We start from the raw sequence: 103193 nt of genomic DNA, 5'->3' as shown, positions 1-103193 counted from the left end.
CGTAGATTGCTGGCGTGAAATAGATTTACGTGTGGCGGAGATCAGTGGTTCCCAAACGTTTTACAGTCACGTACCCCTTCAGACATTTGTCTTGAAGCCATGTACCCCCGACTCCTGCACACTTAAAACATAAACCATTTCCACATTTCATTAAAATGAAATATGAAACATGATTAATTGGTTGAATTAGTATTTTTGGTTCAATAATGTGTATTGTGCATGGTCAAATTTGGATCAAAGTTTTACATGAGCACTGATAAACAGGTCGGATGAATGAATTTCTCTTGGAGATGAATAGAGTATCTAAGTATTGGTCCTACATATCTTTTATTGCAGCTAGATGCTGGGATCCTTCCCTTTGAACTTGAGCTTCACTTTTGTCCACTTGCGTAGATTACACATGCCTAACATGTGACTGCCGAAAAATAAGCCGACCGATTGTGGACACGTTCTGCACATGCGTAGAACCGATTGCGTTTCCGACAGGGGTGGCGTTAGTGAGGTCCGCGTGTGACGTGTGGGAGGAGCTTGTTCAAAGGCCACAAACCTCTTGGAGAACTTCGTTGGCCAAATATCGACTGTCTCCTTCCTCTGCCTGAGGGTTGTTGGCTGGTGTCACATGACCCAGATCCCCTGCAAAATGGTGTGTAGTCAAGTGAAAACATGGCAGTGTGTGTAAGAGAAGAAAACAAACCTATTTTGTAGACCACACTGGTGTTCAGGTTGTTGTCGTCATCATGGCTGACAGAGCGGCGACAGATGAAGATGTTGCCTAGCGACCAAAACAACCTCATGAGTTTGACCAGCACACACTTCCTGTCAAAGCACTTTCACAATAACAGCCTCACTTGGTTTGATGTCCATGTGCACCAGCGACATGGAGTGGATGTACTTGAGGCCGCTGGCGACCTGCAGCAGGAGGTCCTTGAGTTCCAGCTCCGTCGGGCGAGCCAGGCGTTCGGCGTTGGCGGCAATAAAGTCGGACAGCGTGCCCCCGTCGCAGTACTCATTCTGGATGAGCATGCAGTCGTCCTCGGCCCACGCAGAGTGGTAGCGCACCACGTGGGGGTGCTGGACCAGCACGGCGTGGGCGTACACCTCACGCAGGGCGTTCTGTCTGTGGAGGAAGTACTTCAGATAAAAAGTACTACCATGTGACATACTGTATATCATCCAAGGTGGTTGCAGACTTACTCCTCCACTGATCCGGCCAGAGGCTTCTTGGAGCGCTTGATGGCATAGATGCAGCCGTCCAGTCTCTTCACACACTTGAACACGGCGCCAAACTGACCGCAGCCAATCTTCTCCAGCTCCAGGAACTCTGAAGCGTAGCGGGACGTGCTCATGTTGCTGTCCATGATGGTGATCCTCTGATCCTCATGGTGATCCTTGGATGCTGGCAGGATTTCCTGGTCTCCCTCAGCATCACTTGTCTCCATGTCTTCACCACTCGAGCTGTGAGGAGGAGGAAGAGTAGAGTGAGTATTTACTTCTGTCCAGCAGGGGGCAGTATGGAAAGGTGTTGACTGGAACAAACATGATTTTGGTGACAATATGTTTGATTGCAAGGGGAACAAGGTGCTCTGTCATTAACAGCTTTCATGTCCTTCAACCGATCAAACTGACATCTGGCCGACCGACACGACGCAGAGAGGCTCAAAGAGATGACGTACACGTTCCGGTGCGCTTTCTTCCCGTTGTTGCGCTGCTGCGTGGCCGACATGACGAGCAGGGAGTCTGGGCTGAAGGGGTTCCAGTTGACCAGGGGTGTGGACTGTCTCCTGTTGAAGCGGTCTCTGATGGACGTTGCCGCAGGCTCCACATTCTTGAAGAGGGACCCCCTGGCACTGGGGGAGTCCATCACGCGGGGCAGAAGGCTCTGTGCAAACACACACTGGAGGTTTAGTGCTGACACACAAAGCAAAGAGCAGCCTAACTACACACTGACGTCATCTTTCCCAAGATTAGATGCTTTATTGGGCCGCCAATTGTAGGTGTCAAATGCAAAAAGGCACATTGTGATGCATGGGTGTTGTGTTCTTTAGCACTTTATACACTGCCTGGACAAAAGAATGTACACACACTCCAGGATAAATTCAGCTCTATTAGTATCATATAGGACAGCAATATTTACATATGTACTCTACTCACACAAAGTTAGAGATATTGGGTTTAGGAGTGAAATGTCAGGATGAAGTAAAATGCACGATAACTTTTACAGGTGAACTTCATTTCATGTGAAAACATTTGATTTGTCATGTTTGTTTTAAGAGAATGCGTCTCACGAGCACACGGAGGTCCTCAAGATGAGACCTAATTAAGGACGGAACCACACAGTATTTCGGAGAACCTACTTTAAAACACTTTTTTCTGCAGTGCACATGATTGTCATGCAAGACTCCGTGGCCCTCTTAAGTCTAAGCACCTCTCCACAGATTCCAGTGCATTATCCAGCAGTTTAAACGGCTATATATTTATATAATAAAACAACTATACGCAGCGAGAACGCATCCATAATTCATGGCGAGGTTGAATATCGCGACATTTCGCATAACGATATTATCGCGCCGCCGGTTGCACTTTCTGTTTCCCTTCATGCTTTGTAAATACTTGTCATCAACTGTTGTCATTCCAAGTAGTATTAAAGTTGTCCTGTGTCTACTACTCATCTGTTAAGATTGACGTGGTGGTTTTCTCTTTTATCTTTCTGTGACACCCAGACTGTTGCTAGGTGTTCTGTGGAGTTATTTCTTTCATTCCTTGTACGTTAACTTAATTACACAGTGCTAACTGACACAATGATTATATTAGCATTTGGCAATCAACATACACAGTTACTAAATTAATGCAATTACAATGCAGTGAGTAATTTCACGTCAAATACTCACATCCGGTGTGTGCGGCGTGGCAAAAATTCGCAGTTTCCTCACTGTTTTGCGAGGTGTATCAGGGCAGGCGGAGATCGGTGAGCTGGATCCGTCCTTGTTGGCCCGGTTGTACGACCGCTGCGGCGTCGCCAGGTGTCGCCGGGAAGCCTTCCTCGGCTTGGGCGTGCAGAATGTGAAGAGAGCCGGCTCGTCCTCTCCATCGCTAGGTGTGAAGGTTAATTTCTGGCGGACTGATCGAGCTTTGGGCGACCCGCGGCTGTAGCTCGACATGCTAGCTCAAAACTTAGTCGTCAGAAATAAACAACACTACCACACGACCGCTTATTGCTTTCCCAAAAAATAAACAAAAGTCCACTTTTACTACCTTGACTTAAGGTATTTGAGTACCAAATCGACAAAAAAGTGCAGTACAGTGAAGTCTTCGTGGAGTCGGCACAAACTCGCAAAAGCGAAGTCGTTTATGAACTCCCGCCACGCGCTGAAAGCATAACTGATGACTGATTGGTTCCATTTAAAGCAACCGTTACATGAGTGTATTGCCACTGGCTGAAAATTACAGTTTTTAAAATTCAAACATTGATTGGTTACATTTAAAGCAACCTACAGCCAGTGTACGTCATTGGCTCAAAATTACACGTTTTAACCCCTATTCATAGGGAAGTCATTGAAGTACTTGCAAATTCAATATTTCATTCCCAGCGTGTTGTTGGAGCACATTACATGTTCTTTTGCCATAATATGTTTTTAAAAATCATGAAGAAAATTAAGTTCAACAAAGTATAGAATATATATTTTTCTTTGCCTGTTAGTCGTAAAAACAAAAACCAAGAAACATTATGACATCATAACCATTATGACATCACTGTAACATTAGGACCGTGCTTCATTTAACTAACAAAGCTGTTATGCTGTGCGTTCAAGCAGATGTGGACCTTGCAGACCCAGCAGGCCACATTTGAGCAGAAAATGTTCCTTTTCCGGGCAGCAGGGACTGATCAAACCACACAGCATCACTTGGGTGTGGCTGCGGAGACCTCGGACAGGTGTTGGTTGAGATATCAGCAACAGCGCTCAGCCTGTCAAGAGGTGAAGATGAGCTACTTCGGGGAGGAAGATACGGCTACCCTCTGGCTGCTGGCACTCTTGGACCAACCTGGACCTTTTTTGCTAGTGGTGCTGGCTGTTCATCGTTATCATCATTATCAAGCACCTCCACAGCAGGCTGTATCTATCTATCAGAATATATAGAACATCTATAAGTATATCTAGAATATATGGTATGAAATAATACATATATGTCGAAATGAATGCTACATGTATGTATGAACATGATCTAACTGAGACTAAGAAACCTAAAAGAAAACGCTGACAGTGAATAGGGTGTATAACCAAATATGTCCGGTGCATTTTTCATTGCACAATTGCACTAATTTTAATAAGTCCAACGCAAACAACAACTCAAACTATTCAACCGTAAAATACGTGACCGTGGTTAGTTTACCATGATTATTTTGGAAGCTACGAGCGTAAATTTGGGATTAAATCCAACAAATTGTGTGTTTTTCTTGGCTTTCTAAAACGATGTAGTTTGTTGCGCTGCAGAGAGCCATTGATTGGTCAAATGCTGCAATGGCATGTCTGTGACGCTGATGGTCTTCACTCATTTTTTCTACATGACCACTCAGGAACCTCGCAGGTTCCCGATAAATGGTGAGGCCGTCTCTGAATTACTTCAACAGTGAAATAGTGGCACTTTCATAGCTGATTTTAAGCTGAAAGCCTGGACATAACCTGGCCCCGGCCAGGTTATGAGTTTAGCCTAAGTTGCCATGGTGATAGAGCTGCTTTAAAAGAGAGCTACCTTTGCTGAACATGCAAGTCCGCTTTTAAACTCAACACCACTCTCTAAACCACTAAACTCGCTTCGCTATATACCCCCTTTGTGTGTCTGCTATGTTTCCTATCAATCAATCAAGTCAAAGTGTTACCAGACAAGAGTGGACCTCCAAAATCGAGGTCAGTCTCCAGAACCAACATGGTCGCCGTGGGATTGGTTTAATTGGCATGAGTGCAAAACTTATATCACTCTTACAACGACAGGTATGTCCCACACAGCAGCCATGCGTGTTTGGGCTTTGTGAAGGGAAAGTGGGCAGGAGACAGTCGCTATAGGCTCCATGCTGCAATGGGGGCGGAGCTGATCGGCAGATGCGTTATAAAGCAAATGCTGATACCTTTCTTTTTTCACGGAAATCGGCCAATACTGATCGGTGGCCGATCGATCGGAGCACCCCCAGTATCGACCTTTTGACGTCCCATCTTCCTAACCTGCAGCACTGACCTCCTTGGACTTGTCCGTGTCTGGCCTCCAAGTCCACAAGTAAGAATAGTGTTTTGCGCATGCTCCGGATGGTTCTCAACAACTTTGTGCTTTGCAGAGCTCAGTCCTCAAACGCTGATGGAGCTCTTCTACCGGACGGCTGCCTGCAAGATGATTCTCTTGTAAATCTTTTCCACCTGTAATAAGCGGCCCGGTCTAGATCTCAAATGTGGTCCAACTTCTGGCTCAACTGCTGCATCCTCGCATGTCAAGAAATATGCCAGCAGAGGGCGCTGCCAGCAACACTGGTGCTCTTAAAGTCGGTCTACTGCGGTGGCTCTCAATTATTTTCTGTCGGAGGGGACCGAAATGTTTTCACGACCCCCCGATAAATACGATTGAGAAACTGATCATATCTATTTTTCTGTACTGTATAGACTGAACTCGAACCTGAAACCAGGAAAATGCAACAAAATAGAGAGCTGTGAAGCACAAGCGTATTCAAATTGCATGTCGAGTACGATAAATTTGTACATGTTGGCGCAAGTGTGCAGTAACATTTAAAGCACTCCCTGCCTCTCACGCCACCCAGAGTCCAGCACGTCCCCGAGGGGAATCCTCCCCTCTATTTAAGAAGAACTGGTCTAGTGCTATGTTTAAACTTTAAGCTTTTTGTGCATTTAGTACTGAGCTAGCGTTTTCCTGAAGTTAGAAACCCTCCCCTTTGTGCTTTATATTAATAATTTGGATTGTTAACCACAGACCTCCGTATCCTCTCGTTCTCAATCGTCCAGTATGGTCAATAAGGTGCTATGTCAGCTCTTTACCACAAGAGGGCGAAAGACCATAGGAGCGTAAGTCCCAGAAGGCAACAAACGAAGGCTACAAAATGACAAATATTTGTTAAAAAATGAAAACCTGTTGACAGTTTTATATTTTACTAAGCACACTTAACATTTATACAGTATGAAATAAGTGACGTGATGTCAGTGGAGGCGGAAAAAGTAGTAATGCAGATGATGTATGCAAACAATCATTTACAACATTGACATTTGAATCATAAAACCCCAAGAATGGCACGTTACGTAGTATGCATTGATGAAAATAACGACGTTCTTGGCAAAGTGAGCAGGTTCCACCAAACAACCTTGTTAAACACCTTCAAGCCATTGTCTGTACTGTATGTATGTATATTCATCCATCTTTTTTTACATTTGCATTTGATATTTAATATCATACACACAATATGTATACAGTATGTAAAAATAACACAGCACAGAAATGAAAACAATTACACATTAGTGTCATTTTTAAACTGACATTGGCCATAGAGTACATTTTAGTCTCATTTCAACTAAAACTTGTCCATATCAACTCTTTTTAAGAGTTAGATTAACACTTTTTTTTTTACTGTGAACATTCAAAAGCTGATGAAATACAGTAACTGTGTATGCATTCGAAAACCGCAAAGTTTAACAAGGTACAGCAAACGTGAACGTTCAGAATACGTTGGAGCTGTGAGAGCGGCTCATCATCTTTCCACTGCGTCTGCAGGTTCTGGTGAAGCGGGTCTGTACGCTGCTGCTCTTCTCAGCGGCGGTTTTAGGCATCCGGGCCTTCTGAAGCTCCCTGACGAGGAAAAGAGCAGAGGCTATCACAAAAGCACTTGAGAGTCTGGTGCAGAAGGTCTTTCCAAGTGTTATAATCTCAGGTGTATAAACCGCTACTTTCTTCTTAAACTTTGAATCCTGCGTTTCAAACTACTACAACTACTGTGCCGCTTGCGAGTCAGTGAGGAAATGGCAGCTCTTTCTTTGGCAGGAGCCAATCACGAGCTATCAAGCTTGTGAGCCCATCGGAAATCGCAGGATTTCGCAGGATAGTCAATATAACAGACTGACTCACGGTGTCATCTTACGAAGAACCCTAAACTCATCACACAGCAACTTAACATTCAAATGGTAGCTAGGAAATAAACACAAGTACCAATACAAGTTTATAATAAACTAAAACTATTTTAACCTTTTCCCATAATGCATTGCGTCCAAGCAAAGCATTCATTGGTGCCTGAAGGCCTCCCTGTGGGCTCCCCTGGCTCCACCAAAAGAGTGATTGGTTGCTTTAAGGTGTAGATGTACTGCTGATTGAGGACCACTAGAATTGTCCCTGCGATGTTGATAAAGCCTTTTTGGAGCATTTGCTTAGTTTCCCCAATGTAGTGCTCTTTGCATTCCTCATCTTTACAGTGGATGGAATAGACCACATTGCTCTGTTTTTGGTTTGGAGCCTTGTCTTTAGGATGCACTAGTTTTTGTCTCAGGGTATTTACTGGTTTGAAATAGGTAGGAATTTTGTGTTGCCATAAGATCCTCTGGAGTTTTTCAGAGACCCCCGCTACATAAGGGACTACCACTCCTCTCCTTTTTGCTTCTGTGGGCTTTTGGGTTTCTTTCCCTACTCTCTTCTTTTGAGGACAGCGAGGTAAAGATTTTGGCCAAAGAAAACAGATGGTTTGAAAGAGGAGTAAAGGAAGCTATTTTTGTCAAACAACAGAACCCATCATTGAATCGGAATGGTGGTTTGAGGTTTAATTTGGACCCTGTGTTCAGCAGGTTACTGAGACCAAAACCCACAGCTGTTAGTCTTGCAAATAAGGTGGAGCCAGGGCCGAGCCAGAACAATAGATGCTAACGAGCCAGTATCAGAGTCATTCATACCCAACTCAGGGAGCGACACTTCCCTTTTATTGGAGGTGCTAATGGCAGGAGAGGAATAGACCACTACTCCGCCCAGGCTTAGTGTAAGGAACCAATAGGAGGAGGGTGTTGGCACACCAATTCCGCCCACTCTTACTGTATTTAAGGCCTAGGCTACCAGCACTTATAGTTCGCTGACGAAGCTCTTCGGATAAGGAGCGAAACGTCCGACACATTCTTCACAGAAGTACAGATGACGTCTCAAGAAGCCTTTCCCTCGAAAGAGAAAGTGTTAAGTTGAACTCCCTTACCCCTTTTCCATTGTGACAAGCTCGGAGCTTTTTAGGAGCTGGCTCTCAGTCTTGCTTTTCCATTGTCATGGTTCCACAATGGCTTCGAACCGAAGCTGTCTTTTTTGGTTCAATCTGGCGCCAAAAGCTTCCTGGGTGGGGCGAGCAAATCAACTGCATAATAAGGTGGGTGAGGTTACCTAAAAAAAAAGTCAGCAAATTACCTTCATCTTTATTACATTGCATTGCTATTCTGCAATGGAAAAATGGACACCAGAGGAAACCAGCTGTCTCTTGGACATCCAGAAGAAATTTGAAACGGCGACAAGAACTCAGCCAATACTGGAATGCATCAAGAGGCGAGATGGCTGCTGTGTGTTTTTTCCGCTCTTTTAAACAAATAAATAAAAAAAACTAAAACTTAAGAAATGAAAGAACTACAGAGCCCAAAAGTAAGACCTAGGCAGGGGTGGCAGTGGTCGGAGGAGAGTAATATTTTGAGGAGCTCGACAAGGTTTTGGGCTACATACATTAGCATGGCAGCTAGCTGGTGAATGCTAGCAAATAACTCCACCGAAATCTTTAATTTCATGTTCACAGCACAGTTTTGGGTGTACAGTGTTCCCTCCTTTTATCGCGGGGGACAGATTCCCAAAATTTATATGTTTTAAAGCAGCCGCACGGTGGTCTAGTGGTTAGCATGTTGGCCAACACAGTAACAGTCTGGAGATCGGGAAGACCTTGGTTCAATTCTCCCTTGGGCATTTCTGTGTGGAGTTTGCATGTTCTCCCCGTGCGTGCGTGGGTTTTCTCCGGGTGCTCCGGTTTCCTCCCACATTCCAAAAACATGCATGTTAGGTTAATTGGCGACTCTAAATTGTCCGTTTTCAACTTGCCAATTGCACCGTGCACATGAACGAGGCACCGCTCAGCTCCTATGTGGTTCCAGCCTGCACAGTGTGTCTCGGGAGGGGCGGTCGCTGTGTGTGGCTGGCCAATCACAGAGCGTAATGAGGAATTTCTTTCATCACAATTACGGATAATGACGAGATGTACTCGTTTCATGCTTGTATTCGGCAAATATGCAACGGATACTCGTTTATAACGGCTCCCTAGTTCATACGCTGAAAAAAAAGTCCAGGAAACAGCGATTCTGTGAAAGGTGAACCGCGATGGAATACTGTAAATACTAGCCTGCTGTTAACATTAGCATGCTAGGTTGCTATTGTCAAATGAATGAAAAACCTCCCCGCCCCCCTTTCATTAGTTTCATTGTAAGCCTGTAGTCATGTAAGAAGTAACATTTATTATGCAACTGTCTTCTGGTTTAATATGGTTTTATCTTTCTGTCAGAAAACAATGGTGATGCAATGGATCATCCTCCCCTCGCTACAAACTCACTGACGTGCAATCTTTATGTTAAAATGTTTTGCATTTCGCACCTTAATTTTTACATTTTTGCACCTTTATATTTATGTTTTTACCATAATGTGCAGTGTCAAGGACTTGTGAGAGGGAGTTGTGTGTTTTGATACAAAAATGGTCAACACTTCAAATTTCCTGTTTTTACTTCCTGATCGGAGGCATAACCCCTGTGACGTACTGACACGGCTCCCCAGGACAATGGAAAATTAAACTAGTGTTGTGAATTTCTCTTGGAGATAAATAAAGTATCTATCTAGTCAGTTCGCAGGCAACACAGTTCCACCCCGGCCGCAATCCAGCACCAACACCAAAGTTCACGACAGTGGAAAACACTAAGTGGAAAGACAAAGCCCAATGACACATCAATAAAGTTAAGGTCATGACCTTGGATGCTGGCAGGATTTCCTGGTCTCCCTCAGCATCACTTGTCTCCATGTCTTCACCAATCGAGCTGTGAGGAGGAGTAAGAGTAGAGTGAGTATTTACTTCTGTCCAGCAGGGGGCAGTATGGAAAGGTGTTGACTGGAACAAACATGATTTTGGTGACAATATGTTTGATGGCAAGGGGAACAAGGTGCTCTGTCATTAACAGCTTTCATGTCCTTCAACCGATCAACTGACATCTGGCCAACCGACACGACGCAGAGAGGCTCAAAGAGATGACGTACACGTTCCGGTGCGCTTTCTTCCCGTTGTTGCGCTGCTGCGTGGCCGACATGACGAGCAGGGAGTCTGGGCTGAAGGGGTTCCAGTTGACCAAGGGTGTGGACTGTCTCCTGATGAAGCGGTCTCTGATGGACGTTGCCGCAGGCTCCACATTCTTGAAGAGGGACCCCCTGGCACTGGGGGAGTCCATCACGCGGGGCAGAAGGCTCTGTGCAAACACACGCTGGAGGTTTGGTGCTGACACACAAAGCAAAGAGCAGCCTAACTACACACTGACTTCATCTTTCCCAAGATTAGATGCTTTATTGGGCCGCCAATTGTAGGTGTCAAATGCAAAAAGGCACATTGTGATGCATGGGTGTTGTGTTCTTTAGCACTTTATACACTGCCTGGACAAAAGAATGTACACACACTCCAGGATAAATTCAGCTCTATTAGTATCATATAGGACAGCAATGTTTACATATGTACTCTACTCACACAAAGTTAGAGATATTGGGTTTAGGAGTGAAATGTGGGCCGCACGTTGGTCTAGTGGTTAGCATGTTTCGCCTCACAGTCTGGAGATCGGGAAGACCTGGATTCGATTCTCCCTTGGGCATTTCTGTGTAGAGTTTGCATGTTCTCCCCATGTGTGCGTGGGTTTTCCCCGGGTACTCCAGTTTCCTCCCACATTCCAAAAACATTCATGTTAAGTTAATTGGCGACTCTAAATTGTCCATAGGTATAAATATGAGTGTTGTTTGTCTATATGTGCCCTGCTATTGGCTGGCGACCAGTCCAGAGTGTACCCCGAAGTCAGCTGGGATAGGCTCCAGCATGTCCCGCGACCCTAATAAGGAGAAGCGGCATAGAAAATGGATGGATGGAGTGAAATGCTCCATAACTTTTACAGGTGTACTTTATTTCATGTGAAAACATTTGATTTGTCATGTTTGTGTTGCTGTGTTTGGACAGAGTTGTAGGTTACTGTCTCTTTAAGAGAATGCGTCTCACAGCACATGCGGGTCCTCAAGATGAGACCTAATTAAGAATGGAACCACACAGTATTTTTGGAGAACTTTCGAACACTTTTTCTGCAGTGCACATGATTGTCATGTAGGACTCCGTGGCCCTCTTAAGTCTAAGCACCTCTCCAGAGATTACAGTGCATTATCCAGCAGTTTCAAAATACTATATATTTAAATAATAATCAAACAAATATACGCAGCAAGAACACATCGATAATCCATAGTAAGCTTAAATAGCGCGACAGTTCGCCATATCGATATTGTAGCGTCACCGGTTGCACTTTGTTTCCCTTCATGCTTTGTAAATACTTGTCATCAACTGTTGTCATTCCAAGTAGTATTAAAGTTGTCCTGTGTCTACTACTCATCTGTTAAGATTTATGTGGTGGTAAATACAAAAACACGTGTTTTTCTCTTTTTTCTGTGACACCCAGACTGTTGCTCTGTGTTCTGTGGAGTTATTTCTTTCATTCCTTGTACGTTAACTGAATAACACAGTGCTAACTGACCCGACAACCATATTAGCATTTGGCAATCAACATACACAGTTACTAAGTTAAAGCAATTACTATACAGCGAGTAATTTCACAGCAAATACTCACCTCTGACGTGTGCAGCGTTGCAAAAATTCGCAGTTCCCTCACTGTTTTGCGAGGTGTATCAGGGAAGGCGGTGAACTGGACCCGTCCTTGTTGGCCCGGTTGTACGACCGCTGTAGCGTCGCCGGGAAGCTTTCCTCGGCTTGGGCGTTCAGAATGTGAAGAGAGCCAGCTCATCCTCTCCATCGCTAGGTGTGAAGGTTAATTTCTGGCGGCCTGATCGAGCTTTGGGCGACTCGGGGCTGTAGCTCGATATGCTAGCTCACATTGAAAACGTCCGAAATAAACACCACTACCGCTTATTGCTTTCCCCCAAAAATAAACAAAAGTCCACTTTTACTACCTTGACTTACCTATTTGAGTGCCAAAACGAAATAAAGTCCAATGTAGTCTTCGTGGTGTCAGCACATCCCTGCAGTAGTAAAGTAGTTTATTTACTGTCCCCCACGCGCTGATAGGACAACTGATGACTGATTGGTTAAATTTAAAGCAACCGTTACATGAAGTGTATTGCCACTGGCTGAAAATTACTTTTTTCTTTTAAAAAATCAAACATTGATTGGTTCAATTTAAAGCAACATATACCCAGTGTATGCCATTGGGTGAAAATGACAAGTTTTAACTTCATTGGGAAGTCATTCAAATACTTGCAAATTCAATATTTCAACCCCAGAGTGCTGTTGGAGCAAACTACATGTTCTTTTGCCATAATATGTTTTTAAAAATCATGAAGAAAATTAAGTTCAACAAAGTATAGAATATATATTTTTCTTTGCCTGTTAGTCATAAAAACAAAAACCAAGAAACATTATGACATCATAACCATTATGACATCACTATAACATTAGGACTGTGCTTCATTTAACTAACAAAGCTGTTATGCATTCATGCAGAGGTGGACCTTGCGGACCCAGCAGGCCACATTTGAGCAGAAAATGTTCCTTTTCCGGCTGCAGTATTTGCAGCAGGGACTGATCAAACCACACAGCATCACTTGGGTGTGGCTGTGGAGACCTCGGACAGGTGTTGGTTGAGATATCAGCAACAGCGCTCAGCCTGTCAAGAGATGAAGATGAGTTACTTCGGGAGGAAGATACGGCTACCCTCTGGCCGCTGGCACTCTTGGACCAACCTGGACCTTTTTTGCTAGTGGTGCTGGCTGTTCATCGTCATGATCATGATCCTCATCAAGCACCTCCACAGCAGGCTGTATGCACATCCTCTTGGCAGAGGTGCCCATGTCACTTGTGCAGGGGATGTCCAGGTTGTGGTCGGGTAGGAGAGAGTCACATCTATATATATCTACAAGTATATATAGGATGTATGGTATGAAAAAAATCCCCCCAAAAAATCCACTTGCTGGTGTGTTTTGGATCCTTGTCCTGCTGCAGAACCCAAGTTTGTTTCAGCTTGATGTCACGAACAGATGGCTGGACATTTTCCTTCAAGATTTTTTAGTAGACAGCAGAATTCATGGTTCCATTTATCATAGCAAGTCTTCCAGGTCCTGAAGCAGCAAAATCAGCCCCAGACCATCACACTACCACCACCCTATTTTACTGTTGGTATGATGTTTGTTTCTGAAATGTGGCGTTACTTTTACGCCAGATGTAATGGGACACACACCTTCCAAAAAGTTCAACTTTTGTCTCGTCAGACCACAGGGTATTTTCCCAAAGGTCCTGGGGATCATCAAGATGTTTTCTGGCAAAATTGAGACAAGCTTTAATGTTCTTTTTGTTCAGCAGTGGTTTTGGTCTTCTTCTGATGGTGGGGTCATGAACACTGACCTTAACTGAAGAAAGTGAGGCCTGCAATTCTTTGATTGTTGTTGTGGGGTCTTTTGTGACATCTTGGGTAAGTCGTCGCTGCGCTTATGGGGTCATTTTGGTTGGCCGACCACTCTGAAGGTTCACCACTGTTCCATGTTTTCGTCATTTGTGGGTTATGGCTCTCACTGTGGTTCGCTGGAGTCCCAAAACTTTAGAAATGGCTTTATAACCTTTTCCAGACTGATAAATCTCAATTACTTTCTTTCTGGGGGGGATAACAGGGGGGGCAATCACTTTTTCACACAGGGATATATAAGTTTGGAATATTTTTCTCTCTTAATAATAATAAAAATCATTTAAAAGCTACATTTTGTGTTCAGTTGTGTTGTCATTGACCTATATTTAAATTTGTTTAATGATCTGAAACATTTAACCATGACAAACATGCAAAAAATAAGAAATCGGGAAGGGGGCAAACAATTTTTCACACCGCTGTATATGCCTAAATGAATGCTACATGTACTGTATGTATGAACATGCTCTGACAGAGACTCAATGGTAAATGTGCTTTCATTTGTATAGCGCTTTTCCACCTCCAAGGTAACCAAAGCATTTTGACACTGCTCGCACATTTACCTACTGATGACGCAGCATAAGGAGCGACTGGGGGTTCAGTATCTTTGACATGATTACGAGAGTACGAAGGATCGAACTTGCAACCTTCAGGTTGGGAGAAACAAAACAAAGAGACACAACAGATCCCCAAGCAAAGACTTTGGTGGCAAGTCCCCAATACAGCCTTGAAGCCTAGGTAACAAAAGAAGTACCCTCGCTTCTTTTAGTATCTGACCTCCATGAAACGCTGCTGAGATGTTACTTGGCCAATTAAATAAAAATGTGATGATGATTGACAGGAGGCGTACTTGGCCATCGTCAAAGCTCTATGAATGTTCCAAAAGGGTTCCAAAAATTTCCCTGCAAGGCTCCCTCTTGTGGACAGAGGCAGCATCGCAGCGCCATCCATCAATTTTCTATTACGCTTGTTCTCCAATTAAATGCTTTGGTCAGACGCAATGCATTGTGGGAAAACGTTTAAATTTTTATTTTTTTCCATTTTAAACACATATGGGTCCCCAACCGCCGGCGGTTTTGATGGGTTAAAAAAATATTTTGCAAAACTTTTGCTAGATAATCCAACTGGCAAAATTTTATGGCTTATTATGACCCCAATTTGGCCATGGACGTCCGTCATTCATCACAAACTGTAAATCATGCTCTGTTGCTACACTAACGACATAATTGATCAGATTCAGTGGCCATTATCAGCCGTTAAACCTCAATGGTGACACACAATTACATTAGATAGTATAAAATTTAGGAGGTAAAAACTCCAAACTGTGATTAGAATGCTTCTCCAGCAACGCCAGCTAGTAGCAGATGTTTGCATTGAATCGTCAAGTTAAGAGCAGCACATTCGTTGAGTTTCTGCCATAACAATGTTTACTTATAGGACAAGTGGTGCACACAAGTGAAATAATCCAATGTACTGTATGGCTAATCAATGTATTTAAAGTGCCAATACTCAAAGATGTGTGTTTCCAGCAACAGTAGCTACTGTATGACTGGATGTTAGCATTTTTTAAAATCAAAAGACGAGCCAAACCATCACAGACCATTGAAAACCTGTTCCTATAGTTCCAATATCACTTTATACGTCTCCAGTTGTGCAGTAAGGGATGCGCAAATGCTGAAGATGGAAATTAAATTATGTGTTTCCAACCGATTTTCGCTATGTGGAGGCAAGCGATTACCGGAAGTGTGTTGTGTAGCTTCATGAGTCGTACAATCATCACAATACTTTGCTCGAATTGGCATAATAGTTTCACAGCTTAGATATTTTACAGACAGTGACAAAAAGTCCCAAATGAGAGGGATTACTCACAATTTTACTCATCAAAAATATTTTTGTCCCCTAATGTCCCCAAGAGGGTGGCGTATGATTGAGCGCAGACCACAAAGCTTGACTAATGCCTTGTATTCCTTTACTTGGGCCCAGGCAGTCATCAGCCCAACGTAAATCCTTCTTACCTTCCAGTAGATCAGGTATAGCCAATATAAGGGATCACGGGAGCATGGGGACCATAATCATAACATTTCTTCAAGGTTGGCAGGTCTGTTAGTGTCTTTATTCATGCTTGAATAATCCTGGTGCCAGCAACTCATACAAAGGTTTGTACAAATAGCTCTCAATAGTATTTCAAATTCAACAGCAGCACTGTACAAGTGTAATCCCACTTGCATTGTGTAGGTATTTTACTTTTCATTTTAACATTAGGCCACGGCATAATCAAATCATTTGAAACAATAAATCAGATGTCCCGACAGAACAAAGAAAATCAGCAGGTTTTATTAAGTTTATAGATTGTACCAAGTGGAGCCTAATGTCATCAAGGCCAACAGGATCATAAACTCTCAAAAACAGAGCACACATTTTTCACTCGTCTAGTAGTCTTTCATAAATAAGCTCTGCTATGCTTTTATACAGTGTTATTAAACATGTACACTTAACCCACCAGATTGGTGCGTTTCTACAAAATAATCATTTCTAACAAAAACTGTTCATTTATGTTCAAAGAAATATATAGTTTTTTTTTTTTTTTTTTTGCAATCAACATATCACCAAAACAGTCTTTTCTCAATAACAAAATATTGCCATGGCTGAGATGAAAGAAACTCTCATCCGACACCACACAAAATGAAATTATGCTTAAAAAAACTTGAGGTGTTGGGATTCCCAGCTTCTGTCTGTTTTGAGATGATTATAAACACAGTGCATACTTTTACTCAGCATAAGGATTGTGTGCGAGCTTTTACATAAAGCAAGACAAGTGCACCAACATTCATTATTCAATCAAACACGTTTCCATGGCATTAGCTATGAGAGGTGATGAGATTTCCGTGATGGATATGGTGTTAGGAATGGATTTCCATTCCAGCATCTTTGTCCAAACAAACCCACGCTGGATGGACATTTTGCTTCTTTTCTGATATGTTGGGGACCAAACCACTAACTATGTTTGGTTCATATTGACTTGGTCCGTTTTGGGCTTAACCCATGACTTGATTAACCAAAATAACAAGCTTCAGATTAATCGACTGAGAAAATAATCTTTAGTTGCAGCCCTACTCTCGTCATCATCACGTGTTTGCATCACGCAAACAAGATGCGCAGACGGTCTGCTTTGGAGTGCTGGGTTTTCACAACATAAGGACATCTGCACATAACTTCATAGAGGACTTTGCAGAAAAACTGTTGACACTACTAGGGGTGTCACAAGATCTCGCAAAATTAAAATATGACAAGGTTTCTTGTCTTGTGGACACTTGATAATTTTGCCAGCCTCAATATATTGCCATGTGCATGTGTGTCTGTTTTCCTCTTTTCTCACAAACAGGCAGGAAGAGAGTTCGCTCTGCATTGGTTTCAGCACCTTGGTGCATTTGTTCCATAGAACAACAGCCTGAACAGAGTGAGCCCTTTTGGGCAGTCATACAGTCTTTTTGTTTTGGTGGGTGGAGGCGGGGCTACTAGCATACACACAGAGTGCAGAAGAGTGTACCTTAGGAAATTATACTAGTAGACTGCAATACATTGTTTTTTTTCCATTGTACTCTTCTTAAAAGTTAAAATCTCATCTCGTCCTCGTAGACCCATCTCGTGTATCGTCTCGTCTCGTGACACCCCTATTCGCTACACATCTTGAAGTAAAGCCTGGAGCTCTGCCAGCCAACAATATGTCAGTCAGCGACTGACAAAGATGTAGTACACCAGGGGTGTCCAAAGTGTGGCTCGGGGGCCATTTGTGGCCAATGGCTGGTTTTTTTTTTTGTTTTTTTTTTTCACCTGCAGCAGAACAGCAAAAATGTCAAAATCAGCAGTAATTTTCAAAGAATAAAGTCAAAATGTTGTCACAAGTCGAAATTTCAGGTGAATACAGTAGTAATATGAAGAAAAATAATCTTATTACCATAAAGCTTAAATATAAAAGATTAAAAAAATAATAATATTATAATATCTAAATATAATAAATATTTAAATACAATAATTACAATAATTAAATAATAACGTTGTAATTTTTAAAAAATTAGGTTGCGGAAAAAGTTATAATATTACGGGAACTCAGTCAAAATATTACCAAAAGAATATTTACAAGAAGAAAGTTGAAATAGTTGAAATTATTACAAAAAAATGGACAAAACAGCTGTAATTTTATGAGAATAAAGTCAAAACATGAAGAGAAAAAAGTTGTAATCAAATGAGGGAAAAAAGTCGCAGTTTCACAAGAATAAACTTGGAATATTATAGGGAAAATGTAATTTTAGCTGGATTTCACCTATATCACAAAGCGGGAATGCTTTTTTTTTCTTGAACTATATATAACTTCTTTGCATATCTACATGGGTTGCTTTACAAAATTCCACTTGGCCTTTGCATCCTTTCATTTTTCACTGTGTGTCCCTCACTGGAAAACGCTTGGACACCCCTGAACTACACAATCGCTCTTCTTGGAGACAAACTCAGCTCATTAGCAATAAATCTTTCAATACAGTGCAACCCCTGACTTATTTCGTGAACAAATAGTATCATATGGGAACTTTAAGGCTTGATATGACATTTAGCAATACAAGTGATTGACATTGTGGAGCCCTCACCAAACAAGTCAACAGAAAATACAATAGCCTTTCATCATCCCAGTCAGAATCACCAACTTCCTTTAGTCCACAGCTCATACCTGTTGACCTTTTCACAGGGCACCGGTGAAGCACATTAGAAGGAGCACATGGATTGTGAGCAAGTAGGCCAAAAAGAAGTAACGAGAGCGTACACGGCCAGTCAGCAGCCGGGAAAGGTAGAGGCTCCTTCCTCTGACCCAACGTCGACATGCCATCATCCCACCTTTCACCTGGAAGCACAATGACACACAGGAAGACACACAAACATGACTAGTCCACTCATTATTGACTTTTCAAGTGTGGCAATGTGCCTCCCTTCAGACATGGTGAAACCTCTGCCACTCTAGAGACACTTTTAATTCAATCCTAGAATACAGCCCAGGGGTGTTCAAAGTGCAGCTTGGGGTCATTTGCAGCACGCGACTGTTTTTTTTATTGGCCCGTGGCACATTAAAAAAATATGATTTCACACAAAAAAAAATAGCAGAAAAAATTGAAAAATCTGCAGTAATTTTACAAGAATAAAGTCAAAATATTAACAGAAAAACATTATAATCTAACCTACGAGAAAAAATGGCAATTTTACGAGAATAACGCTGTAATATTATGAGGAAAAATAATTTTAGTAGCATGAAGTTGAAATATTAAAAGGGATAGTTTGGTTTTTTTGACATGAAGTTGTATGACATCCCCATCAGCAGTGTAGTCCATCAACAGCAACTCAACTCCCACTTGGTTTCCTAACTCCAATTCTATATTCGAAATATATTCGTATTGAAACATAAGAACATAATGATGTTCTTATGTTTCAAGTACATGGGCCAGACGTGGCCATCAAAGAGGCCGGGGGGGGTCTGGTACCGTGTAGTTCCCCGGACTGGTCGCCAGCCAATCGCAAGGCACAAACAGACAAACAAACACTCGCACTCACATTCATATCTATGGACAGTTTAGAGTCGCCAATTAACCTAACATGCATGTTTTTTGGAATGTTGGAATGTGGGAGGAAACCGGAGTACCTGGAGAAAACCCACTGTACTGTACACAGAGATGCCCAACGGAGATTCGAACCCAGATCTTCCCGATCTCCTGACTGTGTGGCCAACATGCTAACCACTCGTCCAACTTCTTAGCATATCTTTACAAAATATCAAAGAGGCCCTTGCATCCTTACATTTTTCACTACAGTATGTGGCCCTCATTGGTTTGTCCATCCCTAGTATAGCCTGCAAACTCATAAACCAAAAAATGGTCCTACCCTTCGTGTTATCAGAGGCTGGTTTGGGTTGAGACTGACAGCTTCCCACTCGTCCTCTGCTTCCATCTCGATACTGAAGTCCCTCTGATGATCTCTGGAGAGACTTGAACAAACATTTCCATTTGAACACATCTTCATAGGGAGTGTGTGAACAACACAGACACACATCACTTCACATTTTGTGCATCACCTCTTTGTGCTGACTTCAGCAAGATGCAAAGCCTCTTCAGCAGCCTCTCTTCTGGATCGTTCGTCAGCCAGACTCTGTTCCACCTCCAGAAGTCTAAAAATATATTCGTATGAAATATAGTTTACAATGTAAGTACAGACTGTGTATGTTACTGACAAAGAATTGTAGTGTCAATACAGCTCATTCTGAACTAAACATTGTCAGTTTGTTTTATTAACTGCAAAATAAGTCAAGAAAGTTGTAAGTGCCAGCATTTTGATAAAGAAAGTGAGAACCACTAATGAATTCAAGAAATAGCTCAGCTCGCTGCCACATTGTGTCTTTGTCAACATGTCTTCAATGAAGGTAAAAGCAACATTCAATCATTTATCCCTTTGATTCATCATTTGTATGCATTTAGAATTGTTGTATGCATGTGAAACTATACTTGTGAAACTATAAAAAAGTGTTTTGTGTTAACATTTTTTAGACTTGGGCCTAAGTGTTTGCAAAGAACAACAGAGTCAACCGCTGTTGACATCATAGACGGGCAAGACAGCTGACTTCCGCTTCCTGTTTACATATATTAGCAAGCTGCTAACAAGAACGTTTTGTGATAAAATTACATTAAGAACACAGTTGGACTCAAGCAGTGTATTGTGTATTAATAACGTGACAAGACGTGCACCATATTGTACGCCAACAAGAACATATGTACGCAAACCGAGGCAAAATTTTGGCTAAAATATTCAACACTAACCGGGACGTACGCTAACCAAGGAAACATGTGAGACATGTTGAATTTTTACCAAATGACCTTTACCAATGAATGTTGCTGTATGTCACTGGCTCAAAATTAAAAAAAAAATTCTACCAAAAAAACCTCACAATGTGCTAGCATATGTTACCATAAGTGGTTTCAAAGAACAGAGTGAACAAAAAAATCTCCATATTTTTCACATTTACATGCATGCATGCACATACACAAAGCAGTCCCAGGGAAATGGCCGACAATTTGCAGTCATGCAACATGGTGGTAGCCCCCACGACCACATGAGGTGCCCGCGAGCATGGTTTCATTGAAGTACTCAGTTAATAATGTTAGCGCTCTCTAGGCAGCTGCATAATCGTCCCTTTCAATGACTGGCGGCTCTCACCTTTCTCTGAGCAGACTGTCTTCAGTTCTTTGAGAATGAACTATGTTATTGCTCCTCTCGTGAGGGGCTCCGGGAGCAACCTCTGCATTTCCTGACCCCTAGAAGAAAGCATATTTACTGGTGTCAAAACAACACATTAAGTATTGAAACGAAAGATGGACAAACATGCCTATGGACACTGGTGAGTGCAAGAACTGTTGAAGGCGACATAAAAGTATCTTGCAGGTTATCCACAGATTGAAACAGTTTCTAGGTGCCTTGTCTGTGATATGCTTTAGTCAAATGAGTCCAAGGATCAAATATCTTCTAAATATGTTTTTGAACATTAGAGCCCTCTCGAGATGAAATAACACTCCTACAGTTATCTTAACACTGCTATTACCCAATATACAGTAGTAGACATAATAAGCGAAAATAAGCAGTTTAAATGCTCGTGTGTGTTGCAATAAATGTGTTCCAGACGTGTGGAGGACAAGAAGTCATGTCGAGGGTTCAGAGCTGAGTTTTAGCTTGGAGTGGTTTATGGCCACAACAGTAGCCTGTGTTATTATTATGATTAATATGTTATTATTATTATTGCTATTGTTAGATCATTCAAACCTGCAATAAAAGCTTGTTGTTCTGGCGATGAAGTCTGGTGCTTGTGTGTCTCACGGAACATTTCAATAACATTACTCACACCTGACCAGTGTAGAATACTACATATCATCACAACATCTTTAAATAAGTCTTCTGAATGCCTTATCTTTTACTTCATTTAGATATTTTTATGCTTAAAAATGCTTCATTTATGCAAAAAATATGTAACATTTGCTTAAATGTTTTTGACTAATGATAGGCCTTATTAAACCACAAAACAGCATGATTTATAAATCAATATATTTTTGAAAAAGCGGTATAGAGTGAAGGTGCGAAATTCTAAGGTCGAACTGGCGAGGGATTACTGTATTACTCTTATTGATTGAGCTATTTCCAAAACACATCCATGGCATCTCTGTTTCCATTGAGTACATTTTTTTCAAACCACGATGTGGTGAGGGATGACTGTACCACATATTTGACTACCTAAGGTACCAATATCTACCTAGTTTTTCAGTCTGGTTACTATCGGTTACGTAGGCTCCAGTAAACCTTATGGTACAATAGTTTCGGGATGGATCCCAATTCACAACAGTGGATGAAACTAAACAGCTCACTTGGAGATACATTTTCTGACATAAACAGCTCGCAAAAAAATTACTTGGTGATGGACCATCACATTGATCTGTGGGGCAGGCAATGAAAATATTATCCATCCATCCAATCATTTTCTATGCCGCTTATCCTCTGAAAATATCAGTTTTCCATAATATGTCCATTTTAAAGTATTGTAAGACACATAAAGCAACACTGCAATCACTCTCACATTATGTACGCCCAATGCTTCACTGGCTCCACTATAGCGACAATTCCACCTCCAAGAAATGCACCATAAATGTTTACATGAACAGAAATCACACCTTCGGAACACTTACCTGCCCCTGGCCTTGGATTTGGGTTTCCAGCAAATGGCAACGATTTTGGCTGTCCCTCAGGTTTTGGGAGACAACTCTCAGCTGGGCTGCCACAGCGCCTTTCTCCTCCATAGACTGCTGCAGCTGTGGGAGTGGACCAGAATTTTTTTTTGGCCTTTTTTCCACATTACATAGAGTGGACTCTTGAGCCTCCCTTTTGCATCCTGGAACCAGGAACATTACCCAGGAACGGTTGTGTTTAGACCGTGGGAACTTTGGCCAAAATGAGTACTTTCTAAGTACACAGGAACCTTTGGGCCTGAACATACAGTATCTAATTGAATATGAAATATTTAATTCTGTTTTGGTGACAGATGACTGATTGATTCTAGGAAAATCCCTTATACAGTGTTGTGAAATAGTGTTCCTCAATTCTTATTTTTTTACATGTTTGTCACACTTAAATGTTTCAGATCATCAAAAAAAAAAACATTTAAAAAATGTATACATTAGTCAATGACAACACAACTGAACATCAATTGCAGTTTTTAAATTAAACTTCCTATTATTAAGAGAAAAAAATACAATCCTACATGGCTCTTTGTGAAAAACTGATTGATTTTGGGAAAATACTCTGTGGGCTGACAAAACCTGAACTTTTTGGAAGGTGTGTGTCCCATTACATCTTGCGTAAAGGTAACGGCGCATTTCAGAAAAAGGACATCATACCAACAGTAAAATATGGTGGTGGTAGTGTGATGGTCTGGGGCTGTTTTTGCTGCTTCAGGGCCTGGAAAACTTGCTGTGGTAAATGGAAACATGAATTCTGCTGTCCACCAAAAAAATCCTGAAGGAGAACATCCAGTGATCTCTTTGTGACCTCAAGCTGAAACAGACTTGGGTTCAGCAGCATGATCCACAACACACTAGCAAGTCCACCTCTGAATGGCTGAAGAAAAACAAAATGAAGACTTTGGAGTGGCCTAGTCAAAGTCCTGACCTGAATCCTATTGAGATGCTGTGGCATGACCCAAAAAGGTGGTTCATGCTCGAAAAGCCTCCAATGTGCCTAAATTACAACAATTCTGCAAAGATGAGTGGGCCAAAATTCCTCCACAGCGCTGTAAGAGACTCATTGCAAGTTATCACAAATGCTTGATTGCAGTTGTTGCTGCTAAGGCTGGCCCAACCAGTTATTAGGTTTAGGGGGCAATCACTTTTTCAACACAGGGCCAATAAAAAAAAGTTTAATTTAAAAACTGCATATTGTGTTCAGTTGTGTTGTCATTGACTACTTAAATGTGTTTGATGAGCTGGAACAAGTGTGACAAACATGAAAACAAAAAAAGGGAATCAGGAAAGGGGCAAACACCTTTTCACACCACTGTATACTGTCATTTAATGTTTCATTGTGCTGTTTCCCTACCTAAGTGTAGAGCCGTTGAATTGTTTAGAATTTTAAAATGTGCAGTGAGCATTGCATAATGTTTCAAATTACAAGTAGTCTAAGATATGTTTAAGCATCTTGAAAGTTTTTTTCAGACAGCTTTTTCCTCATGTTATGTGGTCTTTAATATGAAAGGCAGAATGATTCTTGTAAAACATTATCATTTGTGTTCCATGTGAAGAAATAAAAATTGGCCCATTGCAATAAAAATGTCATTAGTTTAGTTGCATTTAATGAATTTCAGGCTGAAGGTTGGGCCTCACATGTACACCTCACCAAATCTGGCCCAAATCTGACAGTCCTGGTTTAATGTTTTGTACAATGACCATCTTCGTGAAGCCGATAATGTGATTGTACAAAATATGATGTGGCATGTAAAGTACGTAAGTATTTCTTCAGACCCAAACCTTGTTGAGCATCCATCACAGAGTGCTGCCCTGAAGGAAACACTGACAGTACACTCTACTGTCCATACAATTTATATATTTTAAATTATAAGAAATGGACATCCTCAGCTCATTACATACCTTAGAATTGAGTTGCTGGAAGTACTGATCTCGTTTTTGAATTTCATAGAGGCAGAGTTGCAGCTCTTTGTGAAGGTGGACTCTTTCTGCCTCAAGTTGTCTCACTGCCTCATCCGTTCCACTGTGGCTTGTAATGTTCACCGTTTCCTATTGCCACACACATATGCAAACACTGATAAATGGCTGACCATACTTGCCAAAAAGTAGATACAGTAGTACCTCGCATAACATAAACCTCCTTTTACATAAATTCCACTGAACATAAAGAACTTATGTAAAGTTTTTGCTTAAGAAATTCCATATAACATAAAGCGTCAAGTCAGTGCAAGTCTTTTTTTTTTTTTCCAATCAACTTTATTAATGCCTCAAGTTGGTGCAAGTTCAGACTAACACTTTCTGACGCATCACACTCTCATTGGCTGATTTTCGGGGCACCGCCTCCGCTCTCATCTCATTGGCTGATTATCGGTGCACCGCCTACACTCTCATCTCATTGGCTGATTATCGGGGCACCGCCTACGCTCTCATCTCATTGGCTGAGTTATACAGCACATACGTGAGTTTGTGTGAGAGACAGGCTCGTCCCTTCAAACTCCTTCCTCTTTGTAGTCGCCCTGAAACTAACTTAAACAATTAAGTTAAGTTAAAAATTAAAATTTTGCACACAGCATTATCGTGTAGTGCGTGTGCGTTTGGCAGTGAGACCAGCTGAGTCTTAGACTCTTTGAGTCGCGTTTCGACTCAGGCTAGTCCTCCTTCCTGCCTCCACTTGCGCTCCTGATCAAGACATCTCGTGAACGGTAGGATTGTTTTTGTTTTTCAGTTTTATTCATTTACAGTAATCTTATTTATTACCTTACTTTATATTGGAATGTTACTGTACTATGTTTATGCTAATGTTTTCTTATATTTTCCCACCATATTTGGTGGACTTTGAATATTTTGAAGTGCCAAAGGGGTGAGTTTGGGAAGATCTTGGAACGGATTAGGCTATTTACATGTATTTTACGCTTCGTATAACATAAAATCCCTATAACATAAAGGTTCTCGGAACGGATTATTTACGTTGTAGGGGCGTCTACTGTATTTAAAGAGATATTTATTACAGTAATCCCTCGTTTATCGCATTTAATTGGTTCCAGACTCGACTGTGATTAGTGAATTTCTGCAAGGTATTTATAAATCAAATATCTTTGTGGTTAGAGCATGGAAAACTTGTTTACAACCTTCTAAATTCAGTTTTTAACATTATTATTTTGGTCTGTCATTGACACGCAAACATAGGTTTTTGCCCTCGAAAAAATTGAGCTTTCGAAAAACTCCGACCAGGGTGAAGATTTTGGAAAACTCTGGCTTCAGCATGTGCGTATGAACGGTGAATGGCGCTTCTGGCTTATTTCCGACAGATGAACTAACAGTGATGTGCCGCTATTGTGCCGTAGCAATCAAGTCTGGTGCTTGTGTCTCACCCAATATTACAGTAACATTACTGACAACTAGTGACCAGCGCAGAATACCACATATCGTCACAACATCTTTGAATACATCTTCTGAATACCCTATCGTATTTTACTTCATTTAGCCATTTTTATGCATAAAAATGCTTCATTTAGGCAAAAAATATGTAACATTTGCTTAAATATGTATGTTTTCACGAACAGCCATATTTAACCAGGAAAACAGCATGATTTATTGATATACTTGTGACAAACTGTGATAAGAGTGAAGGCGTGTGTGAAGCATGTATTAATTAATTTAAATTCCATTGTTTTCTATTAGGAAAATTATTCATATAAATTCTGTACCACCTTGCGTCCTGTGTTTAAGCTTGTATAGTAATGCTACATTTAGACAACATGCCATTCTGCAGAGTCATATAGTAGGATGTTGCAATGTCCAAACTCTGCAAACGAAACAGAGCAACAACAGAAATGATCCAAAACCAAAACACACATGCATCATCTTTCAATTTATGTAGACCACGCTAACATGCAAAATAAAGATGTTTTTGTGATGTTTGGATTTTGGAGTGTTTGTGAAAACACCTCTCATGAGTGTGGTAGAGAATGAGAGACGTGCTTTTGAGTTGGAAATATATACAGTATATAGTGTTGGCATTGCACTGCTGTCAAGTTCAGACCAGAAAGAGCATATGCACACAAGTTAATTAATTAAAAAATTTTAATGTATTGTTAGATATTATCATTATTCTTTTAGATTGAGGCGACTAGCTTAGTGTAATGTAGTCTAACAGCTTCCCATAGGAATGCTTGCTTTTATGACACCAGCACTCACACAGCACAACTACAACTGGGCAAATCTCACAGATAACACATGGAAAAGTAATGAGAGGAAAAGATAGTCCACTAAATTATCTATCTATCTATCTATGGCACTATCAGCATAGTTAGAACCAGTTTGAGTCCGTCTCTCACACACAAGCTTTCGAGAAGGGTGCAGCAACTGCCTAATAAGACTTTCATTCTGGGCTCTTTGTCGATTTTCCTCATTGATGACAGAGTCCAGTGCTGTAACCAAATACGTTGCTGTTATTTCTTAATACAATTTGTAAACCTTTTAAATTGTGTGATCATTGACTACTTGCTACCAATAGCAATGTGGCCCAAAGAACCAAAATGAAAAGTACCTATAATGATATAATCCGTGTGGATGAAAGGCTACTACACTTAAAGTAGTTTATCGTTTACCTCCTGCGTTTTGACCTTAAAACGTTTCCGTGTGGATAGGCTATTAGTTGTCACCGTTAACATGTTATTTTCGACAGCCCTAGTTATTATTCACATCACAGTTACAGAGGAGCTGAGATGACAAGAGTGGGCCACATGGTGCCAAGAAACCCAAACAATGCCACAGCAAACTATATCTCCAACACTTTTACATGTTTATAGATTATTACAGTTTACAGCTAATTAAAGCCCCAAATTCAGTTTCTCATAAAATGTGAAAATGTGTCAAAAAGTTGAATATGGTCAACTACTGCTTCACACTGTAGGTAAAATAACAAAAGTACCGTAAGTAAGGTTAGTGTGAAATTGACTTATTGAAAGATTTATGGAGAGTCGGTCTACTTTTTGTGGGGAATTTTGTTTTTGAGATGGTACAGTATATAGGTTAAAATCGGTTAACGGTGGTTTCAAGGAAACATTAAGATGCGTTATCCTTTATACTTCATATTTAGTCGAATAAACTGTTGTGAAATTTAGTTGACTAAAAATAGACTAAAACAATTTTGATTATTAAAACTAAAAGACATTTTCATCAAAAGACAATAACGACAACTAAATTAAAAACAACTGTCAACTTGACACTGATGACAGAAATACTGCAAGTTCACAAAACAAAACAGAAGTTAGACAGGCCACCATGGGTGCCAGACCTGAGGAATATCCATCTTTAAAGACTTAAGTTTTGGATCATTTCTGTGATATTGTGCAAGTATACAAACTTACCTTGATTTGTTGCGTGTCTCTTTCAAACCTGCAAGTAATAAAGACCATTCAGTATCTTAAATAACCAATTAAATTAATCTGCTGCTAATACTGTGATTGTGCAATGAACAGCTGCCATACAAGCCAGGGACTTTTAACGTACAGTGGAACCTCTGTTAGTGTACGTTAGTGTGCTTTCCGGTTAACGTCAAACATTTAGGCCAAATTTTGCCTCGTTTGTTGTACATTTTCCAGGTAGCGTATATATCTTGTCGTGTAGCAATAGCTGTAATAGTATCAAAAATAGACTTCAAGAATTTAATGCTTATCAATATAGCATTTCAGTAATCCCTCATTTATTGATGATGTATTACTTTGGTTTTGGTTTGGTTTAATTTTATTTGAACATGAATGCAGGTTACAATGGAATACATCTCATGAATCATTTCACAGTTCCACATGTCCAAAAGCAGTAGGAAGAAGCAAAGCTTATTTAATCCTACTCCCCATCCTTTCCACATCTTGTGCAGTACATACTGTATTATTCAATTCCTGTATTCCATGTAATATTATGCCATATAATGATCAGTGTAAGAATGAATAAATAATAAAAAATAAAAACAAACATGACAGAACATAAATATAATAATACATAAATTAGAAGAAGACAAATATAATAAAACAAGTTCAAGACTCTTCTGCCTTATATTTAGCAAACATCAGCTGCTTGTATTGTTTTTTGAATTCGCTCATCTTGGGAAATTGTTCATTGTTCCTTGCTCAATCCATTCAATAATTTAATTCCGCATACTGAAATGCTGTGGGTTTTCAGCGTTGTTCTAGCATATAAGTGTTTTAAGTTAAATTTTTCTCTAAGATCATATTTATCCTCTGTTATAGAGAAATACTGTATGACGCTTTTGGGAAACAAGTTATTGTTAACTTTATGCATTACTTTGGCAGTTTGAAAATGTACTAAATCAGCAAATTTTAATATCTGTGATTTTAAAAGAAAGGGTTTGTATGTTTTCTATACGCGTCATTATGAATTATTCTCACCGACCTTTTCTGCAGTACAATGAGTGAGTGAAGATTGCTTTTATAATTATAACCCCATATCTCCACACAATAAGTTAGATATGGTAATACCAAAGAACAGTAAACAGTGTGGAGTGATTTTTAATCAAGAACAAATTTTGCTTTATTCAATATTGAAGTATTTCTCACCACATTTTGTTGTATATTTTTTATATGAGATTACCAACTCATTTTTTCGTCTATTATGATCCCCAGAAATGTATTTTCTTTCACTCTTTCAATATCCACTCCGTTTATTTGTATTTGTCGTACTTAGTTAGTTGTACTTAAATTCAAGGATAATCTGTTTTTGATCCTTGACCTTTTAAATTAGTTCTTGTGTGCTTTCCCCAGAACAAAAGGCAGTGGTATCATCCGCAAATAATACCAACTTTACGTCCTTTGTCACTTTACAAATGTCGTTGATATACAAATTGAACAGTTTTGGTCCCAATATTGACCCCTGGGGTACCCCACATGTGATATTTAAACTCCCAGATGTGTGTTCTCCTAGCTTTACAAATTGCTTCCTGTTTGCTAGGTAACTTTTAACCCAATTCTAAACTAATCCTCTGATTCTGTACCTTTCTAATTTTGTTGTTAAAATATTGGGATTATTTGTATCGAAGGCTTTTGAATTTTAGTTCATTTTGTCATTTTTATACTTGAAAATCCATAATTTGGGCAAAAAAATATGTCAAATTTGCTTAATTATGCATATTTTTGACTAATAGGCTATACACAAAAAAAGCATGATTGGATTATTATATTTTTGAAAAATCTGTGATAAGAGTGAAGCTACAAAATTCTAAGGTCGAAATGGCGAGGGATTAGTGTATTACTGTTATTGATTGAGCTATTTCCAAAACACATGCATGGCATTTCTGTTTACATTAATTTCTTCATATATAGTTTTACCTTTTATTTGTGTTTTTTTCCTGGGAACTACTGTCTTCTTTCCTGGGTGACAGTGCAGGTAGCTGCTCATTCATCTGCAAGACAAGAAAGAGCAGACAGATTGTCAGTAAAATGATTACTAGATAGCTACTATATTTATCCTGTGAAGGAAACTGAAATTATCTTAATACTATCTGCCGCTAAATGTCATGAACTGCAGCATGTGTGTGCCACTCTCACAAACCATGCATGAGTAAGCAATTGCATATTAAAAAAAAAAAGAAAATCAGACTCAACCCTCCATGCTGTCAGCAAAAGGAAACAGCAGAAAAATGCAAGCAACAGCAAACATCAAACCATCGCTGAAGACTTGACTTACCGCCCCATCTTTTTCAATCTGGAAAGCACTTCCTTTTGACTTTTCCACATTCAAGGTCGAGACAATGTCTAGGCCTGACTTTTGCCTGGACTCAACCTCTCTTGTAGCCCCTTCCAACTCATAAACCAGTCTGTCACGATCATTTTGGAGGCTGGCCATGGATTTGGAGAACGCAGACAGCTGCCTGGTGTATGTGCTATTTTCCAGGACAACCTTTGTCAGTTGTTTTTCCTTTTCTGACAAAGCTTTTGACAGGTCCTCCAACAACTTGTTCAGCTCCTTGTGAGAATCTTTTCTCTCCAGGGCTCTTAATTTCTGAACAATAATGTCTCTTTCTTTGGTAATCATAGCCAAGTCTGATGTAGCATCCTGGAGATTGCGCTCAACTTTGTTCAGAGCTATACGAGTCTCTCTGAGTTCTTCATCATATCTGTTTCGTAAGACCTTAAAGTCCTCAATGAGCTGGTCCCGATTATTCTGCAAGGCAGCCATGGCTTTACACAGGGACTCATTTTGATCCTTCATGTCTTTATTTTGCACCTGGGCCAACGACAACTGTTGCTCCATCTCCAGTAGGTCTTGTGCAAGCTCTGTAAGCCTTTGATCGGCTGTCTCTCGCTCGTTCCTGACTAGCTCCAGCTCACGTTCCAAGGCATGCAGTTCACTATTATATTTATCATCCGCGTCGCTTAGTTTTTTGTCAGTTTCCTTTTCGAGCAGTTGCATTTTCGCATTCAAGTCATCAATTTGGCTTTTCTGAGAGACAACTTTTTGCTGAAGGTCATTACATTCGGCTGCTTTAGCTGCCACAGCTTGCTGCAGATCAGCAATGACCTTGCCTTCATTTGTAGCTTTTTGGCTCACAATGTCACTTTGCAGTTGGGTTACCTGCAATTTAAGTTTCGAAATCTCAGTCTTCAAAGTACTGCTAACATTTTCTGCCTTTTGGAGGTCCGACTGAGACACCTTGCACTCCTTTTCAGCTGCAGTCTTTTGATCTTCAAGATTATTGATCACATCCTGTTGCTTTTTGAGCAAGACTTTCAACTGACTGTCTTTCAGGGATAAAACTTGATTCAGATCCTCTCTGTAACGAATGAGCTGGGCCCTGAGCATAGCATTCTCAGAATTGAGGTCATCCATCTGATGTAATAATTTCTTAACTTCATGTTTAAGGTCTTTAGTTGAAAAACCTTCACTATCAGGAGAGTCTGCTTTATTTTTAAGTTCTGCCTGATTTTTTACCTCAAGTATTCTGTATTCTGACATCAGTCGCTCTTTTTCACGCTGTAAAGATACCATTGACGTCTTGACAACGACCATCTTGGCTGCTAACTGCTCGTTTTCCTGAACGGATCTATTTAAATTAATTGTCATACTTCTGACTTTGGCCTCAAGCTCTCTGAACTTTTTGTCGGCCTTTTCTCTTTGATTATGTAAAGATGTTAACCTGTCCTCATAAACGGCTTCCTGGGAGCGATAATTAGCCAGGAGTTGCTCAAGATATCCTGACATATGGCCATCCCTACATGTCAAAAGAGTGGAAATCTCGACATTTTTACTTTGAAGAAGGGTTTTCAGTTGGAGAGAAATTCCATTCTGCTTCTCCAGTTTGGCAAAGATGTTATCGTTTTGAGATTGCAAAAGACGCAGCTGAGATTCCAAGTCGCCATTTAGCTTTTCTGTCTGCTCGCAATGAAAATGCAACTGGGAAATCTTGTCTTCTTTGTCAGCAATATGCATTTTTAGGTCGTTTCTGTCTTGGTTTACTCCTTCAATCTGAGCACTGAGTTCCTTTACTTGAAGAGTTAGAAGTTTTACAGTCTCAGCAAATTCAGCGTTGCTTGCACTCAGAACCAAGACCTGCCTTTGATGTGCAGCAGAAGCAACAGAATAGTCGTTGAGTGCCTTTTCTAGTCTTGACTTAGTCATTGCGAGTTCATTCACCTCTTTTTTGCTCATTTGCAGATCCTCCCTTAATCTTTTAATTGCAGAACCTTGTTCATTGAGCTGATTATCTTTCTCGTGCAACGACTTTTGGTACAAATCATTCCAAAGTTTTGTAGTATTTGCCCCTTGAGGACTAGATGATAAAGCATCTAGCTTTACTTCGTTAGTCTCCAGTGCTCTCTTTAGAGTGTTGATCTTCAGATGTTGAGAATCTATCTGTTGCTTTAATTCGGCAACTGTTTGACTTTCGTGATTATTAGAATCCTGAAGATCATCTATCTGTTTCTGCAACATCACTTCATTGCCACTGAATGAGTTGACATGTTTTTCTGAATCCTCCTTTACTTTTGTTTTCTCAGATTTGACATTTTCTAGAGCTAATTTCAGATGGTTTCTTTGACACTCAAGTTTCTCCATCTTCTCTTTGGCCTCCTGGAGGTGAGCCTCAGATGTGGTTAAATCTGCTTCAAGATGTTTGTTTTTCTCTTCAACGGCAAACATCTTCTCAGAGAGTTTTTTCCAATCGTTTTCCAAGTTTTCACAAGCTGACTCTGAGGTCTTCAGAGCGCTTTCTAAATGTAAAACATGTTCTTGGTATTTAATGCAGTTTTGCTGGAGATAATTTATTTCTTGATGCTTTTCTTTTAGAAGCTCTTGCAATTCTTTACTGACACTCTTGGACCCATCCCTGCCACGTTGCATCGTCTTGAGCTTTTCCTCAAGCTCTCCAACTAATTTAAGATGCTCATCCTCTTTTTCTTGGTAAAGCTGGCTGTACATGTCCTTGCTTGTTGTCAGCTGAGAACATATCTGCATGTTTTGAGCTTGCAAAACACTGATAGACTCAGAAAGCTCATCAATTTTTTTTGAGTTTTTGAGGATCACAGTTTCCAAGTAGTCGTTTTCATTTTTCACTTTGTCTGAAATCTCTTGAATGTTTTCAAGCTCCTCTTGCAGAAGACACTTGTCATCTTCTAAAATTTTGACCTTCTCAATGAGACTAATCGTTTCTTGGCTGTGCTGACTCACTATTTCTTTAAGATTATTAATGGTGTCGTCTTTTGCTGTCAACTGTATTTCATGATCGCTGTATGAGATTTCAGTTCTTTCTTTGTTCTGCAATAGATTGTTGCTTTCCAACTGAGCACCATGTTGTGTTTTCTGGCTCTCCACCAGTGAGTTATTCAAGCTGAGTGACTGGTCAAGTTTAAGCTGCATGTCCTCTGTAAAAGATCTTGATTCTAAGCAGTGTTTTTCTGACGAACAAGTAGCTTCTTGAAGCTTTTCAGTTAGTTCCCTATTTTCAGCCTGCATCTCTGTAAGTTCATTTTTGTAGCCCTCCGAAACTGACTTCAGTTGGAGAAGTTCAGCCACTAAGTGTTGATTTTTATTAGTAAGGTCAGTCATCGCCATCCTGTAGTTTTCACTCATCTCAGACAGTCTTCTCATTTTTTCATTTGCTTGCGCCATATCTTCCGTATCTTGACGTTTTTCTTCTGAAAAAGTGTACATTTTCTCTTTCAACCTTTCATGTTCTGCCTCCAACTGTCTTGCTTGGTCCTGCAGGGTTTTCATCTCAGTCTCACATTTGTGCAGTTTGCCGAGGGCTTCCTGTCGTTCTCTTTTGGCCCCCTCCAGAAGTTGTCTCATCTTGTCCATTTCTGTGCCAACATTTTCATATGCTTGTAAAAGAGACTCATAGTCTTGTTTAAGTTCTGAGTGCTTTGACTTCCATTTGGTCAGCTCCTCTGTCTGAGAGTCTTTCAGAGATTCCAGCTGGCAGGAAAAGGCTTGCTTCTGTTGGGTGATGTTTTCGATGGTCTGCTTCAAGCTTTCACATGCATCAGACAGATTACAATTATCATTCAGGATGCGATCAACTTCTGAGCTAAGCTTCTCTTTATCCATGTTAACGTTCTTAATACTGCTTTCCAGGTCAATATTTTGTTGTTTCAGGCTTGAAAAGGACGATTCCAGAGTCAAACATTCAGCTTCTTTGGTGCTGACTTTGTCAGACAGATTTATAACTTTGTCAGACAGATTTTCAACTTGCTCCTTCAGTGATGCATTTTCCTTCAAGAGTTCTCTCCGTGAGATTAAAGCTGCTTGAAGTTTTCTGCTTAGTTGGGTCGTTTTATTGTAGTTCTGCTGATCGTTTACTCTGTCACAATCTTCCTGAGCTTTATGAAGCTCATCAACTTCTCTTTTCATATTAGTATTGGCCATTACATGACTTTTACTTTGCTGTTGAAGTGTAAGAGTCAGATCATCCCTTGCTGATATCTCGGACTCATCATTCTGATTCGGAGTTGCTTTAGAGTCTCGAGTACGTCTGTAAACAAGACTGACCTCATCTTGAGTAACATGTTCTTGCTTGATGGCGCTCTCAGGTGTGTCTTCATGAAATGGCTCTCTGGCATTTTTGCAACGGTGCAGCTGCAAATGAAGCATGGCTAACTCACCCCTGAGTTCAGCAATTATCCTGACAGAATTTTCATTTTCTTGCTTCAATGATTCCACATTTGTTCCTTCTCCAGTACAATCTAACTGTTCTTTTTCAAGACTGTTCGTCAAACTACTTTCCTTCTCACTCAGATGTTGCTGTATCTCTGCTACTTGCTCCAAAAGAGTTTTGTTCTCTTCCATTGAGTTTTGATGTTTTATTTCGGATGTTCCAGGAGAATCTTTGAGTTGTTTTTGGTATTTCGTCGCCATTTCTCTCTGCTCTTTTACTGCTTTTTGAGCTTCCTCTAAGGCACTCTGAGCCACATGGAGATTTGAGTTTGACATTTCTGCTTTTTTCTCCGTTGAAACAAGAGTCTTGTCTTCACTTTCCTTCTTAAAGGACTCAAATTGTGCTTTCATAGTAACCAATTCTGTTTGCAGGTTTGATAGAGAATGACACTGATTCTCCTTTTCTGCCAAGGAAATATTTAAATCTTGCACAGTTTGATCCCTCTCCTGAACAAGCTGTCTTAAAGTTTCCAGTTCATCTGAATAAGAAGACAGTGTTTTCTGGAGTTCTTCCAATTCACTGAGCTTCTCATTCAATTCCAACTGGACAACATTTAGCTCTTTAGTCTGCTGACAGTGTTGCTCCAAGACAGCTTTGTATTCATCTTTCAGCTCACTTAATTCTTTGGTTAATGACTTCTCACTTTCTTGAGCTTTCTTCATAGTCTCTTTTCGTGCCAACAATGCAGCCTGTGTCTTTTTCTGCAGCATTGCCTTTTCTTGCTTCATTTGTGTCAGCTCATTTTCTAATTCAACAGCAGTATTATTGGAGACATATTTGTCCTTCAATTGTGTTTTATAGGCCTCGATTTCACTCTCGAGCATTTCCATTTTTTGCATCATGCTCTTCTTATCTTGTTCAAAGTTATCTTCACGCTCAGCAGCAACTGCCTTAAGTTGTTTGATGAGGGCGCTTTTTTCATTGAGTGATTGTAACATTTCTGACAAGCACATTTCTTTCTCACTTAATGTGGCTTGCAAAGTGTTGTTTTCTGATTGCAACTGCATCGTGTGATCACGTACCTCATTGACTTTATCAAGGCATTCCTTTTCAAGGAAAGAAACCCTATCCTCATACATTTCCGCTACGGACTGAGCTTGTTTGGTCTTTTCTAATAGTTTGTTTTGTAAAACTGAAATATCCTCGTTTATACTCTCTTCATTTTGTTTTTCTAACTCCTCAATTTTTTTCAACAGATCCTTTCGGAGAAAGAGAGAAGCCTTCAGTTTTTTCTTGACCATATCTTTCTCTTCCGATACTTTTGATAGTTCAAATTTTAGCTCACTGTTTTCCTTTACCAGTTCAAGCTTTTCTGATGCTTGAATTTCATTCTCCTTGAGTGAACATGAAACATGTTCTTCCAGCTGCCGAGAAATGTCCTCATACTGCTTTGTGGAAGCGTGGTAATCTTTTTCAACGCTTGCGAGTTGTTTTGATAGATGGGCCTTTTCTTCACCAAGTTTCACCCTTTCATTTAAGGCCGCTTCCATGACTTGGGAAATGGATGCATCCTTATCTTTTAATTGCTGACTGAGCCCACCAAGTAAATCCTTTTGCTGACTAATCTGAATGCTCATGCAGTTGATTTGATTGTCTTTTGCTTTAAGTTCATCATGTAAAGATGAGTTTTCAAGGATAGCTTCTGTCACTTTCTCTACCTCAATCTTCAACTGACTCTGTAAATTCTCAATTTCTTGGCATTTTTCAACCTCACAATGATCAAGTGTACTTTTAACTTTTTGTAAATCTGCTCTAGTACTGTCAAACATCTTTGTCAAAGCATCTACTTCAGACTGATGACTTGCTTCAACTTGTTTTATCATGTGGTGTAAATGTGATCTGTCTCCACTTAAAGTGGCAATGGGTGAGAGGACTGTACCACTGTTTTTTCTTAAAAGTAGTTCTAACTCATGCGCCACAGCTTTAATAGCCTGTTGCAAGTGACCGTTTTCATGATCTCTCTCCTCTCTTTCCTTTTCAACATGACTCAACTGTTCTGCAAGTAGAATCTTATCCTGTTTTTCTCTATCTAGAACTAGCAGCCACTCTTTCTCAGAGTCTTGCAGAATGTGCTCGGCCTTGTGAAGATTTTCTCTTAATTGAGATATTTCTTCATCTTGGACACTAACCTTTGCTTGAAGGCTCTCCTTCTCTGACAGCATTTTCTCGATGCTTTCGCTCATGCTGCGGGACTGCTGCTCCATATGAGCCATGAGCTCCCCCTGGGATGCCCCAGTTTCATGGTGTCGTCTCTCCAGCTCTTCCTTCTCTGCAAGAAGTTTTCTAATGTTGTTGACCAAATGTGTGTTTTCATTATTAACTGTTGTGAGAGAACATTGGTGCTCCTCCTTTGACAATTGAATCTCTTCAATAAGTTTCTTATTCTGTAATTCTAGTTTCTGTATTTCTGAAATCATTTGAGACGTATGTTTGGCTTGGGCTGTGCATTGACTGTTAATCGCATGGAGCGCCATTTCTCTCTGTTCCAGGTTTTCTGTCAGTGCATTCATTTGTGCCACAACTTGAAGATGTTGTGTTTTTAGTCTTTCTATTTCGAGGGTCAAAAGGGAGACACGTGCTTGATGAGAGCTGAATGCTTCTTCCTTTTCTTTTGACAGCTGAGAATTCAGGTCCTGTGTCTGCTCAAGTTTGTGTTGGATTGTCGATAGCTCATCTTTCAGAGTTTCTATTGCGGTCTGTGCTCTTTTGTGTTCACAATTGGTGTCATCTGACAGCTTCCTAAGGGTTAACACTTCGTCAGTCCTTTGGGACAGTTGCTTTCTCACATCTTGCAAATCCTCCAAATTAGCTGCATACTTTTCTTGCAGGTTAATGAAGGCACTTTGTGTTTCTTCTGCTGACTTTCTGTGGTTCTCAGAGTCAGAGGACAGCGTCTGAATTTGACTCTGGAGCTGTGACAATAACTCTGTGCTTTCCATGAACTGACTTTTGAAGAGCAACGACTCATCCGCTCTCCTCTGCAAATCCTCAAATGATTGTGATTGTGCCATAAGATTCAGCTCTTTTTCTTCCAAGGCTTTTTTCAGATTTTCTGTTTCTTCTCTTTGTGTTTGGAGGGTACTGTTAATTTTTAAAACAGATTCTTCAACGTGTGAAATTTGCTCTTTCAGGCTCTCGCACTCCTTTTCTTTGTCTTGAAATTTGGCGTTCAAATTTTCAGTGATAAGCGAGAATTTTTTTCCATCTTCAAGACTAGCCTGTTCCTTTTTCTCCACTGTATATTTTAATGCAGTGGACTCAGACGTAATGGTTTCTACTTGACCTATGAGTTCTGTAACTTGAATCCTTAAACTGAATGTTTCATCATCTTTCTGTTTCAGCAGCCCCTCCTGTTCAGAAATCCGACTATTAAGTTGTTGGATTGCATGCTCCTGCTGTTTCACGTAGTTATCTTTTTCTTGGGTGGCAAAATGAAGCTGTTCCATCTCCGACTGTAAAGTTTTCACCTGAAGTTCCCTGTCACTTAGTGTTGTTTTTAAATCTGTAAGGTCTTTGTGTGCTTTGGACAGCTCTGGAAAAGACTTCTCAATTTCAGATTGGAATCGCATATTCTGATCAGTCAGTGCTTGAATGGCATCTTTTAAATCAACTATCTCAGCATTCCCTCGGTCCTTCTCTTGTGTGAGCTGACACTTTTCTGAAGTGAGCTTCTCTACGGCATCCTTTAAACTGGTCATTTCAATCTCCATATCGGCAAAACTCTCGTTCATGGCTCCAATCTGACTGCCAAGTGAAATGACTGATTCACTACGTTTATTTAGCTCGTTCTTTTGGTGTTCAAAATCATTCGTTAGATCCTTTAACATCTGCTCCTTTTGCACCAACTGTTGCTTGGCATCGAAACACTCTTGGGTGAGCGACTCAATCTCACACTGTATCTGTGACACAAGGCCCTTCTGCAGGATCACTTCATTCTGATATACAATACATTCCTCTGATTTCTGTTGCAACATTGTGTCCCTCTCCATTAGCCCTGACTTTAACACAGATCCCTGTTCTTTAAGCATAGATATTGTATCCTGCAATTGCAGTTGTTGGTTCTGCTGGGTATCCAACTGACAATTCCTGTCCAACAGAATTTGTTCTTTCTCAACCAGTAACAGGCTTTGCTGACTAACTTGCTCTTGTAAATTCTGAAGTTGTTGTTCTCTGTCACGCAGTGTTCTTGAAAGAGAGCTAAATTCTTCTGTTTTCTGTTTGTTAGACATTTCATTTTCCTTGAGGACCTGCTTCATATTACTGACTGCAACGATAAGCTTATCTTTTTCATTCAGAACATCATTCATTTCCCTCTGATTATTTAAGATATGAACCTCAAGCTCAGATTTCTGTTTTTGCAGCAGGTTATTCTTGGTGGTTAACTCAGAGGCTAACGAATGGTTTTGGGACAACTTTTCTTGTAGTTGTTGATTGTCTTCTGTTAGACTAGTTATTTTCATGCTAAAACTGGAGTTTTGTTCAAGAGTGACTTTGAGCTGTTTATCAAGGTTTGACACAATTTGTATTTGCTCCTCAAGCTGATTTTCTCTGGATTTGCAAGCTGCATCAAGGTCTTTCTTTTGTTCTACAATGCTATCAATTTCACTCTGAAGGGTCCTCAGCTCAGTTTCCTTTGAGACAGCTTCAGACTCAGATTTTCTGGAAAGTTCTTGTATTTCATTGATTTTGTCATTTAAAGACTTGATAGTTTGAGTTGCATCATCCAAGTCATCTTTTTGTTTTTGGCATTGCTGTTCTCTCTCTTCCAGTTTCTTGCAAAGCAGTGAGAGTTCGGCACTGAGCGACTCAACATTCACTTGAAGCTCAGAAACCGAATTCCTATGTAGAATAATTTCATTCTGCAAACTATGGCACTCATCCTGTTTTTCCTTCAAATTGGCATCCTTCTCCATTAACCCAGACTTCAGACTGCAGTCCTGTTCTTGAAGGAGAGACAATGTTTGTTGAAGCTGTGTTTGCTCATTTCGTTGGGTCTCTAATTCCTCTTTAAGAACGGAGGCGAGCTGCTGTCTCTGCTCTACGGTATGCTGCAACTCATCCACCTTAGCAATGTAGCTTTGCAGTTCTCCTTGCAGGTGTGCAATGAAGTTCTCCTTCTCCCCGAGTAACTGATTGAGATGATCACATTCATTGGTTTTAGCCAGGAGAACCTCGCTGTGTGAGAGTGTGCTTTGTTCGGCATCTCTCTTTAATTCGTTAGTTTGTAGAATCAGATGTTCTTTTTGTTTTTGTAAGGCTTGAATAATAATGTCGTTTTGTGAATGCTGTAACTGTATTGTGGTTAATTTGTTATGCAAAGAATCTCTTTCAAATGTAACTTCCACCTTAAGTCGTTCATTCTCCTCTGTAACACTTTGTACTTGCTTCTCCAGACTGCTGTTAAGTTCAAGAGCAGCTGTCATCTTTTCAGTTAGTTGCTGTCCATTCAGATTCTGTAGCTCAAGTTCTTCAGTGAGCCGTCTAAGCTTTGCTTGCAACTGCTCTTTCTGAGCCTCAACGTGTTTTAAGGTGTTCTCCATTTTGGATATGTTTTCAGTTTTGACATCAATTTCTTTGCACAACTTCTGATTTTCAGAATCCCTAACTTGCAATTCAGAGTTAATTCTCTGTCTCTCATCCTCTGCCTGGATATCATTTGCCCTGATTTGGTTTTCCAGTGATGTGATGATTTCCATTTTTTTCTCCATCTCTTGTTTGACACTGTCAGCAATCTGCGCTCGCTCCTTTAATTCTTGAGATAACAACTCCATGTCATGACTGTATTTTTCCAGTTGGGATAGGAGCTTGTTCTTTTCATCCTTCAAAGTTTTCAGTTCTTTTTCGTAGATCTCTTCTCTCATAGCATTTTTCTCATTGTTCGTGTTGATGTTCTTGAGCTGCACAATGACTTCCTCTGACTCTAGTTGCCTTTGGGTAGATAAGGTCAGCTGTTCCTTCAGTGAAGAAATGACTTTTTCACATTCAGAAAGTTGGGAACGATGACTCAATATCTGTTTCTGTGCATCAGCTTGCAGGTCTTGCAGGTGCTGAATAGCTTTCTTATCATCCTTTGCCTGTTTTCTTAGATGGTTCATCTCATCAACTTTGGACTTGCTTTCTTCTTTGGTCTTGTCTAACTCCACCTCAACAGACTTGAGATTCTCCACAAGCTCTGCAATCTTACTATTTAGGACTTGCTGATCTGAAGTCTGTGAGTCATGAAGAATCCTGGCCTCTCGCTCTGCCTTAGTCAGTGCATTTTCCACTTGTAGCAGGGTTTCTTCTTTGAGTCGAAGGTCTTGTTTGAGAATGGTAACCTGTTCTGTATACTCGAGCACGCTGCCATTCAGGGCCGAAATCTCTTTGTCTTTTGCAGATAGAATATCTTTCAGACTGTCAATCTCCCGCTCACAGCTTTGAAGATCATGAATGAGTTGAGCTCTTTCTTCCAGGTGGGATGTGTTTAGTTTGTCCAGTTCTTCATTGGTTTGCTCAAACTCAGTCTGTAAAGTTTCTATGGTGATGTCCTGTTTTTGAGTCTGCAAATGATCAGATGACAATGAATGATCAGGTAAGGCGAAATAATACTGCAAGTGCTGAAATATAGGTAAGACATCTCCAAAACTACTAGAGATAGATATTTACATTAAAGTGTACCTTGTCTCTGAGCCCATTCAGCTTCTGCGTGAGGTCACAAACTTCTCCTTTCAACTCAGAGCAGTGTTTCTCTGAGATACTGCTCTTTTTGGAAACTTTCTCGAGCTGAGTAGAGAAAATCAAGACAAAATTAACACAAACAAAGCCTACCTTAAAGGTGTTGCCAGCCTTAGTTAGGTAATGCAAAGAGAGTGCTAACTTTCCAACATACTGCAAGCATTATACCCCGTCTTCTTCCGGCTCCAACATTTCAAGCCACGCCCCAGGTAACACAAGCATGCATGCGCATTTTGTTTGTTGTCAGCTAATCATAGCGATTTAGCAAAGTTTTGCGACAAGCTTTAATTTAATTACTAGTTATAATTGAATGTACACTCCTGATCAACATTTTAAAACCAGTTGAACAATTACAAGAATTTACATTTTGCACTGTTGGCTCTTAAGGAGGTTCTAAGTAGAGCTCCAAAATGCAAAAAGAAGAAATGGGAGTGAAACAAAACATTTTTGAGTAAGAAATTCATTGCAAACAAACAAAGCAAAATAGGGTGTTTATCACCTGATCACAAGTTTAAGACCATAGATCAAAAAACCTGCAACCCCCCCTAAAATAGAAATAAAATGTATAAAAAAGGACTCGGTAATGAGTAGCTGCGCCATTCTTGTTAACCATCTCAAACATTGGTTTGGCCATACTTGATGCCAGTGTTTCCAGGAGGCTGGTGGGAATGTTGCTCCAGGTGGTGAAGACTGCTTTATAAAGGGCATCCACTGTCTGGAACTGATGTCCATTTTTGTAAACTTCCGTTGCCATCCATCCCCAAATGTTCTCAATTGGATTTAGATAAGGGGAACACACAGGATGGTCCAAAAGAGTGAGATTATTCCTCTGGAAGAAGTCCTTTGCCAGGCAGGCATTGTGAAATGCAGCGTTGTCCTGTTGAAAAAGCCAGTCATTGCAACACAGACGAGGGCCTTGAGTCATGAGGGATACCCATGAAACATCTCCACATAGCCATCCGTCTTTTTGACGCCCCCGCACAACCTGAAGTTCCATTGTTCCATCGGAGGAAAAAGCAGCCCAGATCATAATGGCGCCCCCTCCACTTTGCCGTGTGGAAAACATCTTACATGGGATCTCCTTGTCATGCCAGTAATGTTGGAAGCCATCAGGACTGTTCCATTTTTTCTCATTAGAGAATAAAACCTTTTTCCACCTTTCAATGTCCCATGTTTGGTGCTCTAATGCAAATTCCAAACAGGCAATTTTGTGACCTTGGAGGAGGCAAGACCTTTCAAGACGTTTTTTCTTCTTAAAGCCTAGGTCACAACCGGTCGTACGGGCTCCTACGGCCGGTCTATGTGCAAAAAAACGCAAGAAACGCACGGAGGGCGTGCGTGTGATGTGCTGATTTTCGAGCCGTAGACTGGCACCACAGAGGTTCTTTGTCATGTCAAACAAACTCAACGTGCACTTGCAAGACACACTAATGCACTTCGTACATGTTTGTGCTTCGTCCATATGGCCAACGTGTTTCTTACGTATGTTTTGCTGGTGTCAGGTTTGGGCAAAATGTCAATTTTTTTGTACGTCGCACTTATGGACTCTGCTTTTGTGTCGTGCGTCCCGCTTCCTCAATATACTTAAAGGTTTAGAATAAAATAAATAAATCACTATGATGTTTTGTATTCTTTATACTAGGATTTCAAATACTACATTCTACTTTTGAAATGCTACCAGACACATTATGTGTATTTGCACAAAGTATCTATCAGATCGGTAGTGCCGATACCAGCCTGAATTTTACCAAGTATCGGATTGGAAATAAAATCAGTGGTATTGCACATCACTAGCATCAATCCCACCAAGCCGGAGGAAGTGACGTAGCTCTTGTGCGTGTGCAGAACTGATCGTGTTTCTGGTACAAAAGTACAGTGCTCATTGAGAGAAAATGAAACTATTTGCATAATGTCGAAGAAAAGAAAAGGTGGCAGGGAGGGAAAAGGAGCGAGACAGGGGCAGAGATGGAGGCGGCAGAGATTGAGACGGACAGATTGAGATTGAGATGTACAGCTCGTGCGTAGTTCTTGCAACCTTTGTACGAAGCCTGCACAGAGCGCGCGGTCAGTGCGTTTATTTCAAGTTTGACGGAAGTTGGTCTTACAACTTACGTGCATTGGCGGTACGAATGAAGAGACAGCCTTACGTCTGAGTAGCCTCAGATGTCCAGATGTCATGCGTGGTATGCACATTCGACTTACAGGTTGTGCGTTGGATGCGCGGTGATCCTTCATGGTCACAACTACGTTCTCCATGGACAACAACAACAACAAAAAAAAACACAGCAATTTGGGGAACATCACAAATCGCACGGCCAAAAACACGCACGTCCAGTTGTGACCTTAGTTTAAAATCCTTCTCTCGCAGAGGCTGTCTAATGGTTATTGGACTGCACCAGTAACAACCTTCATTTGGGCCAAAGATCATCCCGTGTCTTGATGGAAAGCCACAATTGGATCCTCCAGCTCAGGCCCGGTGACAGTTTTTGGGTCTACAACTTCAACTTTTGTTCCAGAACCCTTAGGATCTTTGAAGAAGTTTCAAATGACTGTCTGACTTGACTTGACTGCATCCAACCTCAGCAGCAATGGTGTGCTGCGAGAGGCTTTGCTTATGCAGCCCAACAATCCGGCCGCATTCAAAGAGAGAAGGCTTTTTTGCCTTTGCCATCAAGAGATCATGACAATGTGAATACCTGAGAGAAAATGGCAATGAATCCACATTTTTGCCAAAATTTTGGCTTTTAAAGGCTGTGGTCTTAAAACTTTTGATCAGCTGATGAACAACCTATTTCATTTTAATGCTTGTTTGCAATACATTGTTTCTCAACTTTTCACTCCTATTTCTGTAAATTCTTGCAATTTTTCAGCTGGTCTTAAAATATTGATCCGGTATGTATAGACATTTATTTGTTCAAGCTGTCCTTTTAAACCACGATTGTAACATATGGTAACTGCTGGCGCAATATTTTTTTTGCTTAAGAAAATGTGTCATTTGGAGTCGAAGACATACAGCACCTTTAAGCAAAAAAACTAAACAAAACGAAAAAAAAAAACCTCTTACTGTTTGCTCAGTCTGAAGGAGCTTGTCAGACATCTCCTTGTACTGAATCTCCTTTTCACTCAAGGATTCTCGGAGGCTGTTGATGAGCTCAAGTTTTTCTGATGTCTTCGCTAATGTATTCTCCTTCTCAATGAGTGAGCTTTCCAGGCATTCTTGTGTGTCACTCATCCTAAAAAGAATTGAAATATTAACACTCCAAAATGCCTAGTTAAATACCAGTTTGCATGCAACACACAAAATGTACTAAACAACAACTTTTAACTATCACAAGCATCTTTAAACAATGTTGTAGAACTCTACAGTTTACAGTATGTCATAGATGTAAACGAGGCTGTAATACTGTTGACATCTTTAACATTTTTTCTACCAGTACAAAAAGTGGTAAACGGAACAAGTTAAACACAGGAAGAGAATAAATGTACAGTAATCCCTCGTTATTGCAGTTAATTCATTCCAAAACTGACCACGATAAGTGAAAGTAGGATTCCTTATTTATAAATGTAATATTTTCGTAGTTAGATAAAAGAAAATCTGTTTACGACATTCTAAATAGAGTTTTTAACATTATTAGAGCCCTCTAGACATCAAATAATACCCTTATAGTCCCCTTTACACTCCAATTACCCAATATAGTAGATATAATAAGATAAAATTAAACATTATAAGACATAAATAAGACTCTTGCTCATATGTATTGCTGGAAATGTGTTCCGGTGCTAGAAGAGCAGAGTGGGGGAGGGCGCACAGGAAGTGATGTCAGAGTTGAGTTTTAGCTAGGGATGGGTAACGGTCGCAACACTAGCCCGTGTTAGGGATTATCGTGCCTGTTGTGAGATCATTCAACCCTGCAATCAAATCCTGTTGTTCCAGCAATTAAGTCTGGTGCTTGTGTGTCTCACCCAACACTAAAGCAACATTACTGACACCGAGTGACCAATGTTTTCGAATGCATATTTGAATGTCTTATACAGTAGACACCCCTAGAACGTAAATAATCCGTTCCAAGAATCTTTACGTTATAGGGATTTTATGTCATACAAAGCGTAAAATACATGTAAATAGCCTAATCCGTTCCAAGATCTTCCCAAACTCACACCTTTGGGCCTTCAAAATATTGAAAGTCCACCAAATATGGTGGAAAAATATAAGAAAACAGCATAAACATAATAGAGTAACATTCCAATATAAAAGAAGGTAAATAAGGTATAATGGTCGATGGGGAACGGCCGTATAGTCTAGCAACATCACTTAATTTCATACCACCGTCATGCTTCTGGATCATTTCCTGCTTTGTTTCGATCGACAACTTTTCTCTTTTTTTCTTCTCACTGTATTTGTATTTTACTTTATTTTTATGCCTGAAGATACTTAATTTCAAAAATAAAAAATTTGCTTGAAAATGCATATTTTTTTTACGAATAGGTCGTATCCAACCACAAACCAACATGATTTCTGAAATCAAATATTTTTGAAAAAACGCGACACAGTTCAAGCTGTGAAATTAAACGGACGAAGTAGTGAGACGACTGAACTCCAATGTAACCTTGTATGTATGTTTGAAATAAAGCAAACAATTACTATTCTCATGAGAATAACTTACCCTTTAAGTTGTTCATTGAGACGGCTAACCAGCAGCTGATGCTTTTCTGCTTCTCTGCTATGCTGACTACGCACAGAAGCAAACTGGCTCTGTAATTTCTCATACTCATTCTGTAAGTGCAGAAAGACAAAAGCTGCAAAACCATGATTTATATAAAATAAAGCTCCACAAGAATATTCACTGCACGGTGAGAGAGGACCTGCTGAAGATCAGAAAAAAACAAAGGCTTATAATAACCTGTATTGTCAATGTCAGCATCATTTTTAGTAGAGTATCATCAGCTATACGTTCCGTACAAACTCTAGTTCACCAATGAAGTGCAACTCACCACACCCAGTGATACTGCGACAGAACATCAACCTTGCTTTAAACATTTTTTATAAAACATGTTATGGCAGGGGTGTCCAAATTTTTTCCAGCGAGGACCATATACTGAAAAATGAAAGGAGGCAAGGGCCACAAAATGCATTTCAGCTTTGTGATATAAGTTAAAAAACATATTATTAGTAATTAGTAATTATTAATATAAAATATTTTATATTAAATAAATATTATTTATATAATATTTGTAAATTATATAAATATTTTCAATTTTCTTCTCAAATAATCTTTGTAAATTTTATTCTTGTAATATTATGACTTTATTCCCATAATACAACTTTTTCCCCAACCTAATTTTCCATAAATTACAACTTTGTTTTGTTCTTCATAATATTATGAATTTAAAAAAAAACTATTTCTACTCTATGCTACTAAAATGACATTATTTTTCCTCATAATAATATGAATTAGAATATGACTTTTTTCTCTTAATATGTTGACTATTCTTGTCAAATTAAAGCTTTTTTCCCCGTTTCTACTGTTTTTTTAATAATCCAACTATTTCAACTTTCTTCTTGTAAATTTTCTTCTCGTAATTATGACTTTTTTCTTTTAAAATTTTGACTTTATTCCATTTTTTGCCCCAACCTAATTTCAAAAAATATTTAATATTTCAACTCTGTGCTAGTAAAATATGCTACTAAAATGACATTATTTTTGCTCATAATATTACAAATTTATTCTTGTATATTGTGCCTTTTTTTTCATTAGAATATCAGTTTTTACCTTTTAATGTTTTGACTATTTCGTAAATGCGTTTTTTTTCTATTTTTTCTACATACGTGTTTCTTCTCGTAATTATGACTTTATTCCTATAGTTTGACTTTATTCTCTCAACATTGTAACAACACTTTTGCAACCTGATTTTTAAAAAAAAATGTTATTCGTTGTTTTATTTCTCATAAAATTACGGCTTAAAAAATACATCTTTTTTTAATATTTCTTCTTTAATAGTTCAACTTTATGCAACTAAAGTCATGATTCATATTACATTATTCTTGTAAAATGACAACTTTTTCTCATTTGATTACAACTTTTTCTGTTAATATTTTGATTTTATTTGTGTAAAAGGACTGATGAAGTTTTCTTGTAAAATCATAGTTCATAGAATCATAGACTGCGATTGGCTGGCGATCAGTCCAGGGTGTACCCCGCCTGTCGCCCGAAGTCAGCTGGGATAGGCTCCAGCATAACCCCGCGACCCAAATGAAGAGAAGCGGCATACAAAATGGATGGATGGATAGAATCATAGAATGTGCCACAGGCCAATACAAGAAAAGAACGCCAGGCCGCACTTTGGACACCCCTGTGTTACGGCCATGATTAAACACACAACATCACACCATTAGCAGTCACCGCCAGAGGTGCTCTCCAGCGCACACACACAAGAGGGACCTAACACACCTGAGGGAGCCAGACTGGCAATGCATCTTCATCTACATCAAAAGTCACCTGTGTTAGAAGGCTTTGTTACAAAATCTCAGTCTTCAGGAACAGGAACATGCAAATCACTCAGCGTTAGTGGCTAAATTACTTTTATTTTTGAAGTGTTAGCGTAGGATGCATTTTAAAAGTTAGCTATTTGGTTTAATGTCCCTTGAGTCATTGCGAAGTGGTTTGAGGTCAGGTGTGGTTAGAGATAGGTCAAGGATAAGGGTACCTGCAAGGCCTCAATGCGTGCTTGCAGCTGTAGCCGATCTTCTAGATCTTGACAGCGCTCTTCTAGGCTCAGTATCTGCTCCTGGAGTTGATTCCTTTCCAGCTCCAGCTCCTCCACCACAGATCGCAAACCATCTTGAATTGTCAGGGAAAAAAAAGGGAAAAAAAGTAGTGAGAATATTTTCTGCCATCAGACTCTAGCCAAAACGTACTCTAACCAAATGACCAAATATTATTGTTTTCCCATAAATGTGGTATGCGTTAACATTTTTGGCTTTCTGGAACGGATTAATTGGATTTACATTATTTCTTATGGGAAAATTTGATTTGCTTAGAGTCCTTTACAGTTACAGTCGGACCTTCTGGAATGGACTAATGACGCTAACCAAGGTTCCACTGTACACTGTATAATTTTGCTATCTGGGTGGTTTATGGGCATGTACTTAATACATGTTTGTACCAAGTTGGTGGGTGGACACAGGCTGGATTTACACGACACTGCAGGTTTTAATGGCCAATTACTGTTACAATGTACTGCCTATAGACTTTGTTTTTTACTAACACTTTTGTTTTTGCTCGCATTTTCATGAGCTGAACTCAAATATGTAAAACTTTTTCTATGTACAAAATAGGCCTCTCTCTCTCAAATATTGTTCACAAATCTGTCTAAATACTGTATGTGTTAGTAGGCATTCATCATTTCTGATCCATAATCTATCCACCTCAGAGGTGTGGCATATCAAGACGCTGATGAGATAGCATGATTATTGCACAGATGTGTCTTAGGTTGGCACAATAAAAGGCCACTCCAAAATGTGCAGTTTAAAGGGATAGTTTGGATTTTTTGACATGAAGTTCTATGACATCCCCATCAGCATTGTAATCCAATAACAGTGACTTACACCCCACTTGGTCTCTTGAGTCCAGTTCTGGTCAGATTTCCGTGATGAAGAGCGTAGTTCCACTTAGTTGCTGGGGACAATTAAGTAAAGACTTTGGCTTCTCAAAACAATACTGTATGCGTTCTTCTAAAAAAAATCAGACCTCACAAAAGGTTTAGCGTTATGTATTTGTCACCCGCCGTATTCCTGCGCACTGCCTGTGCGTTCATGTGAATGTGACGAAGACGCTCGCATGTACTTCCGCGCCGGAGCGCCGCGGCCATCTTGTTTAGGTATGTGTTCCACAGCGGAAGAAGATGCGACTGTCTTCGTCACATACAGGTACACATGAACGCACAGGCGGCAGTGCGCAGGGATACGGCGGGAGACAGCTATAACGCCAAGCGTTTTGTGAGATTTGAGTTTTTGAGAAGGTATTTTTGTGATGCAAATGTTTTTAGAAGCCAAACTCAGCAACAGCGGAATTACGTTCTCCATCACAGAAATCTGACCAGAACTGGACTTAGGAGACCAAGTGTCGGGTGAGTCGCTGTTAATGGATTACAATGTTGATGGGGATGTCGTACAACTTCATGTCAAAAAATCCCACTGTATGGGGGGGGTCGTCTGTAGGGGTCCAAAAACAAGTCAGTATCTGCTGTGACCACCATTTGTGTCAAATACCGTATACACCGTTCCAGAGCATCCCAAACATGCCCACTATCTTCAAAATGCCATCAATAAAATGCACCTGTGTTTGCTGTCCATAACATACATACCTGCCCATACCATAACCCCACTGCCACAGGTGCATTTTGTTGTATTGATGGCATTTTGAATGCACACAGATACTATGTCAAGAGCCTGAGGCCCATTGTTGTGTCATTCATCCACGAGCATCACCTCATGTTGCAGCATGATAATGCACTGCCCCCTGTTGCAAGGATCTGTACACAATTCCTGGAAGCTGAAAACATCCCAATACTTGCATGGCAAGCATACTCACCCGACATGTCCCCCATTGAGCATGTTTGGGTTGCTCTGGATCGATATATACAGTATTTGAGGCAAATGGTGGTCACCCCAGACACTGACTGGTTTTCGGACACCTCAGGACAAACCCCAATACAGTTAAACTGCACATTTTGGAGTAGTCTTTTGTGTTTTTTGGTTAATGTTGAAAATTAAAGGTAAAACTTTGCCTCTGTTTGCGTAGATTTTTCGTTTAGCATACAATATGGCATGTGTCTTGTGGTGTTATTAATACACTGTGTGAGTCCAGCTGTGTTCTTAATGTAATTTTATCACAAAATGTCCTTGTTCGCATCCTATTAGCTTGCGGAAGTCAGCTACGTCGCCCGTCTATGCTAACTAACATAGTTACGCCACAAGTCTCTGCTTTTCTAAATGATCACAGCTGCACAATAACTCAAAATGGAGCCAAAGAAAGTTGCAAGTGAACGACTGAATTCAAGAAATAACTCACAGCAAAACATGAAGGTGGTGTCCGTGTGGTAGTGATGTGTGACACCACTGATTTCCTTTCTAACTCGTGAAACTGTGTAAAACCCAGGCTGGGATCGGCCTTACCGATCTGGGACTGATACTTTGCGCATCTAAATTTTAAAAAGTAGTGTGTTTCAAATCATACAGTGGTATGAAAAAGTATCTGAACCTTTTGGAATTTCTCACATTTCTGCATAAAATCACCATCAAATGTGATCTGATCTTTGTCAAAATCACACAGATGAAAAAACTGTGTCTGCTTTAACTAAAACCACCCAAACATTTCTAGGTTTTCATATTTTAATGAGGATGGCATGCAAACAATGACAGAAGGGGGAGGAATAAGTAACTGAACCCTCACATTTAATATTTTGTGGCCCCCCCCTTTGGCAGCAATAACTTCAACCAGACACTTCCTGTAGCTGCAGATCACTCTGGCACATCGATCAGGACTAACCTTGGCCCATTCTTTTCTACAAAACTGCTGCAGTTCAGTCAGATTCCTGGGATGTCTGGCATGAATCGCTGTCTTGAGGTCATGCCACAGCATCTCAATGGGGTTCAAGTGTGGACTTTGACTTGGCCACTCCAGAACGTGTATTTTGTTCTTCTGAAACCATTCTGAAGTTGATTTACTTCTGTGTTTTGGATCATTGTCTTGTTGCAGCATCCATCCTCTTTTTAGCTTCCACTGTCTAACAGACGGCCTCAGGATTTCCTGCAAATCATCCTGATAAACTTTTGAATTCATTTTTCCATGAATGATTGCAAGTTGTCCAGGGCCTGAGGCAGCAAAACAGCCCCAAACCATGATGCACCCTCCACCATGCTTCACAGTGGGGATGAGGTGTTGATGTTGGTGAGCTGTTCCATTTTTCCTCCACACATGACGTTGTGTGTTCCTCCCAAACAATTCAACTTTGGTTTCATCAGTCCAAAAAATATTTTGCCAAAACTTCTGTGGAGTGTCCAAGTGCCTTTTTGCGAACATTAAACGAACAACAATGTTTTTTTAGACAGCTGTGGCTTCATCCGTGGAGTCCTCCCATGAACACCATTCTTGGCCATTGTTTTACATATAGTTGATGTGTGCACAGACATATTGGACTGTGCCAGTGATTTCTGTAAGTCTTTAGCAGACACTCTCGGGTTCTTTTTTACCTCTGAGTATTCTGCGCTGAACTCTTGCCGTCATCTTTGGTGGACGGCCACTCCTTGGGAGAGAAGCAACAGTGCCAAACTCTCTCCATTTGTAGACAACTTCTCTGACTGTCGACTGATGAACATCCAGACTTTTAGAGATGGTTTTGTATCCTTTCCCAGCTTTATACAAATCAACAATTCTTGATCGCAGGTCTTCAGACAGCTTTTTTGAGCGAGCCATGGTGCACATCAGACAATGCTTCTCATCAAGTCAATTCTTACCAATTCTGTGTGTTTTATAGTGGGCAGGGCAGCTTTAAACCACTCATCAGTGATTGGGCACACACCTGACTTGAATTGTTTGGTAAAAATTGGTTTCAATTGCTCTTTAAGTCTCCTTAGGCAGAGGGTTCAGTTACTTATTCCTCCCCCTTCTGTCATTGTTTGCATGCTATCCTCATTAAAATATGAAAACCTATAAATGTTTGGGTGGTTTTAGTTAAAGCAGACAGTTTTTTCATCTGTGTGATTTTGACAAAGATCAGATCACATTTGATGGGGATTTAATACAGAAATGTGAGAAATTCCAAAAGGTTCAGATACTTTTTCATACCACTGTACTGTAGCATAAATAATAAGAATACATCAGATTAATTAATTTACTCTAAACACAGAAGTATTATGATTTAAAATATAGCCAAGCTAATAAATAAGAAAACCATTAAATTATGAATGATTAACAACTACTATAAGAATGCAAAGCAATTCACACTGAGAATGCTATTTATAGACTATAGCTCTGCTTTTAATACAGTCTGCCCCCACAAACTCACAAATAAGCTCCTCACACTTGGCCTGTCTCCCTCCCTCTGTAACTGGGTGTTTAACTTTCTCACAGGCAGACCCCAGTCAGTCAGAGTCCACAACCGCACATCCAGCTCAAGAATTGTGAGCACTGGGACCCCACAGGGGTGTGTGCTGAGTCCACTCCTCTACACGCTCTTCACCCACGATTGCGTGGCCTCCCAGAACAACACCAGCATCATTAAATTTGTGGATGACACTACAGTCATCGGACTGATCACTGGTGGTGTTGAAACATCATACAGAAGAGAGGTGGCGGACCTCATAGCTTGGTGTCGTGATAACAATCTCCTTCTCAATACAGATAAGACTAAAGAGATGATCATCGACCCAAGAACAAGGGAAAAGGAGCCGCATAGACCCCTGTTTATTGATGAGACTGAGGTGGAGAGGGTGAAAACCTTCAAGTTCCTTGGCACACACATCAGCGAGGACCTCACCTGGTCTCACAACACCCAACAAATTATGAAGAAGTCACAAAGGACTGTACTTCCTGAGAAGACTGAGGAAATTTGGCATGTCCACCACAATTCTGAGTTGCTTCTACAGATGCACTATCGAAAGTGTCCTTACCGCCTCCATCACTGTTTGGTACGGTAACTGTACAACACGTGATAGGAAGGCACTCCAGCGGGTGATCAAGACCTCACAGAACATTGTTGGGGCAGCCCTCCCCTCACTGCAAGACATTTATACATCTAGAGTCCTACGCAGAACACACAACCTCATCAAGGACAGCACACATCCACAACACTCATTATTCACACTCCTACCGTCAGGCAGACGCTACAGGAGTTTGAAGTCCAGGACCACAAGGCTGGCAAACAGCTTTTACCCACAGGCCATCAGGCTTCTCAACGAAGCACTCGCACACGCCGCACGCAACACACGCACACACTCATAGATTAATGTCTCTTCTGTTGTTGTTGCTTAATTTATTGGTATTTATGTTTATGTGTTTATGTTTATGTTCTTATTCTTTCTTGTGTTTTCTTTCTTTTCTTGGGAGAATGAACAGAATAAGATTTTCATTGCATGGTATAACTGCTGTTTTACCATGCACATGACAATAAAACTCTCTTGAATCTTGAATCTTGAATCTTGAATTGAGAATTGATGTTAAGAGCATAAAGATCTGGTATCGGAGGTATCAATATTTCAGTAAAACTAATTGTAAAGCTATTAAAAACTTGTTTTGTGTTTCTGGAACGGATTAATTGGCTTTACATTATTTCTTATCGGAAAATCTTATTTGTTTAGAGTAAAGTTTCAGTTGGAGTCAAATTAATGAAGCTAACCGAGGTTCCACTGTAAATGTACCGTTACACCATTACTAAATGACCATGCTTGAAACGCCAAATATGATTTAGGGCTGATGTGAATCTGAGGTTATCAGATCCCATGTGTGATTTTTTTCGCTTACACTGAATGTCTGTAGTGTAAATCCAACCGTTGAGGAAAAACATGCAATCAGTAAAAAAATAAAACTTACCACAGATGGATAGTAGCTTGCAACCTACATGATTTCACGAGAGCTAAGCGCATTCACAAGACTGACCCAGCAAACTAGTCAGTTCCACCAGCATGCACGTCACATCAAAAAGCAAGCAAACAAAAAAATGTGTAAATTTAATTAAGATTGTTGGGCAATTTTTGGAAATGGGAGATGGTGTAAAATTTTGATCACAGTTGTGACCCAGATACTTGAGTTCACAAGAAAACAATAAAACATGAATGCTAAAATACTAATGCAGATTTTCCCAAACTTTTTCAACTCAGGACAAAAATAATTAAAAAAAACAAAATTACAATTATAAAATATTATATTATAAAAATATTATAAATATTATCCATCCATCCATCTTCTAAAGCGCTTCTCCTCATTAGGGTCGCGGTGGCATGCTGGAGCCTATCCCAGCTGACTTCGGGCGACAGGCGGGGTACACCCTGGACTGGTCGCCAGCCAATCGCAGGGCACATATAGACAAACAATCATTCACACTCACATTCATACCTATGGACAATTTAAAGTCACCAATTAACCTAACATGCATGTTTTTGGAAGGTGGGAGGAAGCCGGAATACCCGGAGAAAACCCACGCGCACACGGGGAGAACATGCAAACTCCACACAGAAATGCCCAAGGGAGAATCAAACCCAGGTCTTCCCAATCTCCAGGCTGTTACTGTGTTGGCCAACGTGCTAACCACTAGACCACGGTGCGGCCCTATAAATATTATAAAAAATATTAATTAATAGTTCCCTTGACTACTTTTTGACTGTAAAAATTGTTTCTTCAATATCTTGAAAGTCAGAAGATAAAAAATAATCTATACATGAAAGATATGTACACAATTTACTTTGCTGCCGTAAAACTCAACTCTGAGCCCCCAACTTCACTTCCTGTCTGCCCCCCCACTCAGCTCCCCTTGTGCCAGAACACTTTTACAGCTACACACATAAGCACGAGTCTTATTTATGTCTTAAATGGCTTATTTTCTGTTATTATGTCTACTCTATTGGGTAATATGAGTGCAAAGGTGACTATAGGGATGTTATTTCATGTCTATAGGGCCCTAATAACGTAAAAAAACCCAACATATTTCAAAGGTTGTAAACAGGTTTTCTATGCTCTAACTACAAACATATTGTAGTTATAAATAAAGCCTGTTTTGCGAGGCATTTGCGAGGTCCGTGCGGCTCTGTGCGGACAAATGACGTCATTTTCGCACCCACATCTCTCGAGCGGCCCTTTTCATGCGGAAAATTCCCGCTCCGCGCACCACCAAATTTTTGTAACTACGCGGATGGAGTCACGCGGAATTCAATGGCAGACGAGCAGGACATCCTCACAGCTGAAGTACAGAAATACCGGCAGTTATATGAAGGAGCCTACACTGACGCACAGTAGTTTAAGCATAAACAAACACTGAAACAAGTTTTAAGTCAAGTTGTTTGGTTTTTATTTTCTTTTGCCGTGTTCAGCATGCCTTTTGTAAGCACATTCTCCTGCTGGGGTACAAGTCCCTGTTGTGGGAAGAATGACGAGCTGCGATTGCAGCACTCCTATTCAAAGGACGAGTGTACCGCATTCTCTTCCTTTTCTGTTGCAGCAGCAAATAAATACCCCACAATTCCTCTTCTTCAAGAAGTAGACGCGCAAGTGTCGCCCTGTTGGAAGTCAACTAGAAAATGGCAAACTTCTTCCGCTGTAGTTTAGTACAGTGGTAGATGCTTGTTTTCGATACACTGCCACACACAGTCTCTCGAGCGGATTTCCGCGCAGCTCGTTCGAGCAGAAAGTATAACCCAGCCTTAAGGAATCCTACTTCACGGAAATTCTCTTAACACTGCACTGCACTTCATGGATGGATTCTGGAAGCAACTGGACAATGTGAAAGCCTATGACAGAAAAGCCAACTCATCTGGTACCAAAAGGTGGCAAGTACAGTAGATCCCGCTTTTCAGTGGTCTTATAATCCAAGACCACCCGAGAATGGCGAGTAATTGAGCGGGCCATAAATATTGTCTATTTTTGACACACGACTCGCTCCCCCTCACCCTCCAAACCATACTGCTAACTTGACGTTGATGTTTTCCTCCGATTTTGGATCTACATTTACAATATAAGTGACTGTGTGACGGTAATCTGCTGCTGTGCCTCGTTCTCGCTTTCTCTCTCTCTCCCCCACAGCTGGGCGCGCAGCAGGAGCCAGGACAACTGGACACACCGGCAGTTAATTATCCTGCCTCCTACTTATACCTGAGTAGGGGCAGCTGTGAGACGCCGGTTCCTTCCTTACTGCTGATCAGAGCACTCACGACATCTCTACACAAGCCTTTTCAAGCTTCAAGCTTACAGCTGGGTGCTCCAGTTGTCCCTCTGTATTGCCCTTTTTGCAAACCTGTTTGTATGTACCTTTTTTCCTGGAGTTCTGCAAACTACGGACTCCAGCGCTTTCTGTTTGCTCCTGTTAAAGACGACTCTAAATTGTCACCACTCACCTTGCTTCTGCACTTTGTGGTCCGCCGCACACGCAAACGTAACAGACTGTTGTAATTATTAAATTAAATTCAGCTCCAGAACCCTCCCCTTCTCTCTTCAATCGCCATTCTCACACAATCCAGGTTTAAGCCCTACATACAGGTATGCCTCACATACTTACTACACACATTTAAAGAATAAAATGTATAGCTAGTCACCACTAATGAATGATAATGTAAATTAGATAATCCATGAACACATGGAATGGGAGTCACAGTGTAAAAGTTATAAAGTTCACTTTTGCGTTTCACAGCAACTATGGTGTGTTCAATTACCGCCCAACAAAGTACGGAATCTCAACGCTTGACGAAAAACCTTATCAATGAAGTACAAATTGTTATTATGGGTCTGCAAGCAAAGCGCAGCAGCCCATTTTATTTTTGTTGATAGGTATTTGTTACTATTATGATTATATTCATATTTGGTATCATTTTGTGGGGACTTAATTGAAAAATGTTAATATTTGAATCAAAAACTTCCCTTCAGGCCATAACATGCCTATAACATGCAAGCAACCAGCAAGGATACAACGCCGGGCTGGAAGTAGGCGAAAGGCAGGCCCATTTAAAATTTCCGCAGGAATTTTTGTAGTTATTTTTTTTTTCATGAATGCTGAATTAGGTAGCTCTCTCTTAATGTCCCAAAACAGCACCCTGCATAACACAGCTTTGTTTCATTCCCCTTTCAAAATAAAGACATAAATAAATAACTTTGCGGAGAAAATGACAAAATTTACACTATATATCATACCTTTTCACTCAGACAAGTGTCCAATAAAAATGGGCCAGCAATCTAAATGGGTCACGTCACTTTGAAGTTTGGGAAACTGCAATATTTACACTCCATATAGGCAGTCTGTCTTTCAAAATTTGGTCAAGTTGGAATGGGGGGGAGGAAAAAAAGACAAAAACAATCTGCAATTCAACACAGAATATGTTGATAATGTTATGGTGCAAACCCAAATGTGAGGATGACCGTGCATGGTAGTGCAAACTGTCTAGAGGCTCTCCCACCTGTGTCAGGAGTACTGTATTCAGGCCACCAACCTCCCATGTTTTCTCCTTCCATTGGGGTTGTGCTCTCCGAGGTATGCCGGGGTTCCTGGAAGAGGCCTTGTCCATCAAACTCAAAATCCTCCTATGTGAAAAAACAATTCCATTATATATGAGAAAATAAGACATTTAATACATAAATAAGGCTACGTTCACATGATTTTTTTTGCTCATATGTGACCTGTATCTGATATGTATCTGATCAACTGCAGTCTGAACGCTCAAGTGGCATATACAGTATCTGACCTATACAACATCAAAAGGCGTGGTTTACTGTGTGAAACTTGGATACAGGTACTCACTGATGTAGGCAAAAGTTCTTCTCATCCAAAAATTATTTGTAAAAAGTGACAGTAAAGCGGCTCACAGCAATGTCCCACCACTCCTGCTACAAACACAGATGTAGTAGCAAGTTCTCCATGAACTACCATAGCCAAAATTCTTGCACTCTTTCTTCTTAATCTCCAATGTGGAATCATTTGGTTAAGAAAAGCTTGGTTGACTCCCGTTGCGCAAAATTCTTGAAATTGCCACAAACGCTTTAAGGAGCGCACACAAAGCCACAATCTGTATTTCCGTGAACACATAGAAATGCGTGTGACGTTGTGGTTTGCTTCCACATTAACATCTCGCATTTTTTTGGTAACGTTAACGATGACATTAAAAAAAAAAACGGATTTTAACTGAAAATCTGAATTGGGCATTGTACCCTGCAGTGTGAACATAGCCCAAGGCTTGTGTGTCTGTTGCTGTAAATGTGTTCCGGTGCTAGGTGAGTTGAGTGGCGGGCCGGACAGGAAGTGACATCGGGGGCCGCAACAGTAGCCCATGTTAGGGATTATTGTGCCTGGTCTGAGATCTTTCAAACCTGCAATAAAAGCCTGTTGTTCCGGTGAACAATTATTGTACTTGTGCGTCTCACCCAACATTACAATAACATTACTGACACCTAGTGACCAGTGTCTTTGAATGTCTTCACGTCTTTGAGTCTTCTGAATGTCTATTAGTATTTTATTCATTTAGCCGACTTGAAAATGCTTCATGTAGGCAAAAAAAAGTTACATTTGAAATATGCATTTTTTTTTCACTAATAATAGGTTGTATTCAAATGAATGAATCATGAAACAGCATGATTTATTAATTAATATATTTTTGAAAAACTGTGGTAAGAGTGCTATCCATCCATCCATTTTCCTCTACTTATCGGGTCTGGGCAGCAGTCTCAGTAGGGAAGCCCAGACTTCCCGGTCCCTGGCCACCTCCTCCAGCTCCACCGGGAGGACACCAAGGCGTTCTCAGGCCAGCTGTGAGACATAATCCCTCCAGCGTGTCCTAGGTCTGCCCTGGGGCCTCCTCCCGGCTGGGCATGCCCGGAACACCTCACCAGGGAGGTGTCCGTGAGGCATCCGGACTAGATGCCCGAGCCACCTCAACTGGCTCCTCTGGATGTGAAGGAGCAGCGGCTCTACTCTGATGACTGAGCTCCTCACCCTATCTTTTAGGGAGAGTCCAGCCACCCTTTTGAGGAAACTCATTTCAGCCGCTTGTATCCGCGATCTCGTTCTTTCGTTCATCACCCAAAGCTCATGACCATAGGTGAGGGTGGGAACATAGATCGACCTGTAAATAATAAGAGTGAAGCCGCAAAATTGTGCGCACAAGCGATCCACACAGCAACAATCTTCCTAGTTCAGTATGTTTGTGGCCTGGAATTATTTACAAATTTCACCTTCGTATTGTAAATATACAATTTACAATAACTGTATAGCGCTATGAAAAGGGAGTAACACATCTTCTAATACTTCTAATCTACCGCAATTTCCGGACTATGCTTTGAACCCTGCATCTTTCAACTACAATACTACAAATTTATGGCTAAACGAACTACAGTTCCCATGACGCCTAAAGTGTCGAAACAGAAAGTAGCTAATTTCCGCAATAGAAACAAATATCATGTTTTGAACTGACAAATCATAAGTACGTTTGATCAAGTGTAGAACTACTACAGCTTCTGCTTGGACTGCTGTTGAAAACATCTGCCGCTGGGAACACAGAGTGTAGGTAAGATTGCAAGGTTTATAGTGTGTCTTTCTATGTAAATATACCATGTTAGAACATGGGTATCTGTGGCTTATAGACAAGTGTGGGCAATATATGTACAGAATGTTTTGTCTCTTTAAAATCGGTGGGTGCAGCTTATTTTCAGGTGCACTCAGTGTGGAATTTATGGCAATATAACGTCCGGAAGAATTTCTCGTAGTCACATGCAGCTAGCATACCTGCAGCAAAATAAGAGGCGACAGGAGACGTGCTAAATGCGCCCAGTTTTAATGTCACGGAATGTATTAGTCCAGAGTTTCATACTTTGCATTTTACTCTGTTCTTATGTGGATGTTGGTGCCACATAGAAATGTGCAGCTTTCTAAACCGTATCGCTGCCAGCATTATTTAATTGGATTCATTTGTTAGTTGATAGTAAAAGAACATGTTATTTTACTTAACTTTTAGTTGATATTCTTTAATTACTAATTTGTTGAGACAAAATGTTTAACATAAATATGACACTTTTTCTATGACTTATACTGCAGTAATTTGTCAGTATTGTATTTGTGAAACGAATCATTTACTACACAAGATGTCACCTGACATTAGTTTGATGGAAGGGATGCTGCCTATATCAGTATCAGTTGATGATATTGGTATTGGAAATGAAGTGCCAGACAATATGGGTATATCGGCTAGAGCAGTGCTTCTCAAATAGTGGGGCGAGTCCCCCTGGGGGTGATGTGAGCTTGTATGCTTCACAGCTTGTATGTTTGACAGCTCTCCATTTTGTTGCATTTTCCTGGTTTCAGTTTCAAGTTCAGTCTGTACAGCACATATAAATAAATAGATATTATCAGTTTCTCAACAGTATTTCAAATCGAGGGGGAGCGTGAAAACATTTCTTTCCACTGGAGGGGCATGACAGAAAATAATTGAGAACCACTGGGCTAGAGTAATGTACTGTATATGCCTACCTGTAGGCTCCGTTGAGCTGGTTCTGCTAGCTTCTTGCCCCCGTGTTGGCTGAGCCCCCTTGCTTGAGCCAGCTCCTCCTCCAACTCCTGCTGCCGAGTGGCCAAAGCTGGATCGGAGTAGCCAGGAAAGAACCAGTCATCCTCAATCAGTTTTGTGCCACAGGGGAAAAAGGGGCGTTGGGGTTGGATTCGGGATGTAGGTATGGATGGAAGGTGGGCATGAAATAGAGGAATATGGATACAATTCTAGCCAAGATGGGACAACAGAGATAGACTTAAGAAAAGTAATGTGATCACAGATGGTGGTTTTGGTGAAGAAGGAGTTGAGACAAAAAACAAACAAACAAAAAAAAGATCGAAAGCAGCAAAAGTAAAAAAAAAAACAACAAAAAAAAACAACAATATGCAGTTTGAGAACACCCCAGTTTTTCCAGTTATTTATTGAAATTAGTATTATTTATTGAAATTCAAGTTGTTCAAATCCAATGAATAGCTTGAAACGTTACAGAGGTAAGTGGTGAAGTGCCAGAGGTTAAAAAACGGTAAAGTTACCCAAAAGTGAAAAATGTGTATTTCAGAATTATACAACAACGCCTGTTTCAGGGACCACAAAATGGGTCAACAATTTAACAACAACAATTTGGCAGTTAGTGAAACTAATTCCTACAAGTGTTCCGCATTCTGGAGTACTTACTACCTGCTCTGTCTGCATAAAAACTGTGTTTGGAACACGCTGTAGTACTATACCCTCGTAAAAAGCAGTTGAACAGCATTGTACTGGAGAAAGTAATTTGTTGCTCCAAAAATGGCAAAAAAGTAGGGAATTAACAATGGAAGAGAAACAGACCATCTTAACACTTAAAAATGTAGGTTTCGTGTTCTAAAACTTTTGACCGGTAATGTATATGTGTGGACAAAGACTGAGTAGAGAGGGAAGAGAGACAATGTGAACAAAAGAAGACTTCTACTGGTAAAAACACTATGATTAGATCTTGCCCGTTTGCATTGCAAATGACAACTGACTCCGTTCAAACTTACTGTATGGCAGACAAGGGAGTAAACGTGACTGTGAGGAGGAGGAGCAGACAAATATAACAAATCATTTGAGATGCCAATATTTCATCACGCTCACTGGGTTTAGTCAGATCATTCTTTCATTGCATTTTGATTTGCATTTTTTGGACAGATGAAAGCAGGCTTTTTTTGTAATTATCCCCCATGTGATCGTCTTAGTGATGTACAAAACATGTTCCCATCTGTTTTGGCATAGGCTGATGTGTAGGGGGCGGAAAGCTCAAAGTAGGAAAAGAAAAGAGTAGAAAGAGTTTAGAGTGGTGGTCAGTGTATTGATTGGGTGCATAAGCAAGAGGATAAACATGAGCTGTAGTCACTAAGAAATGATTTAAATTATGATAGCAGCAAAGCAAAGAGGAAAATACAGTGCGTCCGGAAAGTATTCACAAAGAGGAAAATACAGTGCATCCGGAAAGTATTCACAGACTATTCACTTTTTTTATGTAACAGCATTTTTCCAACATTGAATTAATTCTTAGTTTTCTCTCCTCTATCTACACACAACACCCCTCAACGACAAGAAATCACATGTACATAAGTATTTGCACCCTTTGCCATTAAGGTCAAAATTGAGCCCTGGAGCATCATCCTTGAGATGTTTCTACAGTAGTCCCTCAATACATCACACTTATTACTTCTTACTTCTTACTTTTTTTTTTTTAAACAATATTGGTAAACCATGCAGTTTCGTCGTTGAATACAGTCTATTATTAGTCAAAAATACAGTCTTGGAAAAAATGATTAGACCACCCTTGTTTCTTCAGTTTCTTGTTCATTTTAATGCCTGATACAACTAAATGTGTTGCTGTTTGGACAAATATAACAATGACAACAAAAATAGCTCGTAAGAGTTACATTTTTTGGCAGTACAATGCTATAGCTATTCATGTAAGAACTTACGGTAAGTGATTTTGTTTATTATCAAGAAAACCAGGGAAGTTGCTAGATATCAGCCCTTAAATTAACCTCTTATGAGATACAGTGGGTACAGAAAGTATTCAGACCCCTTGAAATTTTTCACTCTGTGTCATTGCAGCCATTTGCCAAAATCAAAAAAGTTCATTTTATTTCTCATTAATGTACACTCAGCACCCCATCTTGACAGAAAAAAAAACAGAAATGTAGAAATGTTTGCAAATTTATTAAAAAAGAAAAACTGAAATATCACATGGCCATAAGTATTCGGACCCTTTGCAGCGACATTCATATTTAACTCACATGCCGTCAATTTCTTCTGCTCCTCCTTGAGATGGTTCTGCTCCTTCATTGGAGTCCAGCTGTGTTTAATTAAACTGATAGGGTGCTGAGCGTACATTAATAACACTTCAAATGAACTTTTTTTTTATTTTGGCAAATTGCTGCAATGACACAGAGTGAAAAATTTCAAGGGGTCTGAATACTTTCCGTACCCAATGTATATTTGTGATCATCATTATATTTGTCCAAACAAATGTATCTTCAGTTGTACATTAGGCATTAAATTGTATCAATAAACTGAAGAAACAAGGGTGGTCTATATTTTTGCTTAAGTGAAGCTTTTTCAAGCATAAAAATGGCTAAATGAAAATTAAAATATAATTAATATAGGCTTTCAGAAGAGCCATTCTTAGACATTGTGATTATATGTAGTATACTACACTGGTCACTAGGTGTCAATAATGTTACTGCCATGTTCGATGAAACACACAAGCACCAGACTTCGAATCGCCTAATCCCTAGTAAAAATCCCTAATAAAAACACAGGCTACTGTGCCGTATTGAGTTGCCAGTTGAATGAAAAATAGTCTGTGAAATGTGAAGTCAATTTACGACAGCTTGTCACAGTCTAAGCCTTTCGATGCCAACGTGTGTGATCGCTCACGTTAGACTCGCATTTCCAGTAAGTCAGACTATTCTACCATCTTTGTTTACATATTTTGCCTGGCTCCACTGTCTCTCTGGCGGCAGCTAACTAGCAAGCTATAGTTATCCGCCTAGTCTTTGGTCCACGGACTCCAAATGTGAGTTTCTTTTTTAACCACAGTGACATTTTATCTTTAAAATACACAAGCAATGCGGTTTGTTCAGAGCTCATTTTTCTCCCACAGGGAAGCTATGACTTACTTTGCACTTAACCTTGCTCTTATGTCTTGTCTTCAAAATACTAGTTTTATGTCTAATTTGTTTAACATAAACACGTAGTGTCCATCTTATATAGTTAAGCCATCATGGGATCTTAACAGGTAGCACGTGAACTACAAGTAGCTCGCCGTGTGATCAGTTGTGTAGCTCACCAAAGAATATTTGCTTATACTCTTAGTATTTACTATAACTGTTCAATTCAGACATGATGCCTGTATCTAATGGCAAATTACTACAATATAGCATGAAGACAATGACACACTGAGTGGAGATGTCATTTGTAAATAAAGTACAATTGAAATGTTACCAGTCACATGAAACACAAACAGCTCACCTCTCCTTTCTTTTTGTAGAAGTAGCTTTAATAGTGCTGGAAGTTGGATACACCTGCGCTATCGTAAACCTGGACACTCAATTTATACAGATTTATATTAAGCAGGAAAGATATTTACATTTTATTTTCATTTTTTATTTTATTATATTTATAATTGTAGTATTGTTATTTTATTCTGTTAATTGTGTTATGTTTTACTAAAAATATATATTTTTAAACAATTAAATTCCCATGTATTAGTCTTACTCTAAAACAGACATCAAATTAAATTCAGGTTTGTGTCAAATCGGGTTCACTGGCACTGCCAACAATGTGTCCCTTATTCATTATTCCAAAAGTTGGCAACCTTTCCAGTTAATTTGCCCATTTTATTTTATTTTATATTTGTTATTATTTAATATTTTTTGTTGCTGACAAACTTTTGCTCCATACTTCAGCCCAGTATTTGAGGGTAACACGCAAATGAGCTAGTTTGCCAACCCACATTAACTCCTAAAGAGGAAGAAAGGAGAGAAACACAAGAGGGCGGTATTGGAGTTATAATGTACACTGCTAAAAAAAAAATAAAGGGCACACTAAAATAACACATCCTACATCTGAATGAATTAAATATTCTTATTAAATACTTTGTTCTTTACATAGTTTAATGTGCTGACAACAAAAATTATCAATGGAAATCAAATTTATTATTATTATTATTATCATCATTATTACTATTGGGGGTGTCTCACTATCCACCTGTTGTTTATTACGTTTGCACAACAGCATGTGAAATTGATTGTCAATCTGTGTTGCTTCCTAAGTGGACAGTTTGATTTCACAGAAGTGTGATTGAAATTGTGATTGATTAAGTGTTCCCTTTATTTTTTTTAGCAGTTTATATGCCACCAATGAGGCCTTTCAGAAGCTAGGGACAGAAATAGGGTGGCTAGAGAAGACAGTTGTCATTTATTGTTTGAGTATTAATCACTAATAAAGTGAAAATGAGAGGAAATGTGAATATTGACCTCGCAAGTCCATTTTGGTGTGCGCCCCTAAATTTTCAGCTTTCGCTCCTAAAATTTTAAGTTAAGGCCCTGGCACACCTTGACGATTTAGCCAGTTTACGCCAACGTATGAAAAAATTGGCCAATACGCTGGCGTACGTCCAATAAGTTATGGGTAAGTTTTGTATAAGTTAAGAGCACGCTGAAGCACGCCAGCATACGTCATAGAACGTCCAAGTCGTCCAAAAATTTTGTGTATGCACAAAACATTTAGACGTATGTCAACGTATGATTCATACGCGGGCAATTAGTTATGCAATTGTTGACGCCCGTTCACACACGTTATTTGTAAGTTACGTACAAGTCAAAATACGTCAACATACCTTGAGACATAACTGTCTTCTGGGCGAGTGAAGATGGAGGCTGTTATTACTGCATTTGCAGGTAAGTTTGCAGCTTTGACCAGTAGAGGGCACTGTGACACTGGGAATGGAACCAACTTTCCCACTTCCCCACTTGTTAAAAAGCATGCAAGTTATTGGTACAAACACAGTCACTTTAAATATCTTCTTAAAAACCCCTGACAAATCACAACTGCTTGTAATGCACCCTGACACTTTTGTCTCCACATGGTCCCGCAATACGCCGTGGCAGTGTGTGTCATTTAGATGGTACGCCTGAAAAGCGCGAAGACAAGTTTGCGCACTGTTTGCGTTCTGTTAACACATGTTCCGCAATTCCTGAATGCTGCAAATTGGCACGAAATGCCACGCTACCGCAGGACTTATTTACACCCAAGTCAAGTACTATTTATGTCTAGTGCACGACACAGTACACGCGACACGCATTGTTCCTGCATGAGTATGCATTGTCACTAGAGCTGCAATGACTAATCGATGACTCGATTATTAATTGATTATCCAAATAATCGACAACTATTTTGGTTTGATTAATCGTTTCATTTAAAAATGTACTGTAAATATCCTAATTTAAGTCTCTCAAATGTGATATTTTTTAATTTCCTTAGTCATACATATCTATTATCTTTGTGTATCAGGCAAAACAAAATTGTCACACACATCAGCTTTGACTTTAGAAAAGAGCAGTCGACACTTTTTCCTTTTTCTGAAGCTAACCACTGCAGAGATACTGTATATACGTACAGCGTGCATAAGAACATTCCCATGCAATGTATGGGATTTATCCACTTGTACTTGTGTGTAGGAAAATGCACCAAACAAAGCACCGCCCCTCCCCCAGAGCAGACGAGCCGATGCCAAACACAAAGCCTGTCACTAAAATGTATTTATTTGTTTTTACTTATTTATTTATTGGTGATGCACATGTAGCGGTCTGTGACAGTGACTTGTTGATTTGCAGCAGAGTGTCGGTGATGTTTGTCAGTTCATTATATTTCTCTAGTTGTTTATACTTCTCTACTTCAATTTCGGTGTCTGAGAAATTCCTCTGCCTCACCCTCTTTGGTATGATTTTGGGGAGAGAAAAAGTCAATCTGTGCATTCTTAAAAGGAACTGCTGCTAAGAGGCGGAAATTTAAAATGTGTGTTTTTTTTTTAAACCAGATTAATCAAAAAATTATCGAACAATGAATCGATTATTAAAATAATCGTTAGTTAGGGGAGGTTTTGTGAGAAAAATACATTGAGAACACAGACTAATGCAGTGTATTATTGTACACTAACCGGAAAATGTAAGTAAACTGAGGCAAAATTTTGGAAGGAAATTTTTAACCGAGGTTCCACTGGATAACCAATTGTTAGCCTCAATATGTTGGAAAAATTATTTTAAAAATTGACATTTTTTAATCTCTCTCGTGAATGTGGTTTGTTTTCATCAGTATGGTAAATAAAAGTTAAGACACAATACTGGAATGTACAACATTACTTCATGTTAACACTGTTGAGTCAACCTAAGATATATCAATTCATTCCACTATGACAAAAAGATTGTTTGACTCCATTTGGTAAAGTATTAAAATGTTAGTGAATTTGGGTTGGCTAACCAAGAAATATGGAAGCTATAAAAAAACGAGCAAAAGAGGATGAAAAAAGGGAAAGGAAAACAACATCCTCGAGGGGTGTAGAAACTAAGATTCATCTGTGCAGTGTGCTACTGTACTGACTGTAGCTCACCCCAATAAAGACAACATTCTAGGAAGCGGCAGGCAGTACAGTCAGCAAACGCTGCACTCACGCTCAGTAGGAGCCTGCATGCACAAAACTGATGGGAAAACTGGGAAAATGTTCTATGTGGCTACTCCCATCCATGGAGCAGGAGCTGGAGAGGGTGAGTAGAGGCAGGGGTCCCACGTGATAGGACAGCACTTGGTCAATCAAGTGCTCCCAATTAACAAGGGTGGAAAAATTGGAAATAAAAAGAAAAGAAAAATAATGTTCAGTGAAACAACAGAAGACCTTATAAATAATAAAAACACATTCTAATTCCGTCTTTACAAGGGCAATGGTGTCTGTGAAGAAGGTGGTGGTGGTGGTGGGGTGACAGGACAAATGAGTTACATTTCACACTTGTCAGTTTATTAACCCATTATATTGTGCGTATATATTGATATACAGGACAAAAAACATACCAACTTCAAATCTAATTTATAGAAAATTCATTAGGGTGCAGTCTATTGGAAAGTTGTTATATGAGACTACTGCATGTGCATTCATTAATAAATAGTTAAGACTATAACCACTTTATCCATAGCTGGATTGGAAGATATGGTGTATGACAAATATTTTTTGAAAACATTATATAATTTAATTATTTTTTCTAAGACCGGTGACATTGTCCTCTTCATTAATGACTGTCAATATAAACTGTTCATCCAATTCTGGCACTAAACAGTACTAATTTGGAAAAGTGGTTGGTGACTCAACAATAGTAACCTAATGAATACCTACATAATTGTGTAATTATTATATTAATTATTCTCCTAACCTAACCATTATCGTAATTCAGTGGTGTCCAAACTTTTTCCTCTGAGGGCCATAAAAGATTGCAAGGGCCACCATGATATTTCATAAAAAGATATATATAAATACATTTAAAAAAAAAAAATATATATATATATATATATATATATATATATATATATAAATACATGTAGATATGCTAAGACGTATATATTTCAAGAAAAAAACTGCATCTCAGCTTTGTGATATAGGTGAAAAAGCCTGTTATTAGTATGACCTTTGGTCTTTGCTTTTATCCCAATTTTTGCTGGTTTTTTTTAATCCAAATATTTCAACTTTCTTCTTCAATAACTTTATATGCATAATATTTTGACTTTAGTCCCATACCATCATAACTTTTCCCAAACCAAATAAAAAAAAAAAATGAAACTTTGTTTGTCATAATATTACGACTTTTGAAAAAAATAAGGTATTTTTACTTTAATATTTCAACTACATGCTCCTAAAATGACATTGTTTTACCTAATAATATTAAGATATGACTGTGTTTTTTTTTTTCCTTCAGTTTTCTTGTAAAATTCTATTTTTAGAATGAGCCGCAGGCTGCACCCCTGACTTTAGGTATAATGTACATTTCTAAAAGGATTACTTTTGCATGGTAAAACATTATTTATCATCTGCATTATAAAGCTGAGCATTCTGACTATTTCTTATGATCACAAAATGGATTTGTTATTTTCAGTTCAGTCAACTAGTATTTGCATGATATTATGATACACCTGTCATCATCTAGCAAAGGCCTTACCCTCTCGTTCTTCCTCCATGTGGCTAATGCGAAGAACCATAGCAGCCTTCTCTTCCCTGGCATGATCCCTGGCATTGACTGCCTCAGCGACCATTTCCTGCCACTCCAAAACCTGACTTTGAGTGTCATCAGCACTGCCGGATTCACTTGCCTGTGGTCAGAAAGAGCATGGGGAGCCAGGAAACTATAAGCACAGCACCTTACTGAGTAAGTGCTTTAAGAATTCAAATCCTGAATCCCAGACCTGAGAGGCAGCTCTCTTTGTGAACTGTTCCAGGTCGGCTTGTAGTGTCCTTTGTTGCTCCTCATATACCACCAGTTTAGCTTCCAACATATCTGATGGTAAAATCAACAACACACAATCAAGTTTTAAGAATTAAGAATTTCTGCAAAAACCAAAACTGCGGCCACAAAGTCTCAGTTTTGCTTAGGGATAGGGCCAATCCGATCCAGTATCGGTATTGGGTTTCGATATCAGCGCAATTCACATTTCAGAAATTGCCAATACCACCTGCATAGATTTCCAATCCATGCGCCACGTCTGTGCTTTAATGATGTAGCAAATGTAGCTAGAAGAATATCAGCAAACTTACCCTAAAGAATATCTACGAACGTTGCAGTCCTGCACATATGCATGCACGCGCAGCCGAATATAAAGACAACAATGAAAATGTAGCGACCTGGAAGTGATGTGCAATGTTAAAAGTTCCGTGTTGACTGACTGCCCAAGAAGTCGTGAACGTGTCATGTTGAGTGTTTGTTGTGCGGCGCTGCATGTGTGCAAACAGCTACTGTATGTTCACTGATATTCTTCTAGCTACATTTGCTGATATTCTTTGCACAGGGTTGCAAATCCAAACAAAAAGAATTTTATAGTACCATTCTTTGCTTTGAGTTCCTCATACTGCTCCACCTTCCAAAGGTATTCCTCCCGCTCCTCCTCAAGGGCAGTGACACGGCTTCGCAGGGCAGTCAGATCAGGAGGGGCGATGCCAGCCTTAAGAGGAAATAGCAGTGAAAATGCCTTGCTGGAACGTCTTGCCACATTTTTTTTTGTGGATCACTTTGAATACACTTCACCGTAGCACGGCATGCACACATAACTCGGTAAATTTTCATTTAACAATGAGGGAAACAGTAACAACAATAACAAATACAACTTTTAAAATGTACCGGTTGGACATCTGACCTGGCTTTTCTTGAGCTCCTCCTCCAGCTGTCTGATTCGAGATTTAGACCAAGCTTTCATTTTCAGGAACTTGGCCTCTGATTTGCTTGCCTCGTCAATTTTTTGCTTTGTCTGGGCTGTAAACAATACAGAAAAAATCGTATTTGAAGTGGATGAAATGTTAGCTCATTCAGGACACATCTGCTACCAGAACTGTCCAATTAAAAATGAATGGGCAATTTATATGGCGCCCCCTATTGGTAAAAAAACATTTTACAATTTCCATGACTGCAACATTCTGCTTGGTCTACAGCCTTGGTTCCTTAGGGCCCTGTCACAGCCTGACGATTTATCCGGCGCATGCCTGACGTGATCATTTTGATGGCATACGTTGAACTGTGGACGTTTTTTTTCCAATTTTGGGCGTATACATAGCATATTCATAACGAGTTCGACGTATACATGACGTATTAGTAACTTATATAGAACGTTTCTATAACTTATACACGACTTATACCAACGAATGCGTAGCGTGTTGCCGGCGTTCACAACTTATGCCCAACGCTAGTCTAACTTATGCAAACCGCACGGCAGCGTATGGCCGACGATGACGTGCCGTAGCCTATAAAAAGGCAGCCACTTGATGACTCACCTCACTAGACATCGCAGTGTCAACGTCTCCATCATGCTGAAGAAAATTTCCAAGACCGCTGCCAAGAAGCATCAGGGCAGTAACGGAGGGATCCATCACCACCCACAGCCTCCCCCTCCCACTCTCACTCTGATGGAGATGACGCAGGTTGTAATGCCTCTTCCACTCCTGTTAGTTCCATTCCCCAAAGTTGTTTGAGTATTATAAAACTGTTGCACTGTGCAATAACACTTGAAGGAATACGTTTATTATCGTTCATTGCTGGGGCGTGGTGTCATTATGACGGATGATCATGTTTTTCACGGCTGTCTTTTATACTCATTTGTAAATAGTTCTATTTTTCCAGCAAACGCTAACTTGGAAAGTAACATGCTGTATCTCTCCATTCTTCTCATTCTTGAATGTAAATACTCCTATGCACTTTATGTTGATGTGATCAATAATGCTTGATTAAAACGTGCATTGTTTCTCTCAGACAAAGAGCAAAAAAATAAATGAATAAATGTTAGTTCCATTCCCAGTGTCACAGTGCCCTCTACTCGTCAAGCATGTACAGTATAAATAAGGAGTTCCTACAAGGCACACCATAATGTACTGTGTCTGCAAACACAACAGCCTCCATCTCCTCCGAGCCAACCCTTGCATCTCTTCTGAGCCAACCCTTGCCAAGAAGAGAGCCAAGAAGATACAGTTTTGTCTCAAGGTATGTTGACGTATTATGACTTGTGCGTAACTTACAAATAACGTGTGTGAACGGGCGTCAACGATCGCATAACTTATTGCTCGCGTATGCAGGACGTATGAATCATACGTTGACATACGTCGAAAACTTTTGTGCATGCACAACATTTTTGGTCCACCTGGACGTACTATGACGTATGCCGGCGTGCTTCAGCGTGCTCTTAACTTATACAAGACTTACCCATAACTTATTCGACGTACGCCAGTGTATTGGCCACATTTTTCATACGTTGGCGTAAGCTGGCTAAATCGTCAAGGTGTGACAGGGCCTTTAGCACTCACAATTACGAGTGCGCCTAAACGCCTCATGGTGCAAGGGGAACACAGCAGATAAGAGACCGAGCATGAAGTTGTTTCCTACTCTGTGTGTATCATAAGAACAAATAAGTAAGTTTGATGATTATTTTGTGCATTAGGAGTGTTTAATCTTGAAGATTTAATTTATATTGGTGCTCCAATCCCCGTACAGGGCAGCAGTGAAAACCTGTCACTGTGAGCAGAGATTCCGCCGAAAATTAGGCTTAATCGTTGGCTGTATGTATTTTTCTACTTCGGTCACTGCTTTATCGTGATTGGTAAACATTCCCTTTCAACTTGGTATTAAATTAATATGCAGTCTAAAACCATAGCCATCGTGAGTGGACAAAAAAAGTGATGCACAAATTCAAGCCATTCAAACGGAAGGATGCCGACTTCAGACTAGAATGAAAGATATGTAGGATGATTCCTGATCCATTTATCAGTGCTCATGTGAAACATTATCAAAATGTAACCATGCAAAATACACATCTGTGACTCAGAATTACTATAAAATTCATTCACCAATTAATTAAGTTCAATATTTCATGTTAATTAAGATTAAAAAAAAGGTGTATGTTTTTTTTTAAGGGTGCAGGAGTAGAGGGTACATGGCTTCAGGTCAAATGTCTGAAGGGATACGCAACTGTAAAAAGTTTGGGAACCAAGTGCCATAGAGAAACTACAGACTATCCCTAATTATTGTGTCCCCTTTTATAAAACAGTGACGGACTGTTTTATGAAAACTGTGGTTTTAGTCTTATAAAAAAAAAAAAAAAAAAAAAAAAAAACTACCTTCCAATTCAGCTATTCTCTGGACAGTGGTTGGATCAGTGGTCGGGGCCTCTTGACTGGTCCATGGTGCTACTGCAGCATTTCTCAGCTGCTCCAGCTGGCCCAGCAGATCCTGTTGGGTTTCGCTTAACTGTGACTGATGTTGCTCTGTCATTCGCCGAACCTCTCCCTGGTGCTTTTCTATCAGGTCACGGAGTTGTGCTCGCATCACATGCTTTTCTGCCTCCATCTTAGATTCGAGGGACTCTCGTTCAACATGGAGTCTACGCATCCGCTCTGTGAGCTCCTGGCATGGGAAAGCATAAAGAAAGATATTATCACCATTAAGTTTTGGGGTTTCCATTATATACTGAATATCACATTCAGTCGTTCCTCGCCACTGTGTGCTTCAAAATTTAGTGGCTTCACTCTATCACGGTTTTTCAAAATGCATGAATTGAAAAATCATGCTGCTTTGTGGTTGCATACAGCCTATTATTACTCACAAAATATGCATGTTTAAGCAATTTGTATGTATTTTTGGCCTAAATTGAGCATTTTCAAGAATAAAAATTAGGAAATTAACTAAATTACAAATATAAGATATTCAGAAAACACATTCAAAGACATGATATGTAGTATTCTATACTGGTCACTAGGTGCCAGTAATGTTACTGTAAGGACCTGTTGGTGTTGTAATGCTGACGTTCAAAATTCTGACGCACATAAACACACCTCGCCGTCAATGTTATTTGTGAGAGAAAGACTGAGGAGATAAGTGTGCGAGCTGAACTGTGTTCTGTGTTGTAACTGAGCACTCCTATTGGTGGCAAGGTTGGCGATAAAACTTCAAAAGAACGTCTCTGCGTGACTCTATATATAAAAACATTAGCCACCGAAAGAAGTCCCAGAGGTAAAAGAAGAAAGAACAACAAGGAACTAACATATGAGTCTACATTGTCTTATTTTCTATTATTGTGTCTATGATATTGGGTAAAAGGAGTGTAAAGGTGACAAAGTGGTGTTATTTCATGTCGATAGGGCTCTATTAATGTTAAAAGCCGTATTTAGAAAGTGGTGAACAGGTTGTCTACAAAAATATTCCATTTATAAGTAAGGAGTCATACTTTGACAAAATTCACTTATCACAGTCAGGTCGGCAACCAATTAACTGCAATGAACCAGGGATGACTGTAGCAAGAAAACCTTGCTACTGCATTACACGGAAGAACACCGAGTTAGCGCCAAATTTCAGTCAAACTTCCAAATATTTTTGAGAATTTGGATTGAAATACCTCCTTGCATGTCCAAAAAAACCATCTAACACACATGCACAAAATTGCCTGCTGTGAGATAATTAAAACTTAGAATAAATGTCTTTCTGGCCATCACATCTGGTCCTTGTCTCACCGAACACCAACACCTAGTGTGCAATGTACACTACAGTGCTACATTCACAATTAGAATGCTTCTTTTGCCTTGTCTTTGTATTTTGGCTTATAATATAGGCTGTATTCAACCATGAAACAGCAATCATATCGTAATTACTGTGTGAAAAAGCGTGATAGTGTGACGTCGCAATATTCGAACCGCAATGTAGTGAGGGACGACTGTAATTCTATATCTACTTAATCAATAAATGAAAAGGTTGTACAGTTTATTTGTATTTGTGTTGTACTATCAGTTACTTTTATTTGATCGAGGTACCTCATAAATTAGCATTAAGTATAATTCCTGACCTTAATCTGCTGGTCTCTGCCGTCCACCTCTTTCTGTAGAACATCAATGACCTGAGTTTTACCAAGCAGCACCTCCTCCTTCTCATGAAGCTTCTGTTTTAATGCCTTCAAAAGCTGATAAGAAAACAATACAACAATGTCAGCAGTCAAAGCATTAGTATTTTTTTTCCAGTCAAGTCCATTCATTTGATAATTAATTTAACAATGACCAATAAGCAATCTCATCAAATCGGATGCCTTAAATCAGTGGCCCCCAACCTTTTTGGACTCACAGACCGGCTCGTGTTCCCAGAAATCTCCAGCGGACTGGGGGTGGCGGTGGGGGTGGTCGTACATTATAGCCATCTAATGTACCTTATTTAATATGTGTTGTGCAAAATTAAGACAGGAACAACATCAAATTAAAAGCAGAAAATGAAATCAGACCCACCATCCACCAGTACGAGCCAGCAGTCTGTTTGTCAGAGAGAAGATTACAAGTATAACGTCACTGTTTGATGTGTGTGATAACAGGCAGTGTGCTAGCATTAATTACCGGTGCACAGAACAGATATGCACATTAGCACTCAATAACGTCATGAAACCTTACCTTTATGCATTCCCACATAGTATCAGCATTTGGGAGCAAATACGAAGTGAAAGAAACATTGTAAAAGCAGTCTCTGTGCAGCGTGGGACAAAGTTAGCACATGCACAATGGTGCGTTCATTGATCGTCATAGTGGGACGGGTCGCCGCTTGCAACAAAAATCATAAACATGCAAATAGGTTGGGATTTCAAACTGTATATTATTTTTTGCATAAGATAATGGACGGTATTTCTAAAACTGATATGCATTTACATAAAATTTGATATCGTTATTTATTTTTATTTTATTTTTATTCATTTTTAAAATCGCCTGAAAGTTTCCCGCAGCACGGTTCAGCCCTGCCCATGGCCCGGTGGTTGGGGACCCCTGCCTTAAATGACCTGACTGATGACAGAAAATCCTTCGGAAGGTTAGAACCACCTGCTGAAGATCAGCACTGGCATCAGATGTTGCAGCTAGTTTGAAGAGTTCCTGTTCATGCATCTGGTTGATCTCTGTTATCTGATGATCTTTCTGGAGAATGATCTCTTTGAAGGTTTGGATCTAAAAGGAAAGACTGTATGAATCATAAATACATATTTGACATTGCTACACTGTTTAAAGTACAAGGACAAGTACAAACTCTGCGAGTGATATTAAAGATAAAAATTTTTAACATTGTGTGACTTGGATCGGAGTACTCCACGGTAACAACCTACATTCTGCTTATACATGTTCTCTTTCTGACTGTACTGCTCCTTCTCTGTGACCAGAAGCTCCTTCAGGCTGTCTGTCTGCTCCTGGAGCAAACTGTAGCGTTCCTCGGCTTCTCCAACTTTCTTGGTCAGACTCTGCACCAGCATCTGAAGCTCCTGCATTGTTCCATGGTCTTCATCCACCTGAGAAAGTACAGCATATTGGAGCCACAAAACTGCGTTCAATTTACATGTTTGAATCATCACCATCATCATAAAGACTGAAAAGTACTGTACCTTTTGTTGTGCAGACGTATTTCCTGCCATTGATGTTTGCAAGTGAATGATGTAGGCCTCCTTCTCTGACAGCTTCTTGTCCTTATCTGTCAGCATAACATCCATTTCTTCCCCTCGTTGCCGCTGTGCCTCCACCTCCCTCCTCTGAAGGAAAAATTTATGTTGCTTTAATTAAAGGAATTTGCTAAAACGCCACATTTAATTGGTATCTGTAATATTAACATTAATTTCAGTTATTTACACAAAAATATAGAACCTCTCAGTGCTACTGTGGTGTCTAGTTTATTATATTTCTTTACAAATACCTGATACATAACCTTAGAGATAAATATGAATTAGGAATCCAGTATATTGAAGGTCGTCCCTTTAATATAGTCAGTAGCCCTTGTTGTCCAGCAGGGGACGACATTGTGAAACAAAACAATTACAGTATGCATGGTAATGCCTGAACTTTGGTGTGTAATAATGTACATTAATCCCTCCCTCATCGTGGTTAATTGGTTCCAGGCCCAACCATGATGAGTTCATCTCGGCCAAATAGGATTCCTTATTCATAAATGGAATATTTTCAGAGTTAAGAGCATAGAAACGCTGTTTACAACCCTTTAAATCTGTTTTTTAACATTATTAAGAGTCCTCTAGACATGAAATAACACCCCAACGTATTTGAATTAATCTTCTTATCATAGTACACTAGGTTCTCTACTTACAAACATCCGACTTGCGAACATTCGGAGATATGAACGCAAGCTGACTGGTCTATATTTTCATGTATTTTGTGGAAAATTGCGATATTTTGTCATTTGAATTTGTTCGAAAATGGTGCTCTACAGTGCTACCGTATCATCTACGAGGAGAAGAAAAGGCAGACCATACAAACTTCCATTGAAAGCTTCTTCAAACGTAGATCTGCTACTCCTGCACCGTCGTCACCAAGTGACTCGCCACCAATGCCTACACCTTTGCGCCAATTCCTTCCACCTCAGTAGTTTCCCCTGAACTACCTCTTTTAGAAGAGTCTACCGACGACGATGATTTTTACTTTTTTCAATAACTCCTCCTCCACCAACGACGTGTGCTCGACCACTCTTCTTCAAAGGTAAATAACATTTATCATTACGTATTATTATATCATTTTTATTATTATTATTGTTTTTTTTCATTAATTATCCTCGTTTAATATTACTACTACATCCAAACTCATATTTACATACATACGCATAAATGTATACACGTACATGTAGTACCTATATCATTGGTAATATTACCTTTTCTCCAACTTAAGAACAAATCGACTTGTGAACGGTCGTCTGGAACCAATTGTGTTTGTAAGTTGGGGACCTAGTGTATTTTACTTTTAGCTATTTTTACGCTCAAAAATGTTGAATGTAGGCTGAAAATATGCAATGTTTGCTTCAATATGCATATTTTTGGACTAATAATAGGCCATATTCAACCACAAAACCACATGATTTATTAATCTAGTTTTGAAAAACCGTGACAGAATGAAGATGTGAACTTCAAAGAGCAAAACGTTATTCAAAAGTTATGTAACAATTTACATTGTCACACGTTTTTTTCCATTACATTTAGTTACTGTCTTACAGTTACAACTGGCCGTTTCTATAATGCTGATAAGCCCTCAGCGAAAATGTTGACACCCTTGTTCTAAACCAATCAAAATAGCTACAAAAATATGGTTGTACTCAAATGTGGGTGGTTATTTGCCTTAGTCATACCCTTTTAAAAAGTGTATTTAAGCAAAGCATATTGCCTCCAAAAAAGTGGTTGTCCTTGCTTTACAGCTGTTTTTGTACAGTTATTTATCTTTTATGTTTATCAACCTTTCCATCCTGAGAAAATTCAACATGAAGAGAAGAGACAGTTTTCTTACAGTTAACCAGCATTTAATGCTCATGACTGCCACCTGCTGTTCAATTGTGTTCCCCACATTTTCCAAGGTGGTATACAATAATACAGGTTAAACAAGTTAGTCGTTTAGGTAAAAATGAAAGTGTCTTACCTTGTTTTCTAACTCCTTTTCACTCTGTGCAAGGTGTTGTTCTAGTTCCTCCACCTTCTTTTTTAGCAAAACAATTTTCCCCCGACTTGCTTGCTCACCTCCTTCTGATGGAGCCTATCGGGATGCGGGAACATTAAACACAAAGAAGCTGACCTCCTGGGTGTCAAAGGGTATACGCCAGATGTAATTGCTTGTGGCGCACCGCCACGACAAAATAAAAGCCGCTACACCTGAAAAATGAGTTTTGTTCATTTTTTAAACTTGAAAACGATTTTTAAGTAATATATTGTTTGAATGCAATGAAATAAATGTTGCATTGTGTAAATGCTTCCAGTTAATTATCCATATAAGTATTATTACTTTGTATTTTGATTGTTAAGCATTGGTAACACTGTAAGGAAAGAAAAAAAAGTCAAATCAAGAAGGAAAAGGTGTCTTTCATACTGCTGTTCGGGTTTTTATTGACATCTACATGTAGGTCATTTTTCTGCAGTATAATGGATTTTTATACATTTTTATATATAAACACAGTGGTGTGAAAAAGTGTTTGCCCCATTCCAGATTTCTCTTTTTTTTTTTTGCATTGTCACACTTAATTGTTTCTGATCATCAAACAAATTTAAATATTAGTCAACAACAACACAACTGAACACAAAATGCAGTTTTTAAATGAAACTTTTAATTATTAAAGGAGAAAAAAATTCAGACTTACATGGCCCTGTGTGGAAAAAGTGATTGCCCCCTGAACATAATAACTGGTTGGGCCACCTTGAGCAGCAACAACTGCAATAAAGCGTTTTTGATAACTTGCAATGAATCTCTTACAGCTCTATGGAGGAATTTTGGCCCACTCATCTTTGCAGAATTGCTGTAATTCAGCCACATTGGAGGGTTTTCGAGGATGAACCGCTTTTTTAAGGTCATGCCACAGCATCTCAATAGGATTCTGGTCAGGACTTTGACTAGGCCACTCCAAAGTCTTCATTTTGTTTTTCTTCAACCTTTCAGAGGTGAACTTGCTGGTGTGTTCGCGTCACCGTCCCTGTTGATCTGTGACTCCATGTGCGCCCATCTCATAGCCGGTGTGAAATAACGCTGGAAATCGGTGTAAACAGGGCCTTCAAAGTGGAGTTGCGAGCGGCATGGCAGCGATGGATGACAGATGCCGAACACGGCTTTACTAAGACTGGGAGGCAGCGCCGTGCGAGTTAAGCCACTATTTGTGAATGGATTGTGGATGCTTGGGCTACACGTGTCTGCTTTCACTGTTGTTCGCGCTTTCGCAAAAGCCAACATCATTTCTGAGGAGCCGCACGGCAACGAGACTGACTCTGACAATGACGAGAGGGAACCTGGCGTGTTTGATGGAGAACTTACCCAGCTATTCATTTCGGATACAGAAGATGAGGACTTTGATGGATTCTATCGTATGTTTTAGGCCAGCGTATGTTTGACAATGCCTGCACCCAATAATACGGTGCGCCTTTTGTATGTGTTAAATACGGAACTAGCATCCGTAACTGAGACTGCAACTTTTAATACGGCACGCTCTATGGTCGCGAAAATACGGTACATTGTATACTGTTGTCTGTCTAGCCCCGCCCACCTCTCTTGCTCACCATCATGGCAGGCTTTCTGTTCCATGGCGTACTATACTCTTTCATTCATTTTCAGCTGAGACGACATTCCTGTTCAATTCTAGTGTCCTTGGCTATCACAGGGTCTCCAACAGGTAGCTCGTATGCTAGCAGTAGCTCACCAGCTGATGTTGAGTAGTTCACCAAAGAATATTTGATTCACCTTTTAGTATTTTTATAAGCGTTCTATTCAAACAGGACATCCGTATTTAATGACAAATGAGCACACAGAGTGGAGATGTGCTTTGTAAATAAAGTACAATTTAAATGTTGGCAGTCACATAAAACACAAATAACCCATCTCTCCTTTTGTCAAAGTGTGCTACAAATTGGATACACCTGCGCTATCATAACTCTGGACTCTGAATTTATACTGCTTATACAGGACAGACTGCTATAACTAAAATATTGAGATTGTTTATTTTATTGTGTTATTTTTCAACTAAAAAATATATTATTGAACAATTAATTTCCCATGTATTCGTATTAATCAAACAGGCATCAAACTAAATTGAGGTTTGTGTCAAATAGTACAACATTTTCTACTTTTGTACTAGTCACACAGTACTATCTGACTAAATAGGTCAGGTAACAAAAGGAGGCTTGACATTTTAGACTCTCAGTTTAAGTGCACTCAGCAACATTGCCATAAAATTTGCACTTTTGCAACATTCTTGGTTAATGTTCTGCTGGTTGAAAAAAGTTCAATAAATAAGTTAAGTCAAAAGTCTTTTAAAAATTGCAGATGCAGCAGGGGCATGACACAGCGGCGGCAATCCGCCCTCCAATGCAGCCCACCACCACAGCTTTAAAAAATCCCAGGGGAAACCCTGAAGCATATTGTTAAAATAATACCTCAGAGATCCAAACTATGCACTGTGATCTCACAGTTCTTGTTTTGGCTGTGCTTGGTTGGTGTATTTCGTTGAGTAGAATGAGCAGCAGCATCCAAGAGTATGTTTACCTTCTTGCCGTGTGTTGGCGTGACCTGACCGCCCATCTGTTTCTTCACTTCCTCCAGCTGTGTGGTAAGAGAGGTCACCTTGGCCTTGTTTTGGAGACGCAGCTTGGACAGTTTTGCCTCACATGTCTCCTTCTCCATCTAAATGATAACCAGTTTGTCATTCAACGACTAGCTCCAACGGCTCAACATAAACCAACCATATAAAATGTGAAACGCGACAATAAGTATGGTGGGGGAAATAATTATTTGATCCCCTGCTTTTTTACCCACTTACAAAGAGTCACGAACACTCCAAACTTAAAAAAAAAAAATCAATAAAAAGGTTATCAATATTTTGTATTTGATTTGAGTGAAATAAATATTTGATCAACTAGTAACAAGAAAAAATAATAATCCCACAATAATAATAATAATAATAATAATAATAAAAATAAAAGTGGTCCTCAGGTTACAAAAGAATTCCAATCCTACAACGTATTGTAAGTCGGAATTTGTTGCTAAAGCAGATGAAGCAATTTCAGGAGAAATTCTGTGTGAAAGTGAAACTGAAATGTAGACATATGTCTACAGTGTAGACATAGTCCAACTGCAAGTTGAGTACAATAAATTTGTACATGTTGGCAGGTCTACAGTAACATTGAAAGTACTCCCTGCCTCTCATGCCCCCCCCAATGGAGTTTCACAGTAATGGAAATGATTTTCCACCAGTAGGGGGCACCAAATTAATTGCCCATTCCTTTTCTATGGGAAAATTATCACAGAAAAGATTAAATTACAATGTGATTTTTTTTTTAATTTCCTGAATGAGCTGAACATTTTGACGTTAGTTGAAAAATGTGGCAGCAGTTGACCGATAAAAAACGGTGGACTCTAAAATGTTGGAATGTAAAAATGGAGACTGATTGTTGAAATATATAAATATGTTGAACAATTACACGAGGACCGAGGATCGACCCATTGGCAACCATTGTGTTGGGAGACGACCAACACAGATCTACCACCTGAGACATGGCACTCTGCTTCTCACCATTCACACAATTAAACTTTTCTTTAATTCTTTTTTGGTGTTTTTTTGTTGCTATCCTGTCTCTGTTAAAATATACAATAAAAATGAAAACACGCCGATGTTAATTGATCTGATTGTGATACCACTTATGTATGTGTTGGGATAGAAAGCAAATTTCCACTTTTGTCTGTGCACACACATTATGGTAGACAGCATTTAACACACCTTGAGCTGTTCATCCTTGGTGCGAAGTGTTGCATCCTTCTCCCGGATCATTTCTTTTAGCTGAGTGATGAGCTGCTCAGTTTGGACCAGACGCTCTGCCATTTCTGCAACATCCACCTCTCCACTTGGGGGACAGTCTGGGCCCTGGAGCAAGTTGGCAGAGGCGAGACTTGTGAATGTTTGTCAGCATTAAACAGCGCATTAGGTTTGGAATGCTGCATGGTTGCCACATATCTAGCAGAAAAATATACAGTAGTACCTCGCATAACATAAACCTCCTTTTACGTAAATTCCACTGAACGTTAAGAATTTATGTCAAGTTTTTGCATCGTATTACGTAAGAAATTCCATATAACATAAAGCGTCAAGTCTGTGCAAGTTCAGAAATTCGATTTGAATAGCTCGCACGACAGAGAGAGGGAAACATTTTCCATGACTAACAGAGTACACTTGGTGACGCCTTCTGATGCTTCACGCTCTCATTCGCTGATTATCGGGGCACCGCCTACGCTCTCATCTCAATGGCTGACTTATTCAGCGCGTCCGTGAGTTTGTGTGAGAGACCACTGATCTGTACTAATAAGTCTGGATAGACCATTGGTCAATGACTTGTGAAGCCACGCGGCCGCCATATTACCACTCACAAGCAACACTTCTCAGACAATGACTTATGTGAGAACTTGTGAGTTCTTAAGTCTGTTGTTAGTTTGTTACCCACTCACACTAAATGCAAGGTTAGTCATAATGGCTTTACATAGGGGGCCGTGGGGGATGTGTAAACAAACAACCGCGACTAGACTACTAAATAATTTGCGGTTGCTTGCAAATATAAAAAAATGTTTGTTTGTTTTTTTTTGTTTGTTTACCTGAATTTAAAATGAACCCCCATATGGGGACAATGTTTATATATTATTACATATTATATTACATATTATTCCTGTGTTTTTTGTTAAAATATATTTCTATATCAGAAAAGAGGTTATTTCTATTAACACAAACAAAAAAAAGCAAAATGTTAAATCATTTTAAAACTTGTCCAAAGTCACTCTCTTTTATGATTCATATTTTCTACAGACGAGAGCAGAGTGAATTGTATGAAAGTAAGAAAAAAAAAAAGTAAAGGATCATGACCATGGATTTCAGTGGAAAAAAGGATGGGATAAAATTAAAATCTCTTTCTAGAGGAGTAAAACTATGCATTGCTATAGGAGAGTGCTGAGCCAGGGTGCAGAGTAGAATTTTGTCCCAAAGGCAATGAGAATTGGAAGGGGAAAAAGTACATTTCATTTAGCCAAAAGATAGAGAATAACGTACCAAATCGTTTTTAAGGGATGAAGGTTGCGTTACTTGAAGGAATGGGAGAATCTCCCCGCTTTTTAATTTAAAATATAGATGTTCTGCGAGCCTCTTCATCTGCTTTGTACACTATGTACGCTGTGCGAATGTAGTCTGCTACATATGAGATGTGAGTGGTAAGATGGCCTCTCTGTGGCTTCAGCGGCTTGCACGGGCACGTGCGACGTATGGTGTATCCAGACTTATTAGTACAGATCAGTGTGAGAGACAGGCTTCTCCCTTCCTCATCATAGTCGCCCTTAAACTGGTTGATTGTTTTTGTTTTTCAGTTTTATTCATTTACAGTAATCTTATTTATTACCTTATTTTATATTGGAATGTTAGTAGTAGTAGTAGTAGTAGTAGTACTTTATTAATCCCACATCAGGGAAATTCATCTGTTACAGCAGCAAGCAAGATACACAAGTATGTACACAAGTAAAGAATGCATAGTCATAGACAATGCATGCAATGCATAGACATAGTGAATACAAAATGGTTCAGGTGTTGTAGAGCTTGATAGCGGTCGGTATGAAGGACCTGCGGAACCTCTCCTTCTTACACCGTGGGTGTAACAGTCTGCTGCTGAAGGAGCTGCCCAGGGAAACAACAGTGTCATGTAGCGGGTGAGAGGTGAGGTTACTCTACTATGTCTATGCTAACGTTTTCTTATATTTTCCCACCATATCTGGTGGACTTTGAATATTTTGAACGGCCAAAGGTGGTGAGTTTGGGAAGCTCTTGGAACGGATTAGGCTATTTAAATGGATTTTACGCTTCATATAACATAAAAACCCTATAACATAAACGTTCTCGGAACGGATTATTTATGTTGTAGGGGCGTCTACTGTATAGTAAATTAGAGATGTCCCGATCCACATTTTTGGGCTTCCGACCCGATCTTATTATACAGTAGTCTTGCCAATCCAATCCGGTACGGATACTTTTTTTTTTTTTAATGATAAGCTTTTGTTACAAACATGTTTTGTGGAATTGAATATGGTTATGAAAATAGCTCTTTAAAGTATTCAAATAATAATAATAAGCAATACTGTTTAGTTTTTGTAACAAACCTCTGTGAGTCAGGTCCCTAATCCAATAAAAGATACATCCAATTAAAAAAAAAAAAAAAAGTCCATCCAATAAAGGATAAAATTGGACAAAATGTGCGTGCAAAGTACTTTTAGGGTAGGACTAATCATTTGACATGGTTACAGATCAATTTGTGGTGTGATTTAGAAAACAGTAAATCACATTTTTTAACAAACTCTCTTTGGCGCAATAGTAATTTATTGACAGTCCCAAGTGTAAACAACCAGCGGTTAGAGCAGCACTACCTGTGCGAGCTGTGGCGCAGCCAGAAATCTTTCATTGGGGTGGCCAAGGTGAGACTATTACTCACATAGGGGTGGCAACAAGTTGATACCTGAAATGTCTAGATGGCCAGTGTGGTGGCCGGAGAGTGACCAAGGGTGACCACGTCCACCATTGGCCACCACGTAGCTCCGCCACTGCGTGCGAGCTTTCCTTACAATGACACAGCAGTCCAGGCACAGTGAGGGGAAACTACCTCTGTAGTATGTACCTCGGCACATCCTTATTGTAAATGTGTCCCAGCTATCAATGTTGACAGGCCTTGAGCTGAAGATCTGGCACCATATTTGTGATTAGGCATGGGCCGGTTACCGGTTTCAATGTATACCACAGTATGAAAAAGTCATACTTTCAAAATCACTAAAAGTGTGTGTCAGATAGTTTCTACGATATCAGAGAAAGCGGAAGTCCAGCGCGGAAATATTTTGTCACATTCCGTGTTATTCCTTGCAGTCGAAAGTGGGCTTCGATGTGTTGCCAAAAGTCATTAGCTGCCTCGTTAGCATTGAGCTGTGCTGGTACGGTCACTGTGTTGTCGCCGTTGTCCGTCGACATATTACTCACGTCGAGGGTCACCAAATGTGGAGATGTGACTCAGATCAAAACAGGAGTGGAGGATAAGTGGTATAAAGCGTTTCTCTACTGAACAACGTCCATCCATCTATTTTCTATGCCACTTATCCTAATTAGGGTCGCGGGGTTATAATGGAGCCTATCCCAGCTGACTTCGGGTGAGAGGCGGGGTACAATGGTCGCCAGCCAATCACAGGGCACATATAGACAACCAACCACTCTCACATTCATACCTATGGACAATTTAGAGTCACCAATTAATCAAACATGCATGTTTTTGGAATGTGGGAGGAAACCGGAGTACCCGGAGAAAACACGGGCAGAACATGCAAAACTCCACACAGAGATGTCCAAGCGCAGATGCGAACCCAAGTCTTTCCGTCTGTGTGGCCAACATACTAACCACTCGGCCACCGTGCAGCCACTGAACAACGTCTGAGTTGCTAACAACAATCACATGACCTGGGAACAGATGTTTGTGGAGAAGTGTAACTTGCCACTACGCCTCCATAATAATAACGTAACATTACAAGTTTTTTTTTTTATTATTTATGTTGTGACCTTCTTGAGCATTGCATTTTTTTTTTTTACTAAAAAAATATTGTGCTTGAGTTGCAGGATTAGCATCAGCCGCTGATGATATCATAGACGGATGATGGAGCTGGGGGACAATGAGTTCCGGTTCCGGTTCCGGTTCAAATGCTAACACCCTGTTAACAGGGACGTTTTACGAACAAAGTTGGACTCATGCAGCGTATTGCAGACTAACCGAGTGATGTACACGACTCGGCGCAAACTTTTTTGGTAACCTTTCCACATTAGCTGAAAAATACGCTAATCAAGGTTCCACTGTACTCCTAAAAAAAAATGTCTTTTGAACAGTTTTTAGAAAAGAACAGCTCCCTGCAGAGAATTTTAATGCCAGTCACCTGACCCGACATTGAAAGATTATTCACAGGTGTACTTACTCCAGCGCCAGACTCTCCCCCCTCATTAGAAAACCACTTCAGCATGGCTCAGACCTTAAACACAGAGAAGATACAAATTATTCTCAAAAACTAACACCACTGTCACAAATGTGTTGCTTGAGGTTTTAATTTTCACCAGCTAATCTAAAGGAGCTGAGGATACAATGTGAAAGAATTTCCCATCCTCCAATAAGCAAACAGGATAAAATCATCATGTCAACAAGTTAGTTACTGTACAGTTACAATATTGAAACTACACTTTCTTTAACAAAAAAAAAAATAAAACCACCACCACCAGCGGCTAGAACATGTTACCAATTGCGGTTTAAAAGAATCGATTGAGTAAATAAATATCAACATTTTCACAATTCGGCTTGCCGTTCATTGCTTTTAATCACCGCTGTCTCATATACACGTACATGTCTGAGGCATGTACACATACACAAAAGCAGTCTCAGAGAAGCCAACGACAATTTGCAGGCATTGTGTGGCTATGATAGGCTATACATTCAATGATAGCTAACATTAGGAGCTAAACTTTGCCAAATCGCTATCACTAGCTGACAACAAACGTACCTAATGCTCAAGCATGTGTCTTACACTGCTTGCACGGCTTGCAATGGCAAAGCAGGAAGAGGGAAGAGGGACAACATTTGAAAGTTAGAAATGGACAGCTGATATCAGAGTGCTTATATGAGAGATTTTAACGGCAGGCCGATATAATCCTATTTTTTTGCTGATGTTGGACCAATAAGTTAGAAGAAGAAAACACTAACCACAGTAGGCCTGGTAAAGACAAAACAGCTGACACAGGAGAAGCATCAGGTCAAACTCGTTCTCTCACACATACCACAGGCAGCCAAGCACTGTCCTCTATGACTTGCTGGTAGTTGACAAATAGCATTTACACTACATTAACTTTACTTTAAAATGAATGTGTGAGATTTATATGGCGCCCCCCTCCAGCAGCGGCTTCCTAAATACAATTTTTAACATTACTAGAGTCCACTAGACATGAAATAACACCCCTCTAGTCACCTTTACACTCTAATTGCCCAAGATAGGAGACATAATAAGAGAAAATCTGCCATTTAAGACATAAATAAGACTCATGATCGCGTGTGTTGATGAGTTCCGGTGCTAGGGGAGTTGAGTGGGAAACGGACAGGAAGTGACGTCGGGGGTTCAGAGTTATGGACGCAACAGTAGCCCATGTTAGCGATTGTTATGCCTGTTGTGAGCTCATTCAAACCTGCAATAAAAGCCTGTTGTTCTGGCAATCAAGTCTGGTGCTTGTGTGTCTTACCCAACATTACAATAACATTACTGACACCTATTGACCAGTGTAGAATACTACATATCATCACAACATCTTTGAATGTGTCACCTGAATGCCTACATTTAGGCATTTTCAAGCTTGAAAACTCTTAATTTAAGAACAAAAAAAAATCTTAAAATTTGCTTAAAAGATATCTTATTGTTTTATTAATAGGCCGTATTCAATCATTAAAACAGCATCATTTATTAATTAACATTTTGCTAGTGAAGCAAAACAAAATTAAAAACATGTTTTGTGTTCATATTTTTGGCTTTCTGGAAAGGATTAATTGGATTTACACAAAAAAAAAAAAAATTGAGCCTGACCTTGGAACGGATCAATGATGCTAACCAAGGTTCCACTGTATTTGAATCAATGTGAGCTTTTCCTTTTTAAGAGTTAATAGTAATGACTAGTTTCAATATAATTATATTGAAGGTGAATTTTCTTCCCGATTTTGTGGGGCACGCTGGCGGCCACAGCGCTCATACCATTTGCAAATATTGCCTAATGGGCCAGTCGGCTCTGACTTAAGTATAGGATGTCATGCTGATAATATTGTTTATAGCATAGGTGTCAAACTCAAGACCCTGTGCCAGATCATTTTATGTGGCCTGCCTGGAAATCATGTGTCAATAATCCCCGTAGTCTTTCTTGTGCTGTTCTTTCAGTTTGCACAGAACAATTCGATTGCACTGCAGCATAATATTATATTGTTATTGAGCCATAAAATGACTAAACAATCCCATCCTGGATGAATTAGTTTTTACTGTTGTTACAATACCAATCATTGGATGTACAGCCAGACGTTAGTTGCTAAACATTGTCAAATTGCTATCATTAGATGACAGCAAACAACTAATTTTACCCTCATTTGCAGTTTGTCATAGCTGAAGTGCAATCACCAATGACATCCATGTTCTTATTTCTGTCAATTCTTCATTTTTCTCTCTATTGTTTACGTCTGGCAATAAAACTGCATCTATTGGCTAAATGTTTGACTTATGTTGTACTACACTTGATTTTGCTGCTGGTGTTTTTTACGTGGGGCGTGGTTTGCACAATCGAAGCAGGAAGAGGGCTGGTTATATTATGTTCAAACACTAGCGCTCCCATGACAGCCAGCACCTTTAACTTTGTATTATTTAATGCAACAAGCTATTCCAAGTTGCACAGTAGTTGTAGAGATGTTGACTTGAATATCTGATTTTGATTTCAAAGCAAGATATAAATCACTTTGTCTATAAAGCAATTGTGTAATATCACTAAGAAATTACACATTTATACTTTACAGTTTCACACTTACCAGCTGGATTGTGGCCCGCAATAAAAACATATATACTGCAGGCACGTCACGAGTGACTGTTCTTTAACTAGAAACTACAGTACCTGCTCTACATTAGCATGCTAACTGCTAATGCGCAATAAACGTATTGCAGCTAGCTGGCAAAGTGTACGAATGAGAATTACTGCATAGTGATCACGTCTACATTTGGACCAGTTCAGCGTCTGCAATTGCATAAACACCAGTTAGACATGCAACTTTATCTCGCTAGCCAAATGCTAACACAACTAGCAGGAGACTCGCCTGTGCCAAAGAGCCGCTTAAGCTCCTCGCAACCGGTTACAAATTCATTGAATTGCTTACCGGGTGCATATTTTTAAGAATACTCCACCGACGATCGCTCCACATGGAGATATGGCCAGAAACTCTTTATCATTTTATTCCAGCCACCATAGCATTATGCATAAGGTAAAATTGTCAACAGAGGACAGCTGTGGAAGGAAGAATGTGCGCATGCGCCGTACTGTCAAGTTGCCCAGTTTCCAACTACGCATTTGTGTGTGTCGTCACCATTATAGTCCATGCATATACACTCCTGATCAAAATCTTAAGACGCTAGAATTTGCATTTTGCACATTTGGATGTTAATGAGTTTTTAAGCAGAGCTACAATATGCAAAAGCAAGAAGGGAAGCTGAGACAAAAAGCACTTTGAAAAAGTAATTTAATTAAAACAACAATTAAACTGAAATAGGCTGTTTATCAGCTGATCAAAAGTTTAAGACCATCTCAAAATGCTTGATGTGAGTGTTTCCAGGAGGCTAGTGGGAACATTGCTCCAAGTGGTGAAGATGGCATCAACTGTCTGGAACTGATGGCCATTTTTATAAACTTCCCTTGCCATTCATCCCCAAATGTTCTCTATGGGATTTAAATCAGAGTAACATGCAGGATGGTCCAAAAGAGTGATGTTATCCTCCCTGAAGAAGTCCTTTGTCAAGCGAGTATTGTGAACTGCAGCGTTGTCTTGTTGAAAAACCCAGCTGTTACCACACAGACGAGGGCCCTCAGTCATGAGGAATGCCTGCTGCAACATCTGCATGTAAGCAACAAGCCGTTTGACGACCCTGCACCACCTGAAGCTCCAGTATTCCACTGAATGAAAAAGCACCCCAGACCATGACCAGCAAATTTTCTGACAGAAAATGAAAATTTGGAGCAGATTTTGGCCTTTATAGCCTGTGGTCTTAAACTTTTGATCCCGCGATAAACAACCTATTTTAGTTGGGGTTTTTTTTGTTGGTTTAAATTACAAGTTCCAGATGTTTTTTGTCTCACACCCCTTCTTGCTTTTGCATATCGTAGCCCTACTTAAAACCTCATCAAGATCCAAATGTGCAAAATGAAAATTTTAGCAATTTTTCAACTGGTCTTAAATTCTAGCAATTTTTCAACTGGTCTTAAGATTTTGATCAGGTCTGTATACCAAAACTACAGGAATTACAGAAAAAAACAATACACACACACACACACACACACACACACACACACACAAACAACAAAAATAAGAAATATACACGAAAGGTACGTGCCTGTAGTTTTTTCCAATTATACTTTAAATTTAAACTTAAAATTTAATTTGTAATTGTGAAAAATAAAAAAACATGTATTTTTTTTAATCTGTTCTTTTAAACAACGAATGGTAACACATGCTAGCAGGTGGTGGTCTTGTATTTTCTGGTTTGGAAAAAAAATTATTATTCACATACACTAGCTTACATTTAAATATATTATTATTGTTATTATTATTATTTTATGTTATTACATTTCCATTATTAAAGATGCTAGCCCCCCTTGGCTCCAAATTACACTTTTTTCCCACAACATTTTTACTTTTTTTTTTAAATATATAAGAACACCACCACCGGCTAGCATGTTACCAATAGTGATTTCAGAAAGGAGATTGCTTTTAAAAATAAAAATATTCTTCACAATTGGGAGTTAAACTGAATGAGATTTGTTTTTTGGCCCAACAAGGAGGAGTGCTGTTAATGGCTGTCACTCCCACACGCCTCGGGCACAGGCACATGGCCGTAGTGTGCACACACTTACGCAGTCCCAGAGACGCTCACATCACCTTTTCGTGGATTTTACGTGGGGTGTGATTTGCACGCTCTGACCAGGAAGAGGTCAAGATATACACGCGCTAGTGCCCCCATTGCAGTACCCAATGGCAACAGGAGGGTGATGGGAGCATTGGGGGCACCTTGGGAGTTTCACCCAAGGAAATAATTAAATCATATTACCAAAGGACACACTAGGTTTTGAAGATGCGTTTGTACAAACCTTGCTTTGTGGAACTGCTTGCTCATGTTCTGATAGATTTTGCTATTGTGGTACTTTCCACCGTCAATAAAAGACATAATGTTCCTGTCTTTCGGGTAATATTTGGGTTTTTAAAAAACGGAATATTCTGTTTTTTCAAAAGGGTTATTGGTGTTTACATGGTTGTGCGCAACGAGTTATTGCTAATATTCCGGTTATGATAGGGTTATTTGACTGCATGTAAACGTGCTCAAAGATTAACACTGCAAGCAGCGTTGAGGGCCCTCGCACTCCCATGCAACTCGGGGTTCATGTGAGCTGGCGGGCATGAAGGACTTGACACCAGTATCCCGAATTTAAAAGAAAATGAGGCGTCTCAACCAGAATTTTAACATGCATAATATTTGTCTAGTAAGGGACACCATCTGAGTCAATGTATCTACACAGTCACGGACCGGCGAGTGACCTAAACCACCATAAATTTTAGGACAATTTGAATATGTGTGAGGGAGTTAGGACGTTTATAATCTTCATACCAGGAGGGGGTGACACTGTGGTCATGTCCTGTCCAATGCCCCAACTCACTATAAAAAATTTGGGAAGATTGTACCATGTAGAAAGTAGTTATACATTTCCACCAGTTGGTGGAACCATTGGAGTCAATTGGTCAGTTGGAGTCATCTATTTAATGCGCCCTTTATGATTGTGAGTGATACAATAAATTATCTCAGAGGAGTGGGTTTTTGTATAAAGCATGGGTTTTCTTGTCACTTCCTGTTGCCACAAGGAGGCACTGTTACTAATTGAGGAAGTGACATATGAATCTCTTCAGGGTGTCATCTAGGTCATACATGCAAATAAGTTTGACCTTGTGGAGTTGAGATATTTATTTCGTGTTGCTTGGTGAGTCTCCAAGGCTCCGCCTCCATCCTATGGCGTAGGCTAAATTTGTTTGCAATGTATCATCACCCATCTGTCTAGTATCTGTGATTTTCATGTGGCATCATTTGCTGAAAGTCTCTAGGAGTTTGTCAAAGTAAGACCCCTGGTTTTCGCCCAAAATGACGGCTTCAAAATGGTCGACTTCCTGCTTGTTTTCAAACATGGGTTTTTGAGACTTTTTGTGCATCCTTTTATGAATGACGTCTCCACCAAATTTCATAAATATCTGTGAAACGGGATAATTTCTTCAATGTCTATCAGGGGCGCTAGCCAGTCACTTTGGGGTGGTCTCATTTGGGAGTGGCACCATATTGTTCCGCCTTGGATTCTGATGGTCAGTGGCGAAGGCAGAAACTTTGCCGCCATGCCGCCATGTTTTGCAGTTCTTGAGACTTTTTCGTGCATCCTGTCATGACTGACGGCACCACCAAATTTTGTGACAATCAATGAAACTGGTGGCAAGGCTAATTTCTTCAAAATTTAAAGGGGGTGCAACTGAGTGATTAAATGTGATTAAACCGAGAGAATAATCAGAGTAATTAAAGCTGCGAGAAACGTTGAATGGGCCCTTGCACTCCCACGCAACTCAAAAGAAATCTGGGCATCTCGAGCAGAAGTTTAACATGCATAATATTTATCCAGTAGAGGAACCATCTGAGTCGATGTATACACACAGTTATGGAACGGAGGATGACCTAACCCACCATAAAACTTTTCGGGACAATCTGACGATGTGGAAGGGACATATGACAGTTATAATTTGACCAGGAGGGGGTGACACCGATGCCAAGGTGGCCATGTGGTCATGTCCTGTCTGATGCCCCAACCCACCATACAAAATTTGGGAAGATCTGTGTAACTGTTGTAACTACCATCGACATTGTAGACCAGGGGTAGCCATTACGTCGATCGCGAGCTACCGGTAGATCGCCAAGGTAGTTTGGGTCGATCGCTTAAACATCACTTTGTGGTTGTCATATGACATCAGTCAGCTGACATTAAGCTCCCCTCCTGATTCGCGCTTGCTCCCCCACAGCGTTTCAAGCTACACATGAAGATGCAACTTTCATCTTTATTATTGTGATTATGGATGAACTAACTCTGCGGTAAGACGTCCATATCTATAACAAAAGTTATCTGTTCACTTGTAGCGGCTAGTTACGTAGAAAAAAAGTGTATTGTTTACTGGCTTTGCTTCGCGTCATGAACTCTACTATTATTTCATGATGAAATTAAAAATGTGCCCATTGGTGAAACCTTTTCAATATGTTGCCTTGACTTCGGCTGCACTGTCTTTTGCATAATCATTTTAAATTCTTGTATATGGGTAATGTTTGATAGCAAATGCTAAGTGGATGTAATACATGAACTGTGTGCCCTAATGAACGTTACATAGCTAATTTGACCGACATATTAGCAGTACTCAGGTTATGTACACAACTATTTAGGAATTATGTGTAATTATCTTTATTTCCATATTGAAGTGAATTATGATAGCAACTACTTTGATTACCTGTAAACTTTGAAAATGTGAATGTGAACTACTAATCATTCATATTTACAATAGAATTTCAGGGTTTACTGGTTACATTTTGTATATGTTATATGCTTTATAGAAAGAGGTAGATCATTTTGACTTGTACTTGCATGCTGAGAAAGTGCATGCACTCCTGATATACATATATAACTCCATTCCATTCCATTTTCCTCCGCTTATCCGGGTCCGGGTCGCGGGGGCAGCAGTCTCAGTAGGGAAGCCCAGATTTCCCGGTCCCCGACCACCTCCTCCAGCTCCACCGGGAGGACACCAAGGCGTTCCCAGGCCAGCTGTGAGACATAATCTCTCCAGCGTGTCCTAGGTCTTCCCCGGGGCCTTCTCCCGGCTGGGCATGCCCGAAACACCTCACCAGGGAGGCGTCCAGGAGGCATCCGGACTAGATGCCCGAGCTACCTCAACTGGCTCCTCTCGATGTGAAGGAGCAGCGGCTCTACTCTGAGCTCCTCCCGGATAACCGAGCTCCTCACCCTGTCTCTTAGGGTGAGTCCCGCCAACCTACGAAGAAAACTCATTTCAGCCGCTTGTATCCGCGATCTCATTCTTTCGGTCATGACCCAAACCTCATGACCATAGGTGAGGGTGGGAACATAGATCGAACGGTAAATTGAGAGCTTTGCCTTCCGGCTCAGCTCTCTCTTCACCACGACGGTCCGGTACAGCAACCGCATTACTGCAGACGCTGCACCGATCCGCCTATCGACCTCACGCTCCAACCTTCCCTCACTCGTAAACAAGACCCCGAGATATTTGAACTCCTCCACCTGGGGCAGGACCTCATTCCCAACCCGGAGGGAGCAATCCACCCTTTTCCGACTGAGAACCATGGCCTCGGATTTGGAGGTGCTGAGTCTCATCTCAGAAGCTTCACACTCAGATGCAAACCGTCCCAGTAAACGCTGCAGGTCACAGCCCAATGAGGCCATCAGGACCACATCGTCTGCAAATAGCAGAGATGAGATCCTAGTGCCCCCAAACTGGACTCCCTCGACACCTTGGCTGCGCCTAGAAATTCTGTCCATGAAAATTATAAACAGAATCGGTGACAAAGGGCAGCCTTGGCGGAGGCCAACGTTCACCGGAAACAGGCTTGACTTACTGCTGGCAATGCAAACCAGGCTCCTGCTCCGGTTGTACAAGGACTGAATGGCACGTAGTAGTGCGCCACCAATCCCATACTCCCGGAGCACCCCCCACAGGACACCGCGAGGGACACAGTCGAATGCCTTTTCCAGGTCCACAAAGCAGATGTAGACCGGTTGGGCAAACTTCCAAGTACCCTCCAGGACCCTTGCAAGGGTGTAGAGCTGGTCCAGTGTTCCGCGACCAGGACGAAAACCACATTGCACCTCCTGTAGCTGAGGTTCAATTAACGGTCGTACCCTTCTCTCCAGCACCCGGGAATAGACTTTCCCAGGGAGGTTGAGGAGTGTGATCCCCCTATAGTTGGAACACACCCTCCGGTCACCCTTCTTGAAAAGGGGGACCACCACCCCAGTCTGGCAATCCAGAGGTACTGTTCCCGACTTCCACGCAATGTTGAAGAGACGTGTCAGCCAAGACAGTCTCGCAACATCCAGAGCCTTATATAACTCGTATTTAAAAAAAAAAAATATCGTAAATATATATACTTTCTGTATTTATAGTAGTAGGTAGATCTTTGGGACTTGGTCATTTTAAAAGTAGCTCACAGGCTAAAAGTGTGAGCACCCCTGTTGTAGACGGTAGTTACAAAAGTTATACATTTCCACCAATTGGTGGCGCCATTGTTGTCAATATCAAAATTTAGTCATGATCAGACTCCACCCCTTAATCATACATCTTATCAGTTTTGAAGGAGTTGTGATAATATGAGGTAAAGTTATGACTGTATGATGGCTAATGGCGAGGAGCAGTCTTCGCTGCCAGGCTCCACCCACCACATGTAATGAAACATCATGCTTGTAACATATGGATCTCTTCAGGGTGTCATCTATGTCATCCACACCAATTATTCTCTCAGTCTGAACTTGTGGAGTGGAGTTTTTTGTTACTTGGCGAGTCTCCAAAGCTCTGCCCACACAAAATCGCTTCTTCAAATCAATGTTTGTTTTCAAACATGGGTTCTTAAGACTTTTTCGTGAGTGAGGTCGCCACCAAATTTCGTGAAGATCTGTGGTGGGGGTGGTGGTGGGGGATAATTTTTTCAAAACTTATAGGGGGCGCTAGCCAGTCAATTGGTGGTCTCATTTGGGAGAGGCACTATGTTGTTTGGGCTCGAATTAACATATGCAAAGACCAGTTTCAGTTGCAACCACCATACAGTAAAAGAATTCCGGGAGCTTACGCAGTTGTTTACCATAGCCCCAATTCTGATCCAACCTGACCCTTCCAGCACATTGTCGTGGTGGATGCATCGAACACTGGGGTCAGCGTTGTCCTAAAAAGCTGTAGATCAAAAGCTGCACTTATGTGCTTTTCATTCCAGGCGCCTTTCCCCAGCAGAGAGGAATTACGACGTGGGCGACAAGGAGCTGTTGGCGGTCAAACTGGCCCTGGAGGAGTGGTGGCACCTGTTGGAGGGGACTGACCAACTATCGCTGGTATGGACAGACCACAAGAATCTCTCATATAACCAGTCAGATAAAAGGCTAAACTCTCGTCAAGCTAGTTGGGCCTTTTTTTTTCTCATTCCAGTTCTAACTTAGGGCCGCACGGTGGTCTAGTGGTTAGCACGTTGGCCAAAACAGGAACAGCCTGGAGATCGGGAAGACCTGGGAGTTTGCATGTTCTCCCCGTGTGCGCGTGGGTTTTCTCCGGGCACTCCGGCTTCCTCCCACATTCCCAAAAACATGCAGGTGAGGTTAATTGGCGACTCTAAATTGCCCATAGGTATGAATGTGAGTGTGAATGGTTGTTTGTCTGTATGTGCCCTGTGATTGGCTGGCGACCAGTCCAGGGTGTACCCCGCCTGTCGCCCGAAGTCAGCTGGGATAGGCTCCAGCATGCCCCCGCGACCCTAATGAGGATGAAGCGGTATAGAAAATGGATGGATGGATGGCAGTTCTAACTTACCTACAGACCAGGCTCAAGAAATATCAAGCCGGATGCCCTCTCTCATCGGTTCAGTGGGGCCACAGATGAGATGTCAGAACACACAATCCTACCACCTTCACAAATAATTGGAGCCATCGAATGGGAGATTGAATCGGAGGTCAAGCGTGCCCAAGTCGATTGACAAGCCCAACCCTGGAACAGTACCTCCGAACCCACTAGTCGTTCCAGACACTGTTGGAACCCAAGTGCTGAAATGGGCCCACGAGTCTCGCATGGCCTGTCACCCAAGAATAAATACAACTAGCTCCTTTATCAAGAGGCGTTTTTGGTGGCCCCCTTGGACAAAGATGTCAGGAGCTTTGTGTTAGCCTGCAAAGTGTGCGCCAGAAACAAATCCATCCACCAACCACCCTCGGGATTACTGCAACCACTACCCCTGCCTGGATCAACTGCCGCTCTTTCCTGCCCAGGAGTCCGAATTTCATGTACCATCAGTGCAGCCCCATCTTTCATTCCTTTATGGCAGCACCCTGCTGTATAACACCTTTGATGGCTCTGATGTGGAATCATTGTTGCATCATTCTTGATGGCATCTCTTAAAGGCCCCAGAGAGGAGGAACCGTCACCACCAGATTGTTAGCAACTCTCTAGTGTGGGATTTATCTTCGCTGCCTGACCCAGTGGCGGTGTTCGCTGCCCAGCTGTCCCTGCATTGCCCTCCGTGGACTCCCCCATTCATGACCTCTGAACATCAATAAACTCTCATCTTTTACTGTATATTTTTTCTTATTATGTCTACTATATTGGGTAAAATAAATGTAAAGGTGACCATAGGGGTGTTATTTCATTTCTAGAGGGCTCTATTGACGTTAAAAACCGTATTTAGAAGGTTGTAAACAGGTTTTTCATGCTCCCTGAAAATACTCCATTTATAAATAAAGAATCCTACTTGGTCGAAATTCACTCATCACGGTCGAGTCAGGAACCATTTAACCAGGGATTACTGTATTATTATAGTTCTTTAAAGTGTCCAGTAAATTATGCAGTATGTCATTACTAAAATGCACAAAATACAACGTAAAAGAAGTTTAGTGTGCGGTGGTGAGGGTGTCATTTAAAAAAGGAGGGGCCTGGATAAAAGTTTGTGAACCACTGCTCTAGGAGGATACTTTGATAGTCGTTAAATACCATTCCACTCCACTCCACTAGCCCCAATATTAAAACAGTCAAACCTGTCTTAGCGGCCACCTGCCTATAGCGGCCACTGAAAAATCCCCCCCAGAAAATTTGCGTGTTGTAGACCCTGTGTATAGCGGTCACCTGTCTAATGCGGCCAGCAGCCACCCATTTTGTATCCCTTGGTCACTATCTGACCGCATATAGCGGCCAAAATACCGACTCAAGCAGAAGCTTCATGCAAGTTTCGTTTTTTAAGCAATGAAGCTGTTGTGTGTAGACTTTAATTACTGAGTCCTAGCTCAGTCACAATCATTCACAAGAGCCACACAAACTGTCATAAAAAAGCCGTCTTTTTACTTTGCAATGCCGTCCTGAAAATATTCAGTGACGGCCAAAATGGTAATCTTCCCACTTTGCGGCCATGAATAGATTCTAAAATGGCCAAAACACCTGAATAAAACATCTAAAATTTCAGTTAATTGCCGACTAATTAGAGATTAGAAGCCCATTCAATAAGAAAGGAGCAATGGTATTGTTAGTTTACGACGATCTTCGCACCTCCTTCGCACTCTATTGTTCACGCACACACCCATTCATGACTGCTTCACGCGTATCTTGTTAGATCACATTCCTCAGGCTCGTTCACTAAAATTTTTATTTCTTGCTTTTAAAATCGTGTTTAAAAAAAAAATCAAAGATGGAAATTAATTTTTACAAATATTTCTCCGCTACTTATATTTTCATAATTTATAATTTTATAATTTTTAATTTTTGTGAACATGTTAATATGTGTGCGCACAAATTCAAAATGGCCGCCAACCTGTCTATAGTGGCCACCTGTCTATAGCGGCCACTTTTGCCGTTTCCCTTCAGCGGCCGCTATAGACAGGTTTGACTGTATACTGAAAAATGTGAACCTGAACTCCTCTGACCTACTAGGAAGTGAATGAACCCAGGACCTCAAGCCTAGGCACATGGTTGCCTAAATTAAACACATGGGGAAATTAGAGTGTACCACAAAGTACTACAGAATACTGCAAGCTGAATAAGGTTCTATTATTTGGAATTTGAAAAATACATGATATGCATTACATACAGTGTCAAAGACATAGAACAGAATTACACTGTACAATTAACAAAAGAAAATATTGTACAATCTAATCTACTTTTTTTCTACAATGAGAGATCTAGCATTTCTGGCAAGCTATTGTGGGTGCTAAATCAACATTTTCTTTTATCGAAACCCACTGATCAAAGCTCATTAACAATTTTGACGTGACAATTGGTGTTGATGGCCTTCAATGTAGCACAGTGAGTGGAGAAGTGGGACTTGGGATCAGTGAGGTCAGCCTTCAGACCACCAGTTCTAATCGTGTCATTAATCGAGCGCATCACTCATCTATTATAGAAGAGTGTGAAACCCGGAGCTGGGCTGGGAAACTGTGACTTGCTTTGTTTGGAGCCTGACTTTGGCAGTTACCAACCAAACAATGACTTACTTAGCTCTGTGATCTCAACTTTGTGACGTTGGAAGCTACAGAATTACACCATTTACAACGTGAACGAGGCTCACGTTCTCTCTGTCAGTGACTGGATGTGGAATGAAGACGCCTACTGTTCTTTCCAGACTGACCCTGACCTCACCATGACCACCACTGCCTGACTCCATCAAGACAGGTCAGTCAGTCAGTGCCCTCCAAAAGTATTGGAACAGTGAAGCCAATTCCTTTATTTTTGCAGTCTGGCCTCACTGTTCCAATACTTCTGGAGGACACTGTAGTTTGTTTTACGATAGTATTTCAAGATGGGTTGCTACTCAACTATGCAGACCCATGCTAAGCTTGCACTATGTCACAAAAGTCAGTACACCCCTCACATTTCTGCAAATATTTTATTACATATTTTAATGGGACAACACCAAAGAATTGACACTTTGATGCAATGTAAAGTAGTCAGTGTAAAGCTTGGCTAACTGGAATTTACTGTCCACTCAAAATAACTCCACACACAGCCGTTAATGTCTAAATTGCTGATGACAAAAGTGAGTACACCCCTATCTTAAACTGTACATTGGTCCAATTAGCCATTTTTATTACCCTTTATGACCCTTATTAGTACAGGGGTGTCCTTTTTCCAGCGAGGGCCATATACTGAAAAAAAGCATACAAGGGACACTTTGATATTTTGTAAACCAACACATGTTGATATGCTAAGAAGGTATATCTACAGTGGAGTGAAAAAGTGTTTGCCGCTTCCTGATTTCTTATTTTTTTGCATGTTTGTCACTAAGAGTGTTTTAATAACGATTCAATTTGTATGTGGTTGGAGAGATGTGTCGTGTTGCCGTGGTATTTTACTTGACCTTTACATATTCTACAAACAGGTTATTATTTACAACATCCCCCTCTTTGCAAAAGCCAAAGTGTTTCCACACACTGGACCGCAATAGTGGCTTAATTATTTCTCACTCTCCAGCTTGTCCTCTGCCACCTGCCATGCTACGTTTTGTTGTCTGCTGGCGCGTGGCGATGACGTCACAGACAGGCAGACTGAATCGAGTAACGTTTAACGTCTTTAAAAGTGCTAAAAAACCGACACATCCACATAAAGCCTGCTGTGCTTTCCTAGTATCGATGCAATCGATTGATTACCTTTTAAACGATGTTATATCAATGCATGTCGTCGGAATGGCAACTTGCCGAACACAGATCGATGTAGTTGACCATAGGAATATAAATCGATACACCGATGTAGTCGATGAATCATTACACCCCTATTTGTCACACTTGTTTGAATGTTTCAAATCAATATTAGTCAATGACAACATAACTGAACACAAAATGCAGTTTTTAAATGAAACTTTTTATTAATAAGGGAGAAAAAAAATCCAAACCTACTTGGCCTTGTGTGAAAAAGTGATTGCCCCTGCGGGTGTTAATCTCAAGTCTCAAGTCACGTCTCAAGTTAAGACATGCAGGTGCAAGTCAAGTCTCAAGTCAAAACAAGACAGTTTGAGGTCATAAGCTTGAAAATTTCGAGTCCTTCCACGTCATAAGCACTGTTTAGTGTCTCCCAAATAAAATGCCATTTTAACAGTGTAGCAATCTATGGAATTTTACAAATATAAAGAATGCATTTTTAAATAAAATATGATAAAATAGGTGTGACAAGAGTCACAGAAAATGAGCATTCAGGATTTACTCAATGCACAGAAATGTAATCCACACATTTGTTGTTGGTTGTTAAATCTGATTGGACGTTAATAGATGCATTCAATGAGGCAGATTCAACGGGAAAATATGCTGCCTCAACACATTTAACACATTAACATTAATGATCACATTAGTTGAATACTTTGAATGGGGACACATTTTTTACGTAACACATTCACTGAAAATCGGAAGTACTTTCAAGTCATCAGACTAAAGTCTGAGTCCAATGACAACAAAGTCCAAGTCACGTTGCAAGTCTTTGATGATATCGTCAAAGCTAAGTCTCCAAAGTCATAAAAATTGTGACTCAGGTTCACACCTCTGCATATGCAGGTGGGGGTGTGGGGGTCTGGTTGTCAGACCGTATGATGCACTCTGCATCAAATTGGTTTGCATGGCTTGGTTGTCATCTCAAAAGGAACTTTCTTCTAAAAATGATGCACAAGAAAGCCTGCAAACAGTTTGCAAAGAACAGTCAGACTAAGGACATGGATTAGTGGAAGCAAGTCCTGTGGTCTGATGAGACCAGTATAAACCTATTTGGTTCCGATGGTGTTAATTAAGCATGTGTGGCGGCAAGGTGAGGTGAGGAGTGCAAAGACAAGTGTTTCTTGTCTACAGTCAAGCATGGTAGTGGCAGTGTCATGGTCTGGGGCTGCATGAGTGCAGCCGGCACTAGGGCGCCATGTTTCTTTGAGGGAAACATGAATACCAACATGTATTGTGATAAGGAGCACCAACAACACCTCCAAGACAACCGCTGCCTTGTTAAAGAAGCTGTGGGTAAAGGTGACACTTGTGAGCATTTGTGGTGCCTATTGTGGTGATTATTTTACCTCATATCAAAGTGCCATTCCTTCAGAGCTGACCCATGAAAAGATAGCATAAAGCATTGGCAGAGATGTGACATACCACATGTAAATTGAATGGCTGTGTTTTAGTTAGTAGTAGTAGTTTTTAGTGTAGCTGTCTTTGCAATTAGCTAGCCGTGTTAGCAGCACATCTAAGTTTATAAGTACATTTTTATACTCTCTCTGAATATGTATACACTAATAGCTTAGTCTCTTTATTTTTAGTTTCACTGATGTCAAGAATGTACATTAAAGCTGCAAACTACTATACGAGTCTTGCATCATCGATTCTGAGTTTAGCTCGCTGTCCAGCTCAGAGTAAGCACAGATGTTCCAGTGAGGACAGTGCAGTGACAAATGTAGACATTTATTTCACCAGCATGTTCTTTTAAACCCCTATTGGTAACATCTGCTAGCCAGAGAGTGCATATACAGTCAGGGGAGCCGCCAGGAATTGTGGGCCCCATGGCAAAAAAATCACCTTGAATTTCTGTCGTCTCAAAATTATTTTTTCCTTTTTTGTAATGGTAATATGAGCAAGAGAGATAAATTGCCACAGACTGTCTGCAATGATACATGTCAGTGACATGTCATTGAACACAGTGTTGTTCGCCTTCTTCACTGGGGGGGTTAAAGGGAGAGGTAAAGTTATGGGGAGAAAGGGCTGCTGCTGACTCATCTGTTGTTAAATCTGGTAAAAGGGAGAGAGACAACTAATTTTATAATACATGGCAAATATTTACCTGCGCTGATTAAATGTTGGTTAAAAAGGAGTCAGATTCAGACAGAGTGAGAGTCAGACAGAACATGCTAACACTCTACTAGCTTATTTCATTATGAACATTACGCTAACAGGTTCATTTTCGATACACAGATTGGCTAGGCTACAAAAAACGGGTCACGTATTGGCACACTTTTCATTTGCTTCTCTTTTCCCAACTTTTTCTCTTTCTTTTTTTGACTCCCAGACTTTATTTTACTAGGCACTGGTAGCATAGTTTCATTCTGCTCTTCTGCAAATGCCGACTGACTCGTGATGTGTTGATCACAAACTTGCCGGCTCTTTGAAATGAATGACAGGAGCTGGCTCACATGTTGGGAGCCAATTTGTTTTTTTCTCGTCTTTTTTTCTGTTAAAAACGAATGTCATTGGTGTCGGCCTGTCGGCGTCTCTGTGTCCACACTGAGCAGCAGAGGGGCGGGGTTAAACGCACACAGCACCAGTGTTGCCAACATGGCGACTTTGTCACAAAATCTGACAACATTCCAAACCCTCTTGCCGACATATTTTCTCAAAAGCGACTGGCGGCAAATCTAGCAACTTTTTCTGCTGTCATTGGAGAAATGTCATTGGAGAAATTTGGGGGCTTAAAAGTGAAAGCACGTATTGTTCTCAGGTTCTGTTCTGACTGAACAGCAGCTTTGTGCTGCTTTGCTGATTCGCCCCGCTTCAAAACAGTCACAAGCGGGCAGTGTACAGTCAGCCCCCGCGGCACACAGGGGTGGATCACAGGGCGGGATCTAAAACGTAAATTATCCTTAATCTTGA

The 103193-nt window shown here is 40.2% G+C and overlaps 3 protein-coding genes across 9 annotated transcripts in view; all 3 read right to left on the bottom strand.

The window, feature by feature from the left end:
• The window catches only part of LOC129179079 (wee1-like protein kinase 1-B), a 6367-nt gene extending 3022 nt beyond the window's left edge, over positions 1 to 3345 (bottom strand). Inside the window, exons 1-6 of the mRNA XM_054771908.1 lie at positions 2889 to 3345; positions 1674 to 1879; positions 1195 to 1455; positions 849 to 1117; positions 695 to 772; positions 548 to 633 (exon numbers count right to left, since the gene is read on the bottom strand). Of these exons, the coding sequence (XP_054627883.1) occupies positions 548 to 633; positions 695 to 772; positions 849 to 1117; positions 1195 to 1455; positions 1674 to 1879; positions 2889 to 3158 (1170 nt within the window). The 5' untranslated portion in view covers positions 3159 to 3345. The remainder of the gene's footprint in view (positions 1 to 547; positions 634 to 694; positions 773 to 848; positions 1118 to 1194; positions 1456 to 1673; positions 1880 to 2888) is intronic.
• A 2792-nt stretch (positions 3346 to 6137) lies between these two features.
• Positions 6138 to 12569, bottom strand: LOC129179080 (wee1-like protein kinase). Of its 4 annotated transcripts, none has more exons than XR_008569890.1 (5): positions 11898 to 12534; positions 10288 to 10493; positions 10004 to 10070; positions 8216 to 8346; positions 6138 to 6837 (listed from the first exon to the last, which is right to left on the bottom strand). XR_008569890.1 is itself a non-coding variant. In XM_054771910.1 (5 exons), exons 1-4 carry the CDS (start codon positions 12078 to 12080, stop codon positions 8261 to 8263), a joined length of 564 nt encoding a protein of 187 aa, XP_054627885.1. In that variant the 5' UTR covers positions 12081 to 12568; the 3' UTR covers positions 6138 to 6837; positions 8216 to 8260. The 4 variants fall into 4 exon arrangements, 3 of the variants coding, with proteins under 3 accessions (XP_054627885.1, XP_054627886.1, XP_054627884.1); XM_054771910.1 differs by having other exon boundaries at positions 8216 to 8368; positions 11898 to 12568; XM_054771911.1 differs by lacking the exon at positions 8216 to 8346 and having other exon boundaries at positions 11898 to 12560.
• A 3483-nt stretch (positions 12570 to 16052) lies between these two features.
• si:ch211-220f16.2 (golgin subfamily B member 1) lies at positions 16053 to 89049 on the bottom strand. 4 transcript variants are annotated; one of them, XM_054770123.1, is made up of 30 exons: positions 88909 to 89049; positions 85943 to 85996; positions 81693 to 81836; positions 80462 to 80599; positions 77861 to 77974; positions 75838 to 75981; positions 75565 to 75744; positions 75287 to 75409; positions 74278 to 74391; positions 72560 to 72845; positions 70096 to 70211; positions 69786 to 69903; positions 69151 to 69242; positions 68907 to 69057; positions 60648 to 60754; positions 57589 to 57712; positions 48138 to 48271; positions 46097 to 46206; positions 44497 to 44665; positions 41376 to 41480; positions 30254 to 41257; positions 29896 to 29969; positions 27922 to 27949; positions 24452 to 24598; positions 22499 to 22621; positions 20985 to 21082; positions 19849 to 19941; positions 19659 to 19761; positions 18460 to 18630; positions 16053 to 17570 (listed from the first exon to the last, which is right to left on the bottom strand). In XM_054770123.1, the coding sequence occupies exons 2-29, from the start codon at positions 85985 to 85987 to the stop codon at positions 18472 to 18474; spliced, it is 14343 nt and encodes a 4780-aa protein (XP_054626098.1). In that variant the 5' UTR covers positions 85988 to 85996; positions 88909 to 89049; the 3' UTR covers positions 16053 to 17570; positions 18460 to 18471. The 4 variants fall into 4 exon arrangements, with proteins under 4 accessions (XP_054626098.1, XP_054626097.1, XP_054626100.1 ...); XM_054770122.1 differs by having other exon boundaries at positions 16053 to 18630; XM_054770125.1 differs by having other exon boundaries at positions 16053 to 18630; positions 36848 to 41257.
• Positions 89050 to 103193: the final 14144 nt, after the last annotated feature.

This window comes from Dunckerocampus dactyliophorus, chromosome 3 (assembly GCF_027744805.1).
Source record: "Dunckerocampus dactyliophorus isolate RoL2022-P2 chromosome 3, RoL_Ddac_1.1, whole genome shotgun sequence".
Lineage (NCBI taxonomy): Eukaryota > Metazoa > Chordata > Actinopteri > Syngnathiformes > Syngnathidae > Dunckerocampus > Dunckerocampus dactyliophorus.
Note: the sequence above shows the minus strand (reverse complement) of the source record. Positions and strands in the feature narration are given on the sequence as shown.

Excerpts from the sequence above, each read along its gene's own strand:
- LOC129179080 (XM_054771909.1), bottom strand. The coding sequence starts at position 12,080 with ATGGAGAGGATGAGCTGGCTCTCTTCACATTCTGAACGCCCAAGCCGA. Across the intron at positions 10,494-11,897 it reads CAACGCTGCACACGTCAGAG|AGCCTTCTGCCCCGCGTGAT; the intron begins GTGAGTATTTGC and ends GTGTTTGCACAG. Across the intron at positions 10,071-10,287 it reads AAGAAAGCGCACCGGAACGT|CTCGATTGGTGAAGACATGG; the intron begins GTACGTCATCTC and ends TCCTCCTCACAG.
- si:ch211-220f16.2 (XM_054770122.1), bottom strand. The coding sequence starts at position 85,987 with ATGCTGAAGTGGTTTTCTAATGAGGGGGGAGAGTCTGGCGCTGGA. Across the intron at positions 60,755-68,906 it reads CATGGAGGAAGAACGAGAGG|CTTTGGCCACTCGGCAGCAG; the intron begins GTAAGGCCTTTG and ends ACTCCGATCCAG. Across the intron at positions 48,272-57,588 it reads ATACAGTACTCCTGACACAG|ATGGTTTGCGATCTGTGGTG; the intron begins GTGGGAGAGCCT and ends TGACAATTCAAG.